General features: G+C 38.5%; 1 protein-coding gene across 11 annotated transcripts; it reads left to right on the top strand.

The window, feature by feature from the left end:
• The first annotated feature begins 24,077 nt into the window (after positions 1 to 24,077).
• On the top strand, positions 24,078 to 131,571 carry EMSY (EMSY transcriptional repressor, BRCA2 interacting). Of its 11 annotated transcripts, none has more exons than XM_049889763.1 (22): positions 24,078 to 24,185; positions 25,886 to 25,994; positions 32,415 to 32,514; positions 33,967 to 34,041; positions 35,575 to 35,616; positions 39,448 to 39,623; positions 41,268 to 41,417; positions 43,260 to 43,519; positions 64,986 to 65,262; positions 90,208 to 90,462; positions 95,117 to 95,266; positions 97,606 to 97,776; positions 103,804 to 103,940; positions 106,525 to 106,698; positions 108,379 to 108,577; positions 115,946 to 116,110; positions 117,932 to 118,087; positions 119,130 to 119,171; positions 121,387 to 121,538; positions 123,518 to 124,081; positions 125,051 to 125,551; positions 129,578 to 131,571. In XM_049889763.1, exons 2-22 carry the CDS (start codon positions 25,925 to 25,927, stop codon positions 129,770 to 129,772), a joined length of 4,011 nt encoding a protein of 1,336 aa, XP_049745720.1. In that variant the 5' UTR covers positions 24,078 to 24,185; positions 25,886 to 25,924; the 3' UTR covers positions 129,773 to 131,571. The 11 variants fall into 11 exon arrangements, with proteins under 11 accessions (XP_049745720.1, XP_049745719.1, XP_049745724.1 ...); XM_049889762.1 differs by having other exon boundaries at positions 41,265 to 41,417; XM_049889767.1 differs by lacking the exon at positions 35,575 to 35,616.
• The last annotated feature ends 12,035 nt before the right edge of the window (positions 131,572 to 143,606 follow it).

Here is a 143,606-nt window from a genome sequence, read left to right as displayed (position 1 = left end):
CTGCCCAGTCCCGAGCCATCCTTACAATCGTTGTTATGCTTGAGCTCATTGTTGCAGCCACTATGTCAATCCACCTCGTTGGCGGTCTTCCTCTTTTCCACTGACCGTGTACTCTGCCAAGCATGATGTCCTTCTCCAGGGACTGATCCCTCCTGACAACATGTCCAAAGTATGTAAAACGCAGTCTCTCCATCCTTGCCTCTAAGGAGCATTCTGGCTGTACTTCTTCCAAAACAGCTATGTTCTTTCTTTTGGCAGTCCATGGTATATTCAATATTCTTCGCCAACACCACAATTCAAAGGCGTCAATTCTTCTTCGGTCTTCCTTATTCGTTGTCCAGCTTTCACATGCATATGATGTGATTGGAAATACCATGGGTTGGGTCAGGCGCACCTTAGTCTTCAAGGTAGACATCTTTGCTCTTCAACACTATAAAGAGGTCCTTTGCAGCAGATTTACCCAATGCAATGTGTCTTTTGGTTTCTTGACTGCTGCTTCCATGGCTGTTGATTGTGGATCCAAATAAAATTAAACCCTTGACAACTTCAATCTTTTCTCCATTTATCATGATGTTGCTCATTCGTCCAGTTGTGAGGATTTTTGTTTTCTTTACGTTGAGGTGCAATCCATACCGAAGGCTGTGGTCTTTGATCTTCATTAGTAAGTGCTTCAAGTCCTCTTCACTTTCAGCAAGCAAGGTTGTGTCATCTGCATAACGCAGGTTGTTAATGAGTCTTCCTTAAATCCTGATGTCCTGTTCTTCTTCATATAGTCCAACTTCTCATATTATTTGCTCAATCATCAAATGTAGGATTGGACAAAATGATTGTTAAGATCCATTCCTCTGCTGAAGAGTCTAAGATTACTTGAGAGCTACCAGTAAGGGTTCACCCCCCACCCCAATCTACCCAAAAAATAGGGCAGGGAGGAAGAATGCAATCAATTCAAATAAATATTTCTGAGCATCTTTGATTCACCAGGCCCTGTCTGGGACATGGTGATACAGATGAACAATACATAACCACCACTGTCTAAGATCAGTCTAGCAAGAAGGTTTAAGTGTGTGGTTATATAATTAAAATAGCAAGTAGCCTATGCCCAGAATTTAGCAAGAAAAGGCAGAAACCTCAAACCAGGAGAGACCATATGTGTCTGAGGCCATCAGGGACATTGAGAAGTGGCACTGAGATGAGATTTATACAATGAGTAGGCTTTGGACAGGTGGGTTGGCTGTGGAGGAGGGAGAAGAAGACAAAGGCAAAAACTACATGTCTGTAGAGAATGACTAGGCTCATCCTGGTTGGAGCATTTGGTATTCACAGTGGGAGACAAGCCTAGAAAAATCATTTGGGGTCATCCTGGGGAAACATGCCAGAGCAGATAACTAGGTTTGAGTTTGATAGGAAATGGAAAGCCATCAAAGGCTTTTGATCAGAAATATGCCGTAGAACATGCATCATGTTCTAATGGGCATGCATTCAGCAGGTGCAAGCAGAATTGCTGTGGGAAAATATGGGGAGCAGAGACATCAGTTTAAAGACTTAGGGGATTCCCTTCTCCCTGGCCACTTAGTGTAGGCACTGCTTTTTTTTTTTAAGACTATTAAGTGGAGCCCAAGTGTCTGGCTTACCGAGGAAAGGCCGCTTCAATGACCTGGGAAGAAACTCCCACCATACTCTGAGGGGTCCTTCCCAGCTCAGGGCTCACACATGTCGTAGTGTACACAGCAGAGGTGCTGAAAGAACCAGAGGATGGGGATCAGTTACACAGCGAGAGGAGTTAAGACTGCCAGAGCTAAACTGCAGAGACTTGTCACTGAAGACAGGAGGCCCCAAAGGATCCCAAGGCAGCCTCATCTCAGCCAGCTGCAAGGAGCTCAGGAGCAGAAGTTTAAGGCTCTGGGAGGGTTGGAGGATTTAGATACTTGGAAGTGCAGTGTAGTTCCAGCATGTGAGGACCATGGGGGTTTTGTGCAGGATCCAGTAATCCTCTTACTGAGAAGCTGGGCCAGTTCTGCATGGTTCCTGAGAGCAGCTTGGTCTTTTGGCCCTAGATCTGGAAGTGGGGGTTGCGCTGTGTTTCTTCGGTGCTGTCGCTGGCTGCAGAGAACTCCTGCCGTTAGCTGCCTTTGGGGCACAGGTAGCTGAGACTTACAATGAGCCCTTTTCTCTACCCTCTCAACTTCTTTTACTTGATTAATCACCTATTTGAGGCTCTCCGAGAGTCAGTGTTGGTCTCTGTTTGACAAACTCTGGCCAAACATGTACATGTCTCTTACACCTTCTTTAAGACTAGCACTCTCAGCACATTTGTTCTTGATGGTCTGTGAGCATTGCAAGGCTTTATAAAAAGGCAACCCCAGAGGTAATCATTCTTTATATAGCAACCTGTGCAGGTGACATAAACTAGTGAAGGGGACTGGGTTTAAGAGAAAGTTGCAATCAATAATAACCAAAAAACTAGTGTATGGTCACACAGATAGGTGTACAGGCATATATGTGTATGGGTAAGTACAAGCAAGTACATATGTGTGCACAGATAGAAGTATTTATATGTATGGGTATATACAGCTATGTGTGTGCACACGTATATATATTCATAGAGGACACAGTTACAGATACTTCTCAGACATAAGCAAACACCTTATAAGGATGGTTTTCTAGGTTTGAAGGCTTAGGACCTTAGTCTCATGGGACAACTCAGTCATTTGGCACCACGAAGCTCATGTTCTGCATCCTAGTGAGGTAAGTAGATTCTGGGATCTTAAAAAGCTTACATGTAGCCATCTAAGATATAACTATTGGTCTCTACTTGGCCAGAGCAAAAGAGAAAGGAAACCAAAGCCTCAGAGAAGAAACTAGTCTACATGGCTTATAACTGACTCAAGCCATGGCTTCATCTATCTGAGACCAGAAGAACTAGATGGTGCCCAGTTACTACTGCTGATTGTACTGATCAGGGCCACAATAGATGGACAGTGATAGAACAGGAGAAAAACGTGGAACAGAACTCAGATTCTTAAAAAGTCCAAACTTACTGGACTGGTTGAGACTGGAGGACTCCCTGAAGCTTTTGCTCTGAGATAGTCTTTAAGCCTTGAACTGAAACTATCCCTTGAAGTCACCTTTTAGCGAAATAACACATTAGCACTTTTTTTATGGTGCTCCAGTTAAAAAGCCATCTATATGAAGCCAAATGATCAACAATCACTCTAAAGCAAAGATAAGAGGATAAGTGGGGGCAGGGAAACTAGAGTACTAGAATCGGAACAACGAGAACACAAAGAGAATGTTGACACATTGTGAAAAATGTAACTGAACAAATTGTGCAGAAATTGTCAAATGGGAAATTAATTTGCCTGTAAACTTTCACCAAAAACACAAAGTATTATTTTAAAGAGAGAAAGTTACAGTCCTCTAATAGATACTTTGTTTCCTCACCTCTGCAAAGAAGCACACTCTACCTGTTTTTTTTTTTTTTTTAATGCCTGGCTCTTGCGGTCCATCTTGCATTTCCTCACTTTTCACAGAGACATGGGGAGTAAAAAATACCTCTCCCCTTGAAGAAAAACAAGAGTGCAAGCATGATGCTAAAAGCGTCTGGTGGAGACTAGTGAGCTGGAAAACACATCTAAGAAGGACAAACAACACTCAGCTCGTGTGGGAATGAGAGCCCAGTGTGGCCAGATCTTCTAATTTGCCAACAGAAGCTAGAGATCCAGGCTTTTTTTTTTTTTTGTTATTTCTCCCGATTTTTAAATGTTGGCTTTCTTTTTTTAACTGTGCAGGGCAAACCAATCATATCTCTGGGCCAAATCAACCTGACAATTTACAACCTCTGTCGTATAGGATTGTGTCTGAGCCCCTTAGCTGGAAAAACAGGGTCTTTCATGTTCTGCACATTTCCTCCCACTTTCCAAGTGTGCTTCAATGCTCTTCCCACCACACCAACCCACCTGCAGCTCCCTAAACCCTACTCTATCTCTCCTGTCTTCACACTTCTGAATTACTGGTCTCTGTCTGCAATGCAAGTCCTCCCTTTCTGTCTTGGGAATCATCTTTGCAATTTCTCAAGACCCAGGTCAAGCTACACTTCCTCTGAAAGCTTTCTTCTCTTTGTATGTTTGGGTGCTCTTCATTCATTCTATGCTTCCACAGTACCCTGAACATACTTCCACCGTACTCTTACCACACTGCTCTGGAATTGCCGGTTTCCTTGTCTATTGTTCACCGTCTAGAGAACTCTGTGAGGGCAGCAACTTTCATAATCATTTCAGTGTCCTGATGTTGAGCAAAGAACTCATACAAAGTAGATACTCAGTAAATGCTGGTTGAATAAATGTTCAATTTAAATCTATGAAATTCAGGAATACTAATTAGGAAAAAAAAAATTAGGAAGCTGTTGTAATTGTCCAGACAAGAGATCCTGAATGACTGAATTAATACAGTAACAATGGGGGTGGTAGTGGTGGTGGTGAAAGGGAAAGGGAAAGGGAATTTTAAGGATACAACCCGTAGAACTTGGTAACTGATGAAGATGCAGACTAGGACAAAGATGACCCTAAAGCTTCTAGTCTGAAAGGTTTGAATGATGGTGGTGCCAAATCAGAAGGGAAAATGTGCTGTGTTCTGCAAATATAGAACTTGACGTATGTGTGCAATAACCAAATGGTGATGTCTAAATACATATAGATCTTGAGTTCAGGAGAGCTTCGATGCAGATAAAGAACCGGGGCTCGCAGTGCAGAAATAAGGTTGGGGCCCTGGGACAGAATGTAAAAGCTGTGCTTCGGGAAATACGCATCTACATGGAGTGCTATTATCCTGGGTTTTGCAGTGAAAAATGGTGATATATTGGTCAAGCAGGCAAGTACCAACTGGGCTTCAGGAGTTCTTAAGCCTTGATGGAGAAATTGTCAGTTAGTGTTAAAGTTACAGCTTCATGTAGTGAGAAATTCCACTGAATCAGCTCCTTAAGGGGTGAATAGCTCTTGGAGGATTTAATTCATAAATGTAAAATGATCTAATCAAACTAATGCTGTCTGAAGATGCTGGTGGCTAGTTGCAGCAACAGGAGTCCCTGGTGCAAACAGTTATGTGCTGGACTACTAGCCAAAACGTCAAAAGTTTGAACCCACCAGAGGCTCCTCAGAAGACAGGCTTGGGGTTTTACTTCTGAAAGTTCACATCCTTGAAAACCCTGTGGAGCAGTTTTACTCTGCACACATGGGATCTCCATGAGTTGGAATTGACATGATGGCAGCTAACAAAATTTGCAGCAACAATGGACACAGAGGTGTCAGCAGGTTTCAGCTTGCTCTCTCACTCTCCTCCACTCCAGCTCTTCTTGACAGCTGACCCCACTGACCAATAGTAGCTCTAGGTGCTTTGCCCAACCTTTGGCTGTGGACCTCCAGGCTTCTGTAGGCTTCCCTATCAGCACCCCTTCTGCAGCCCCATCTCAGCAGCTGGGTGTGCTTGGCCTCTTCTCAGAGAATGGATGGTGACTCCACTGACCCTACCCGCTCCACTCCGAAAGCTACACTTTCCAGCCCCTCCCACCATTGTGTAAGTTCTAATTAGAATAATGAATCTCTTATCCCATAACTTAAAGTGGTTCAGCTTCACTAACTGAACCCTGAGACAATTTGCTTTTCCCAAAGATGAAAATACGTCAATGAGTCAGAGTTGACTCGACGGCAACAAGTATACAACAACGAGCTATGATGAGAGCTCTAGCTTCACCAATATCTTTATAACTTCAGTGCCCTGCATGCAGTTCCGTAAATATTTCTTGAATCGGATTGAAATTTTAGGTTACTTTTTTTTTTTTTACCGGTTACATATTAGTACAGTTATCACTGCAGAGAAAAGCTTCTGGAGCATTTCTTCTAATTGTGGTAGTATATATTTAACAAAACATTAGACATGTCAACCATTGTTATGTGTACAATTCAATGATATCATGTCCACCATGTTATGCAATCGTCGACACTATCCATTTTCCTATTTTTTTCATCACCCTTAACAGAAACTCAGTGCTCCTTCGGAGCAGTTTTTGTTTGTTTCTATTAAATTATTTTCCTTGGATCGATTTAAGGGTATAGAGTCCCTTACGATTCTGATGTTTTGACCCAGGATGGTATCTGTTGTGTTGGCTTTATGTGTTCTTCATCTCCTGGGGTACGACAGATTTTCCTTTGGCTTCAATTTTGCTTTCTCTCCCTTGCAAAAACAGAGAAAAACACCACTCTTATGCATTTTCTCCGAAGAAAGTATTTCACACTCATCAGATCAGCAAAAGAGGATATATTGAGTTACCCTTATGGGAATGTTTCTCTGGCCTGGCTGGGCTGAAAATGGTAGAAACAAAGACATCTGGAAGTGGAGTCTCTGCTTACTTGGGCTGGACACCGACTGCAATCAACTCTGAGCCACTTAATTACAGGGGAATTTCCTCCTTGCTACTTACACCATTCAGCACTTATTGGGAGGGGACATGTTACATGCTCACTTTGCCTCCTAGAAAAAAAAATAGGTTAAATGCTGTTTCAATTAGGAAACCATTTATGGCAAGTCTCTCTGAAGCTAGTTCCTATGCTAGGTGCTGGAAACACTGCCCTTTGAGGTGTTCTCAGCCTGAGGGAGCCAAACACAATGAGTTATAGCACAAGTCAATCTGTAATAAGTGGCAAAAAAAAAAAAAAAAAAAAAAGGCATTGACAAAGCGCTATGGAACAGAGGAGGGAGCAATTATATCTGATCAGGGAGTGGTGGTGGTGGTGGGAGGGAGGAAGAAGTCTAAGAGAGGTGTTAACGTATAGGCAGAGGGTCCTAACCTTTATTAAGCAATGAGCTGCGTGAATCAGGGGAGAGAGCTAACAGTTATTTATTAATGATCTATCCTGTGCCAGTCACCGAGCTAGGCACTTTACACGTTGTTGTTGTTAGGTGCCGTTGAGTCCATTCCAACTCATAGTGACCCTGTGTACAACAGGATGAAACACTGCCCGGTCCTGCACCACCCTCACAATTGTTGTTATACTTGAGCCCATTGTGGCAGCCACTGTGTCAGTCCATCTCCTTGAGGGTCTTCCTCTTTTTCACTGACCCTCTACTCTACCAAGCATGATGTCCTTCTCCGGGGACTGATCCCTCCAGATAACATGTCCTAAGTATGTGAGACGAAATCTCGCCATCCTTGCTTGTAAGGAGCATTCTGTTTGTACTTCTTCCAAGACAGATTTGTTTGTTCCTTTGGCAGTCCACAGTATATTCGGTGTTCTTCGCCAATACCACAGTTCAAAGGTGTCAATTCTTCTTCGATCTTCCTTATTCATTGTCCAGCTTTCCATGCATATGAGGTGACTAAAACTACCATGGCTTGGGTCAGGTGCACCTTAGTCTTCAAGGTGACATCTTTGCCTTTTAACACTTTAAGGAGGTCTTTTGCAGCAGATTTGCCCAATGCAATGCATCGTTTGATTTCTTGACTGCCGCTTCCATAGGTGTTGACTGTGGATCCAAGTAAAATGAAATCCTTGACAACTTTAGTCTTTTCTCCGTTTATCACAATGTTGCTTATTGGTCCAGTTGTGAGAATTTTTTTTTTCTTTATGTTGAGGTATAATTTGTACTGAAGGCTGTGGTCTTTGATTTTCATCAGTAAGTGCTTCAAGTTCTCTTCACTTTCAGCAAGCAAGGTTGTGTCATCTCCATAACACAGCTTGTTAGTCTTCCTCCAATCTTGGTGCCCCATTCTTCCTAAAGTCTAGCTTCTCAGATTGTTTGCTCAGCACACAAATTTAATAAGTATGGTGAAAGTATATAACCCTGGTGAACACCCTTCATGACTTTAAACCATGCAGTAATCCCCTTGTTCCGTTTGAACAATTGCCTCTTGATCTAAGTACACATTCCTCATGAGCACAATTAAGCCATTCTTCGCAATGTTATCCATAATTTGTTATGATCCACACAGTTGAATGCCTTTGCATAGTCAATAAAATACAGGTAAATATCTTTCTAGTATTCTCTGCTTTCAGCAAGGATCAATCTGACATCAGCAATGATATCCCCGGTTCCATGTCCTTTTCTGAATCCGGCTTGAATTTTTGGCAGTTCCCTGTTGATGTACTGCTGCAGCCGCTTTTGAATGATCTTCAGCAAAATTTTACTTGTGTGTGAAGTTAATGATATTGTTCGATAATTTCCAAATTCTGTTGGATCACCTTTCTTTGAAATAGGCACAAATATGGGTCTCGTTCAGTCGGTTGGCCAGGTAGCTGTTTTTCAAATTTCTTGGCATAGATGAGTGAGCACTTCCAGCGCTGCATCTGTTTGTTAAAGCATCTCAACCAGTATGCTCTCAATCCCTGGAGCCTTGTTTTTTGCCAAAGCCTTCAGTGTAGCTTGAACGTCTTCCTTCAGTATCATTGGTTCCTGATCATATTCTACCCCCTGAAATGACTGAATGTTGATCAGTTTTTTTTGGTATATGACTCTGTGTATTCTTCCCATCTTTTTTTAATTAATTAATTTTTTTTTTTTGCTGCGTCATATGTCATTTTCCCCATAGAGTTCTTCAATTTTGCAACTCAAGGCTTGAATTTTCTTCTTAATTCTTTCAGCTTGAGAAATGCTGAGCATGTTTTTCCCTTTTGGTTTTCTAACTCCAGGTCTTTGTACATGTCATTATAATACTTTGTCTTCTCGAGCAGCCCTTTGAAATCTTCTGTTCAGCTCTTTTACTTCATCATTTCTTCCATTTGCTTTAGCTACTTGTTGTTCAAGAGCAAGGTTCAGAGTCTCTTCTGACATTCATTTTGGTCTTTTCTTTCTTGTTTTTTTAATGACCTCTTGCTTTCTTCATGTATGATGTCCTTGATGTCATTCCACAACTCGTCTGGTCTTTGGTCATTAGTGTTCAATGCATCAAATCTATTCTTGAGACGGTCTCTTAATTCAGGTGGGATATATTCAGGGTTGTCCTTTGGCTGTCTCGGACTTGTTCTAATTTTCTTCAGCTTCTACTTGAACTTGCACATGAGCAACTGATGATCTGTTCCACAGTGAGCCCCTGGCCTTGTTCTGACTGATATTGAGCTTTTCCATTGTCTCTTTCAACAAATGTAGTTGATTTGATTCCTGTGTATTCCATCTGGCGAGGTCCATGTATATAGTCACTGTTCATGTTGTTGAAAAAATGTATTTGCAATGAAGAAGCATTGGTCTTATGAAATTTCTATCATGTGATCTCTGGCATCGTTTCTATCACCAAGGCCATATTTTCCAACTACCTGTCCTTCTTTGTTCCCAACTTTCCCATTCCAATTTTACACATTAAATCTTCCCAAAACCCATCTGGAGGAAACTGAGGCACAAACAAGTGAAGTAATGTGTTCAAGAACTTGAAAGTGGTAGAACTGGAATTCAAGTCCAGATCTCTCTGACTTCTAAGAAAGAACATGAACTACTACCATTTGTGCTTGGAGAATTTTTTTTTTTAATTAATTTTTATTGAGTTCTAAGTGAAAGTCAATAAATCAAGTCAGTCTCTCATACAAAAATTTATATATACCTGGCTATACACTCCTAATTGCTCTCCCCATCATGAGACAGCATACTCCTTCCCTCCACTTTCTCTCCTCGTGTCCATTCGGGCAGCTTCCGGCTCCCTCTGCCCTCCCATCTCCCCTCCAGACAGGAGATGCCAACACAGCCTCATGTGTCCACTTGATCCGAGCAGCTCATTCCTCACCAGTATCATTCTCTATTGCATACTCCAGTCCAATCCCTGTCTGAAGAGTTGGCTCTGGGAATGGTTCTTGTCTTGGCCTAACAGAAGGCCTGGGGACCATGGCCTCCGGGGTCCTTCTAGTTCCATTCTGACCATTAAGTCTGGTCTTTTTATGAGAATTTGGGGTCTGCATCCCACTGTTCTCCTGCTCCCTCAGGAGTTCTCTGTTGTGTTTCCTGTCAGGGCAGTCATCAGTTATGGCTGGGCACCATCTAGTTCTTCCGGTCTCAGGCTGGTGTAGACTCCTTTCTGTCTCTTAGGCTCATAATTACCTTGTGTCTTTGGTGTTCCTCATCATTCCTTGCTCCAGGTGTGTTGAGACCAATTGATGCATCTTAGATGGCCACTTGCTAGCGTTTAAGACCCCAGACGCCACTCACTTGGAGAATTTTTACAAAAAACATTTTAGACCGAGTATAAAGAATGAGAAAGATTTTGACATGCTACAGAAGGCAAGGGGGTGGAAGGAAGGGATGGGTAAAGGCATTCTAAGAAGAGAAAGAATGGGAGTACAGTCACAGGGCAGAACATGAAGGTGTGAGGCCTATTTGGGGGAACTTAGGCAGCCAGTGTGGCTGTGGGAAGACATTGTCACTTGCCTATATCACTCTTTTTAAAGTTAGTACATCATTCATTAATTCACTTAACACAGTATTGGCTGCTGGGGTTGCAGAGTTCAAAAAGCTTCAGCTCTTGGTTTCAGTGAGTCTCCAGTCTAATCATAGTCTGGTGAGATAACTGCTACCAGTGCTGATTATTTTGTAAGCTTCAGCCCAGGGTGTGTGTGTGTTTATGTGTATATGGATGTTGTGCATACTCACACAGGATTATCTTGGCCATTTCCTTCTTACAGTTATTTCTCAAGGCGTACACTCCCGGGATTTTATAAGCGTGTGTTCCTTTATTACCTCTGCCTCTCAAAAGGCTGGGATTTGGATTTGAACTGCTGGCCTTGAAGTGATAAGTTTAAAGCCCATAGCATCTCACTGTTTCTCAACAGGTGCCCTTTCAACCCAAGAGAGACCGGCCCTGCTCTTCCATTAGCTCACTTAGAAAATAATGATCAACTCTGGGGTTGCAAGGAAAAGATCTTAATTGGAACTGACAAGAAAGTGGGCACCTTCTACCATTTCTCTGCAGACATCACAAGTGCTCAACATTTCTTGAAAAAGAATATGGCTCCAAGTGGAGGGCCTTTCGTTCAGCTGGCTGGAGCAGAGCTTTAAAAAAATGCATTTCATCTCTGGCAAATCACGGCCGAATGTCATAAACAGCTGGAAACTCTCTGAGGTGAAGACAAGTTGGATATTATGTTTGGATTTATAGCCCCCTCCCCCACGATAGCTGATTTCCATTTCCGACAGGGTTATTATTTCCATCTTTCTGAAACATCTTGGATCTCACCTTGGATAATTACTGATTATCATCAGCTCCTCACCTGAGGCGTCGTAGCACTTGTGTGAACCTAAAAAAAAACTTTTTCTTTTATCAAAAATGAACTGAGGAAAACTCAATTTTGTGACTATGTATTCCCATTTTCATTTGCAATTCCCTTTGGCTTTCTAATGATCAAGCCATTAATCAGTGTCAAATCACCATTCACAGCACAGACTGTATTTTTACCTCTTGGCTTCCAACATGGATTAAATGGCAATTACTTGTGTTGTTAGGTCTGGTGCTCTCCCAGGAGGTACTATGGTAATTACAGACTCAGAAACTTTTAGGGTGTAGACAAAATCTCAGTGGCCAGCTAAGGTTTTTAGCCAAGGGTGTGCATCAAGATCTTCTGAAATTTCATAAATTCCCTGGGTTATTCTGACAAGTACTTTTGACTGAAGACCACTAAGAGTCCAACATCCCTCCTTTTGCTTCTTGAAGTTGTCACTCTGTATGTCCTTTCATGCCTCCATGCCTTTGCTTCTCCTATTCCCTCTGCCTTGATATCCTCTCCTCACTCCTCTACCACTTGCCGCCTGGTAAAATCCTGCTTACCCAATGAGGCCCAGCCAAAATGGCTACCTCTGCTGGGAAGCCTTCTGTGATGGAAAGAATTATTTTCTCCCTGCTTCCGCAGCACTTCTTAAATACTTTTATCATCCTGTGTTATCCCCTTCTACTATGATATTCAGAGCTATCTGTATATATGTCTCTCTACCTCACTCAAGAGGAAAAAAGTTGTATTTTATTCATCTTTATATCTCAGGGTCTAGAGTGGGGCCTGGCACTTGAATAAATGAGGAAGCTGATACCCAAAGAGACTTCTAATTTACATTGGTCTGTTTGACTTAGCCTGATCTGGGTTTCTTCTGTATTTATTCAGTAAGGTGCTTATAAGGACTGATGTGCAAGGCCGTGAAAGGGAAAGACCTAAAGAGCCTGGTATTATTTTGTAATATTCTTCTTAAAACATCACTTTCTCAATAATAGCAATAATAGCTGGTTTAATCTGAATTAGTAATGTAAGACTGAATACAAACTTGAAGTTGAAAATGTGTTTTCAGGAAAGCAGACAATCTTACAAAAATCCAAACTGTACATTGCTTCCATTAGTGTAGGGAAGGTTAGCCTGAAAATCAGGAGACATACCCCTGGTTCCTGAGTGATTTCTTCTAACTCAGAGTCTATGACCTTAACCAGTATCATCAGTCAACTGATGTAGCAACGTTATTCTATACCTAGGAGAATGAAGATTCTTAATAAGGTCCTAAGGAATTTTACAAAATACATTATTAAATTATAATGATATAAATTCCTAAAAAGAAACTTGGAAAAAAGAATCATCCATAGTTCTACCACTCTAATTTATTATTCTGGTTTTAGCATGTCTTCTTCCATTATTCTTTTTTAAATAACATTTTATTGTGTTTTCAGTAAAGGTTTACATAGTAGTTTAGGTTCCCATTTAACAATTTCTACATAAGTTTTTCAGTGACATTGGTTACAATCTTCACAGTATGTGACCATTTTGATGGTTTCCATTCTGGTTCTTTCATTTCCATAAATCTAGCTTCCCCTCCCCCTTACATTCTCATCTTTGTTTTAAAGTAATTGTCTATCGTTTGGTCTTAGGTAGGTAATTTTTAAAAGCAGCACAGTATTTACCGGTGATATTATTTTTTGAGCCTGTTTGTTATTTAGCTACAAGGTGACCTCAGGGGTTAGTTTCAGTTCAAAGTTTGGAGTATCTCGTGTCTGGGAATCCTCCAGTCTCAACCAGTCCAGTAGGTATTTTTTAAAACAATTTTAGGTTCTGTTCCACATTTTTCTTCCATTCTATCAGGGTCTATCTATTGTGGCCCTGATGAGAACAGTTGGTAGTAGCAGCCGGGCACCATGTAGTCCTTTTGGTCTCAGGGTAAATGAGATCATGGTTCATGTAGACTATTTATCCTGTAGACTAGTTTCTTCTTTGAGTCTTTGGTTTCCTTCTTGCTCCTTTGCTCCAGACAAGTAGAGACCAATAGTCCATTATTTTTTGATAGTCACATGCATATGCTTTTTCCACTTATCACAAACATTTTTCCTTGATGTTAATTATTTGTAATTTTCAATTTAAACGACTACATACTGGGTAGATACGTGGGATGTATACTCTCCTACTGTAAGATAATTAGGTTGTCAAACTTTCTGATAACATTGTAATTAAAATCTCTGTAATTACAACTTTTCCCATATTTTGGTTATTCTCACAAATGGGAATCCTGTATCAAACGGTTACAAACATTTTTGACGCTTATTACACATTGCCATGGTTTAACTGCAGTGAACATCTGTGGTTCTCCATGTTGTATTCTTTCATCTTCCTCTATTAGTAACACCCTAGCTTTCCTGAGGGAAACCAAGCCCACTCCATGTGCTTTGGGAATAAATGACTCTACCCACATCCCTCCTCCTTTTCCCAGAGAGTAACATGTGGCTCATACCTGGCAAATCAGGGCATTACATTCCCCTGGCCACAGTTCAGGGATGGTCATGTGACCCAGATAGAGCCAAGAGCAACGGAACAAGGAGACTTTGGTAAGACTGTTGGGAAGGATGGCACTACTCTTTTCTGCTGACCAGGGACGATGATGTAAACTTGGAACTGCTGGGACCCACCACGTGGAACCTGAGAATGAAGCCAATACAGTAGAAGACAGAGCTGAGGGATGGAGAGATACTAGGACAGGCCCTGTTTGAATTGCTGGATTCAGTAATGTCTGATGCCAGAACTACCCCAGGACTTTTCAGTAACATGAACCAAAATTTGTCTTTGCTCCTTAAGCTATTTCATTCATTCATTTACTTTTCTATCATTTGTGACCAAACAAGTCTGAGCTGGTACAGGTAGGTCCTTTTTACTGAGGTGTAACTCGTATGAAGTACACAAATCTTGCATGTACAGCTTGATAAACTTTTACACACGTGTATCTATCAATACAGTCATCACTCAGATCAAGGTGTAAGCATTTACAGCACCCTATTTTGAGTAGGTTCTTGGAAACCCTGGTGGTGCGATGGTTAAAGAGCTACGTCTGCTAACCAAAAGGCTGGCAGTTTGAATCCACCAAGTGCTCCTTCAAAACTCTACGGGGCTGTTCTACTCTGTCCTACAGGGTCCCTATGAGTTGGAATCAACTCGACGGCAACAGGTTTGGTTTTTTTTTTTTGGAGTAGGTTCTTGGAGCCCTGGTGGTGCAGTGGTTAAAAGCTTGGCTGGCTAACCCAAAGGTCAGCTTTTGAATCCACCAGCTGCTCCTTGGAAACCCTGTGGGGCAGTTTTACTCTGTCCTATGGGGTCGCTATGAGTCAGAATCGACTTGACAGCAACAAGTTTGGTTTTGGTTTTAGTAGGTTACAAGCTCTATCCCAGTAGTTACTCCCCTAAACTCAACTATGGTTGAGAGTGATTTTTGTAAAATATAGATCTGATTGTGTATTGATAAACAAAAACCAAACAGAAAAAACTTTTTATACTGGGGGGATAAAGTCTGAGTATCTTAACATGCTTTACATGATCCTTCTCTGGTTAACCTTTGATGAACTTTCCAGTCTTTCTTCCTATGGCCTCCTTATGTACCACACATTCTGGCTGAACTGAAATGCATGCAGTACCCAAATCCCAGTGTTGTTCATGCCTGCGAGTTTGCCATTGGTGCTTCTTTCTCTGCCTTGAATATCCTTTCCTCCTTTGCCTGTTGAACTGTCAAGGCCCTACTCAAATACTGTCTTCTTGGTAACCTTTCCTTACTAGATCCAGGAAAAGGCTCCTTAACGCTTTCCTTATAACTTCACAATACCGTGACGCCGTATCTATGGTAATGTATGATAAAGGATGTGTCTGTCTCCCTCCGCCATTAAATTATGAGCTTCTGAAGGGCAGTGATCATATTTATTCATCCGTTTCTCCAGTGCCTGGTACAGTGTCTTACCCAGATTAAGTACTCAACAATGAATAAACAAACTTTATTATGTGTGAATTCTTTAATGTTTACCACAAATCATTTTCTGGAAGAGAAAAGATATGTCTAACCTTTAGAATTACTCCCAGGTTTACGTAACATTTTTGACAACAGTTACCCAAGCCCCTGCTTTTACCATAACACTGGTACAGCTAGTATGCTGTCCATGTAGTTCGTTTTCAGATTGACCTTCTTACCTTTTAATTCTTCTTTTGCACACAGATTCTTTTGGCTTTTAAATTTCATATTCACCCATCCAAGAAAGACAGTATGATACAGTGGAAAAGCATGGGCTTTAGAGTCAGACCTAAGTTTAAATCTTCACCTGGCTCTGTTGCAGTTTGTATTTTCTAGAAATGGCCAGGGTCCCTGCCAAATCCTGCCCAAATTGCAGACTCATGAACAAAAATAAACCTTGTTGTCTTCACCCAGATCGTTTTGTGGTGCTTTGTTATGTAGGAATAGATAACCAGATCAGATTTTGGTATGATAAATGGAATGCTATTTAATAAAAACTAAAACATGTGATTTGGGACTGACTGGACATTGAGGATAGTGTTAGTAAAAGTCCAAAGGGCCTTCAAGAGACTGTTAGCAGAAGCCTGATATCCCTGAAGGAGGCTGTCTGTGAGGGCTTAACATGAGGAAAATCTAATTGGAAGCTAAAGGAAAACAGACCTTTGTTATATAAAACCAAAAACCAAGCTCCCTGCCAGGGAGTCAGTTTCAACTCATGGTGACTCCATGTGTTACAGAGCAGAACTGCTCCATAGGGTTTTCTTGGCTGTAATCTTTACAGAAGCTGATTGCCAGGTCTTTCTTTCACAGAACTGCTGGGTGGGGTCAAACTGCCAACCTTCCAGTTGGTAGCCAAGTGCAAACTGCACAAGCCACAGACCTTAATAGTGGAAGAAAATTTAGCAACATTGTCACCTGTGGTAATGTGAAAATATGAAATATACTTAATGAACTAGATGATCTAGTTAAAGAGATTTCTAGGTAAAATATCAGAGGTGTCACCTGGCTTTTTCTGACTTCGTATAGTAAAATGAAGAAATAAAGAACAAACTGTTAAGAAGAAAGGAGCCAGCACTCACTAACTTTCAAAGTAAAATGTTCTTATTCCCAGATGCCAAGTAGTATTAAAATTAACAAATGGCTGTTGAGCAGATAAACCTAGTGTGCTATCAGGACAACATGGTCTAAAAATGAAGCCCAGGGCATGCATATAAAACCCTCTGTTGTGATTTCAGGAGGTGGTGTCTCTGACAGATAAAACTCCCTCTAGGGATTTCAAGGGTATACCTTGCAGATCTTCTTTGCTAAACAATATGATTTCTATGAATCTTAAGGGTATTGCCCCACAGTAGCCTTACAGGAGGAGCCTTGGAAGCAAAATGGTTAATTAAGTACTAGGCTGCTAACCAAAAGGTTGATGGTTGGAACCCACCAAGTGGCTACACCCACCCAGCGGATCCGAGGGAGAAAGACCTGGTGATCTGCTTCTGTGAAAGATTACAGCCTAGGAAACCCTATGGGGTAGTTCTAGTCTGTCACATGGGGCTGCTATGAGTCAGAATAGACTCAGTGGCAGCTAAGAACAGCCTCACAAGATCAAGACAGAGGAGGACTTACCTTTTTTTTTGCCTTGCACTTCTACAATTTTACTTTTTTTTTTTTAATAATACTTTATTGTTTTAGGTGAAAGTTTACACAGCAAATTAGATTCCTCTTTAACAATTTTTTATACAAATTGCTCCCTGCCATTGGTTACAAAGTTTACAATGTGTCAGCACTCATTATTTCCATTGTTTGTTCTGTTTCCACTGATCTAGCTTTCCTTCCCCTCCTTGCCTTTTCATCTTTGCTTTTGGGTAAATGTTGACCATTTGGTCTCGTGTAGTTAATTGTTTAAGGAAGCACATTACTCACAGGTGATATTGTTTATTTTATAAGCCAACCTATTATTTGGCTGAAAGGTAACCTGTAGAAATAGCTTTAATTCCAAGTTCAAAGGGTACCTTAGGGCAATAGTCTTGGGGGTTCCTCTAACCTCTATCAGCAGAGGGACTTGATGAGCTTTGTTGCTATAGCTTTTGTCAAAAGTAGTATATAAACACCAGTAAGATTCATTAAAAAGCCACGAAATTTTTAAGAGAATTGTACTAATGGAAATACTGCAACCTTAGAGTAAAAGGAACAGAAAGTCCAAAATGAAAAGAAGCCTTTTGGACTCCTGAATTTCTATGAGCAGGAAGCAAGCTGAGAAAACAACTCAGTGTCAAACACCAACCTCTTTTTTTTTTTTTTTCTTTAATGGAAAAGGAAGAATGATTCAGAGGGCAGAACCTAGAGTCCAGAGGGTACAGTCAAGAGCTGTGGAGAACCATTCCTAGGCAATAAGACCGAGCCCTAAACAAGGAACTTAATTATTAAAAAGATACAGCTTTCTCTGGGCTCTCCCTCTATACTGACTTGGCTTTGGAATCTAACCTGGCAACACGTTGTGAGGAAAGCAAGGCCACACAGAGAAGCCACGTATAGATGTTCTGGTCGACACCTCAGCAAAGGTTTTAGGCAAAGGCCAACATCAACATATGAATGAATAAACGTTCAGATGATTCTAGATCTCAGCCTTCAAGTCCCCACTAAACCCTACCCAAATTGGAGGTTCACGAGCAAAATAAAATATTTAAGCCACAACAATAGTAACCATAGACAACTAGAGCTCCTTAATACCCTTGTGTTCTTGGGAAGAGACTTCTAGTGCTATTTGACTTTGAACAAATTACTTTTAACTCTAAGTCTTGGTTTCCTTGGCTGTAAAATGGAACAATAATTACTATGTTGTGGTACAATGGGTTTCTTTTATGTGACCTTTCTGGTCCTGGGTTTGCAACTCTCCCAAAAGGATTGGTTGGTTTGCTATCTGCATAAACCGCTTGCGAGGACTGGCTGGTTTGCTACCCGCCTAAGTGGCTTACAAGGATTCGTAGGTTCGCTATCCTCCTAAGCAGTTTGCAAGGTTGGTCAGGTTGCTATTCGAGTAAGTGGCTTGAAATCCACCCAATAGGATTGGTTGGTTTACGAAAGTCATGCCTTGAAATTGGCAAAGAATTTTCATATATAAATAGCCCATCTCACAGAAGTTTTTTGGGGACCTCCTGATCAATAAGAGCCTGGAGAGGAGCACATCCTTCAATAAATGCTATCTAATATTAGTTCAACTTATTTCCATGAAGTTGTTCTAGTTCTACTACTCTGTACACATTCCCCTTCAGGCTATGTGTGTGTTATATACATCTATACACACACACACAGATATACATGCATGTATAAAACCTGGTATATATATTTCTCACCTCCACTGATTCTCATTTCTGGTATTCATGTCCCGGTACAGTCCTCTCCCACAATGAATAGGGTTGCAGAAATGATCTGTTGGAGGTTAGGTCAAAAAAGACATTGTTGCTTCTGTACTGCTCTCTTTCTTCGATCACTTGCTCTGGAGAAAGCCAGCTACCACGTTGTGAAGATGCTCAAGTGGCTTGTAAGGAGGTCCACATAGCTTAAGAAACTGAGAACTCTTGCCTCACTAACTTGACAACCATGCGAGTGTGCTACCTTTGAAGTGGGTTCTCCAGGCCTAGTCAGCTTTGAGATGACTGCAACCTCCTGGGAGACCCTGAGCCAGAACCACCCAACTAAGCTGCTCTTAACATTGGTTTTCCACAGAAACTCTGGAAACAGTATGAGATAAAAAATACTATTATTGCTTTAATCCATAAGGTTTGAGATAATTTCTTATGCAGCAATAATTAACAGATATATTAGTTAATTACTGCTGTAGGGGAAACACTAGCTCAAGTTGAGGACTGCTTTAGAGTCCATGTGGAAGGACAGGGGTGGCTGAACGGACTTGAAGATGCTGATGAGACTGAGTTTGAAATAAATGACCATGAGGTTCAAGGTAGAAAGTGAAGACAGAGGAGGCAAACAGACCTGGAGAACTGGGAGAGACTGTAAACCTGCAGACTTCACTGAAGTTGAAAAGCAGGTTTGGTGAGGGTAAAGGAGTAAGAAATCTGGAATAAAAGAAAGTTTTGTTTAGAATGTGCAATACTTTGGTTACTGATTTCAGCAGTGTTAACAGTTCTGCAGAACGAAGTGCAGGAAGTGGTCACAGAAGTGGATGGTCAAATGGCAGTGGTGGTGAAAGGCTTTTATATTGGTGAGTTCAAAGGCACAGAGGACAATGGATCGGCCTAAGCTGATGACAGGATACTGTTAAAATCTTCTCCCTAAAAGAGTGACAGGTCCCTAGGTGGTGCAAGTGGTTTGCACTCATCTGCTAACCTAAAGGTTGGCAGTTCAAACCTACCTACTGGTACCATGGAAGAAAGTCCTGGTGATCTGCTTCTGTTAAGATTTAAAAAAACCCAGGGAAACCCTGTGGAACAGTTCTACTCTGTAACACGTGGTCACCATGAGTCAAAAATGACTCCATGGCAATTAACAACAAAACAATGATGGAATGAGGGTGGAACAGTGTATGGCCTGATGACGAAGGCAGGGGAGCTGGCTTGGAATCTGTAGTGAGAAGTTAGAATACCAGCCGCTATTCCTGGTTCCAGTGGACACCCTGGTGGTGTGAAGGTTAAGAGTTTGGCTGCTAACCAAAAGGTTAGCAGTTCCAATTCACCAGGTACTCCTTGGAAACCCTATAGGGCAGTTCTACCCTGTCCTAAAGGGTTGCTACGAGTTGGAACTGACTTGATGGCAATGGGTTTGGTTTGGTTTTGGTTTATTCCTGGTTCCAGATATTGATAGTGGGCAAGAATGAAGATGTCCACTTGAAAGGTCTTCAAGGGAAGCAGTGCATTTAAGAAAAAAGAACTGAGATCAGATTTTAGACAAGATAAAGAGGCCGCAGCAGTATTCTAGGAAAAGATTAGATATGTAAGCAAGTTTCTTGGCACGATAGGATTGTTTGTAAAGAAACCAGAACTTTTAGTCTATTGGCAATTGGGAGTCATTGAAATGAAGCCCTGGTGGCATAATGGTTAAGAGCTCAGCTGCTAAGCAAAAGGTTGGCAGTTCGAATCTTAGAAGCCACTCCTTGGAAATCCTATGGGGTGGTTCTGTTCTGTCCTACAGGGCTGCTGAGTCGGATTCGACTTGACAGCATCAGGTTTATAAGGTTTTATGCAGGGAACTGACACAACAAGCTTAGAATTTTGGAAAGCTCCCCTAGATACCAGTAGCAGTGTAGTGGATATACTGGGCAAGGGCGGAGGTCTACAGAGGTTCCTCTGGAGGAAGGGGGTTGGTAAAAAGTCCATTCCACAGAGGTGATAAGCCCCATCATGCACACCACTGAAACAATGAGGTCAGCTACTTAGGAAGTGGAGACTACGTAATTTAATGGAAGATGAGGGAGAGAGAGGAGTGGAGGCAGTTGGCAAGGAAGAGAATTTAATGTGGGAAACATTTGGGAATTCATTAACATCAGAGGTGGCACAGGGAAGGCAGTTTCTGGCTACAAAAGAAATACGGTTAGAAGGAAGGGAGGGGATGTGTGGTAGATTAGAGGTAGCATATAGTGGCCAGCAGCATCAACATCATTTCGGAGATTATTAGATACACAGGGTCTCGAGCCCCATGCCAGACCTACTCATCAAATCTGCACTTTCTCAAGATCCTCAGATGGTTCATATTAGACGTTAACAGTTTGAGAACTACTGGTCTAGAGCACAGACTCTGGAGCCATACAGCTTAGGTTTAAATCCTCGCTTTACCATTTACATATTTAGAATGTGTGACTTCAGGCAAGCTATTTAACCTCCTCCCCATGCCTGCTTCCCCATTTATAATTAAGAATAGTAAGTTTCCACCTCATAAAGCTAAGATCCAAAGTTAATATGTGAAATGCCTAGATAATACTTGGTGCTTAGTAAGCATATCAAACCAAAAGCCCGTTGCTGTCGAGTCGATTCCGACTCATAGGGACCCTATAGGACTCAGTAGAATGCCCCATAGAGTTTCCAAGGACCATCTTGTGTATTCAAACTGCCGGCCTTTTCATTAGCAGCTGCAGCTCTTAACCACTATGCCACTAGGGTTTTCTTAGTAAGCCTAGCACTAGCTACTTTCCAGTCTCATTTTCTACTTAGTATGATCAGGGTTGGTCTTATAAGCTCCTTGTCTTTTCATTTCTACCCCCTTATGTCATTATGGGAAACCCTGGTGGCGTAGTGATTAAGTGCTACGGCTGCTAAACAAAGGATCGGCAGTTTGAATCCACCAGGCGCTCCTTGGAAACTCTATGGGGCAGTTCTACTCTGTCCTATGGGCTCACTATGAGTCGGAATCGACTCCACAGCACTGGGTTTGGTTTTTGGTTCTGGTATGCTGAGCAAATAATCTGAGAAGCCAGACTGTATGAAGAATGGGGCATCAGGATTGGAGGAAGACTCATTAACAACCTGTGTTATGCAGATGACACAAGCTTGCTTGCTGAAAGTGAAGAAGACTCGAAGCACTTACTGATGAAGATCAAAGACCAGAGCCTTCAGTATGGATTACACCTCAACATAAAGAAAACAAAAATCCTCACAACTGGACCAATAAGCAATATCATGATAAATGGAGAAAAGACTGAAGGTGTCAAGGATTTCATTTTACTTGGATCCACAATCAATGCCCATGGAAGCAGCAGTCAAGAAATCAAACAACATATCACATTGGGCAAATCTGCTGCAAAAGACCTCTTCAAAGTGTTAAAAAGTAAAGATGTCACTTTAAGGACTAAGGTGCGCCTGACCCAAGCCATATTTGTAATTGCTTCATATGCACGTGAAAGCTGGACAATGCATAATATGGAAGAATTGAAGCCTTTGAGTTATGGTACCGGTGAAGAATACTGAATATACCATGGATTGCCAAAAGAACCAACAAATCTGTTTTGGAAGAAGTATAGCGAGAATGCTTCTTGAAAACAAGACTCCGTATCACATACTTTGGACATGTTATCAGGAGGGACCAGTCCCTGAAGGACATCATGCTGGGTAAATTAGAAGGTCAGCAAAAAAAAGAAGACCCTCAACAAGATGGATTGACACAGTGACTGCATCGACGGGCTCAAGCATAACAAGACTGTGAAGATGGCACAGGACTAGGCAGTTTTGTTCTGTTGTTGCTGAGTCGGAATTGACTTGACAGCACCTAACAACAACGTGGCATTTTGAAATTTGTTGTAAAGTACTCTTGGAGGTCAAAAAACCTCGGGTACAAATGACTCTGGGTGAATTCCTGAGTATGTATATATTTTCTGATCCACAGTCTGAGGGACCTTAATTATACCTGCTCCATTGAGATGCTGTAAGGCTCAGATCAAACAATGGATGTTAAAATTGCAAAATCTTCTATTAAGGTTTCATGTATCATCTTTTCAAGGGTTCTTAAACATTTGGCCTGAAAGCAGGTGGTATCCCAACTTAGTGGGAAACACATGGAAGAGAATGCACTCCAAGGTCAGGGAACGAGTGGAGGGAGATCCTGAAGGTTAATTTGCCCCACTGTACGATTTTCTGAAGGGGCAGGCTTAGATTTCAACAATTATTTCCCTGGACCTTGGACAGTAGTTTTAGCTAATAGGTAAAAAGTAGTAGGAAAGTTAAATGCTGTTACTTATTTTCTCTTCCTAACCTACAGCTCCATTCAAGAACAGCCTGACACGTTTGTACGGTGGTTCACAACTTTTATCTACATTGTGTCTTACAACATCACCATAGGGTAGTATTAAGCACATTTTTCAGAGAAGGAAAGTATGTCTGGTAATAGCAGAATACATATAAAAAGACCCTCTGACTTGAGCATTTCTAGCCGGATCCCATGTTGCTACCCAAAATACAAAATTTAAAGAGGACTGAATCTTCAAGAATACCAGGTACTGGCTTCGATTTTACGGTCGCGAGTAAGTTTACAGTGGGATCCTTTTCTCACTTGTAAAATACCTTCTTCACAAAATTGTTGTAAGATTAAATAAGAAAGGCTGAAGGTGCACCTACCACGTCGTAGGGGCTCAAGTAAACCCCTTCTGCTTCTTGCCTTTGACAGATATAGCACGAGATAATCACCATTCTCGCTTCACATGTGGAGCAACCCAAAGTCGAGAAAGACTGACTATAACCCAAATCGCAGCCTGACCTGTTGGTTCCCCTTGTCTACATGCAACTCCGCAGCCCCCAGAGTGGGTAGAGGCACCTGCGATGTCCACTATGTCCGTACCCGTAACGTGGATTATCTCTGAGTTGTCGTTTGGGAGGCCGGCGGCCGCTGATAATTGCTCCCATGATTGTGAGAAATCCATTTCTAATCCTCAACGCCGCATCAGGGACAAAGCTACTTTCCCATCATCCCTAACTTCCCCTAGCGTAAAGGTCGCAGCAAATCCTCGGACCCAGCCACTGACGCCATTTCGACCGCTACGTGTGACGCCACACGTAGCAGAGAGCGCAGCCGATTGGCTGGGAGACAGCAACTCCCGAGGAGAGGCGCGCGAAGCCAGAGAGAAGAGGGTATGTAGGTGAAGCCAAAGAAACTACAATCCCAGCCTTCCTTGCGCGTGAGACAGCAAACCCGGAGCAAAAGAGGAGAGAGCCTGGGTTCGGACCACAACTCCCAGCACCCCTCGCGATGTCTCTTTTTTCCTTTCGTAACGCAGAGGAAAAGGGGGCCAAGAAGAATGGAGGCCTTTTGGTGTCTATTCTCCGAAAGGCGGGAAAGGCGAACTACACCTCCCGACTGGCAGCGCGTGGGTGCGCCTGCGCCTTGATACCTGTCGCCATCTTGCCCCCTCAGAGGTACCGCAAACAAACCCAATTCCTGGTGTCCCCTAGTCTTGGCGGAGGAGCCTTTTAGATGAGCGCCGAAAGGCCGGGCAGGTAGGTGACTCTCAGGCAGGGTCCTGGGAAGAGCTGGCAGCCTAGCCAGGCTAGAGGAGCTCCAGACCAAGCATTCGGAGCCCGGTTTGGGGCGCTTTGCCCCATCCCCCGTTGTCTCATAACGGGATCGCGGTGCTCCCCGATGTGGGCTAAGGGGGTCTCTGGCAGGCCTGGTGCTGGAGTCCTTGGGGTCCAGCTTTGGGAGCCTCCCGGTGAGTCTCGGCTCATCTGGCTGGCTGTCCGCGCGCCTAATCTCTCTCCGTTGTCCTTTCCGCTGAGGAGGGAGGGAGGCACGGACGCCGGCCGGGGCCCCTGACACTGGCTCCTGGCCCCGAGGGTCTTCGGTCGTGGGCTTGACATTGGGGCGGGCGCTGAGAAGCCCCGGTGCGGAGGGTGGGCGGGCTGCTCTTGTTGTGGTGCTGTGAAAGAGTGCGTGTTTAGGGAGGGGGCGGGGCGGGTTGCCTCCTTGACACTTGAGTGGGGTAAAGATTACACTAGATCTCCGTTCCCTGGGCGGGCTCCGGCATCTACTGCCCAGGTTTCCGAAGCGGTGTGGCCCGGTGGTGGGGTCCGCTGGCGGGGACGCCTCGGGATGCCGTGACGTGTGCCTGATTCGGGCGGTCGCCGGCCGCCTCCGAGATCCTGTCGGGAGGCGGGGACTGGCCTGTGGAGGGAGCGGATTCCTTTGGCTCTGCCCCTTCTTCCTCCTACCCACCCCTTTTCTTTATGTCATCTTGCCGAGTGGGGCGCGCAGTTCAGTTCTCCTTGCTCTGGGTTGGTTCTGAACTGAGAGGACTATGGGAAGAAGGGGGAGGGGGGCTCAAATCGGGGCGAAGAGTTGGAGTTAGCAGCCTCAGCGCCTGGAACGAGATGTATAGCAAGTTAGTTATTTCGGCTCGGTGTGTGATTCCTAGGCTAGACAGCGGGCTCGTTCATTCATTCGTTTTACACACTCACTGCCTCAACCATCCATTGATCTATTTAAGAAATATTTTCCGCGGTTTTACTATGAGCTAAGCAAGTATTGTCCAAGTGCCCAGAGTTTTTTATCCTCTAAACCAGGGAGTTTTCAGTACGAAATCAGTTCCTGGGATACCAGTAGTAAACTTGGTAAATGGTTGTTTAACGACTACAGGGTCCAAATTTATATTTTATTGTTAAGGCTTGAAGAGAGAGTTCTTTATTAAGTTACATTTACCCAGGAAATGATCTAAGAGCTATCTGTACTTTGTCTTACGTAACTCGTGAGGAAACAGACCTGGAGAAATCAAACAACTTGCTTAATGTTACACAGATAGTAGCACCTATTTATTAAAATAAAAAAAAAATTTTTTTCTTTTTAGCCCCTGCTCTTTAATCCTCCTAACAAACTAAGTGGTATTATCTCTGTTTAGCAAATGTGTAAGTTTCAAGATTCAGAGAGGCTAATTTACCCAGTATCACAACACCAGTAAGTCTAAAAGCTGGAACTGGAACCTAGATGTGTCCAACCCTAAATCCTGTGCTCTTTCCACTGTCATAGGCTGGCATATTAAGTTCTCAAATGGTTAATTCTTCATTTTTCAGAAGTTGAAAAGTGTGGTATTAAAAAAGGGTTGTGGGATATCTTCTTGGTTTTACTTCTTAGCCTGTCGAACACAAGGTGAGTGGCCTTTTGAACGTGCCTTAGTAATTTGATTTCTTTTTTTTCTTTTTGGCAGGGAAGACAAGCTCTCTGGGGCTACCAAAAGGAAGCAGCAATGCCTGTTGTGTGGCCAACCCTTTTGGATCTCAGCAGGGATGAATGCAAAAGGATTCTTCGAAAATTGGGTATGATTTTAATTTTTGATGTTTTACACCTTTCTGTGATACTTTTCCCTTTCTGCTTTGGGTCATGGCTATTTGCATAGATGTTGCACCTCATACTAGGTTAGAAATTCCTTGAAGGTATAGCCCCTGTCTCACTCATTGCTATTTCTCCTACCACAGTGCTTTGTACATAATTGGTGCATAAATCATAGTAGTAATAATAGTAGTAGCTAAGAGTTATTGAGGGGTATTGGGCTGATAGGAGCCCTTGACATTCAACAACTCATTTAATCCTCACTCAAACCTAAAAAATAGACTTTTTTGGTCACCATCTTACCTGTGAGGAAACTGAAGCTTTAGAGCCGGAGGTAAAGCTGCTAGTAAGTAGTGGAGTCAGAATTTGAACCCAAGAAGTATAATTCCAGCCTCGCTTTAGTCTACTCTTAACGATCATACTATATTTCCTTCATGGATGTATGCGTGAGTTATACACTATTTCTGAATTCTAAATGTAAACTATGCTGACTTCCCCAAATTATATCTTACTGTCAGTTATAAGGAGCTGTGGTGGCGTAGTGGTTAAGAGCTTGGCTGCAACCAAAAGTTCAAATCCATGAGCAGCTGCTTAGAAACCTTATGGGGCAGTTCTACTACTCTGTATCATAGGGTTGCTCTGAGTCGGGATTGACTCAGTGGCAACAGGTTATCAGTAATAAAACATACTTTATTCTTGTAATTACTTATTTAGTGTCTGGTGGTGTAGTGGTTAAGTGCTACAGCTGCTAACCAAGAGGTTGGCAGTTCAGATCCACCAGGCGCTCCTTGGAAACTCTATGGGGCAGTTCTACTCTGTCCTATAGGGTCGCTGTGAGTCGGAATCGACTCAATGGCAGTGGGTTCAGTGGGTTTTTCCCTGATGGAAACTCCGGTGGCATAGTGGTTAAAAGTTCGGCTGCTAACCAAAAGGTCAGCAGTTCGAATACACTAGGTGTTCCCTGGAAATCCTATGGGGCAGTTCTACTCTGTCTTACAGGGTTGCTATGATGAGTCAGAATTGACTCGATGGCAGCGGGGTTTTTTTTTTTTTTTTTCCCCGCCTGAGAGCAGCATTTTTCAACCAGAATTTAAGTCCTAATGCTAAGGTACCCATTGTATGTACTGAATTAACGTCTCCCCATGTATCTAAACCGAAAACCAAACCCATTGCCAGAGTGGAGTACGGCAGAGTAGAACTGTTCCATAGGGCTTCCAAGGCTATAATCTTTACAGAAGCAGACTGCCACATCTTTCTCCCATAGAGTGGCTCGCGGCTTCAAACTGCTGACCTTTGGGTAAGCAGCCAAATGCTTAACCACTGTGCCATCAGGGCTTCCCCCATGTATCTAGAATGGTGTTATAGTTATGCACAATCCTTGGGAAAATTGGGAAGAGAGCTACTCAAATCTGTGATTTAAATGAGGACCCTGGTTTGAGACTGTAAATTCCAAGAAAAGGACCTTGTTTGTCTTATTTACTGCTCTGTCCTAGGGCTAGCACATTGTAGGTGTCCAGTAAATGAATAATTTGAAAACAAACATTAAATATTTTAGCAGTGGATATGAATAGATATCCATGGTTTTGAAGGTATACCAGTGTAGGGAAATTGTGGGTCTTGAATTCAGACAGATCTGGGGTCTTAGTCCTGTTACTAATGACCTATGTGATCAAGGATGAGTTGTTTCATCTCCCTAAATCTGCTGACACTTTTGAAAAGAAGGATAGTAATATCTGCCTCATTAGTTTGTTGTGTGGATTAACTGTGTGTAAAGGGCCTATCACAGTGGCTGACATCAGAGTGTAATGTTTTAAATCAGATGCTTTCAGACATCTATTTATTTGCAGCTGAACCTTTTCTTCAAAAGAAGTTTTGTTGGGAATTCCTATGTATAAGTTAAAATCATAGTTGCTGTGGCCCTGCCTACTAATAACTTTTGCCCTTTTTATTTCCCTTCAGGTCACTGTAAGGATTTCTCTTAAACTACTTCTTAGCATTGTGTTTTAGTATTGTCTAGAAAGCCTTTTTTTGGCAATTATTCCTTTATATTGTTTTACCTCATGTCCAAAATTTTAATACTAATGCGAGGATGGTTTTCTACACAATTACATGCAATTGCTGTAACTCAGTTGCTGATTATAAAATTGGACTCATATTTATTTCATAGCTGAAATAATTGCAGAAGGATAGATCACAATATAGCAAATTGGACTGAGGTTTCTGGGCTTCCAGGGCCTTGAATCAAAAGATAATGTTTAAATATAAAAATGGTAGTCTTTAGGTCTAACCAAGAAACCAAACCAGTTGCCATCAAGTCAATTCTGACTCTTAGCGACTCTATAGGACAGAGTAGAACTACCCCATAGGATTTCCAAGGAGTGGCTGGTGGATTTGAACTGCTGACCTTTTGGTTAGCAGCCAAGTTCTTAGCTATAGTACCACCAGGGCTCCTTAAGTCTACGTATACCCATAATTTTAAATCAGTATACCCATAATTTTAAATCAGAGCCGTGTGAGTAATGCTGCTGGGGAGCTGTGTCTATTAAAATGAAACAAAACAAAACAAAGCTATCCTACAGGGAAATGTAATGTGCAGTGAGCCTTCACTTTAGGAGGTGAGTGAATTGTAGAAAGACTTCTTCTTCACCTGTTGGCTTATTATCATAACAATGAAACCTTTGAAATGCCTTCAACCAAAGCTTTGAACCGCTTCATTCTGGTTGGAACCCCTGCTGAGAATTTGCATTTCTACCCAAGATATGCTGAGTCAAAATCACTTAAATTTTACTTAATTAAAGATAAATTGAGGTAGAGAATTTGTTTCTGATGTGCTGAATATTCCAAAAACACAAAGAAAAGAATATACCAGGGATAGATAAATGCTTCCTTCCTTCTGATCTGCTTCTCTACTACCCTGTTTTAGGTGACCATTTCTGAGCTGTAACTCTAACATGGCGCTTTATGGACTACAGTATAAAATTTGTTTAAATGGAATGGGTTGAGGGCTTTGTAAAAATAGCTCAGCAACTCTTATTTTCTGAGGTGTTTGCATGTGTTTATTATTTCATTATAGTTTAGTGTCATTTCAAAAAAAAAAAAAACCCAAACCCTTTGCTGTTGAGTTGATTATGATGCACAGTGACTCTATAGGACAGAGTAGAACTGCCTTACGGGGTTTCCAAAGCTATAAATCTTTAGTGAAGCAGACTGCCACACAATTCTCCCTTGGAGTGGCTGGCAGGTTCAAACTGCTGACCTTTTGCTTAGCAGCCAGCACTTTACCCACAGTGCCACCAGGGCTCCTTTGTGTCATTACAGTTAACTCTAAAATTGGATACCGACCAAGATAGTACCAGCAATTCAACTAAGTTCGAGATGTATCAGGATCTGAGGATACCCGTCAAAATGGGCATCAATAAATATGTAGGGTGGGAAGCTAGTAAGGCTTCTTTACAAAGAGTGCATTTCTGGAGAAGGGGAGGAAATGCCTTGGGTTGTGTAGCTTTGTGTGAGGTTGCCACATCTTACTTTTGTATATGCTCTTTTTAGTTAGACTTGAAATGCAAGAAATGTTTATCACATTTCTTTAGTTAATTACGTTTTCTTTGAAATAGTGTCTCCATCACCATAAATTCCACAGGCCAAATGGACTTTTTCTTTAAACTACTTTCCTCTCCCTGACCTCTCCATTTCTTTTTGTGTCATTGCCATTCTCCTGAATACCTTGCAAACTGTAAAACCTGACTCCTTCCCTTCTCTCACTCCTATAGTCAATCAATTACTGAGCCCTATCAAATAGAAACTTTTTAGGCTGGAATTAAAGGCTTTTCTCAGTCTGGCCCCAAACTGCTTTTTTATTTTTATCCTTTTCTATTCTCTTACATGTGCGAACCAATCTTTATAATAGTTATATATTTCTTAGGTCCCTTATTGAGTTTTAATCACCTTGAGGATAGGAACTTTGTTGATAAAATATCCTCCATGGTACCTTGTGCTAGTAATGTTCAGTTAGGCGTTTGACTTGAATCAGTGATTATCCAAGTATGGACTCCCCTAGTGCAAACCGGTCATAGTCACTGACTCTTACTGGGAGTTGTCTATATGAAGCATTTCCTTCACTCCCTCTATTCCTTTTGAACATTTGCATTTTTTCCCCCGCCTGCCTGGAGCATAGTTCTTTTTCTGATTAAAGCTTATGCCTCCAGACTAGATGCATTTCTCCTTTGTGCATTTCCACTGTATTGTAAACTGAATCGTAATTGTCTGATTACTTGTTTCACTGTAGTTTCATCCTAGAGTTAACTCCTTGATGGCAGGACTTAGCGCACTGTCTGGCTTATATAACAGGGACTTAGTACTGATTTGTTGAATAAAATATTCCATAAACAGAGCATAAACCTTTAGAGTATAGTGATTTCTTAGTTGGTTATCCGTGGTGCCTTTCTGAACTCTCCCACGTGCCCTGATAAAAGCTGAAATATGTGCTCCCTGGAACTGTTTCTTCCACTACTCCAGAGCAGCAGAGCCTTGCACTTAAGTAGAGAACTCAGGAAATGTCTATGTAGTACCTAGCACAGATTGAACATGCAGATGGTTACACATGGGGCAATTCACTTGGACCAGGCATTTGTATTTAACATAGTGAGCTCACTCTTGTATATAAAGCTTTCTTTTGCCAGTTAGAAATGTGAATAATATGAACTGGATGATGCTGCTAGTTGATTGTGTATGTAGTACCTAGCATGCATGCGGTGCGGTGCTTAAGCACTCAGCTTCTGAATGAAAGGTTGGGAGTTCAAACCCACCAGCTGCTCTGTGGGAAAAAAATGTGGCAGTCTCCTTCTCTAGAGATTTACATCCTTGGACAGTCGGAGTGGACTCGGTGGCAATGGGTTTTTAACCATGCATGCGTGCATTCATTATTTGGGTAATATTTATTATCGTTTGTGTTGTCAGACATGGACAAATAGCGAATACTCTATAGGAACTTGAACTGAGTTTGGAGGTAACTGTAGTCCGGACATTATTTCCCATCATTTTATTTTGCGTAGATGTATGTGTCTCATAGTGGTAATGGTTTCAGACAACAACCATTTTATTTTTTTTTCACGCTTCTGTGGGTTGCTTGTCTTGCCCGAGCTCTCTCATATGGCTGTATTCAGCTGATAGCATAGATGAGGACTGGGTTTAGCTGAAATGACTGGGCCTCTCTCCACATGGTGTTTCATCCTGGGTGTCTTCACAGCTTGGTAGTAGTGCAAATGCTTGGTAAGCTTCTGCTTACATTGTGTTTGCTGATGCTCCGCTGGCCAAAGCAAGTCACATGCCAAGCCCAGAGTCAATGTGGGAGGGGACTACACAAAGGTAGTACACAGGAGGACTACATTGGGAGACATGCGTAATTCATTAGGACCATTAGGGACTTTATGGTTATATATTTTAACCAGTACTAGGGACTGACCTTTTTATTTCATAATGGTTGTATTTGTGGAAAGATAGTGAAATGAGACGGTCCAGCATTAAGATTTAGCATATTATGTCCTGGTTGCTGTAAGAGCATTTCATGGCCTCTGTGAGTCAGAATCAACTTGATGGCAGTGGTTTTGGTTTTTTGTTTGAATCACCAAGAGCTGCCTCAGAAGAAAGGCCTGGCAATCTAGTTCCAAAAAAAATCAGCCATTGAAAACCGTGTGGAGCACAGGCCTACTCTGACAGATGGGGTTGCCCTGAGTTAGAATTGACTCAATGGCAACTGATTATTTTTTTATAGAGCAGAGGATCTTAGATCTGGAAGGTACCTTAGAAGTTCCTTCTGGATAAGGAAACAGATTCAGAGATGAGAAAGGATTTGCCCAAGGTCACACAACTAGTAAGTGGCAATGCTGGAGCCAGAGTCTGGTTACTTGACTCTCATTCCAGTATTTTTTCAGTTGCACTGTATTCTTTTTGACAACTACCCCAAGAGAGAGTTAGAATATAGTTTGAGTTCTTAGGCAGAGCTAAGGAATTATTTGAAGGATTGACCAGTGAAGGTACCTTTCAGTAATGCTAAAAGCTTATCTTAAGCAGCCTTTTTGCATCACTTGGAGCCTGTTCCCAGTTGTTGGTAGCACTGGAGTTATGTGTTCTCAAGTAATAACATATGAGACCAAATGTTCACTATTAGATTTTTCTACCTAAACATTTTACATACATGACTTCCATGTGTCAGTAAAAAACAAAATGATATAAAATTATAAAATTGTAAAACCCACATTTTGATCTCTTTTTAGATAAACTGTCTGAAAGGAATTAAAAAATATTTACAGTTGATTTTTCAGTGTCTTGCCCTGCAGTTTTGCTCTATGATGCCATAGTAGTAAAATACTGAAGGCCTATCTTGATGAAATAAAATTTTCTTCTTCCAGAATTGGAGGCATATGCTGGAGTTATCAGTGCCCTTCGGGCACAGGGGGATCTCACCAAGGAAAAGAAAGATCTTCTTGGAGAACTCTCAAAAGTTCTTAGGTAAATTTTCATAAAAGTTTGTGAGATGTGATTCTAGAAATTTCATTTTGAGGGGTTTCATTACTACTCATTTTAGTAACTGAAATTAAGTTGAAGAACAGAAGTGTTCAAATTGTGGGTGCTTTGAGATCCCTTCCCAGTTATGTGATCTGTTACAGAAAATTTAGAAAATTGTATAACTTTAACATTTATTCTGAAGTCCAATCAGAAAAGGTTTAAGGCAACTTGTTTTTAGATTTGGGCCACCTAGAAAAGGGAAGCACTTTTTTGACAGGGGTGAAGGAAAGGAGAGCTGGCAGCAACTGGATATGAAGATCTAAAGTGGTATCTGTTGAGGGGAAGCACAGAGTGCAAGGAAGGTGCCGTCTCAGTTTTATGTAAGTGGGTGGTGATTAGACGGTCATATCCATAAGCATAGTCTCTTCCTTCAGCTTCCCACTAGAGTGACACTTGAACCCATTAAAAAATTCTAGTGAAGGGGTTCCTCAACACTTTATCTTGATCCAGTCTAAAATCTTGAGCTTCATCAGAAAATGTTCTGTTTTAACTGAATTTCTACATTTAGAATTATTTTGTCTTATTCTTTTTATAAGTAAAATATGGAAGAGGTTCTTCCTATGTTTGTTTAATTAACATTAATATCTTGTCTTCACATTTAACAGTTTATAGTTTTTGTTTGTTGTTTATGTTTCCTTCTAAACTGCTTTCCAGCTCCAAAATGTTTTGGTCCATGGTACAGATTTAGCTTAAGCAATAAAGATTATAATTTGAAGAGTAGTTTTCATTTCATTGAATATTTATGAATGGAATAGACATAGCCTTTTCTTACTAGTTCAGTATTAACTTTCCATTTGTTAGATGAGGATCAGTGTAAGCACATTTTTACCCTATTGGTAACGTATAATGTGGAAGACGCATACCTGAAGTGTTGTGTAATAAGGGATATTAATAGAATATAACCACAGTAAACAGACTGTTTTGCCGCTCTTATTTCTTTATTATGTTTACTGAACTTAAAATTATAGAATCTTAAGCTTTAGAAAGGACCTTAGAAAACTCTTCTGAGAGCCCGGATCCTCAGAAACCATGATTAGGAGGTCACCTAGCTTTGGTTTGCATATTTATGTAGGTAACAAAAGACTTTGCTAATCTTGTCTGTGGTGTGACAGTTCTGAGTTTTGGAATTCCTGCCTTGATATCAAGTTGAATTTGTCTTCCTGTGATTTCTAATTTGCAACTAACTCTCTCTGCAGTTACACAGAATCAGTATGAATCCTTTTCTATGACTTTAAGCATTTGAAGATATATATGAGGCCCCTGTGTATATCTTTTCACAAATCAGTCTTGTCCCCTATGCTCCCCCAAAGCAAACTGTTGATGTAGACATTAATAAAAGTATAGAAAAGAGCTGCCTGCTTGGCAGAGTTCTATAATGGCTATTTTTTTTCATAGCATCTCAACAGAACGCCACCGTGCTGAAGTTCGGAGAGCAGTAAACGATGAACGGTTAACAACAATTGCACATAAGTAAGCCATTAGTCATACCACCCCTGATTTTTTTATGACATAGTATAACATAGTTTTGAAAGTCTTCCTATTGTGTAGCAGATTCCTGAGTCTGTTATCTTACTAGTCATATTTCTAAACTCAGGGATCCTGACCATAGTGTGTTAACTGATTATTCAGTTGGTTATGTTTTTGCATTTGGTTAGGCACGCTTTAAATATTCAGGTCAAATCCTGTTACAGGGAAACCTTTGTATAACTAAAGACCACCACAGTTTAGCAGATGATTCACTTATTTGAAGCAAAGTTCAATAACAAAGTAGTGTGCCCCCCCAAATTTGACAGCCACTTAGAGGTTGTTTGTAATGGTATTTGATATGTATATTGCTTTATAAATAGGCATTATAAATTTTTTGATATCTGACTAATCACTTCATGTATTTTGAGATTCAGAAAAGAACTGTGAATGTAATGTATTTTAACTTTAAAAACCCAACAAAATAAAATGATAAAGAAGTCTTATCAAATTATTTTCAGATCATTTTAACTGTTTGACAGGTGGGGTGGAGGATGGTGGAGGACTGAGTGTAGGGATCAAGCATTAATAGAGTATGCCTGAAGACAGTGCCTCCTAAAGAATAGAACCAAGCCCAAACCAAACCCATTGCTGTCAAGTCATTTCTGACTCATAGTGAGCCTATAAGACAAAGTAGAGTGCCCCGTAGGGTTTCTAAGGCTGTAAATCTTTAGGGAAGCAAACTGCCACATCTTTCTCCCATGCAGCGGCTGGTGGGTTTGAACCCCCAACCTTTTAGTTAGCAGCCGAGCCCTTTAACCAGCATACCACCAGGGCTCCTTAAAACTAGAAAGGAACAGAAATTATCCTTTAAATACTAATGCAAGATGATGGAAATGATTCATAAAATTTGTTGTAGTGTAATTCAGTTACTTTTTATTTGTTTTAATGTGAAATGAAACTAAAGGGAAAAATTCGGTATGTTTCCGTAATGTAATAAACAGTACATTTAAACCAATTGGCGGTATTTGAATTGACTTCCAAAGATCCATTAGCTGAATGTTGTGCTTCACTGTCCCTCATTTTACCTAACTTACAAAATGGGGTGCTACCTTTTTAACTGCCTAGTTTGAAGGTTTAGCTATTTATCCTGCAATTTTGTGGTTTTTCAGTGTTAGGTATGCACCATAGAAATTTGGAAAATTTCCATGAGAGACATTTAGTATTTAGTTGTCAGGTTAACATGGTTGAAAGATTAAAATATTAATGTGTTCCTTCTTTAATGTGTTCTAAACTTTAGATTTGGGGTGCCCTAAAAGTAATAACTGAGCTTAGATTTTAATTTGAGAACTGGTAACAGGAAACTTATATGCTAGATAATCAAGTAATTAACAATAGTTTGCTCTCAGAGGCACTTAGAAACAAACTTAGTACCTTAGAAGCATTGGAACAGTATTGTGGGTTGTAAGTTGATGCATCAGTTTCATACTTAAAGGATAACATTTATTTAGTCTCCTTTTCCTTTTTTCCCCTTCCAAGAATGAATTTATCCTTATATTTGGGTGAAAGACCAAGTTACAGGTATGCAAATAGGTTATTATTATTTCAGGCTTTTTCTTGTATTTATTTCAAAATTGAAGCTCTCAATTATTCAGGGGCACATTATTCCATTTATGAATTAACCGTGCTCCTTGCTTTTCCTTCTCTCCTCCTCCTAATGCTGCCCACCCTTTAGCCATTTTGCTGCTTGGGAGTACTTCTAGTCAGAGGGTGGGAAGGGAGAGGAGGTGACAAATTTTAATTAGTTATCTTACTACATGTTAGCTGTCTTGGAAAAGGTTTGATGGAAGAATTTACAAGTATTTGCCAAAATATTTTTGGATAATATGTGGGTTTCTTTAATCTATTTGACCTCTCCCTTTCCCTCCTCTCTCCATTAGCATGGATAATTGAGAGTTGGCTTTTATCTGCCTGTTTCTTTTTTTCTCTCCTTTTTGATTTAAGACATGAATTTCATTTTTTCTGAAGAGTTTTTACTTCAGTGTGTAATTTTAAGCTTCTTAGGTCTTTCAGTACTCCTGTTTTAATATTTTGTATTGTGATTTTAGTTTGACCAGCTCTTGTATTTATTTGTTGAGCCCAAGGGCCAGCGAATTGGGAATTTGCGAGATGGGTGTAGATCTCTCATTCTGTCCATCTCCTCAGCCCTCTTCCACCAGAAAGTACACTAGAGCTGAATTCCGAAGATTATATATAAAACCCATTGCTGCTGAGTCGATTCCAACTTATAATGGCCCCATAGGGCAGAGTAGAACTGCCCCCTAGTGTTTACAAGGCTGTAGCCTTTACGAAAGACAGTCACATTTTTCGCCCATGGAGCGGCTGAGCACTTAACCACTGTGCCACACTGGGGCTTCCTGGGTTATCTCTGACCCATTGGACCCATTGCCATTGAGTAGATTCTGACTCATATATAGGACAGAATAGAGCTGCCCCATATGTTTTTCCAAGGACCGCCTGGTGGATTTGAACTGTTGACCTTTTGGTTAGCAGCGGTAGCTCTAAACCACTACACTACCAGGGTTTCCAGATAGGAGGACCTTATATTATGAGCCTGAAAAAACAACTGGAGCTGAGGAGGAATGTGTCTGAACTGACTGCATTTCCTTTCTCCTCTCTCTTCCCTCCCCCACTCAGAACAGCAGCTTAGGCCAGAAGGCATGTGGTCAAAAGGTGATGAGAAAGCCCAGATGATTGAGCACAAAGGAGTGGGGAAACAAAAGGAGTAGGGTGTCTGGGATCAAAGAAGAACCTTGCTTGCGGCCTGAGGCATAACACGTGGTTATTGTTTGGAACTGGGCCATTTATTAAATTTGATATTCGAATTCAATTTTGGATTGTGTCAGAATATTGCATTATAAAGCCCTGAATGTCAAGGGGCTTCAGATTTTTTTTAACTGGGCCACTTTGGCCAGAATTGTCTCTAGGGTTAGAAGAAAATAGCTATCTGGAATTTATACTCTCTTAACCCTTTCCCTATCAGCCAAACATTCAAAGTGATTTCTTGCTGGTGCCCAGTATGCCAGTGGATATGAGGGCCAAGGTAGTTTTATTAGTATCATGTTAAATTTCTCACAGAAAGTAAGGGAGCAAGGATCTCCACCCTCCCTTGCTACACTTTGTATAAACAGAGAGGCATTCTTACATTGAGATTAAGGCATCCCAGTGAATCAGTGCAGTAAGATGTTTATAAAAGCCTGTAAAATTCACTTTAGATGACTTGTGCAACTAATACATATTTGCACCCTCGTTACTAAGCAAATAGCATTTTAGAAATCTAATATGATATTCTTTATTCACTTCAAGTTGAGCATGTTTGCATGAGTGGAAATTTGGAAGATTTATAAATCTTTACAAGTTGCAGTTGTATCTTTTGCACTGCAAGTTCTGTCTTTTCAGTAGCATAAGTTCATGTGCTTCAAATTATTAATCTTCCATAATTTCTGCCACCATTTAAAAATGCACCAGATAATAGCAAGAGAAAAATATCTAACTTTTAAAGGTAAGTGTAGATATTTTTTATGTGGTAAACTCACCAAGCAAGTTTATTAGTGATAGTCTAATAAAATGATAGTAAAATAGGGGTAAGACAAGGTAACAATGCTGAATAGCTTTCAGTATTTTTTTTTTCTTTCTTTTGACGATTAGCAATAGCTCTGTTCTGTTTCTCTTACCAATTGCACCGTTCTCCTTTTCAGAACTAACATCAATGTGGAGATTATGCAATGACGAATTTGTTAGGGTTTTTGGGATCTTAGGAACTCTTCTTTGCCTTGTGTTTAAGTAGGACTGTGTTAAACCATGAGGGCATTTACGGACTTCCCACAATAATCCAGTTGAATTATTCAACTCCTAGAAATTCTTTTCTGAACCGAACTTAAATTAAATCCTGTCAAATTGTGAATAATTTGTTTCATTCAGTGAAAGTTGATAGTAATTAGACAGCAATACCCAGTTAGTATAAATCAAAGGCAAAGTTACATATAAAACTCATTTGAAAAGTTTTATACTTTCTACTTTTGCCGTGGTAAATAATTTCAACAGCATGATATGTGCTTGTTTTAGGAAACATTTAGTAACTGTGTGACTTTAGGCATCTTATTTAACCTCTCTGTGACGCAGTTTCTCCATCTATAAAATGGAGAGAATGATAGTACCTACTTCATAGGATTGTTAAGAGATTTATATGAATTAATACTATAGGTCAAATGTTTAGAACAGTGCCTGGCGTATAACAAGTGCCTAATTGATGTTAACTGCTGTCATTACCATCATCATTATCATTAATGCTACTATCCAACTACCCACTAACAAGGGTTTTTGTGAATTCTATCTAAAACTGAAGAATTAGTTGACATACAGTCTTAAATTCTAGGCTAGGTTGTAGAATTCCTGGTTTTGAAAAAGGTGCAAAAGTATTTCTGATTCACTGAAGAGTAAATTGATGGATTAATTCATTCTGGGTGAGGTTTAAACCTTGATGCCAGTCGTAAGTCAGGGTCATTCATCAGCTAAGTCAAGAGAAGTAACGCAATCAAGAGAAGTAACACAACTACCTTTTGATACTTCAATCTCTGGTTGGATTTCTGATAAATTTGCTCAAGAAGTTTAGGGTAGAAAAACCGAGAGTGGGATCTGCATAGGGGTAGAGTTGAATTGCCTCAAATCCTTCTTAGAGTGAAGGATGGTACAAATGAATACAAAAAACTAAGTGGCAGGTTTCTTCCAGAGTTCTCAGATCTAATCTATTTTTAACAGGAAGGATAATGATACAATACATTGTTAGTGACATATACTGTGACATACACAACCCTCTTCCATCCCTCACTACCTAGTCCCCCTCGTTTACTGCCTCAGTTTCCCTTGTTTGAAAGCCTTAGAACTTCTGGCCATGCAGGCAGTTAGTTAAAAAGTTTTTATTTTGCAAAGGTTCCAGTGAATTCCATTTTTAATTATTAAGGAAAATCCTATTTTTAATATTATGAGTACTTTTTGCTTTAACTACAAAATTAGGTATTAAAAGTTAGTAGAAATACTGGTTTTTATTAGTGATACCAGATTTAAACTAGTGCAACCAAAATCAATATTAATGTGGAAAAAAAAAAAAGCATGGGGAAATTTTCATTGTTTCAACTTTGTTCATTATAATAATTCAGATTATAGAATAAAATGTGTAAGAGCCTAAATGTGTATGGAATTCCTTGAATTCTAATTCGTAATTTTGATCTCGCTTGCTTAAAGTGAAGCCTTTCTTATTCAGTAAGGGCGCTTTGTATAATTTAAAAAGGTATATTTGTTTGATCATTTTTAGTGATTGAGAACCCTTGTAGCAGCATTTTCTTTTTTGTTTAGTATGTCTGGACCTAATAGCTCTTCAGAATGGTCCATTGAAGGTCGTCGGTTGGTACCACTTATGCCCCGGCTGGTTCCCCAGACTGCCTTCACTGTAACAGCTAACGCTGTTGCCAATGCAGCCATCCAGCACAACGCATCTCTTCCAGTGCCTGCAGAGACGGGAAGCAAGGAAGGTGAGCTGGAAAATATTTCTTATGTGTAGAGATTATTTGTCTGAGATCCTTTTTAGTTCAAAAAAAGTTGTCTCATTTTTCCTTTATTTTTATTCCAGTGTTTAAAGATTGCAGAACATAGTGAGCAACTCTGATTCCGAAACTAGAAACTGCCAAATTTTTAGTCTCAGCCAAAATTAAATCTCTGTTTTGTGGAAAGTGTGAATTAATTAGTCACAAAATTGCAAAAGCCTTCATGGAATGAATTTTTGACATCAGTATGTCCGTCAGAAGTGGATAGAAGCCCTTAGTGAGTGCCATAGAAAATAAGGAAGATGACAGAAGTCGTTTAGCAGCTGGAGAAAGATGCTCAACTGATAGCTTAAAAAAATAAAGCTCTGTTTTTTGTCTTCTGGAATCAACGGTGTATGCTGTTCTCTGTTCTAGTTAACGTGCTGAAGCCCCAGGGATCCCATTGAGGACAGAAAGGCTTTCTTACTGCTATTTAATCTAGTATATTGACATGTGCTTTAAAAATCCTGGAATTCTCTTGAGGCCACAGGACTAATATGAAGTTTGAGAGAGCATATTTGGGTTGACTCCAGTAGCTTAGTTTGGTGTTGCATGAAAATGACCCTGAAAACAATGCAGTTGCCGGGTTGCTTTGGGGTGTCGTCTTTGCTTGCGTAGCAAGGGACTGTGGGGCAGAGTGAGACGTTGTTTATGTGTGCTAGGGTCTGCTTTAGGCTGACAGAAGCTGTATTTTAGAGAGATACAGTGTGTAAACTTGGCCTCCATTGAATTCCTGTTTTATTTGTTGTAGGAGAAATATCTTTCCTCTCTTCCCACTTTTACCCTTTCCATCCACCAATTCTCTGATAGAGTGGAAAGAATATAGGATTTCCGATAGTCAGATCTGTTTGAATCCTAGTTTGCCATTTCCTAACTGTGTGATGTCTAGCAAGTCATTTAGCTTCTGTGAACCTCAGCTTCTTCATCTTTAAAATAAGGATGTAGTGTTGTGAGAATTAGTGGTAATATACAGAAAGGATTTAGCACAGTACATGGTACTCAGTACTGGTAAATGGTAGTAGCTATGAGCTATTCTTTCTGTTTTTGAGCTGTATCCCTTCATTGAATGATGAAGAGGTTGACATATGATGTCATTATTTTAGTTGAATTATTGTTGACAGCTTGGATGACAAAAGACTAGTGAGCTAGTTCATAATGAAAGAACCATGTCTTGGTTTCCACTTAGTAGCCTTGTTGGTAATTGTTACAGTTAGGGAAAAATTAGTCGTCACTCCATCATGGGTGCTGCTATTAGTATTAAAAGGGAATACAAGTACATGCCTGTTTGCCCAAGTCCTGCAGTGAATGAAAAATAATTTTCATTTTCCTCAATATAATTTTAAACTTGATTTATTTGTAATTGCTTTCTTCTGCATTGGCAATGTCATCTGTAGACAGCTGTTAACTACTTGGGGAAAACCCCTTTAAGCGATGATTTTTAGGAAGCCTCTAACTGGTGGACCTCACACTGGCCTCTAACTTCTGATCACATGAAAATGTTAAGATTGGCCTGCAATAAAAAATAATTTTGCTGTATGCCTGGACAGTTTTGGTGAAAGTTAACAGCAAACTTTTTTATCGTTCCTTTAGTAGTGGTTTGCTATTCCTACACAAGTACCACGTCAACCCCAACCTCTACCCCTGTTCCAAGTGGCAGCATAGCAACGGTTAAGTCTCCAAGACCTGCCAGTCCTGCCTCCAATGTAGTTGTCTTGCCAAGTGGAAGTACTGTTTATGTCAAAAGTAAGTGACACTCTCAGTGCTATCAGGGCCGCCTTGGCTAAATGGTGAAGCGTAGGCTCTGACTAGATCTCCTTTCCTGGATTAAATCATCAGGCCACTGTCTGGATATTAGCAGTGGTTTTTTTTGACAGTTCTAAAGAATTCCTTTCTTTACATGTGACTTGGTATATTTTGCTTTTTAATCAGTTCTGGGGGTTGAGAAATGCCTTCTTTTTTGCTCTCTTTGGGGAATCTGCCTTTGAACAGTGCTATCCTTCAAGTATTCACTTGTTTTGATTGCCATGGAATAGAAATGTAAATAGATAACTGAAGGAATGTGCTTATTCAGTGTTAAGTCCTATATTGTAATCTCAGTAATATTTCCTTAAATTATTTTATGTAACACATCATCTGATTGTGAGATTCAGTGAAGCATTCTAGAGAGTCCATCTTCTGTATTTCCAGTTGGCTGTAATTTTTTGAAGTTTTTTTTTTATTTGCTGTCTTTAGCTCCTTGCTTTTACCTTATAAACCAATTTGATTTCAAATTCACTTTTTTATTTTAAAATTTCTGTTATGTCAGCATTGCTTTGCTTTTGATATCAACTGGAAATCATTAGTATTTGATCTTCATTTTTCTCAGTATAGTTACAAACTTGATTTCTTTTTAACTTTTAGAAGTGGCGTTTGCTGTTTTAGACAAGAATGATTCTAGGTCATTGTCAGCCTTGTTTAAATTACAGTCTATAAATTGAAGGTATAAGGAGTTATGTTTTATTATCAATTCTGTGAATCATGCTATATAATTTTTTATGTCTGCTCTGTAGAGATTTCCTTTGTAGGTTGCTGGGTTTTGTGGTTCTCACTTGATGTTTTAAAAGCCATTATAAAAAGCAATGGAGGCTTTATTCCATAAAGAAGAAACTAAAAATCTGGAACTATTAATTAAGTTTACATTAGCCAAGGTAGTCTTTTAAAATAACTGTACAGACCTATTTTTGGTCATTTTTTAAACACTGACAGTTAATTCCAAATATCAAGAAACCATATCACATAATATGTAGTTATATAACTACATGATGAATGATATAATTATTCATTCACCTAACTTCATATGTGTAAGGCGCTATACCAGGGAAACAGACAATAAGGCATAGCTGTTTTCCTCTTGGAACCCTTTAATGATGGGAGATGTGCAGATAAACAATCACATTGCCATCTGGTAAGTGATACAGAAGAGAGTATACAGAGGTGATGTGGAGTAGTTCTGTTTCACTGAGGGGGTGGTTGGATCCTGCAGGATGATTAAGAGGTCATTGGTAGTAGTTGGTATTCCCCCAAAAGCACTAGTATATAGAGACCTGGAGATAGATAGAATTTTGTAAGAGGGCTTTGGGTAATGTTGAGCAGTTCAGCATGCCGAGATTATAAGGGTGCACAGGATTAGGTGGAACTGGGTACTGTGTTCTTAGAAAGATATAAGTAAGATATGGTGATGGTTTTGTATGTCATAGGAAGATAAAAACTACTAAAGGGTTTGAGGTGGGGCATTGGCATGATTAAATTAGATTTTGGAACTGGTAGTAGCATGGGAGATAGAATGGACATCTTTTAGGAGGTTGTTGCTAAAATACAGGCAAGATATGAGGAATTTCAACATGGAACATTGGCCATAGGGGTAAAGAAATGAGGGAAGGCAGAGACAACTTCTCTGAGGAAGAGTTGTTAAGACTTATTGGCTGACTGGGCTTAAGGCAAAGGGAGAAATCAAGGATGACTTGATGCACACAGAGGTTTTTTAAAAAAGTATAAAATGCAACATTTGTTCAGTATAAATATAGCAATATTATTGTCACCTTTCAGGTGTTAGCTGTTCAGATGAAGATGAAAAACCCAGAAAACGAAGGCGAACAAACTCTTCTAGTTCCTCCCCTGTTGTCCTAAAGGAAGTTCCAAAGGCTGTTGTTCCAGTCTCAAAGACGATCACTGTACCTGTGAGTGGCAGTCCCAAGATGAGCAACATCATGCAGAGCATTGCCAACTCCTTGCCGCCTCATATGTCTCCTGTCAAAATAACCTTCACCAAACCCTCAACACAGACGACAAACACAACAACACAGAAGGTATGTGGTGGAGGGAGCCTCTGCCTGCCAATGGCCGTTTCCATCTCTTTCAGACAGTATGGTTCAGATGTAACAAATATGCACTGAGTGCTTACTATGTGCCCGGCATTATGCTTGGAATGTTGACATGTCTTACTTTATTTAATTCTGCACATAAAGCTTTGGAATAGGTATTACACCCACTCCTCACTTACTGATGTGATTAGGTTACAAAGGCCAGGTCATCATGTGAAATGGAGGATGACCACATCAGATCACAAAATGGAGAATGACTATATCATTACATAACTGCCAAATTACATTACTACATAACTGCCAATTTAGATCATTATGTAACTGCCAAACCACTGAGAATCATGGCTCAGCCAAATTGGTATATAACCTTAACCATCATAACCAGTGTTACTCTCATCTCACACCTCGGCATTCATTACTGCCAGATGTATGTCACATGTATGTCGTTAATGTGTGAAGTAGCCTGATAGTAGATGTTTTACTATTGTCATAAATGCAAAATGTCAGATAACGAGATGTTGATAGGTGAGGAGTAGATGTATTTCACTTTTTGCACATGAGGCTCAGAGATGCTAAATGACTTGCATAAGGTGACATAGCTAGTTAGTCTTTTACTTCTGAGACTTTGACTTTATTTTATAATTATGATACTGTTTGGAAAAAAAATAAATACACAAGTTTCTCTAACCTGTATTAAGATGACTTTACCTTTAGGAACTCAGTTTTCAACTTTGCCAGAGTAGCAAAGTTGTTAGGTATTCAGCAGAGGAAAGGAAGAATATATAATTAAGTGAATAATTGTTGTCTTTTTTTATTCTTTGTATGCCACCATTAATTCATTCCTAAAATCTCCTCTAAGTATGTCCAAATCATCAGTATTCTGTCAATTTCATGTTATTAGAACCCTTTGCCTTCCCACATCAATCTGGACCCCAGTTGCTCTCTAGGCTTGCTGTATACCTGTTTTCTGGAATTTCCCTGTCTTCCTCTTAGTTTATTTACTCATTTCGCTGGAGCACAGACACATCTTCCAGAGCTTCCTGGTGTATAAGCTTATGGAAAGTTAGTTTTTTGAAACCTTACATGGTGAACTAAAAATTTTTTTTATCCAACCCTCTCACTTTATTGAAGGTTTACCTAGGTGAATTATTCTGGGTTGGAAGTCATTTTCCCTGAGAATTTTGAAAATAATTGCTCCGTTGGCTTTTAGCTTTCACTTTGGCTTTGGAGAAATCCAATGTTGTACTAATTTCAGGTTCTGTTTTTCTCTTTGAAAACTCTTAGGAACTTCTCTTTGACCTTACGGTTCTGAAATTTCAAGGTTACCTTCCTTGGTATGGGTCTCTATCCATTGGGTACAACACTCAGTGGGCCCTTTCAATCTGAACACTCATGTCCTTCAATTCTGGGAAATTTCTTTGATTTTTCTCTGTTCTCTCTCTCCTTTTATTTCTTTATTGTGTTTTAGATGAAGGTTTACAGAGCAAATTAGTTTCTCATTAACCAATACACACATTGTTTTGTTACATTGGTTGCCAACCCCACAATGTGTCAACACTCTCCTTCTCAACCTTGGATTTCCCATTACCAGCTTTCCTGTCTCCTCCTACCTTCTTGTCCTTGCCCGTGGACTGGTTGCCCATTAAGTCTTATTCTGTTTTATGGACTTGCCTAATCTTTGGCTGAAGGGTGAACCTCAGGAGTGACTTCCCATACCCATTGCCGTCAAGCTGATTCCGACTCGTAGCGACTCTATATCACATAGTAGAACCGCCCCACAGGGTTTCCAAGGAGCTGCTGGTGGATTCGAACTGCCGACCTTTTGATTGGCAGCTGAGCTCTTAACTACTCTGCTGCAGGGCTAAGGAATAACTTCAGTACTGAGTTAAAAGGGAGTCTGAGGGTCATACTCTTGAGTTTTATCCAGTCTCTGTCAGACCAGTAAGTCTGGTCTTTTGTTGTAAGTTAGAATTTTGTTCTATGTTTTTTCCAGCTATGTCCGGGACCCTCTATTGTGATCCCTGTCAGAGCAGTCGGTGGTGGTCTCATACAGTATTTGTCCTTTTGTGGTTGACTTATTTCACTTAGTGTAATGCCCCCCAGATTCATCCATGTTGTGAGATGTGTTGCAGATTCATCATCATTCTTTATTGTTGTGTAGTATTCCATTTTGTGTATGTACCATATTTTGTTTATTCATTCATGTGTTAACGAGTACTTCGGCTGTTTCCATCTTTTTGCAGTTGTGAATAATGCTGCTATGAACATGGGTGTGCATATATCTATTTGTGTGCCGGCTCTTATTTCTCTAGGATATGTTCCTAAGAGTGGGATAGCTATCATTTTCCAAAATGGTTGTACCATTTGCATTCCCACCAGCAGTGCATAAGAGTTCCAGTCTCCTTGCATCCTCTCCATCATTTGTTATTTTCTGTTTTTTTTCATTTGTGCCAGTAGTGTCAGGGTGAGATGGTATCTCACTGTAGTTTTGATTTGCATTTCTCTAATGGGTAGCGATTGTGAGCATTTCCCCATGTGTCTGTTAGCTGCCCAAATGTCGTCTTTGATGTAGTATCTGTTCATATCCTTTGCCCATTTTTTGATTGGATTAATTGTGTTTTTGTCGTAGAGGTGTTGGATTTTCCTACAGATTTTAGAGATTAGACCTTTCTCAGATTTGTCATAGCCAAAATTTTTTTTCTAGTCTGTAGGTTCTTTTTAATTTTTTGCTGAAGTCTTTTGATGAGCATAAGTGTTTAATTTTTTGAAGATCCCAGTTATCACGCTTATCTTCTGGAGTTCGTGTAGTTATGGTTTATATCCTATTTATGCTGTGTATTAGGGCCTGTAGTATTGACCCTATTTTTTTCTTCAGTGATGTTATAGTTTTTGGCTTTATATTTAGGACTTTGATCCATTTTGAGTTAGTTTTTGTGTATGGTGTAAGGTATGGGTCCTGTTTATTTTTTACAGATGGACATCCAATTTTGCCAGCACAATTTATTAAAAAGACTGTCTTTTCCCCATTTAATGGACTTTGGGCCTTTATTGAAGCTCAGGTGACTGTAGGTAAATGTATTTACATCTGGGTTCTTGATTCTGTTCCTTTGTTCAATGTGTTTGATGTTGTTCCAGTACCAGGCTGTTGTGATTATCGTATCTGTGTAGTAGGTTCTGAGGTAAGGTAGTGTGAGTCCTCATACTTTATTCTTCTTCTTCAGTAGTGCTTTACTTATCCTGGGCCTCTTTCCTTTCCGTATAAAGTTAATGGTTAGTTTTTCCATCTCTTTAAAGAATGCTCTTGGTGTTTGGGGAAACCCTGGTGGTGTAGTGGTTAAATGCTACAGCTGTTAACCAAGAGGTCGGCAGTTCAAATCCACCAGGTGCTCCTTGGAAACTCTGCGGGGCAGTTCTTCTCTGTCCTATAGGGTCGCTGTGAGTTGGAATCGACTCGACGGCAGTGGGTTTGTGTTGTATTTGTAGATTGCTTTTGGTAGAATTGATGTATTCGCAATGTTGAGTCTCCCCTCTCCATGAGCGTGGTGTGTTTTTCTGTTTGTGTAGATCTCTTTTGGTTTCTTGCAGTAGTGCTTTGTAGTTTTCTTTGTATAGGTCTTTTACATTCCTGGTTAGATTTATTTCTAAGTACTTTATTTTTTAGGGGCTATTATAATTTTTTTTTATTATAAATAGTATTGCTTTTCCGATACCCTTTTTGTAGTTCTCTTTATTGGTTTATAGGAATCGCACTGATTTTCATGTGTTTATCTTGTATCCTGCTATTCTGCTGAATCTATCAGTTCCAGTCGTTTTCTTATGGAGTCTTCTGGGTTCCCTATGTATAATATATCATCTGCCAATAGGGACAGTTTTACTTCTTCCTTGCCAATTTGGATGCCCTTTATTTCTTTCTCTTGCCGTATTGCTCTAGCTAGGACCTCCAACACAATGTTAAATAGGAGTGCTGATAAAGGGCATCCTTGTCTTTTGTTCCTGTTCTCAGGGGGAATGATTTCAGCCTCTCTTGATTAAGAATTATGTTGGTTGTTGGTTTTGTGTAGATGCCGTGTGTTATGTTGAGGAATTTCCCCTCTATACCTATTTTATTGAGAGTTTTTTTCAGAAGTGAGTGTTGGACCTTATCGATTTTTTTCTGCATTAATTGAGATGATCACATGATTCTTTTATTTATGTGGTGGATCATATTGATTGATTTTCTAATATTGAAGCATTCTTGCATACCTGCTATGAATCCCACTTGGTTGTGGTGAATTATTTTTTGATATGATGCTGAATTCTCTTGGCTAGAATTTTGTTTAAGTTTTTTGCATCTATTTTCATGGTCTGTAATTTTTTTTTTTGTGGGATCTTTGCCTGGTTTTAGTATCAGGGTCATGCTGGCTTTCAGAATGAACTTGGAAGTATCTGTCCTTTTCTATGTTCTGAAATAATTTGAGGAGTACTGGTGCAAGCTCTTCCCTGAATGTTGGGTATAATTCTCCAGTGAAGCCATCTGGGCCAGGGCTTTATTTTGTTGGGAGTTTTTTTTTTGTTGTTGTTTTGTATCTTTTCTCTTGTTATGGGTCTCTACAGATATTTGACCTCAGTTTGTGTTAGTTTAGGGAGGTAGTGTGTTTCTAGAAATTTGTCCATTTCCCCTAGGTTTTCAAATTTGTTGGAGTATAGTTTTTCATAGTACTCTGTTATGATCCTTTTTATTTCAGTTCGGTCTGTTGTAATGGCCCCCATTTCATTTCTTATTTGAGTTATTTGCATCCTCTCCTGTTTTTCTTTTGGGCCAATAGTTTGTTGATCCTTTCAAAAAAACTAATATTTGGTTTTGTTGATTCTTTGGATTGTTCTTCTATTCTCTATTTCATTTATTTCTGATCTGATCTTTATTATTTCCTTTCTTCTGGTAGCTGTGAGCTTCTTTTGCTGTCCTCTTTCTGTTTGTTCAAATTGTGTAGCTAATGTTTTAAAAGATTTTGTTCCTTCTTTTTGGATGTGTGCATCTATTGCTATTAATTGACCTCAGTGCTGCTTTTGCTGTGTCCCAAAGGTTTTGGTATGATGTGTTTTCATTCTCGTTTGATTCTATGAATTTTTGGATTGTGTCTTTGATTTCTTCAACTACACAGTGGTTTTAAAGCAAGGCGTTACTCAGTTTCCATGTATTTGATCTTTTTTTCTTGCTCTTCCTTTTATTAATTTCTACTTTTATGGTGGTGTGATCAGAGAAGACACTTTGTATTATCTTAGTGTTTTGGATTTTGTTGAGGGTTACCTTGTGGCCTAAGATGTGGTCTATTCTGGAGAATGTTCTATGTGAATTGGAAAAGAATGCGTACTTTGCCGCTGTTGGCTGGAGTGTTCTATATATGTCTAGTTGGTTGATCGTGTCCTTTTAGATCTTCTGTATCTTTGTTGAGTTTCTTTTTAGATGTTTTGTCATTTACTGAGAGTGGTGAGTTGAAGCCTCCTACTGTTATTGTGGAACTGTCAATTTCTCTTTTCAGTGCAGTTAGAGTTTGTTTTATATATTTTGCAGCCCTGTCATTGGGTGCGTAGATATTTGTCATGATTATATCCTGATGGTGGTTTGTACCATAAATCATTATATAATGTCCTTCCTTGTTTTTTATGGTAGATTTTGTTTTAAAGTCTGTTTTATCTGAGATTAATGTTGCCACTCCTCTTTTTTTGGTACTGGTTGCTGGGTATATTTTTTTCCTTCCTTTGATTTTTAATATTTTTACATGTTTGTTTTTAAGGTGTGTCTCTTATAGACAGCATATTGGTGGGTCCTGTTTTTTTTAATCCATCCTGTCACTCTGTCACTTTATGAGTGCATTGAAGCCATTTATGTTCAGCGTGATTATTGATGGGTGTGAATTTATTACTATTGTTTTGTAGTGCTTTTAAAAAAAATTGTGTTTTAGATGAAGGTTTACAGAGCAAATTAGTTTCTCATTAAACAGTTAATACACACATTGTTTTGTGACACTGGTTGCCAGCCCCGTGACATGTCAGCACTCTTCCTTCTCGACCGTGGGTTCCCCATTACCAGCTTTCCTGTCCCCTCCTGCTTCCTCATCCTTGCCCGTGGGTTGCTGTGCACATTTAGTTTCTTTTTGTTTTATGAGCCTGTCTGATCTTTGGGTGAAGGGTGAACCTCGAGTGTGACTCCAGTATTGAGTTAAAAAAGTGTTTGGGGCCCATACTCTAAGAGTTTCTCCAGTCTTCGTCAGACCAGTAAGTCTGATCTTTTTCTGTGAGTTAGAATTTTGTTCTAGATTTTTTTCCGGCTTTGTCTGGGACCCTCTATTGTGATCCCTGTCAGAGCAGTTGGTGATGGTATCCTGGCGCCATCTAGTTGTGCTGGACTCAGTCTAATAGAGGCTGTGGTAGTTGTCCATTAGTCCTTTGGACCAATTTTCTGTCGTGTCTTTGGTTTTCTTCATTCTTCCTTGCTCAGACTAGGTGAGACCAGTGGAGTATCTTAGATGGCCATTCACAGGAGTTTAAGACCCCAGACACTACTCACTAAAGTAGGATATAGAACATTTTCTTTATAAACTATGTTACATCGATTGAGCTGGATGTTTCCTGAGACCATGGTCCCTAGCCCTCAGCCCAGTAATTCTGTCCCTTAGGGAGTTTGGATGTGTCTATGAAGCTTCTATGACCTTGCCGTAGTCAAGTTGAGTTCCTTTTATAGTGTATTTTTTTGTTGTTGTGCTGATGTCTTCTTTGTTCCTCTTACTCTCCTGTGCTGAATTCCTTTCGTTTCTGGATTTTTTGTTCGTTTGTTTTTGCAGATTTTGTGTTTACTGAGACTTTATGTTTTGTTTTGATGAGTAGGTTTGTTAACTTTTCTTGTGGCCACCTTGAAATTTACGCTTCTCCCTAAGTTTAAACTAGTTTTTTATTACTTGATACCACCTTGACTTCCTCTCCATCTGAAAGTTCTATACTTACACTGTTCAGTCCCTCTTTCATTGTTCTGACATTGTTGTAATTTACAGATTGATCTCTCTGGTTCCCTGTTGTAAATCTTTTAGTTTAGTTTTATCCGGGAGAGTTCATTACCTAAGTTGATATATGGCTGATGCTGTCTTGCATCCCAGACTAGGGTGTTGTCTGATGTTGTTGATTGTCTAACTGTAAAACCAAACAAAACCCATTGCTGTCAAGTCGATTCTGACTCATAAAAAAAAAAAAAAATAGACTCCCTTTAATAGCTATTGTCAGTTTGGTTTGATTTTTACATATGCTCTTAATTTCTTTTTACCTACAAATGTCATGATTTCATCATCATATTTGAGCGACAGTTTTGCAGGACATACTATTCTTGGTTCACATTTTTTTTTCTTTCCGAATTTTATATATGTCATCCCATTGCCTTCTTGCCTTCATGGTTTCTGCTGGGTAATCAGAGCTTAGTCTTATTGTTTTCCCTTTGTATGTGACTTTACATTTTTCTTGAGCTGCTCTCAGGATTCTTTATCTTTTGTTTTAGAGAGTTTGATTATGATATGTCTTGGTTATTTTCTTTTGGAGTCTATCCTGTGTGTGGTTTGTTGCACTACTTGGACGTTCAGCTTTTCATCTTTCATGGTATTAAGGAAGTTTTCTGTCAGCAAATCTTCAGTGATCCTCTCTGTGTTGTCTGTTTTCTCCCCCTGTTCTGGAAGTCTGATCACATGCAAATTTTTACTTTCGATTGTATCCCACATTGTTCTCAGAGTTGCTTCATTTTTCTTCATTCTTTTCTCTAATTATCTTCAAAAAAAAAAAAAAAAAATGGTGTCCAAAGATTTGTCTTCAATTTCATCGATCCTGTTTTCCACTGTTTCAAATTTGCTCCTAAAACCTATTGCACTGTCCATTTCTGAAAATTTGTTGTTTATCTTTTGAATTTTTAATTGCTGTTTTTGTATGATTTCTAGTTGTTTGTTTATTTTGACATTTTCTTCCTGTATTATTTTCTTGAATTCTTCCATTGCTTTGTCTGTGTTTTCCCGAGTTTGTCTGTATTTTTCATGTTTTTGTCTATTTTTTCCTTATTTTTGTCTGCATTTTCCTTTATTTCTAGGAGAGCCCTGAATATTAGAGTTTTCAATTCCCTATCAGGTAGTTCTAGTGCCTTTTCTTCTACTGGAAGGTCATCCGGTATTTTATTTTCATTGCTTTCTGGAGCCATTCTGTCCTGTATTTTTTATATACATTGATGTAGTCTGTTGTCTTCGGGCCATTCAGGAATTCTTTGTTTATCGATTGTAGATTCATTTGTTTTGTCCTGCTTTTTTCGTTTTCTTTTTGGTTATGTCTGGGCAGGTGGGCTGGGCATCCTTTGTTGCTTGCTCTTCTGTGAGTATGATACTTCTCACCAACTTGTCCAGGTGGGCAGGGCTAGTTGGTCAGCTGTAGTGCGGCAGGGCAGGTCCAGCGAGGGGTGGGGAAGGAGTAGGGATGGGTCATTTGCTGCACATACTGGGGCCCATTGGGTGGGGTCAGGGGGCAGTGTAGGGTGGGGCCATGTGGTCCAAGCTGGTGCCACTTGGGGGTGCAGCATTCAGGCGTGTGGTACAAATAGGCAGGAGGGAAGGGAGAGGCTATGATGTGTGGAGCTAAGTAAGTGAGAGAAAGAAGACAAAGAGAGAGAAACAGAAGCGAAAAAAGTAAATAAAATGGCAGTGCAGTAGGATTCGGTAGGTGAGGGAAGGGCAGACCTGGCGAGACCATGTACCAGTGGCTCTCTAACTGAGTGGTACAGCTCAGACTGCTGAGAATGGGCAGGGTGGCACATGAGTGGAGATGGGCAGGAAACAGGAAAGGAAAGAAGAGAAAGAGGAAACAAACCAAAAATCCTCACAGAACCACAGCAACAACAACAAATGTAGTATGCAGGAGCCGGCCGTTGAAGTCAGGGTAGAATTGAGGTGGCAGCGAGCTGATGTCTCTGTCACCAGGGGTCGTGGCACAGCCCATCAGGAAGGGGTGGAGGTAGCACAGGGCTGGGTTTTCTGTCTCCTGTTGAGAGCTACATGAAGTTGCCTTCTTGTACTCCCCATCCGCTGTTCTTGGTGGCTGAGGTCCACGATGGCAAATCCGTGTCATGTTAGCTGGTACGGGAACTTCACTCTGCAGCTCACCCTGTTCCGCATTCTCTGTCAACTTCCTATTGCATTCAGTGCTTGGTCCAGTTCTTTATCCCTTCATTTGATGCCTAGGGTCCTAGGACTGATGTTTGTATTTGCCCCCACTCAGTTCTTTGGGTCTGCGCTGCAGAGGGACTGCATATGCCTCTGTCTATACTGCCTTGTTGGCTCTGCTTCTGTTCTCTCTTTTTGGATCACCTGTTACTCAGGATGTTGAACCACCTGGATCGATCCACTAATTTTCTTATCTTTTCTCTTCCATTTTCCATTTGTTTATTGTTTCTTCTTTCGTTGCCACTTTTATTAGCTGTGTGACTGGGGAAACTAAACTCTATACATAAGCTTTGTCATCTGAAAAGTCGGGAAAACAATCGCCCATTTCATAGGGTTTTTGTATGTAAATAAATGAGATAACATGTAAAACTGTTAGAATAGAGCCTAATCAAAAAAAAAAAAAAAAAACCAAACCCACTGCCGTCAAGTGGATTCCAACTCATAGCGACCCTATAGGACAGAGCAGAACTGCCCGATAGAGTTGCCAAGGAGCACCTGGCGGATTCGAACTGTCGACCTCTTGGTTAGCAGCTGTAGCACTTAACCACTGTGCCACCAGGGTTTCCATAGAACATAGTAAATGTTATGTAAGTATTATTTTTTCAACTTGTATTCGTCACTGTTGTTGTTGTTAGCTGCTAAGTCGGTTCTGACTCATAGTGACCCCACACACAACAGAACGAAACACTGCCCAGTCCTGTGCCATCCTCACAAGCATTGTTATGCTTGAGACCATTGTTGCAGCTACTGTGTCAATCTATCTTGTTGAGGGTCTTCCTCTTTTTCACTGGCTCTCTGCTTTATCAATCAGGATGTCCCTCTCCAGAGACCGATCCCTCCTGATAACATGTCCAAAGTATGTGAGGCGTAGTCTCTCCATCCTTGCTTCTAAGAAGCATTCTGGTTGTACTTCTTCCAAGACAGATTTATTCATCCTTTGGCAGCCAATGGTATCTTCAATATTCTTTGCCAAAACCACAATTCAAAGGCGTCAGTTCTTCTTCGGTCTTCCTTATTCATCGTCCAGCTTTCACATGCATATGAGGTGATTGAAAATACCATGGCTTGGGTCGGGCACACCTTAGTCTTTAAGGCGATGTCTTGTCTTTGCAATTGCTTTTGAAGAGGTCTTTTCCAGCAGATTTGCCTAATGCAATGTCTCTTTCAGCTTCTTGACTGCTACTCTTCCGTGGATGTTGATTGTGGATCCAAATAAAATGAAATCATTGACAATTTCAGTCTTTTCTCTGTTTACCATGATATTGCTTATTGGTCCAGTTGAGAGCATTTTTATTTTCTTTATGTTGAGATGTAATCCATACTGAAGGCTGTAGTCTTTGATCTTCATCAGTAAGCACTTCAAGTCATCTTCACTTTCAGCAAGCAAGGGTTTGTCATCTGCATAACTCAGGTTATTAATGAGTCTTTCTTATATCCTGAAGCCATGTTCTTCTTCATATAGCCCAACTTCTCGAATTATTTGTTCATACAGATTGAATAAGTATGGGGAAAGGATACAACCCTGATACACAGCTTTCCTGATTTTAAACCAAGCAGTGTCCCCTTGTTCTGTTTGAATGACAGCCTCTTGATCTATATACAGGTTCCTTACGGGCACAATTAAGTGTCCTGGAATTCCCATTCTTCGAAATGTTATCCATAATTTGTTAGGATCCATACAGTTGAATCCTTTGCATAGTCAATAAACACAGGTAAGCCTTTTTCTGATATTCTCTGCTTTCAGCCAGGACCCATCTGATATCAGCAATGATATCCCTCCTTCCATATCTTCTTCCGAATATGGCTTGAATTTCTGACATAAATATGGAACTCTCCAGTCGGTTGGACCTATTCCCAAGAAAGGTAATCCAAGTGTATGTGGAAATTATCGAACAATATCATTAATATCACACGCAAGTAAAATTTTGCTGAAGGCCATTCAAAAGCTGTTGCAGCAGTATATTGACAGGGAACTGCCAGAAATTCAGCCATTTGTTGCAACATCTCAATTGGTATTCCATCAATTCCTGGAGCCTTGGTTTTTGCCAGTGCCTTCAGTGCAGCTTGGACTTCTTCCTTCAGTATCATCAGTTCCTGATCATATTCCGCCTCCTGAAATGGCTGAACATTGATCAATTCTTTTTGGTATAGTGACTCTGTGTTTTCCTTTCATCTTCTTTTAATGCTTCCTGCAATGCTTAATATTTCCTGTAGAATTCTTTAGTATTGCAACTTGAAGCTTGAATTTTTTTCTTCAGTTCTTTAAGCTTAAGAAATGCAGAGTCTGTTCTTCCCTTTTGGTTTTCTACCTCCAGGTCTTTGCACACACGTGTTGTTATAATACTTTAGTTTGTCTACTCAAGCCTCTTTTTGAAATCTTCTGTTCAGGTCTTTTACTTCATTATTTCTTCTTTAGCTTTAGCTACTTCACGTTCATTAGTTAGTTTCAGAGTCTCTTCTGACAGCCATTTTGGTCTTTTCTTTCTTTCCTATCTTTTTAGTGATCTTTTGGTTTCTTCATGTATAATGTCCGTGGTGTCACTCCACAACTCGTTTGGTCTTTGGTCATTAGTGTTCAATGCGTCAAATCTATTCTTGAGATGGTTTCTAAATTAGGTGGGATATATTCAAGGTCGTACTTTGGCTCTCGTGGACTTATTCTAATTTTCTTCAGCTTCTGCTCTGTTCCAAAGCCCTGCTGCTATTTCATAGAATTACTATATTATTTTATCTCTGATGATATTCATTTCATGAAAATCTTTTTGATGTTTTCTTTTTCCGTGTTCTCTCTCTTACTTGTAAGTTCCTTTTATCTATTTGTTTTAATTTCTATCTTTTATTTTAGAGTTTCTTTAAATGTCTGTTGGCTTATATATGAGTGGACACTAAAAAGTGAGTAGAAAACTCTATGTGCATGGGTAGCACATTTGACTGGTGAAATTCATCATAGCATTATTGATCTAGCTTGGCTCTTTTGTTGGGAACGCCCACTGCCACTTCGCCCCCACCAGTTGTCAGTGGCTTTAAGGCTTTTTCTTTGGATGGTCAAATATCCACTTAGAGCCCTACAAGCCTGGCTGCCAGTGTTTAGGAGTAAATGGAGGAAGGGGCTGAGTGGTCTCACCATTCCATATTAGACTTTATTTAACCTCTCAGTTTTCAGTATAGCACCTGTCCTTCTGCCCCTTAGCTGTGCCTGAAGTTATCAGATTCCCTTGCGTTCAGTCTCTCCCTCAACAGAGTAAATTCCTAATTTTCCTTTAAGCTGGGGGAGGAGAACTGGGTATCCAATTGCTTCTTAAGCAGATTTTCAACTAATATGGCTGTGAGAATCAACTCTATGGCACACAGCAACAATAATAACACCACTTTTACCTCCATTTCTGGAGTATTTGGTGCCCTCAAATTTTGAGTCTTTTTCTGGTTCTCTGATGCAAAGTTGCCTTTTTTTTGTTGTTGTTGTTCTTTCATTTGCCGCTTTAGGTTTCTACTTTCTTGGGTTTGTTAGATCAGTCAGTTATTACTTCTGTGTTCATTTTCCATCTTCTAAAACTTTATAGCTGTTACCTCCTTTCTGTTTTAACCTTACAGGTTTTTGTTCCTCTCTCCCCTTTAAAAATTCCCTTAATACTGTTTAAGAGGGATTTTAAGGGAGGAATGAAGGTAAATTCTTCTGTTTATTGCATGGTCTTTCCCACCTTTGAGTCTTCAGTCTCACCATAACCTTCATTTAAAAGAACTTCCTATAGTTTCCTGGAAAGATACCACTGTATATAAAAGATTATTATTTTCTTTTTAATAACTAGAAATGATAGTGAGCTGTTTTGTGGAAAGTAATTTTGAGTCTTAGAATGAGGCAATATGATACAGTGTTAAAATCAAGTAAGAATTTTCATAGTGAAAAAGATGTGGATTTGGACTGTACCTCTTCCATATGACCTGAGATAAATTACTCTTTCTAAATCTGTTTACTCGTCTGTGAGATATGAATAATGGCCATCTTATAAAGTTATTGTAAGGATTAAATGAGTCGGTGCATTTAAAGTGCAGCAAAAAAATGTCAGCTCCCTTTCCTTGCAGGTATTTGATGAAAAGCAGTATTTTTTTAAATTTATATTGTTGAGAACGAGCTGTTCCAAATAAGTGAATTTATTGGTTGACTGAAGCTTACCCTTTAATATATAGAAATTAACTTTTTTGATGACTTCTTAAATGAACTTTTTTTTTCTTTTTTTATTGTCCTTTAAGTGAAAGTTTATAATTCAAGTTGATTTCGCATACAAAAACTTATACACACATTGTTACATGACCCTAGTTGCTTATTCCTACAATGTGACAGCACACTCTTACTGTCTACTTTGTATTTCCCGTGTCCATTCAACCAGCTCCTGTCCCCCTCTGCCTTCTCATCTCACCTCTGAACAGGAGCTGCTCACATGGTCTTGTGTGTCTACTTGAGCTAAGAAGCACACTCCTCACCAGTATCATTTTATGTCTTATAGTCCAGTCTAATCTTTGTCTGAAGAGTTGGCTTTGGGAATGGTTTTAATTTTGGGCTAGCAGAGTGTATGGAGTCATTTCTTCCAGGGTCCCTCCAGTTTCAGTCAGACCTTTAAGTCTGATCTTTTTATTAGGATTTGAGTTCTGCATCCCACTTTTCTCCTGTTCCATCAGGGATTGTCTGTTGTGTTCCCTGTCAGGGCAGTCATCAGTGGTAACTGGGCACCATCTAGTTCTTTGGTCTCAGGCTGATGGAGTCGCTGCTTCATGTGGGCCTTTCTGTCTCTCGGGCTCGTATTTTCCTTGTGTGTTTTGTGTTCTTCATTCTCATTTGTTCCAGGTGGGTTGAGGCCAATTCATGCATCTTATATGGCTGCTTGCTAGCTTTTAAGACCCCAGATGCCCCTCACCAAAGTGGGAAACAGAACGTTTTCTTAATACACTTTGTTATACCAATTGACTTAGATGAAAACGAACATAATTTTTATAATTTTACTTGATAACTCCAAGGCAATCTGTCTGAATATCATTTTTTGTATAATAATATAGCTATCGCGTTCTGGGCCAGCCCCATATTAGATGGCATTAGCCTGGTATACGCTGTGAATTTTTATGTCTACTTATAATTTTTTTTACTGCCTTCCTTGCTGGATTTTATTTTGTTAGCAATTTTTCTTCCCCTGCCCTTCTCACCTACTCTTCTAATTGGGTGTTTGAGAAATAGTTTAGCAAACTCTCATCTCCCATCCATTCCTGTCTCTATTCCTTTACTCTATTTTATTTTTATTTGTTATATTTACAGTAATTGATGTGTTATTACGTATTGGTTTATTTTCTATTTCTTCCATATTTCTGTTCCTGTTTCTGTAAGCTGCTGAGGGTAGGGACTTTGTCTTATTCATCGCTGTGTTCCTTGTTGTTTAGAACATGCCTGCCATCATGTAGTAGGTGGTGATCAATATTTGTTGAATGAATGAATGTATAAATAGATCTGGTTCTAATCCTGGCACTGCCACCTTCCTTGAGCCTTGGCTTCCCTATAAAACAAACAGGTAGTAACGGTACCTACTTCCTAGAGTTATTGAGAGAATTAAATGAGATGATTCATGGAAAATACTTAGTGCATAGAGTGAATGCTCAGGAAGTGTCACCAAACATAGTTAACTTTCTGACCTTCTTTGGTAGTCTTTTGTAAAAAAAACTTGTAACAGATTAGGGGTTTACCTGTTAGTGAAGTATGTGAACTTTTTTTTTTTTGACTTACTGACTTTACAGTATCTTTATTTCATTTTTTCTTCTGAATTCTCAATTGAGAATGGGTAGTTTAGGTTGTCAGTCTTGTGATGCATATAAGAGAGCATATTTATCTCCAAAGTCATATGAGCCATACCATGAGATTTCAGGCTCAGAACCTTAAATATGTCCTACTGTGTTTAAAAAAATAAATATTTACAACAAATTAAAAATAGGACTTAATCCACAAATATTTATTGAGCATCTACTGTGTTCCAGATGCAAATATCTACTGTTTCACTCCGTATGTACTCAGTGTCATCAGTTTTGTTACTACATGGACAAGCCGAGTAGAACTTATAAATATTCTTTGGTTTTTGTTCTTTTGCTGGGTGATTGGATTTTTTGAAATCTGTCCAGGGCTGTTGCCATTAATGCGTTCACCTTGGATTTCTCACAAATCCCTTGTAAGTCAGTTTAGGAATTATTTTAGGTAAAGTGACTTTTATGTTAAGTATAATTATTTATGAATTTGTGGACCTTTTCACATTCAAATAGGTCATATATTTTTGGTGTAGACAAATTTCCACCTATGTTAATGTGGTGTCTTAATTTTAAATATAACATTGGTATAGCACTTATATAAATTTTTTCTGTAACAAAGCAACAGAACATAGCTTTGTGCTTTATATGCTTGATTGATATTTTTTATTTTGTCCTTAGGGTGCAAGTCTCAGCACTCTTAAGGAGTTTTTGTGAGTGCTAGAAGGTCAGTAATTTAAATTATGGCCTGAATAAACACTGTTTGGTTCACTTGGTTTCAAAATCCCTTAATTTTCTGTGTTGTAATAAGTAACTTTGAAGTGCAAGTAGGTTTTTCCAAGGTGGTTCTCTAATTTTGGACAATCCCTTTTTAGATCAAAAATCATGTTGCAGACTAAAATCTCAAATTATGTTTTATCATTTGTATCTATAACCTAAAACATGCTCTTAAGAGAACTCTGGATTTATTTTGCCGAAATTTGTTATCTTCATGTCAGAAGACTACGTGCATACTCTAGTTCTGAAATTCCAAATATTTGACGCGGTGTGAACACCTTCCATTCCCTTGCTCGTGACAGCCATTGCTAATTAACTGTGGCATACATTCCTACCAGGCCTAGGTAAATCCTTGTCCATGCTCTAGATTCCTTACAAACATTGTGCTCCAGGAAGCTACTACTATTAGTTCAGAGTTGGCAAAAGTGAAAACCTAATTGCTATTACTATTCTAATTTTTTTTGGCTGTGGCAGTAGCTGTGCCTTCTTTAGATTCTTAGGGTTATCGGAATTTGGAAAAAAGATATGTAAAATGTTTTTACTGAAACAAAAATAGAGGAAATTGAAATGCATTTCCAGATTTTGTCTATAACTCCCTTACCGATATCTAATTATTAAGTAATAAACTACTAATAGTACCATCTGTTGACCTTAAGTATTGACCACCTGCTATGTGCCTAGAACTATGTTAGATGCTTCACATCATTATCGCATTTAATCCTTGTAATGACTTTGCAAGGTAGGACTTATTATCCCCATTTTATAGATGAAATGGAAGTCTAGAGATTTTAACATGTCCAGGGGCTGCTATTTGTAAGTGGCACAGGCAGGATCTAAGCTCAGATTCATTTCACTCTTAAGCTTGTGGTCTTTTTATCATCTTGGTTTACCTCTTGTCAGTTTTGTGATGATTGATTGCTACTTTTCTAATAATACTATTAGATGTGCGCTGATCAAGTCTGTATAGGAAGTATGGTGGTCACCAGTGTATAGGTATTTGCTGGTGAAGCCTTAGTATCTTTCTTGACTCCCCAGTTAACAAACTCCTTAAAGTAATGGACATGTACTTGTACCTTGTAATTCCCTGTAACACTCAAAATGTATAACAGCAGTAATATAGTCAAAGCTTCTGTGAGATGTCGGTACTAAATACAGACATATTCAGTAAATGTTTACTGACTTAACTTCAGGCCTTCTTTGGTACGGATGTAAAAATAAAAAAGAATTTCTCCTAAATTCTTCTAATTTTTCAAAACATTTTTTTTCTGTCTTAGGTAAGTACAAAAAAAAAACACTCTTCTCTGTTTTGAGTATTACTATGTTACCGTTATAGAGTCACCAGGAGTCAAAATCGACTTGATAGCACACAACACCATCGGTACCATTATACTCACCCCAAAATAAAACTCTGAGGCTACAGATTAATAAATGATTTTTGTGTTCTCAGCTGTAAAATGTAAATGATAATAGTATCTGCGTAATGAAATTTTGGACAGATTTAAATAAGCCAGTGCATTTTAGCTCTAGGAGGTATTCTTGATTCTGTTCTTTTCTTTAGCCCTGCTATTTCCATCCATCGACAAGTTTAAATCTCAAAATATTCTGAATCTTTACTTGTCTTTATTTCTACTACTGACACACTAGTCCAGACAGCCTCTATCATTTCTTGCCTGCTCCACTACAATAGCTTCTTAACTGGTTTTACTACTTCTACTGTTGCGTGTCAGTTCATTCAACACATTGCAGCTAGACTGATCTTTCAAAATATAAATCATAAATTGCTGTTCCCTTGCTTAAAATCCTCCCATGACTTCCCATTATATAAAATCAGAATTCTTTACCTTCATTTACAGATTTGATCTGTCACTTGCCTGCTTTTTCTTGTGCTATATGCCTCTGTCACACTGCCTTTCTGTTTTTAAATAAATCTAGCTATGACAACCCTGGATCCTTTGCTTTGTGCTCTTCCCTCTGTCTAGAATGCCCTTGTCTAAATCACATACAGGTAGTCACCAACTTAAAACTTACTCGAGTTATGACAAACCGCAGTTCAGACTGTCAGTGTATGTGGAACATTGCATCTTCCTGGGAGAATGGTACGGGAAAATACATGCAGGGGATATGGGAAAAATTGCTGAGCTGTGTGAACTTTCCCTAAGCATTTAGCCAGGATAATATGATGGAAAACATCAGTGGAAAAATCATCTACACAGCAAGAATGCTGAATTTAGAACTTGATATCACCGATGTGAAACAGCTCATAGATCATGAAGAAGAATTGACAGATCAGGACTTAATGATTTTTGAAGAGGGAAGAAATGCTAAAGAAGAAAGAAATAATGAGAAAGAGGAAGGAGAGAAATAGTCAATAAATTTTACAGTGAAAGGATTAGCTATAGCTTTTCTAAACTAAATCAGGGGCTTCAGTTTCTTGAAAACATGGACCCAAATGCTGATTGCTTTGTTAAAGTTAATAGGCAGTTAGTTACAGGCAGCAGTGAGATCTTACTGTGAAAAAAGGAGAAAGGGCCATACAGATGACTGTCACTAGTTTTTTGACTAAAAATGCCATCCCTATTCCCAGAGATAATCCAGATTATCCAGAACCTTCCACAAGTGGAATTATTACTGCAACTGACAAAATGCCAACATTTTCCAATTCTTCTTCATTGTTGGAGTAAATTTTTATGATTCGTATATTTTTATTTGGTTATGTATTAAAATATGTCTGTAAGTTTATATGTAATGTTTCCAGTCCCCAAAGACAAATAAAGATCGGATTTATAAAGATACTGATAATAAAAGGCAATAATAATGAAAACTAAAAAAAAAAAAAAAAGAAAATGAGGTATTTGACTTATGTCAGAACTGACTTATGATGGAGTCATTGGAATGAAACCCCATCGTAAGCTGGGGACTACCTGTAGTTTTCCAGCCATACTGGCTGAATCTTGAAGTCATTTTTCTGTCTCCCTTTTCGCTGTTATCCATATCAACCTATGGATAAATCTTGTTGGTTTTACCTTTAAAATATACTGAGACTCTGTTCACTTTTTAGTACTTCCACCACAAATGCTTTGTCACCATCATCTCTTCCTGGTTTATCATAGGAGCCTCATAATTTGTCTTCCTGTTTCTGCCTTTACTGCCCTACTCTACTTTTACCTAGCAGTTTTACAAAAATAGACTTTATGTTTTAGAATAATTTTAGATTTACAGAAAAATTGAGAAGATAGTACAGAGAGTTCCCGTATATCCCGCACCCAGTTTCCCTTATTCTTAACATCATTCATTAGTATGGTACATTTGTTAAAATTAATCAATATAGATGCATTATTATTAACTAAAGTCCATGGTTTATTTGGATTCCCTAGTTTTTACCTATTGACTTTCTGTTCCAGGATCCCATCCAGGATACCACATTACATTTACTTGTCATGTCTCCTTAGGCTACTCTCGTCTGTGACAGTGTTTTAGACTTCCCTTGCTTTTGATGATCTTGATAGTTTTGAGGAACACTGGTCAAGTATTTTGTAGGATGCCCCTCTGTTGGAATTTTTCTGATGTTTTTCTGGTGATTAGACTGGGGTTATAGATTTGGGTGAGGAAAATCACAGAGGAAAGGTGACATTTTCATCACGTTGTATCAAGGGTATTGTCTTAGTTATCTAGTGTTGCTATAACAGAAATACCACAAGTGGGTGGCTTTAACAGAAATTTTCTCACAGTTTAGGAGGCTAGAAGTCCAAGTTCAGGGTGCTGGCTCTAGGGGAAGGCTTTCAGTCTCTGTGGGGAGAAATCCTTGTGTCTTGAGCTTGTTTCTTGTTCCTTGGAGATCTCCTTGTGGCTTGGCATCAATCTTCCCCCATCTCTGCTTGCCTAATCCGCTCCTTTTATCTCTTTAAGACATCGACTCAAGATACACCCTACGCTAATCCTGCCGTATTAACAACAGAAAACTCATTCCCAAAAGGGATTATAACCACAGGCATAGAGGTTAAGATTTACAACACATATTTTGGGGGGACACAATTCAATGCATATACTAGCAACGTGATCTTACATGATTTAGTCCTCCATTATTTCTCTGAATTTGTCTCCTCCTACTCTCCACCTGGAAACCCTGGTGTCGTAGTGGTTAAGTTATAGCTGCTAACCAGAAGGTTGGCAGTAGTTTGAATCTACCAGGTGCTCCTTTGAAACCCCGTGGGGCAGTTCTCCTCTGTCCTGTAGGGTCGCTATGAGTCAGAATTGACTCAATGGCAGAGGGTTTGGTTTTTGGTTTGAGACTTCACCTTGGAGTGGTGCAGTGATGAAGAGCTTGGTTGCCAATCAAAAGGTCAGCCACTTCTTGGAAACCGTATGGGGCAGTTCTACTCTGTCCTGTAGGGTCACTGTGAGTTGGAATCAACTTGATAGCAATGGTTTTTTTTTTTTGGTTTTTGGTACCTTAGGAGGAGCGCTGGTGGCACAGTGGTTATAGAACTCAGCTGCTAACCAAAAAGTCAGCAGTTTGAATCCACCAGCTACTCCTTGGAAACCCTTGGGAACAGTTCTCCTCTGTTCCGTAGGGTCACTATGAGTCAGAATCATCTTGACAGCAATGGATTGATTTGGTTTCGGTTTGTGCCTTAGGTAAGGAGCTCTGGTGCGCAGTGGTTAAAGCACTCAGCTGCTAACTGAAAGGTTGGCGGTTTGAATCCACCAGCCGCTCTGTGGGAGAAAGATGTGGCAGTCTGCTTCTGTAAAGATTTACAGCCTTTGAAACCTTATGGGTCAGTTTTACTCTGTCTTATTGGGTTGTTACGAGTTGGAATCGATTTGACGGCAGTGGGTTTTGCTTTACTCTTCCCCTAGGTAGCAACATAGTTCACACGCCAACTTTTGGTCTCTGCTCAGATGTCACCTTATCAGAGATGTCTTCATCGAATATTCTGTAAAAATTGTGCACCACTTCCACCATCATCTGTTCCCTTACTCTGCTTTATTTTCTCTTCCGTTTATCATTACATGTCATATATATACTTTGTTTATTGACCCCCCCCCACTAGAATGTAAATTCTATGAAAGTGTGAGCTTTGTCTGCTTTGTTCATTACTCTATTCCCAGCAGCTAGAACTGTGCCTGGCACATAGTAGATGCTCAATAAATATTTATAAATGAATGAATGTCCAGATTGCTTTCTAGAAAGATTGTGCCTATTTATAAATCCCTAAGCAGTATATTGAAATGCTTACTTTGTTGTATCTTGCACAGCATTGTATGTTGTCTTTTAAGATATTTGATAAAATTGTTACTTTTAAATACATTTTGAGGATTACTAATAAAGGCAAGGAAACCCTGGTGGTGTAGTGGTTAAGAGCTACAGCTGCTAATCAGAAGGTTGACAGTTGGAATCTACCAGGTGCCCCTTGGAAGCCCTATGAGGCAGTTCTACTCTGTCCCGTAGAGTCGCTATGAGTTGGAATCGACTCGATGGCAATGGGTTTGGTTTTTTTTAACGGGTTTAGTAAAGGAAAACTCATGTATTTTTAGTTGTATATTCCTCTCTGTTGAATTGTTTCTTCATGTTTCATAAGCTATTTTTGAATTCTGTATGACTGTGTATCTAGATACATTACAGTATAGTAAAAAAAACAGTATAGTAGGTACATGAAAATAACTTATTTTCCCTCCCTTAGGTTATTATAGTGACCACATCTCCAAGTTCAACCTTCGTGCCGAACATTCTCTCCAAATCCCATAACTATGCAGCAGTCACTAAGCTTGTACCAACATCAGTCATTGCTTCTACAACCCAGAAGCCACCCGTGGTTATAACTGCTTCACAGTCATCTCTGGTCAGTAGCAGCAGCAGTGGTAGCAGCAGCTCTACGCCATCACCTATTCCTAACACGGTTGCGGTAACAGCTGTAGTATCTTCCACACCATCTGTGGTCATGTCAACAGTAGCACAAGGTGAGTGGTGATTTCCGATTTAATTCTGTTTGTTGCTGTGAGGGAATTTTGAAGAAAACTGTGTTTTTTGTGCTTTGGGTATAAAGGTGCCTATTGTTATATCAGGGATTACCAGCCCCCGTCCCCCAGTTTGAGCATACTAAGATAGTGGTTGCTCAGTTTTCTTACATTAATATGCTTATTACTGTAAGATTTTTTAAAAAATGCATAGTATATAACCACATAGGAAATTAACATTCACAAAATGTAGGTTAAATCCTGTCACAGCAAATTCAAAGGAGCCTAACATACTGAAAATTTTTTATGAGGAAGTTGAAATTACATTGCTATGGTTTCTTCAGAAAAAGCAGCAAGTATACAATCTCTACAGATTAAGTTACCCAATAATAAGAAGTTGAAGAAAGAGGATAGTTTCAAGGACATGCCGCTTGCCTTTTCTTTAGGCTCCTGAATTAGAAGTCTGTATGGGTGGATGATGGAGGTGTTACCTGAGAGAGGAACTGAATGCGGAGCTGGAGGACAATTGCTGGTTGATATCAGAGAAGGGAAATGTGGAAACCTAAGTTTCATTTTAACTTAAATCAGTTTAGCTCTCCTCCATATCTCTGTGTTCCTCTTCTATGAAAGGCAGGTAAGATACTGTCAGAAATTTTCTTTTTAGAGTGTTGGTAAGTCTTAGGGATCAGAGGAAAGCATTTATTAACAGATTTCATAGCCATATTTGTAGTCTATTGAAGAGAGCATAGAAGCAATATAGTACAGTACCTGGTATTAGTTTTCATTGTGTTTTACTTGAATAAAATATAGCTTAGACTAGGACTATATCATAGACCAGAACTTCAGAATATCTTAGTTTATGAATTAGTAGTGAAAGCAAACATTCACAGAAAAGCAGTGTTTTTCTGAATGTAGTTACTCAAGGAAACTGTATGATAATTATTTTGAGTTTCTTTTCTAGAGATGTTTAATTTAGATGAGTTCTAAAAAAAAAAAAAATTTTTTTTTTTTTACTAAGAAAATGAGGCATTTTATTTTAAAAAAAAAAAAAAGGTAAACATTGGAGGTGACAATATACAGACTGCAGTTGTAATTCTGACTTCAGAGCTTATGCAGCAGCTCCTATGTACCTTACAGACAAGATGCTGTTCAGTATTTTCTTCTGCTGGAGCCTAGGGACAGGCTGTTTTAAGGCTATCTCTGGAGGGTCACAGAGCGAGTTACTACTACTAAGACCCCTCCCCCTCTAACATTAGCTACTCATAGGAGTGGCTAATGTTAGAGGGGGAGGGGTCTTAGTAGTAGTAACTCGCTCTGTGACCCTGTGTTTATAAGTGTTGAAGTGCTTCCAAAGGTAGAAAGTAGAGGGATATGGATGGTTGGCTAATGCTGTAGGAAGGGAAAAAAACTCCTTAATGTTTGGAAAATGGGAATTCTATAATCGTATCAATTAAAATGGCTATCCTGACTGGCTGGTCATCTAGAGGAAAGGATAATTAAAAATTTTTTTCGTATTATACAAAATTTCAAACATGCAAAAGTAGAGAAAATAGTAAAATGAAGCTCTTGTGCCCATTATCCAGCTTTACCAGTTATCAACACAGCTAACCTTCCTTCATCTGTACAGGAGTTCCCCACACACACTTCTGCTATTTCCCTGCACACACTCCTGCTCTGGAGTGTTTTGAAGCTAATCTGTGTTATCATATAATTTCACCTATAATACTTAAGTATGTATCTCTAAAAGAAAGATCATGACAATACCATTATCACACCTAATTTTAAAAAATAATTTCTTGATATAATAAAATATCCAGTTAGTGTCCAAATTGCCTTAATTGTTTCATAATTTTTTTTTCAGTTAAATTTTTTGAATTAGGATCCAGTGTGGTCCACACATTGCAGTGATTGATATGTGTGTATCTCTTTTAACTCTTGCAATTTATTTGTTGAAGAAACCTCTCATTTTTCCTGGAAGTTTTCCAGTTTGGGTTTTGCTGGTTTCATCCCTGTAGTGGTGTTTAACAAATTCTTCTGTTCATGCATTTTCATAAAACCGGTAGTTAAATCTAGACGCTTAATCAGATTCACATCTGATTGTTTTTGGAGGTAGGGGAATGAACGTTTTATAAGGGATATTGTGTATTTTCAAAGTCCCTGCAAACTGTTAATACAGCTGCTAACCAGAAAAGATTGGAGGTTCAAGTCATGCAGGCCTGGAGATGTACATCCGAAAAATAAGCCACTGAAAACCCCAATGGAGCAGAGTTCCACTGTGATACCCATGGAGTCTCCATGAGTCGGAATCAACTCGAGGGCCACTGGTTTATCGTGTGTATCCTGTTGCAGCACATTAGGAAGCACATAATGTCTGCTTGTCTCTTGTATGATATGAACGTTGTTCAGTGGATACAGGTGTTGCCGAAGAGTTCCAAAGTTATTGATATCCTCTACCGAGATCCATTACTTTATTGGCGGTTGCAAAATGAGTGTTTATTTTCTTCCATTTATTAGCTGGAATTCTTAAAGAAGAACTTTCTGTTATTATCATCGGCTACCCTGAGGTACAATCCACATAGGAAAAGCAGGCTACAAGTGCCCTAGTGTTTCCATGTTTTCAGATAATGTGTTGGTTCAGTGACCAATGAGATTTTTATTCTGTGTATCAAGATGTTTGATTTATATCACTGCATTGCAGATATTCTTTTTGCTGTTCAAATTGTTCCATCCATTCTGGTGTGAGCCTCTTCAAGTTGGCTCCGAAATTCTTTTGACACAACCGTGTTACTCTTTAATATTTGTGATAACAACGTGTTCTGTGCTCATCTTGTATATTTTCTACTCCAGACTTGCAATTAGACATTTCTTCAAGAAACCTTAGTTTATTAGTTAGAAATGGTGTTTAGACATCACAGTCTGGGTACTGTGCGGGTGGTCATTGCTACTGGATTGGTCATTGTTTCTAGATCTTTTCAGTGAACAGAATTAGAGTCTCTTACCCCCTTTTTAAGGAAGAACTGTAATCTTAGGTCATAATGATATTGCCAATTCCAATTGAGAATTAAGGGTTTTTAAACCTTTATCTTACTATTTTTGTGTCCCCCCCCCCCATACTGAGAATCCTGGTTCTTATGACTAATAAAATTACGTATTTGATCTTACCTGAAATATGTGATAGTTTCAGAATAACAAAATCAATATGATGACTAACGATATGAGTACTAAACACAATTTAAAATTTTATTGTGGTTCTTAGAGTATTCTCACTAAGGACATGTAGTGAAATTACTGTATTTGAAATTAAAGCAATTTAAAATAATTATTTTCTCTGTGCTCAAGCACTAATTTGATATATAATAAGGTTAATTTGTTTTATCTTTTTAGAGATTGCCATTTCAATTTTTTTATTTAAAATTTTAATCATGCTTTAAGTGAAAGTTTACAAATTGAGTCAGTCTCTCATACAAAAATTTATATACACCTGGCTATATACTCCTAATTGCTCTCCCCCTAATGAGACAGCACACTCCTTCCGTGTCCATTCAGCCAGCTTCTGATCTCCTGTGCCCTCTTAGCTCCCCTCCAGACAGGAGATGCCAACATAGTCTCATGTGCCTACTTGATCCAAGAAGCTCAGTCCTCATCAGTATCATTTTCTATTCCATAATCCAGTCCAATCCCTGTCTGAAGAGTTGGCTTTGGGAATGGTTCCTACCTTGGGCTAACAGAAGGTCTGGGGACCATGACCTCTGGGGTCCTTCTAGCCTCAGTCAGACCATTAAGTCTGGTCTTTTTACAAGAATTTGAGGTCTGCATGCCACTGCTCTCCTGCTCCCTCAGGGGTTCTCTGTTGTGTTCCCTGTCAGGGCAGTCATCAGTTGTAGCCAGGCACCATCTAGTTCTTCTGGTCTCAGGCTGGTATAATCTCTGGTTTATGTGGCCCTTTCTGTCTCTTGGGCTCATAATTACCCTGTGTCTTTGGTGTTCTTCATTCTCCTTTACCCCAGGTGGCTTGAGACCAATTGATGCATCTTAGATGGCTGCTTGCTAGCCAATTGACTTAGATGTCCCCTGAAACCATGGTCCTGAAACCCCTGCCCCTGCTACGCTGGCCTTCGAAGCATTGAGTTTATTCCAGAAACTTCTTTGCTTTTGGTTTAGTCCAGTTGTGCTGACCTTTCCTGTATTGTGTGTTGTCTTTCCCATCACCTAAAGAAGTTCCTATCTACTATCTAATTAGTGAATACCCTTTTCCAACTCCCCCTACCTCCCCCTTCTCGTAACCATCAAAGAATATTTTCTTCTCTGTTTAAACTATTTCTTGAGTTCTTAAAATAGTGGTCTTATACAATATTTGTACTTTTGCAACTGACTAATTTCACCCAGCATAATGCCTTCCAGATTCCTCCACGTTATGAAATGTTTCACAGATTCATCACTGTTCTTTATTGATATGTAGTATTCCATTGTGAATATACCATAATTTATTCATCCATTCATCTGTTGATGGACACCTTGGTTGCTTCCATCTTTTTGCTATTGTAAACAGTGCTGCGATGAACGTGGGTGTGCATGTATCTGTTTATGTAAAGGCTCTTATTTCTCTAGGATATATTCCAAGGAGTGGGATTGCTGGATTGTATGGTAGTTCTATTTCTAGTTTTTTAAGGAAGCGCCAAATTGATTTCCAATGTGGTTGTACCATTTTACATTCCCACCAGCAGCATATAAGTGTTCCAATCTCTCCACAGCATCTCCGACATTTATTGTTTTGTGTTTTTTGGATTAATGCCAACCTTGAAATCTCATTGTAGTTTTGATGTGCATTTCTCTAATGGCTAATGATAGTGAGCATTTCCTCATGTATCTGTTAGCTACCTGAAAGTCTTCTTTAGTGAAGTGTCTATTCATATCTTTTGCCCATTTTTTAATTGGGTTATTTGTCTTTTCATAGTTGAGTTTTTGCAGTATCATGTAGATTTTAGAGATCAGGCGCTGATCAGAAATGTCATAGCTAAAAACTTTTTCCCAGTCTGTAGGTAATCTTTTTACTCTTTTGGTGAAGTCTTTAGATGACCATAGGTGTTTGATTTTTAGGAGCTCCCAGTTATCTAGTTTTTCTTCTGCATTGTTAGTAATGTTTTGTATACTGTTTATGCCATGTATTAGGTCTCCTAACGTTGTCCCTATTTTTTCTTCCATGATCTTTATCGTTTTAGATTTTCTATTTAGGTCTTTGATGCATTTTGAGCTCGTTTATGTGCTTGGAGTGAGGTATGGGTCTTGTTTCATTTTTTAGTGGATGGATATCCAATTATGCCAGCACGATTTATTAAAAAGACTGTCTTTCCCGCCATTTAACTGTTTTGGGGCCTTTGTCAAATATCAACTGCTCATATGTGGATGGATTTATGTCTGGATTCTCAGTTCTGTTCCATTGGTCTGTGTGTCTGTTGTACCAGTACCAGACTGTTTGACTACTGTGGCAGTATAATAGGTTCTAAAATCAGGTAGAGTGAGCTCTGCCACTTTATTCTTCTTTTTCAGTAATGCCTTATTTATCCGGGGTCTCTTTCCCTTCCATATGAAGTTGGTGATTTGTTTCTCCATCTCAGTAAAAAATGCCGATGGAATTTGAATCGGAATTGCATTGTATCTGTAGATCGCTTTTGGTAGAATAGACATTTTTACAATGTTAAGTTCTTCCTATCCATGAGTAAGGTATGTTTTTCCACTTATGTAGGTCTCTTTTGATTTCTTGCAATAGTGTCTTGTAGTTTTCTTTGTATAGGTCTTTTACATGTCTGGTAAGATTTATTCCTAAGTATTTATCTTCTTGGGGGCTACTGTAAATGGTATTGATTTTGTGATTCCTCCTTGATGTTCTTTTTGTTGGTGTAGAGGAAGCCAACTGATTTTTGTTTATCTTGTATCTTGATACTCTGCTGAACTCTTTTATTAGTTTTAGTAGTTTTCTTGAGGATTCTTTAGGGATTTTGTTTTTTTTTTTTTAAGATCATGTCACCTGCAAATAGAGATAATTTTACTTCTTCCTTGCCAATCCGAATGCCCTTTACTGCTTTATCTAGCCTAATTGCTCTGGCCGGGCTACCTCCAACATAGTGTTGAATAAGAGTGGTGATAAAGGGCATCCTTGTCTGGTTCCCGATCTCAAAGGGAATGCTTTCAGCCTCTCTCCATTGAGGATGATGTTGGCTTTTGGCCTTATATGAATGCCTTTTATGATGCTAAAGAACTTTCCTTCTATTCCTATTTTGCTAAGAGTTTTTTATCATGAATGGGTGTTGAACTTTGACAAATGCCTTTTCTGCATTAATTGATAAAATCATGTCATTTTTGTCTTTTGTTTCATTTATATAGTGGATTACTTTAATTGTTTTTCTAATGTTGAACCATCCCTGCATACCTGGTATGAATCCCACTTGGTCATGGTGAATTATTTTTTTGATATGTTGTTGAATTCTATTGGCTAGAATTTTGTTGAGGATTTTTGCATCTCAGTTCATGAGGGATATAAGTCTGTAATTTTCTTTTTTGTGGTGTCTTTACCTGGTTTTGGTATCAGGGATATGGTGGCTTCATAAAATGAGTTTGGGAGTATTCCGTCCTTTTCTATCTTCTGAAATACCTTTAGTAGTAGTGGTATTAACTCTTCTCTGAAAGTTTGTTAGAACTCTACAGTGAAGCTGTCCGGGCCAGGGCTTTTTTTTGTTGGGAGTTTTTTGATTTCCTTTCCAGTCTCTTTTGTTATGGGTCTATTTAGTTGTTCTACTTCTGTTTGTATTAATTTAGGTAGGTAGTGTGTTTCTAGGAATTCATCCACTTTTTCTAGGTTTTCAAATTAGTTAGAGTACAATTTTTTGTAGTAATCTGATGTGATTCTTTTAATTTCAGTTGGGTAGGTTTGTAATGTCGCCCATCTCATTTCTTGTTCAGGTTATTTGCTTCCTCTCATGTTTTTCTTTTGTCAGTTTGGCCAATGGTTTATCAATTTTATTGATTTTTTTCAAAGAACCAGCTTTTGGTCTTGCTAATTCTTTCAATTGTTTTTCTGTTTTCTATTTCATTTCGTTCTGCTCTAATTTTTATTATTTGCTTTCTTCTGGTGCCGGAGGGTTTCTTTTGTCACTCTCTATTTGTTCAAGCTGTAGGGATAATTCTTTGATTTTGGCCCTTCTTTTTGTGTGCATGCTTTTATTGATATAAATCGACCTTTGAGCACTGCTTTCGCTGTGTCCCAAAGGTTCTGATAGGAAGTGTTTTCGTTCTCATTGGAATCTATGAATTTCTTTATTCCATCCTTAATGTCTTCTATAATCCAGTCTTTTTTGAGCAGGGTGGTGTTCAGTTTCCAAGTGTTTGATTTCTTTTCCCTGGTTTTTCTGTTATCGATTTCTATTTTTATGGTCTTCTTGTCAGAGAAGATGCTTTGTAATAGTCCAATGTTTTGGATTCTGCTAAGGCTTGCTTTATGACCTAATATGTGGTCTATTCTAGAGGATGTTCCACGTGCATTAGAAAAGAAAGTATACTTGGCTACCATTGGGTGGAGTGTTCTGTATATGTCTATGAGGTCAAGTTGGTTGATTGTGGCATTTAGATCTTCTGTGTCTTTATTGAACTTCTTTCTGGATGTCCTGTCTTTCACCAAAAGTGGTGCGTTGAAGTCTCCTACTATCATTGTGGAGCTGCCTGTCTCACTTTTCAATGCTGATTGAGTTTGTTTTATGTATCTTGCAGCCCTGTCATTGGGTACATAAATATTTAGTATAGTTATATCCTCGTGGTATATTGTCCCTTTAATCATTATATAGTGTCCTTCCTTATCCTTTATGATAAATTTAACTTTAAAGTCTTTTTTATCAGAAATTAATATTGCCACTCCTGCTCTTTTTTGATTGTTGTTTGCTTGCTGTATTTTTTTCCATCCTTTGAGTTTTAGGTTGTTTGTGTCTCTAAGTCTAAGGTGTGTCTCCTGTTGGCAGCATATAGATGCATACTGTTTTTTAATCCATTCAGCCACTCTCTGTCTCTTTATTGGTGAGTTTAGTCCATTTACATTCAGTGTGATTATGGATAGGTATGAATTTAGTGCTATCATTTTGATGTCTTTTTCTGTGTGTTGTTGACAGTTTCTTTTTCCCACTTAATTTTTTATCCTGAGTAGATTATCGTTATATATTGTCTTTTCCTTGAATTCGTTGCCATTGATTTTTTTTCTATGGAGTCTCTATTTTTTCTTGTATTTTATTTTGATGTGTAGGATAGTTTGTCTCCTTTGTAGTTACCTTATTATTTATGCCTATTTTTCTGAATGTAAACCTGAGTTTTATTTCTTTGTACTGCCTTGTCTTCTCCATATGAAAGATCTGTGACTGCATTTCTTAATCCCTCTTTATTGTTTTAATGTTGTCTTCTTTTACATAATAACATCACTATTTCCCTGTTTTGAGTGTTTTTTTTTTTTTAATCTTGATTTATGTTTGTGATTTTCATGTCTGGGTTGACATCTGATTGCTCTGCCCAGTGTTCTCGTCTTGGGTTGATACCTGATATTATACCCAAAGAGCTCCCTTTAGTGTTTCTTGTAGTTTTGGTTTGGTTTTCACGAATTCCCTAATCTTCTGTTTATCTGGAAATGTCCTAACATCACCTTCATATCTGAGAGACCGTTTTGCTGGATATATGATTCTTGGCTGGCAATTTTTTTCCTTTCAGTTTTTTAAATAAGTCAGTCCATTGCCTTCTTGCCTTTGTAGTTTCTACTGAGTAGTCTGAGATTATTCTTACTGGCTCTCCTGTGTAGGTGACTTTTTGTTTATCCCTAGCTGCTCTTAAAATTCTCTCTTTATCTTTCGTTTTGGCAAGTTTGATTATAATATGTCTTGGTGACTTTCTTTTAAAATCCTTATGTGGAATTCGATGAGCATCTTGGATAGATATCTTCTCATCTTTCACTATATCAGGTAAGTTTTCTACCAACAAATCTTCAACAATTTTCTCTGCATTTTCTGTTATCCTTCCCTGTTCTGGTACTCCAATCACATGTAGATTATTTCTCTTGGTAGAGTCCCATATGATTCTTAAGGTTTCTTCATTTTTTAAAAAATTATTTTATCTGATTTTTCTTCAAATATATTGGTTCCATGTGCTTTATCTTCAAGTTCAGAAATTCTGCCTTCTAGTTTCTCAATTCTGCTCCTCTGACTTTCTACTGAGTTGTGTAATTCTGTAATTTTATTGTTAACCTTCTGAATTTCTGATTGCTGTCCGCCTGTGGCTTTTTCCGGCTTATTAAATTTTTTATCATGTTCCAGAATAGCGTTTTTAATTTCTTCAAATGCTTTATCTCTGTGTTCCTTGGGAAACCCTGGTGGCGTAGTGGTTAAGTGCTACGGTTGCTAACCAAAGGATCGGCAGTTTGAATCTGCCAGGTGCTCCTTGGAAGCTCTATGGGGCAGTTCTACTCTGTCTTATAGGGTTGCTATGAGTCGGAATCGACTCAACAGCAGTGGGTTTGGTTTTTTTGGGTTTGGTGTGTTGCTTGGCTTGTTCTGCATATTGCCTGATCTCCTTCCCAGTTCCATTCCTGATGTCTTGATGAGTTCTGTATATTAATGTTTTAAATTCTGCATCTGGTAATTCCAAGACAGCACCTTCATCCAGAAGATCCGTTGATTCTTTGTTTTGAGAGCTCGTTGAGGTGATCATGGTCTGTTTCTGTATGTGACTTCTTATTGACTGTTTTCTCCAAGCCATCCATGAGTTATTGTATTAGTTTATTTTATGTTTGCTTACTATATTCTAGCTTCTTGCTTTGTTTCGTTTTGGTATGTCCAAATGGGTTACTTGAGTGAGCTAGCCTGATTATTTTCGCCTCTGAAGCTCTGACGTTCTGTCACCAGATGGCTAGAGCTGTTACCAGGTACATCAGTCTGGGAGTCCGTTCACTTTTCTTGTGTGAATTCAGCTGAGGTGTGCAGGTAGCTGGTCATCTAGTGTGTGGTACAGGCTCTGTCCTACAGTCTTAGAGGGGCATGGGTGATTGGTGTAGGTACCAGTATCTGGTTGCAGCAGGGGGTCATGCTCTGAATGAGGCAGGGGGCTGAGAACCGTTCCTTGAATGTCTGTGAGGAAAGTGCATCCCTGTGCTGTAGAGCGTACAGGTGGGTGGGTCATGGGCACCCAGTGCTTTTGTTAGTGAGGACTGGGAGGTACCAGTTATCCTTGGTTCCCTGTCACCAGTGGCTGGGTGACCTGAGTGGAGCCACCAGTCCTTATGTCCCTGATGTGGGTAGGTGAGGAGCCTATTTAATAGGCAAAATGGTGTCAAATATCAAACACCCACCATTTCACAGCACAGCTGAAACGGTTGCAGTCTGCCAACAAGGGCCTGTTCTCCTAAAATAAGCCCACATAGGTCCACGCAGGGGAGAAAGGTATTCAAAGTGCAGGGACCATTTATTCCTGGACAGCAGCCACTTGTGTCCTGGGCTCCCCGTTAGTGGAGCTGGCAAATTATCTTATCCCCCAATTGTGAATTTATTCCTACTCCAAGGCTGGGACAATGGCTCCAGGCGCTCAACACGGCCTATTTCAGGCCCAGGGAAATCAACAGCCACCGAAGCCGGCTTGGGGGCTGGGGGCCCGGTAAAATATGCACAAGTAATTATCTTTTGCTGAGATCGCTGTTCTTCTCTGGTTCCGGAGGTGTGAGTAGGCTGTGTGGCTGGCTGCTTCTTCCTGAGGCAGCTGTGGCTGAACGCTACCACCGGCCCGCCGCAGCCGCTCCCAGGAATGGTACCAGAGGGATCCCAGTGATTTAGGTCCGGTAACTCCTCTCCGTTTCTGAACCGTCTCTCCCTCTGCCTGCCGCTCAGTCCATTTTCTAACTTTTCCTTTGATGTTCAGGGCTCTTAGCTTGTCATAAATATAATAGTTTCAGTAGTGTTCTCGGGTCTTTGTTGTAAGAGGGATCGCAGGAAGCGTCTGGCTATTCTGCTGTCTTGGCCCTGTCTCCCTAAATTTTTTTGCTTTGCTTATAATTGTGTAAAATATTTATAGTTCCAAAGTCAAATCTTCAAAACAACGTGTTCTGCAAAATCTGCATTTATCCATAAATCCTTCACTGTATTGTGTCCTTCTCTTATAAAAAAAACAAAACCAATCTCATCGCCTTTGAGTCAGTTCTGACACATAGTGACCCTATAGGACAGAGCAGAACTGTCCCATAGGATTTTCAAGGAGTGGCTGGTGGATTTGAACTGTCGAGCCTGAGCTCTTAACCACTGCACCACCAGGGCTCCTCCCCCTTTTCTTTTCTTTAATAAGGCTTTTATTTATTATTACTTTTTTTAAACACATAAATAAATATGTAGGTTATATTTTTCCTCTTTCTTAGATGAAAGGTAGCATATTACGCACACTGTTAATGTTTCGAGAAGATCATTTTTAATTGAGTGGTTTTAAGTTTGATGCTGCTAATACCAAAAAAGATGTTAGTTAAAATGTGGTTTGTGTCTGTATAAAGTTATTCCCTTATTATTGGACATTCAGAGTATATCCAGTTTTGAATGTTATAGATTTAACTGTAGTAAACATCTTTGTGAATTTAATTGACCCTTGTTTTTAATTAGAACCAGCTCTCAGGAGCAGGATTACCAAATCACAGGGTTGAAATTTTTTGGTGGATTTTGCTAATGACATATTTTATCTCCCTGAAGTGTACCATCTTTGAGTGTTTCACTAGTGTCTTGCCACTGTAAAGTTTTTCTGTTTACAAAAAAAAAAAGTGCTAATTCCTAGGATTCAAAACAAAACGCAGCTGAATGGCTTACTGTTTAATCAATCAAGTGTTTCAAATCTGTTTTTTAAAATTCTTTAGCGTCTGTGGGTATAAGACAAAATGCAGTGTAATGTTATTACATTTATGTATCTTTTATTCCCCTCCACTTAAACACACGGCGTTTTTCTTTCTTCGTCTTTATTGAGGAATAATTCACATATAATTTGCCAATTTTAAGTAGACATTATGATGCTATTTTTTTCCGTCACCTACTGCTCCCCCTAACCTGAGGTAACCACTAGTCTTCTTTTGTATTGATGGATTTATCCATTCCAGATATTTCCTATAAGTGAGATTATATAATATTTGTCCTTTTGTGTCTGTCTTATTACACTTAGCATAATGTTTTTCAAGGTTCATCCATACATGGCGGCATGTATCAGAACTTCACTTTTCTTTATAGCTGAATAATACTACATTGTGTGTATATACCACAGTTTTTTTTTTTTTTTTTATAAACATGAGTTGTTTTCCACATTTTAGCTGTTGTAAAAAATGTTGTAATGTACGTTGGTGTACATATGTCTTCTTGAGTAGCTGCTTTGGATTCTTTTGGTTATATACCTAGGAATGGAATTGCTGGGTCATGTGGTATTTCTATGTTTAACTTTTTTAGAAAGCACCAAACTGTTTTCCATAGCAAATGCACCAGTTTACATTCCCCCCGGCAGCGTATGAGTGTTCTGCTTTCTCCACAACCTCACAAATACTTGTTTTTGATAGTGGCCATCCTAGTGAGTATGAAGTGGTATCTCATTGTGGTTTTGGTCTGCATTTCACTAATGACTAATGATGTTGAGTATCCTTTCATGTACTTTTTAGCCATTTATATATCTTCTTTGGAGAAATGTCTATTTATGTCTTTTGCCCATTTTTTAAATTGGGTTGTTAGTCTTTTTATTATTGGGCTTTAAGGGTTCTTTATACATTTTGGGGCCCTGGTGGTACAGTGGTTAAGTGTTAGCAGTTTGAATCCCCCAGCTGCTCCTTGGAAATCCTATGGGGTAGTTTTCCTCTGTCCCGTAGGGTCGCCATGAGTTGAAATCAAGTCGACGGCTACAGGGAATTTTTAAGTTCATACATTTTAGATATTAAACCCTTATCTGATATATGGTTAGCAAATATTCCCTCTCATTCTGTCGATTGTCTCTTCACTTTCTTAATAGTGTCCCTTGATGCAATGGAAAGTTTTTAATTTTGGTGCGGTCCAATTCATCATTTTTTTGTTGTTGTTTGTGTTTTATCGTTTATAAAGATTCATTGCCTAAAGAAAGGTCTTCAAGCTTTACCCCTATGTTTTCTTCTAAGTTTTATCATTTTGGCTCTTATATTTAAGTCATGCATTCATTTTGAATTAATTTTCGTATGTTGTGTGAGGTATGGGCCTAGCTTCATTCTTTTGCGTATTGAAACCCAATTGTCCCAGCACCATTTGTTGAAGAGGCTATTCTTTCCCCACTGAATGTATCTGGTACCCTTAACAAAAGTCAATTGGCCATAGATGTATGGGTTTATTTCTAGATTCTCAATTCTATTCCATTGTTCTGTATGTTTATCATTATACCAGTACCATATTGTTTTAATTACTGTAGCTTTTTTTTTTTTTTTATAGTATATTTTTTTATAGTATATTTTGGGTACTATAATTCCTCTTACTTTGTTCTTCTTTTTCAAGATTGCTTGGGCTGTTATCAGGCCCGTTGCAATTCCGTATAAACTTGAGGATTGGTTTTCCATTTCTACAAAAAGCTGTTGGAATTTTGACGGGATTGCATTGAATCAATAGATTGCTTCAGGTGGTATTGACATCTTAACAGTATTAAGTCTTTCAGTCCATCAGCATGGAATGTCCTTCCATTTATTTAGATCTTCTTTAATTTCGTTCGTCAATATTTTATAGTTTTCATTGTACAAATCTTTCACTTTCCTGGTTAAATTTATTCCTAGGTATTTTATTCTTTCAGATGCTATTTTAAAAGGAATGGTTTTCTTAATTTCCTTATCAAATTGTTCATTGCTGAGGTATAGAAACACAAATGATTTTTTTGTGTTGATCTTGAACCCTGCAACTTTGCTGAATTAGTTAGTTTTTTTTTTAGTAGCTTTCTTGTGGATTCTTGAGGATTTTCTAAATGTAGCATCATGTCATTTGCAAATAAAGGTAGTTTTACTTTTCTGATTTAGATCCCTTTTACTTATTTTCCTTTCCCAATTGCCCTGGCTAGGATTTCTGGTACAATGCTGAATAGCAGTGGCGAAAGCAGCATCTTCATCTTGTTCCTGATCTTAGGGGGAAAGCTTTCAGTCTTTCACCATTGAGTGTAATATTCTCTGTGTTTTTTTCATAAATACCTTTTATCATGGTGAGGAGTTTCCCTTCTGTGATGGTTAAGATTGTGTGTCAACTTGGCTTGGCTGTGATTCTCAGTGTTTATATGTGATCACACTTGTGATGGAATCTGCTGTGAGTAGCCAATCAGTTGAAGGGGAGTGTGGCCTGCATCTGAATATAAGCAGATGTTCTGGCTTTTTGCTTGCTCTGGATCCTGCGGCTGCCTCCTGTTCGTCTGACCTCTGATTCTTGGGACATGAGCTGTCAGCTTATCTGCCGATCTTAGGATTCGTCGATATTCACACCCTGTGTGTGGGAACCCTGTCCTCCAACCTGCTGATCTTGGATTCGCCAGCCCCTGCAGGTACATGAATAAGTAGAAGCCTTGCGGTCTTGCCTGCCAAACTTGGGATTCGTTGATCTTCACAGTCTGTGAGCAAGAGCCCTGCTCTCTGACCGGCCAGTGTTGGGTTCACCAGCCTACGTGAATCGAGAGAAGCCTCTATCCTGATCCACAGACTTGGGATGTTCCAGCCTCTACAATCTTATGAGCCGTATACACTTTACTGGTTTTGCTTGTCTAGAGAACCCAGCCTAAGACACCTTCTATTCCTAGTTTGCTGAGTTTTTAATCATGAAAGGGTGTTCAGATTTGTCAGATCCCTTTTTCTGTGTCAATTGAAATGATCATGTGTTTTTTTTCCCCTTCATTCTATTAATGTGATCTATTGCATTGATTGATTTTCTTACATTGAACCAACCTTGCGTTCCTGGAATAAATTTCATTTGGTTGTTTTATATAACTCTTTTAATATGTTATTGGATTCAGTTTGCTGGAATTTTATTGAGGATTTTTCCATCTATGTCATAAGGGGTATTGATCTAGAGTTTTCGTACAGTGTCTTTATCTGGGCTTAGTATCAGAGTAATGCAGGTCTCATAAAATGAGTTAGTCAATTTTCCATCTTCTATTTTTTGGGAAGAGTTTGAGTAGAATTGGTGCTAATTTTTTAAATATTCAGTAGAATTCACTAGTGAAGCCGTCTTATTCTGACTTTCCTTGTTGGAAGGTTTTTTTTTTTTTTTCCATTATTGTACTTGAGATGAAGGTTTACAGAACAAACTAGCTTCTCATTAAACAGTTAGTATACATATTGTTTTGTGACATTGTTTACCAATCTCATGACATGTCAACACTCTCCCTTCTCAACTTTGGTTCCCTATTACCAGCTTTCCTGTCCCCTTCTGCCTTCTCATCCTTGCCCTTGGGCTGTTGTGCCCCTTTAGTCTTGTTTTGTTTTATGGGCCTGTCTAATCTTTGGATGAAGGGTGAACCTCAGGAATGACTTTATTACTGAGTTAAAAGGGTGTCTCGAGGTCCATACGCTTGGGGTTTTTCCAGTCTCTGTTAGGCTAGTAAGTCTGGTCTTTTTTTGTGAGTTAGAATTTTGTTCTGTTTTTCTCCAACGCTGTCCAGGACCCTCTATTGTGATCCCTGTCAGAGCAGTCGGTGGTGGTACCCGGGTACTATCTAGTTGTATGGGACTCAGTCTAGTGGAGGCTGTGGTAGTTGTGGTCCATTAGTCCTTTGGACTAATCTTTCCCTCGTGTCTTTGGTTTTCTTCATTCTCCCTTGCTTCCAAAGGGGTGAGACCAGAGGAGTGTCTTAGATGGCCACTCACAGGCTTTTAAGACCCCAGGCACTACTCACCAAAGTAGAATATAGAACGTTTTCTTTATAGACTTATGTTATGCGAGTTGAGCTAGATGTTCCCCGAGGTCATGGTCCCCACAGCCCTCGGCCCAGCAATTTGGTCCCTCAGGGAGTTTGGATGTGTCTGTGGAGCTTCTTTGACCCTGCCCTGGATAAGTTGTGCTGGCTTCCCCAGTATTGTGTACTGTCTTACCCTTCACCAAAGTTATCAGTTATCTATTGTCTATTTAGTGTTTTTCCGTCCCCACCCATCCCCTCTCTTGTAACCATCAAAGATTATTCCTTTTTGTATGTAAAGCTTTTCATTAATTTTTATAGTATTGGTCTCATACAGTATTTGTCCTTTTGTGATTGTAATGCCTTCCAGATTCATCCATGTCCTGAGATGCTTCACAGATTGGTCATTGTTCTTTTTTATTGCATAGTACTCCATTGTGTATATGTACCATTGTTTGTTTATCCATTCCTCTGTTGACAGACATCTAGGTTGTTTCCATCTTTTTGCGATTGTAAACAATGCTGCAGTGAACATGGGTGTGCATATGTCTATTCACGTGATGACTCTTATTTCTCTAGGATATAGTTCTGGGAGTGGGATTGCTGGATCATATGGTATTTCTGTTTCTAGCTAAGGAAGTGTTGTATCATTGTCCAAAATGGTTGTATCATTTTGCATTCCCACCAGCAGCACATAAGATTTCCAGTCTCCCCACAGCCTTTCCAACATGTATTATTTTCTGGTGTTTTTGATTCGTGCCAGTAATGCCGGGGTGAGATGGCATCTCGTTGTGGTTTTGATTTGCATTTCTCTAATGGCTCATGATTCGGAGCATTTCCTCATGTGTCTTTTAGCCACTTGAATGTGTTCTTTGGTGAAGTGTCTGCTCATTTCCTTTGCCCACCTTTTTAATTGGATTATTTGTCTTTTTGTTGTAGAGGCGTTGGATTTTCCTGTAGGTTTTAGGGATTAAATGTTTGTCAGATTTGTCATAGCCAAAAATTTTTTCCCAGTCTGTAGGTTCTCTTTTTACTCTTTTTGGTGAAGTCTTTTGATGAGCTTAAGTGTTTAGTTTTTAGAAGATCCCAGTTATCTAGCTTATCTTCTGAAGTTTGTGTGTTGTTCGTTAGTAGTAGTTTGTGTCCTGTTACAGCCGTGTATTAAGGCCTCTAGCACTGACCCTGTTTTTTGTTCTATGATCTTTATAGTTTTTGATTTTATATTTAAGCCTTTGATCATTTTGATTTAGTTTGTGTGTATGGTGTGAGGTATGGGCCCTGTTTCATTTTTTTGCAGATGGACATCCAGATTTGTCAGCACCATTTGTTAAGAAGACTGTCTTTTCCCCATTTGATGGACTTTGGGCCCTTGTCAAAGATCAGGTGACCATAGGTGGATGGATTTACATCTGGGTTCTCAGTTCGGTCCCATTGGTCAGTGTATCTCTTGTTGTACCAGTATTAGGCTGTTTTGACTACCATAGCCATATAGTAGGTTCTGAGGTCAAGTAGAGTGAGTGCTCCTACTTTATTCTTCTTTTTCAACAGTGTTTTACTTATCCAGGGCTCCTTCCTTTTCCATATAAAGTTAATGATTAGTTTTTCCATCTCTTTAAAGAATGTTGTTTGGATTGGGATTGCATAGTATTTGTAAATTGCTTTGAGTAGAATTGTCATTTTCACAATGTGGAGCCTACCTATCCATGAGTGTGGTATGTTTTTCCACTTAAGTAATCATTTTTGTTTCCTTGCAGTAGTGTTTTGTAGTTTTCTTTGAATAGGTCTTTTACATCCCTGGTGAGATTTATTCCTAAGTATTTAGTTTTTTTTTAGGGGCTATTAATTTTTTTTTTTTTATAAATGGTATTGTTTTCTTGATTTCCTTTTCATAGTTCTCTTTATTGGTGTATAGGAATTCAACTGATTTTTGTATGTTTATCTTGTATCCTGTTACTCTGCTGAATCTTTCTATTAGTTCCAGTAGTTTTCTTGTGGAGTCCTGCGTTTTCTATGTATAATGTCATTTGCAAATAGGGACAGTTTAACATCTTCATTACCAACTTGGATTCCATTTGTTTCTTTTTCTTGCCACATTGCTCTAGCTAAGACTTCCAGCACAATGTTAAATAAGAATGGTGATAAAGGGCATCCTTGTCTTGTTCCTGTTCTCAAGGGGAATGTTTTCAGCGTCTCTTCATTAAGAATGATGTTGGCTATTGGTTTTGTGTAGATGCCCTTTGTTATGTTGGGGAATTTCCCTTCTATACTTATTGAGAGTTTTTATCAGGAATGTGTGCTGGAGTTTGAGTGCCTTTTCTGCATCAGTCTAGATGATCATGTGATTCTTTTATTTATGTGGTAGATTACATTGATTTTCTAATGTTGAACCATCCTTGCATACCTGGTATGAGTCCTACTTGGTTATAGTGTATTATTTTTTTGATGATGCTGAATTCTATTGGCTAGAATTTTGTTGAGAATTTTTGCATCTATATTCATGAGGGATATAGGTCTGTAATTTTCTTTTTTTGAGGTGTCTTTGCCTGGTTTTGATATCAGGATTATGCTAGCTTCATAGAATGAATTTGGAAGTATTGCTTCCTTTTCTGTGCCCTGAAATAGTTTGAGTAGTAGTAGTGTAAGCTTTTCTCTGAATGTTTGGTAGAATTCTCCAGTGAAGCCATCTGGGCCAGGGCTTTTTGGGGGGGAAGTTTTTTTTTTATTACCTTTTCATTCTTTTCTCTTGTTATGGATCTGTTCAAATTTTCAACATTATTTTGTGTTAGCTTGGGTAGGTAGTGTGTTTCTAGAAATTTATCCATTTCCGCTAGGTTTTCAAATTTGTTGGAGTATAGTTTTTCATAGTACTGTTATCCTTTTTATTTTAGTTGGGTCTGTTGTAATATCCTCCATTTCATCTCTTATTTGGGTTATTTGCGTCCTCTTCTGTTTTCCTTTTGTCAATTTGACCAGTGGTTTGTCGATTTTTTTGATTGTTTCAAAGAACCAACTTTAGGTTTTGTAGATTCTTCCTCTATTTCATTTATTTCTGCTCTGATCTTTATTATTTCCTTTCTTCTAGTGGCTGTGAGCTTCTTTTGCCGCTCTCTATTTGTTCGAGTTGTATAGCTAACATTTTGATTGTGTCCCTTTCTTTTTTGATGTGTGCATCTATTGCTATAAATTGACCTCTGAGCGCTGCCTTTGCTGCTTCCCAGTGGTTTTGGTATGATATGTTTTCATTCTCATTTGATTCTAGGAATTTTTTTATTCCATCTCTGGTTTCTTCTATTACCCAGTGGTTTTTAAGCAGGGTGTTATTCATTTTCCATGTAATCGATCTTTTTCTTTTTTCCGTAGTCTTTCTGTTGTTAATTTGTACTTTGATGGCATTGTGGTCAAAGAAGATACTTTGTATTATCTCAGTGTTTTGGCTTTTGCTGAAGGTTGCTTTGTGGCCTAAGATGTGGTCTGTCCTGGAGAACGTTCCATGTGCATTGGAAAAGAATGTGTACTTTGCAGCTGTTGGGCAGAGTGTTCTATATATGCCTGTGAAGTTAAGTTGGCAGATTGTGTCCTTTAGATCTTATGTATCTTTGTTGAGTTTCTTTCTAGATGTTCTGCCCTTTACTGAGAGTGGTGTGTTGGAGTCTCCTACTGTTTATTGTGGAAATGTCAATTTCTCTTTTCAGTGCTGTTAGGGTTTTTTTTTTTTTTTTAAATGTATTTTGGAGCCCTGTCATTGGGTGCGTAGATATTTATTATGGTTATGTCTTCATGATGGATCATCCGTTTAATCATTATATAGTGCCCTCCTTTGTCTTTTATGGTAGATTTTGTTGTAAGTCTATTTCATCTGAGATTAGTTTTTCCACTCCTGCTTTTTTTTGGTAGCTGTTTGCTTGATATATTTTTTTCCATCTTTTGGTTTTTAATACATTTATGTCTTGGTTTCTAAGGTGTGTCTCTTCTAGAGAGCATATTGATGGATCCTATTTTTTTAATCCATTCTGTTCCTCTCCATGTCTTTAGGGCTGCATTTAGGCCATTTGTGTTCGGTGTAATTATTGATAGGTACGAGTTTATTGCTATCATTTTGTAGTGCTTTATTTGTGGTGCTGACCTTTTCTTTGTTCCTCTTACTCTCCTGTGTGAATTCTTTTTGTTTTTGATTTTTTTTTCATTTCTTTTGTTTTCATAGATTTTTTGCTTACTGAGACTTTGTTTTTCTTCTTCATTTTGACGAGTAGGTTTGTTAACTTTCTTTGTGGTTACCTTGAAATTTACCCTTCTCTTCCTAGATTTGAACCAGTCTATTATTACTTGGTATCACCTTGCTTTCCTCTCCATTAGAAAGTTGTATACTTATACCATTTATTGCCTCTTTTATTGATCTGATGTTGTTGTCATTTATAGATTAACTTGTCTGGTTCACTGTTGTAAACCTTTTGGTTTTGAGTAGTCCTTGAGAGTTCATTTCCTAGGCTGGTATCTGTCTGGTATGATCTTGCCTCCAAGATTCAGGCTGTGGTCTGATGTTGTTTGTTCTGAACCGAAGGACTCCTTTTAATAATTCTTTTAAGTTTGGTTTGGTTTTTACATATACCCTCAATTTCTGTTAATCCAGAAATGTCCTAATTTCACCATCATATTTGAATGAGAGTTTTGCAGGATATATTACTCTTGGTTGACAATTTTTTTCTTTCAAGGTTTTATATATTGCTCTCTTGCCTGCATAGTTTCTGCCAGATACTCAGAGCTTAGACTTATTGTTTCCCTTCTGTATGTGACTTTTTGTTTTTCTCGAGCTGCTCTCAAGATTCTTTGTCTTTGGTTTTAGCAAGTATGACTGATATGGATTTGTCGTAGTCAAAATTTTTTTCCCAGTCTGTAGGTTCTCTTTTTACTCTTTTGGTCAACTCTTTTGATGAGCATAAGCGTTTAATTTTTAGAATATCCCAGTTATCTAGCTTGTCTTCTAAAATTCATGTGTTACTTATGGTTTGTATCCTATTTATGCTGTGTTTTATAGCATCTAACGTTGACCCTATTTTTCCTTCTATGATCTTTATAGTTCTTGGTTTTATATTTAGATTTTTGATCCATTTTGAATTAGTTTTTGTGTGTGGTGTCTGGTATGGTTCCTGTTTCATTTTTTTGCAGATGGACATCCAGTGTTGCCAGTACCATTTGTTAAAAAGACTGACATTTCCCCATTTGATATATTTCGAGCCCTTGTTGAAGATCACATGACCATAGGTGGATGGATTTACATCTGGGTTCTCAATTCTGTTCCATTGGTCAATGTACCTTTCGTTATACCAGTAGCAAGCTGTTTTGACTACCATAGCTGTACGGTAGGTTCTGAGGTCAGATAGTGTGAGTCCTCTTTATTCTTCTTTTTCAATAGTGTTTTACTTATCCAGGGTTTCTTCTCTTTCCATATAGTTATTGATTTCCATCTCTTTAATGAATGTTGTTGGTATTTGGATTGAGATTGCATTATATATGTAAATTGCTTTGGGTAGAATTGTCATTTTCACAATGTTGAGTCTACCAATCCATGAGCATGGTATGTTTTTTCCATTTATGTAGATCATTTTTGGTTTCTTGCAGTAGTGTTCTGTAGTTTTCTTTGTATAGGTCTTTTACATCCCTGGTTAGATTTATTCCTAAGTATTTTGTTTTTTTAGGGGCTGTTATAAATGGTATTGTTTTCCTGATTTCCTTTTCAAAGTTCTCTTTATTGATGTATAGGAATCCCATTGATATTTGTGTGTGTACCTTGTATCCTGCCACTCTGCTGAATCTTTGTTAGTTCCAGTAGTTTTCTTGTGGAGTCTTTTGGGAACAAAAAAAAGCCTGTTTATTACCAGAACTTCTGTAGCCTGACTGCTCAATCTTTTGGCCATGAATTGCATAAACCACCTGCCCTATAGCTTACATTTCTGAGAAATAGTTACTGTTTTCTTCTTGGAATCTTTTGGGTTTTCTATGTATAGTATCGTATCACCTGCAAATAGGAATGTTGAAAGAAGTTTGATTATTGTTTCTATCTTCCCTTGTTACAGATCTGTTAAGGCTCTCTATTTCTTCTTGAGTCAATTTAGGTAGTTTGTATGTCTCTCAGAATTTATCTGTTTTATATAGCTTATTGGAAACGCTATGAGTCGGAATCGACTCGACGGCAGTGGGCTTGGTTTGGTTTTTGGTTTATTGGAAACCCTGGTGGTGTAGTGGTTAAGTGCTATGGCTGCTGACCAAAGGGTCAGCGGGTCAAATCTGCCAGGCGCTCCTTGGAAACTCTATGGGGCAGATCCACCCTGTACTATAGGGTTGCTATGAAGTCGGAATCAACTTGACGGCACTGGGTTTGTTTTTTTTGGTATCTTGTTTATTGTCATACAATTGTTTATAGCATTCTCTTATAATCTTTTAAATTTCTGCAGAGTCAGCAGTAATATTGCTGCTTTTATTCCTGATTTTAGTTACTAGTATCTTTTTTTCTTTATCAGTGGAGCTAGAAGTTTGTCAGTTTTCTTGATCTTTTCAAAAATCCAGCTTCTGTTTTTTTTTTTTTTTTAATTCTCTTTTGTTTCTTATTTCATTTATCTCTGTTGTAATCTTAATTGTCTTCTAGTTTCTTTGGGCTTCCTTTGTTTCTTCCCTCTCTAATTTCTAAAGGTGTAAAGTTAGGTTATTGATTTGGGTTCTTTGTTCTCCTTCAGTGTAGGTGTTTATAGTTATAAATCTCCTTCTCAGTACTGCCTTTGCTGCATCTCATAGGTTTTGGTGTGTTGTGCTTTCATTTTTATTTGTATTTTCTGATTTGCATTATGATTTCTTCTTTTACCCCATTGGTTGTTTAATAGTGTTTTGTTTAATTTCCACGTTTTTGTGGAATTTCCAGTTTTCCTCTTATTATTGATTTCTAGTTTTATTCCACTATGGTCAGAGAAAATACTTCATATGAGTATAATTTTTTTTAGAATTTGAGGCTTATTTTGTGACCTAACATATGGTCTGTCTTGGAGAATGATCCATTTACTTTGGGGAAGAATATATATCCTACTGTAGTAGGGTAGTAGGGTAGGGTAAAGTATTCTATAAATATCTATTAGGTCTAGTAGGTTTATAGTGTTGTTAAGATCCTTTATTATCTTGCTTATCTTTTGTCTGGATGGTTCTATCCATTATTGAAAGCTTTGCGTTGAAGCCACCAATTATCATCATAGAACTGTCTATTTCTCCCTTCAGTTCTGTCCGTGTTGGCGTCACATATTTTGAGCTATTTTGAGCTCTGCTATTAAGTGCATGAATATTTTTAATTGCTATCTCTTCTTGATGAATTGATCCTTTTCTCATTGTATAATATTCTTTATCTCTCATAACAGTTTTTCACTTATTTTATCTGATTCATATAGCAACCCTGACTCTTTTGGTTTCTGTTTATGTAGAATATTTTTTCCAACTTTTCACTTAAACCCTGTCTGTATCTTTTGATTTAAAATGGGTCTCTTGTAGACAACATATAGGTGGGTTGTGTTTTCTTACCCATTCTGCTAATCAGTGCCTTTTGATTGGCGAGTTCAATCCAGTTGTAATTAATTTCTGATGAAGAAGGACTTACTTCTGCCATTTTCCTATTTGTTTTCTGCATGTCTTACACCTTTTTTGTCCCTTATTTAATCAAATTCTTCCTTGTTTTGTTTAGTTGATTTTTTTTATGCTGAATCATTTTGATTCCCTTCTCATTTGCTATTCTGTACATTTTTTAAAGAAGTTTTCTTAGTGTGTACCATGGAGATTACCTTTACCGTCCTAAATTTATAAAAATCTGCAGGCAATTCCTATTGTGCCTTTTGTCTCCTCTCTAAATGTCCCTCAGTCTTTGATCTTACCTCATCCACACAGTAATCTTTAGAGATTTGTAGGAAAAATTCAACAAATGAGGAAGCTGAAGCCCAGAGAGCCAGAGTGACTTCTCAAGGTTTTTTCCATCTTCATCATTCTCCAAAGACATTTTGCTTGAGGATATGATATTAGTATTATTAAAAAAAAATTTTGTAATGCAAGATAATTGTCATGGGGTGTGGTGGAGGAAGATGTGAAATAATATGCTGTAGGTATTTGTTAATTATGTTATTTATCAGTTTCCTTTCATTGTTTCAACAGTGCTCAAAAAATTCATATAGTGAATTATATTCCAGGTTCTTTCTGTTAGATATATTAATTTATTGACAGATAATAGACCTGTTGGATAGTTGATGAACTGTAAAAAGATTACAGATGAAAAATCTGTGAGAGAGGGAAGAATTTCTCTGAAGCTCATGCATCTTTAGTGAAAGTTACTAGTACTCCTTACTTATGCATGCTTGTGTATTAATGTTGCACAGAAAAAAAGTCTTGAAACCTTATATTGAGATTTTTTTTTGCTATGGATATATTGTTATGTCCATTAACATACATTTCACATAATTATTTAACAACTCAGTTTGAGTTCACATGAAATGACTTTAACCTGTGGATTATTGGCAGTGAGATAGAGAAAAGCTACCTTGTCATGCTAAAGATTTCAAAAGGTGAGTTGTTTTATCTGGTGCCATGTTTAAATTGGCTGATTAGAACCTGAAAAGTGGTATTTAAAAAAATATATTACAAATAAGATTTAGAACTCAATTAGCCTGTTTGGTTTATATTATTGACATTGAGAACCTGCATTTTCTAACAGAAAGTCTATTGGGAAACAAATTTGTGAATATCCTGCCTGATAGTTTGTTTCTTTTAGTTTAGGTCTTTATCAAGGGAAAATCAGTTAATTTTTTTGAGTCTGGGAGCAATAAGGCCTCCTTTGCAGAGTTTGAGGACTAGATATCAAATATATAAAGAACCACTCATTATGTCTGGCACTTGCTAGGTGCTCAAAAGTCGTAGTTTTTATTGATTTATTTAGCTTTTAAGCAATTATCTACTACAGTAACCAGAAGTAACTTTAATTGTACATTACTCCTAAGTTCTCTTTCCCTTACTCTTCTACAGGTGTGTCTACATCAGCAATCAAAATGGCCTCAACCAGACTTCCTTCCCCCAAAAGCTTAGTGAGTGCACCAACTCAGATTCTTGCTCAGTTCCCTAAACAGCATCAACAGTCTCCTAAGCAGCAGTTACATCAAGTGCCACAACAGACACAGCAGCAGGTGGCCCAACCTTCTCCAGTATCTCATCAGCAACAGCCTCAGCAGTCTCCTTTGCCACCTGGTATCAAGCCCACCATCCAAATCAAACAGGAGTCAGGTAACTGGAAAGTGTTTACAAGACATAGTCATCCTTCCCCAATTGCCAGTTCCCTGAAGACTGCTAATCTGTATGGATTTACTTCCATATATATTTCCTCAAGCACCAAAGTTTTAGTTCCAAAATATAATTTGAGACTCTCTTGTTGGAAATACTTGTATGTAGGGAGAACTAGGGCTTGGGAATAGAAAAGGAAGAAAAGCAGCTTGCAGAACAGGAAGAGTTTTTTCCAGTGAAGTCTCAGGAGGGATAAAGGAAGTCCATAAAATAAACCCAAATTTTAGAACCATCCTCCAAGACATAATTGGGGTTATGGAAAGTGTGCGGTGGAAAAATTGGTCTGGAGAGCCTTTTGTTAGAGGGCTAATATTATGAGCTTGGTATAAAGTTGTCAATTTAGCAGTTTATTTAGCATCTCCAGCACAGTGGGGACTCAGAGGTGGGAGTTGTTTCTGTAAGTCCTAAAATCCTAAGGGTATTGAGTAGAAAGGCAGGTAGAATAGAAGTTCAGACACAGGAAAATTAGGAAGTCTCATAACATGCTCAGCATCTTTAAGAAAATACAGCAAATTTTTAATCATCTCATTGCAACAGCAGGAGTGGGAGATCCTGAAAAGTTTCTAGTAAGGAGAGTATAATAAATTACATTAATTCCACAAAATTTATTATGGCTAATATAAGCCATGTGACATAACCTGTTGTATTATTTGGATTCTATGTTTCAGAGTACTGGGTTTTCAGAAATCTCACCATCATAGTTAGGGAAGGAATATGTGTAACAAAATGACAGTAATAGGGCTGGATTTTATTCACTAATGTAGATTTTGATAAAGTTCAATTTATCAATTTTTCCTGTTATGAAAAATGCTTTTGGTGTCAAGTATAAGCCTAGCCCTGGGTATTGAAATTTTTTCCTACATTCTTTTCTCTAAGTTTTATAGTTTTACGTTTAAGTCTGTGTCCTATTTTGAGTTAATTTTATATAAGGTATGAGGTTTAGAGGCTCATTTTCTTATGTATTGATGTCAGATGGCTTCATCACCGTTTATTGAAAAGGCCATCCTTCCTCTGTTGAATTGCTTTTGCATCTTTGTCAAAAATCAGTTGGGAATATTTGTGTGGGTCTGTTTCTGGGTTCTATAGTCTATTCCATTGTTCTATTTGTCTATCCCTCTGTTAATACCACAATGTCTTGATTACTGTAGCTATACAGGTAGTCCCCATTTACGATGTATTCGAGTAACAACGAACCATACTTCCAACCACCTGGTTTTTTTTTTTTGGACATCTTTTCATTAGTAATATGTACTACATAGTGTTGTAGCATGTGATTTGCAGATGTTATCATTCTCAGATGTTCACTTGCAAATGTTCAATTTTATCATTTATTTTTCAAAACACTGTCATATAGCAGACTATGTCCTGGTCTACAGTGAAGGTGGTGTTGGGAGTCATAATGGATAGAAAGTTGCACAGTGTTCAACTCTAATGACAGTTGATCTGCTCACGTGCCTGATAGTTGTAATGACTCCAGCTTCATTGTTACAAGGATTTATAAAGATACTGATAATAAAAGGTAATAATAAGTGAAAACTAAAAAAAAAAAAAAAAAAAGATATTTGATTTACTTCAGAACCGACTTACAATGAAGTCGTTGGAATGGAACCCCACCATAAGTCAGGGACTACCTGTATACCCATTAAAAACCATTGCCATCGAGTCAATTCATAGTAAGCCTTAATATTGGGTAGAGTTAATTCTTTTTCAAAATTATTTTAGCTATTCTAGTTCTGTTGCCGTTCCATATAAATTTAAGAATAAGCTTGTATATGTCTACTAAAACCTTGATAGGATTTTCCTAGAAATTACATTAAACCTATAGATCAATTTGAGAATTGACATTTTTATTGTTAGAGTCTTCTAATACATTTATTTAAGTCTGTTTTGATTTCTTTTATCAGTGTCTTATAATTTTCAGCATACAAGTCTTAACACATGTTTTGTTAGGTTTATACCTAAGTATTTCATTTTCCTGGAGTGATTGTAAGTGGTATTGTGATTTTAATATCAGTTTCCACATGTTCCCTGTTAGTATACAGAAATAGTGTTAATCATATATTCTTTGACCTTGCCGAACTTACTTTATTAGTTCTATAAGTATTTTCATAGATTCGTTAGGATTTTCTGCATTGACAATACATCATCTCTAAATAGGGACAGTTTTACCTCTTCCTTTCCAATCTGCATCCCTTCTGTTTTCCCAATCCCCCCCTTTTTTCCCCCTTTTGACCCAGGATATGTTTTACATTGGTGAATGTTCTGTGACACTTGAAAAATGTCTATCTTGCTGTTGTTGGGTGGAATATTCTATATATATCAATTAGATCCTATTGGTTGATTGTGTTGTTCATTTTTTTCTATATCCTTGCTGCCTAGTAGTTCTCTGAGTTGATAAGATTGGGATGTTGAAGTCCCCAACTCTAATTGTTGGATTTCAACACCCTAAAAACAGCTCTCAGTTTTTGTTTCATGTATTTTGAGACATCTATCATTTGGTGCCTACATATTTAGAAATGTTATGTCTTCCTGGTAGAGTGGTCCTTTTATCATTATGTTCTGAACTCAGGAGGGCTCCTTCCAGTTTGCCTTATTTCCTTGCTACAAAGTCTAGACTGTTCCTCATTAAATCCGCAAATCTTCTCCCATTGCCTTCCAGCGCTCTTCTGTTCTTGAGAATGCCCTTAGTGTTCTGTTGTAAATGAAGTCAATTTCTTTGGGAGCTGTGGGTGGAGAAAATGGCAAGCTTCTCTCTGAATGAAACCTTCACTCTGGGATTTGAGCATTTTTCTGGATTGGGGCCAGTAGCCTGAGGTCCTCTTGGTTTGCCTCTTCTTCCATGGAGCCATTGCCCTTTGAGCTGGGGCAAAGTTGTCAAGACTTCAGTATTCTCGTTGGTGGCATACCCAAGTTACAGCCTCCATTCCATGAATGGGGGCTGAATGGAAGAGGGAAACCCCTACCTCTCAGATATACCCCCCTAGGACTTAGCCTCAGCAACAGGTAGCATGAAGCAGGATGAGAAATGCTGAAGTCCTGTTGCTCCTGGGGAAAAACCCCTCGGATTGGGACCCTGCCAAGTGTTTGGTAAAGTACTACCAAAAATTTCCTTCCTCAGTTACCAATTACTAGTAGTTAGCATCAGAAGTTTTCTTTTAAATTAACATTTTACATTTGGGAAGTCAATGTAACAAATATAACATTGTAAATAAAATGTTTGAAAATGCTTAGAAAAAAATCTATAACATCAGCACTCTTAACACTTGCTTTTGCACACTGGGATCCTGTATTCTTGACTCTGGAGCATAATCTTCACCTCCGTGACCTGGGAGAGGAGAGTGAAAGGTCTTGGTTTCAAGCACTACAGTCTTTGACTTACTGAATTTTCATAGATTTTCTTGAATAGATAATTCATTTGCTGTTTGCCCTTGAGTCACAGAGATTAAGTAACTTGCCTAATTATGTCATAATTTTAATTTTTTTTATTGGCTATTAGAAGTTTAACGTTGTATAAGACTATTAAGTAAATGGAAACCCTGGTGACATAGTAGTTAAGTGTTTGGCTGCTGACCAAAAAGGTCAGCAGTTGGAATCCATGACACACCCCTTGGAAACCCGATGAGGCAGTTATACTCTGTCCTATAGGGCCACTATGAGTCGGAATCGACTCGATGATAATGGGTATGGGTTTTTTTTTTTAATTAAGTAAATAGATTTGTCTTCTTCCTAATGTCTCAATCTAAGTCACTGTCCAAAAATGTCATATAATTCTCAGTTTTCCATAGCAACGTATTCTATCCCATGAATTATTTCAGTGAAATTAGCGGAAGGAAAAGTGTTACCGAAAATTTTCTTCCTTAATTACCAATTATTAATACGTAAATTCGTAGTTAGCATAAAATATTTACACTTAGTATTTGGAAAGTCAATGTAACAAATATACCATTTTAGATAAAAATTTTGAAAATGTGAAAAAAAAAAAGCACCCTAACACTTTTATTGTTGCACATTGCTGTGAAGTTCTTGTCCACTTGCATATTTTATGTAGGTATAGTTACAATGTATCCTCTATTTTGTATTCCGTATTTGACAAAGTGAGCTTTCAAAAGTATTTTTAAAAGGAAGCAACTTAAAGATTCAAAAAGAAAATGTTTTTGCTCTTTATAATTTTCAACAGCTTTTATAATTTAAGAGACTATGGAAAATACATTAACTTTTGTTTTTAACTTCTTATCCTTGTCCTTTCATCCCAAGTACTTGCATGGGGCAGATAATTGATTTGCCTATAAAAGTTCAGGTCTAATGGCTACCTTTAGGTTTTATTTGACTTGAAATCTCTTGTATGACCCAATTATAGACAAAGGAAAAAAAAAAGGTTTCCCTTTAAGAACTTTGTTAATAGGTTGTGTAATATTGAGAGCAATTAGGAAATACAGGGATTTGAGGAAAAAAAGGTTAAAGAGTTTTATGTGTATGAAAAAAGCCTCTGTTTAGGTAAGACTGAGTAAATGTATAAGACTACTGCCCTCTTGGGTTGGTATAAGAGACAAGTTTTTAAAAATAATTTGTACTGAGATTTATCTTTCTTCTTTCAAAGGTGTTAAAATCATCACACAACAGGTTCAACCAAGTAAAATCTTACCCAAACCAGTGACAGCAACTCTGCCCACCAGTAGTAATTCCCCTATAATGGTGGTTAGCAGTAATGGTGCAATTATGACAACTAAACTGGTAACCACTCCTACTGGTAAGTTTTCCTGAGCATCACCCCATTTATTCATCATCCATTCATTGAGCACTTTCTCTATACCAGTAACATGCTTGACACTGGGGATATAAAAATTAATGAGGTAATTCCTCAAAGAGGTCTTTCTTGACCTTTCTCTCCCCAGTTGAAATTAGCTCTGTCTTGTTATCTTTTCTCATGATCCTCTGTTCTTTTCCTTTATAGCATTACTACGGTTTCTAATTACTAAGCTAATTGTTTGGTGATTTGTTTAATATCCTCCTTATTAGACCATAAACCCCATGAGGATGAGACAAATGCCTGTTTTATTCACCACATACATACAGAGCTGGCCTGTAAGTAGGTGCTCAGTCAGGATTTGTTTAGTGAATGAAAACATGGTCTTAGCCTACAAGGTACTAACTGATGAGATTGAGAGTTTGCATTACATTACAGGGCAATAAATGTTACTGAGACTGAGGGAAGTACAGGATGCCTTTGTGTGTCCAGATGGGAGAGCAACCAGCCTATGCTCAAGAAAGTGACAGTGCAGAACATTTTAAATTGGACCACCCATTGTGACTTTGAGCAGATTACTTAATCTCTCTCAGTCTTTTCCCTCATCTCTTTAAGTGAAATAATAAAACCTATACCATAAGGATATTAAATGAAATCAGATATGTAAAGTCCCCAGCACAATGCTCAGTAGCTATTACTGTTAATTACTAATAGAATTAGCCATTACTATTTTTTTTTATTATTTTAAATGTAACTCTTACCATACTTTTTGAGGAGGACCATTATTTAGATGACACAATCTAAACAGTGTAAAATGATACCTGTCTCAAGTTATAAGCTATCATTTATTGACCAATATGTAAAGGACTGTATAGACATTGCATTTTAACTCTTCATGCTTTATTATCTACATTTTCATCAGCAAAACAGACTTTAGTAACCTGCCCAAGGTTACACAGTCAGTAAGAAGCAGACATAGGGTTTGAACCCAGAGCTGCCTGACTCCAAAGCCTATGCTTTTAAACATTTCTTCTGGTATTGAATCTCTCTGTCATACTTCTCCTAAACTTTTCTCTGATTGGCACAAAGGTAACAGTGTTGTGTATATATGATTACTCATGGTAGGGAAGTTAGTGAAAAATAATAATGTATCTATGTCTATGTTAGAATAAGTGTTTTTCCTTTTAAAACAAAAGCTTAATTTGAAATTTTTTTTTCCATTGTAATTCAACTGACTCAAACTGTGTATCTCTGTAGCATATTTACTTTGCACTACACTTTTTTTTTTCTGATTCAAGATACACACTTGTAAATAATTTAAACTAATTTTCTTAATGTTCTTCCCCCCTCTCTCCCATTTTGGGTAGTGATCGTATTTTTTAAACACAGGATAACTTGCTGAAAGCATTGTTTTTTTCTTGGGTTTATTGAAAATGGCTATCATAGTAGCCTCTGAATCTAATAATCAGTATCATGAAAGAAAATTTTTCAGTTGAAGAAGGTGCTATCTTTGTTATTTTCCTCATTCTTTCCAAGACTAATAATTTTCAGCTTAGGAATATTTATGACTTACTGGCTTTATGAAAAACTATAACAGGCTCATCTGGTTAGTTTTTAAATCTTGTTTGGGAAAACGAACAAGTCCTAGAAATACTAGGGTAAAATCTCTTCAGAGACATGAAGAAAAATATTCTAACAGGTTAGTTAGAGTTGAGGAAATGTGTAAGTAGAGAACTTTTTAGACTAGAGAGAAATATTCCTGTCAGTTCTTGGCAACTTCAACTTTAATCTCTAGTAAAATGATGGAATAACCCTTTAGAAGATGGAAATATATTTTGAAGGTAGCAGAGTATAAAGCAGTACGAATTTATAAAATTTTAGGCAAACAATACTGCCTTATTTCCTGAGTGCTGACACTGAGTTTGGCACTGAGACAGCATGAAACAGATGCAGAGACTTTAAAATCTGCAACAGACAAATATCGGAAATGCTCTGGCAGGAAAGATGATTAAATTTAAGTTTATTTTGGCATTAAACCAGTGGAAGAAGGGTAGTGGAAGAAGTGAACAGAGTTAGCTATACTTTTTCTTGGGTTAGTAATTTGATGCAACACATCACAAAATTTTATGTGTAAAATTAATTGAAATTGACTTGGCTATATATAGTTCTTGCTGTGTGCATTGAAAACTGACTATAAAATTATAAATTAATGACTTGACTCCTTGAAATTCCATTTTCAAGTTAAAGCAATGTAGGTTATGCTGAATTATAGTTAAACTGCACAAATTATCATCCTTCTATAAACAATGACAAATTCTCTTTTGGCTTTTCCCTTTTTATAGGCACACAGGCAACCTATACTCGGCCAACAGTGAGCCCATCCATAGGTCGAATGGCTGCAACCCCTGGAGCTGCAACCTATGTGAAAACTACCAGTGGTAGCATCATTACAGTAGTGCCCAAATCATTAGCTACCTTGGGGGGCAAGATAATTAGCAGTAATATAGTTTCTGGTAGGTATATCTGAATTATGTTAAAGGTTCAGGTGACCTTCAGTAAGAGGAAAAAACATTTCACTGTTGAAGGATTCTGTTTGATCTCAGTTTTCTGCTTAGAAATCTAATTTAGTGCTTATGTTTAGTGATTAAGTATAGGGTCTGAATTTAAGTTTTTTAATTCTAGCATTGAATATTCACATGTTCAACTTTTGATAGTTCCAGATAGAAAGAACATTTAATTGTTTTTAATCAGAGTGGAAAGAGGATGGTTTACACTTGCAAAGATATTTTTTATTGACAAAGTATTCTCTCATATGTTAGCATATTTAGACTTTTTTTTTATAGCTCTGAGGTAGTTGTTATCATCCCCATTTTACAGATGAACATACATTTGGGTTTAGAGAGGTTACATTGACTTGTCCAATGCCACGCAAACTAGGTAGTGGAAGAATTAGCATTTGTTTAGCTAGTTATGTTTGAGGGAACATATCTCATAATTTCAATTACTAATGTCACTTTAGCTTATTAAAAATATCTTTATTTGCTTTTCACCATTTATGTTGGCTGTTCACTTGAAATTTTTTTTTTACTCCAAGAAGGCTGACTATCTGCCTATTTATTGCTATTATTAGAACTTTACCTGGTTTTTACTGGCTTATTAATTCCTGCAGTATTTGGGTTGTGAGTGTGAAGTGGAATGTTAACATGGCATCCATTTTCATTGATTATTGTTTTTTAATTAAAATGTTGTAAATCCGATCAAGCAAGCCTTATGGACTTTTGAAGTGTCTACCATTTTTGTAGACTAGCCATATTTTGTATACCCAGGTGAGTTGTTCTAACATTTTAAAGTCAAAGGATTGAAATTTCTGGCAGTAATTTGACATTGCTGATAACTCAGGGAGTGAAAAAAAATAGCAAAGCAGGGTATGGTATTTGCATAAAGGGCTGTATTTAAAGCTGTTAATTTTGGCTCTACTTTTAAGTATAAGTGAGAAAACTCAGCGTTTGCCAAACTGAGGAAGGTGAAACCATAGGGAAAGAATCATCATATCCCAGCTTTTAAGAGGGTATTTTAAATAACACAGTTAAAACCTAAATCATAATTTATTACTTGACAATGTCTTTAAATAGTATAGAACACTTACTCAATTAAAAAAATTTTTTTAATTGATCATTTTTTCATTGGTTGGTAGCTTTTTATGACCTTGAGGTTTTGTTTTTTGTTTCTTTTTACTTATATATGGATTCATAGTACCATATGGCTTAAAGGAATGTCTAGATATCATGAGGCCTCTGTTTCATATCTTATTCATTACTTAGCTGCCTTGTACCAGATTAGATCAATACAAGTAAAGCCTATTTTCCTAGAAGTAGAGAGGCGGTCTCAGATATATACCCTATATATGTGTACTCATTATCTGTTTTTGTATTTGAATATATATTGTTTTTATAAAAATAATACTCTTTCCCTCATTGTGGAGAATTTGGAAAATACAGAAAGATACAAAGAAAATTAAAAACTTGTAATTTTTACTATCCAGGGAAATGTCTTAAAATTTAGATGTATTTTTCATTATTTATTTGTATACATGTGTTTGTGTACTTACGTAGATTAAGAAATTAAATTGAGATCTAACATAATCAGTTTTTCTCCTTTTTTGCATATAACATTGATAATTTTCCCATGACATTCAATGTATTTTCAACTCTTCCTCCCCTTAATAGCTGTATAATGTTCTTACGAATGATGTGCCATAATTTAACTATTCTGTTATTGTTGAATGTTTCAGGTTGTTTACAATTTTTTTGTCAATATAAATAATCCTGTGATGGACATCGTTATATGTAAATTATTATCTGAAATTCTTGATTCCTTTGTATAATGTACTAGAAGGCAGTTAAATGCATCCAGAGTGTTTTCTAGAAAGGTCAAGTTTTTCTTTTAAATAGAATAAGCCATTTAATGACAAGCATGACTCTCATCTTTGCACTTATTTAACTCATATAGTCAAATATTTACTTATATATATGTAGAGAGAGTTATCAGATTTTGGGGGGGAAAGTGGGAGCTTTGTTGAGAGTTGAGGAATCACACTTATTTAATGTAGAAGATTGGATCCTTCAGAAATGAACTCATTGTCTTAACCTGAAGGACATTATGAGAACCTGTGACGATGGCAAGACTTAATTTTGATTCTTTTGATTCTTTTGATCTTTAGTACAGTGTCTAGGCAAATAACTAGTGTTCATACACTTTTTTGTTGTTCATGCGGAACCTGTACATAGACCAAGAGGCAGTTGTTCCAACAGAACAAGGTGATACTGCGTTTGGTTTAAAATCAGGAAAGGTGTGCATCAGGGTTGTATCCTTTCACCATACTTATTCAATCTGTATGCTGAGCAAAATAATCCAAGAAGCTGGACTATATGAAGAAGAACAAGGCATTAGGGTTGGAGGAAGACTCATTAAAAACCTGTGATATACAGATGACACAACCTTGCAGAAAACGAAGAGGACTTGAAGCATTTACTGATGAAAATCAAAGACTATTCAGTATGGATTACACCTCAACAATAAGAAAAAAAAATCCTCACAACTGGCCAATAAGCAACGTCACAATAAATGAAGAAAAGATTGAAGTTGTCAGGGACTTCATTTTACTTGGATTCACAGTCAACGCCCATGAAAGCAGCAGCTAAGACATCAGATGACGTATTGCATTGCACAGATCTGCTGCAAAAGACCTCTTTAAAGTGTTCAAACGCGAAGATGTCACCTGAGGACTTAGGTGCGCCTGACCCAAACCACGGTATGTTCAATTACGTCATATGTATTTCAAAGCTGGACAATGAATAAGGAAGACCGAAGAAGAATTGATGCCTTTGAATTACAGTGTTGGTGAAGAATATTGAGTATAGGATGGACTGCCGGAAGAACAAACAAGTCTGTCTTGGAAGAAATACAGTCAGAATGCTCTGTGGAAGTGAGGATGGTGAGACTTCATCTCATGTACTTTGGACATGTTACCAGGAGGGACCAGTCCCTGGAGAAGGACATCATACTTGCTAAAGTAGAGGGTCAGTGAAAATGAGGAAGACCCACAACAAGATAGATTGACACAGTGGCTTCACCAATGGGCTTAAACATGGGAACAATTGTGAGGATGGCACAAGACTGGGAAGTGTTTCATTCTGTTGTATGTAGGGGTCTCTGTGAGTTCGAACTGACTGTATGGCACCTAACAACAACATATATTTTTCATTCATTCATTCGCTCATTCTTTAAGCAAACCAGCCTAAAACATTGTCCTCTGTTCCATTTATTCTTCAAGATAACAAGATTGTCAGGGTGATTTAACAATCTGTGACTAATAAAATATGAGCTAGTACATCTGTAATCTTCTTTAAGCCTACTTTGACAGGCATCTTCTTTTTAAATAGGAATCCCTGGAATACGTAAGTTTATCATAGCCCATTGTGATTCAAATGTGATTCACGATTATTTGCACCCATTGTGCCTTGACTCTTTTTAAGTAAAGACTGTATAGATGAGTTCTTGGATATGCTATGAGCCAGATACTGTGCTAGGTGCTGTGATACATAGGTATGTACCTGAGGCACATTCGCTGTCCTAAAGAGTGCTAAACAAATGAATTTGTATACATTTTGTTGTAACGGAACTATACACCAAGTGCTATGAAAACATAGAGGAGGACCTTTTTTATGAGTAATGCTTCTTTCTTCAGTACGATGTAGGTACCCCCTGAGATTTAGAAACATGCTCACTGGAATTTCAGGCTTTTATAATTGATAATTCTAGTGGTAAATTATATTCTGATATAACACTGTACTTGTTTTTCTTTATGCCTTGCCTTTTTCTATTTTCTAACATTTTTTCCTCATTTTGTTAAATTGGTGAACTTGGTTTGCAACTGTCTTATAAATTGACAGACCTCTATAATGGAAGGGATTAGACATTTTAGTAGATAGAAGTACAATCCACTTGTTAAGCAAGTTTCATCAAAAAAGTGGTCCTTGTGCCTTGGCATAAAGTTGACTTACATTTCCTTGGTAATTTTTAATGCTTACTTTCTAAAAATATTTTTTTATTAATGGAATATTTTGTGAGACTACAGTGTCAAAAGAGGTATTTACAGCCAGTCACATATGAGGGATTGGAGTTAACTTAAAATTAAAGTTTGTATAAATGAATAATGGGCAGCTTGGGTTTTGTGGCTTTTAAGAGACTACAAATAAAGAGAAACAGTTTTGAAGTTGGCCCATAGATGAAAATGCATTTTAATGTAACCTCTGAGTGTGTTAACATGGACTGACAAGACATTGGGTAATACCAAGTATATTGTGAAGGCTTTTTTGTAACAGAGATTCCCAGAATTAGCACATAGCTAGAATATTCTTAGAGCGGTCTCACTTCTGATCTCTCATAAGGAGTGCTAAGGTTTTCTAGTGAAAAAGGATAAAATTTTGTTTAATTTTTCTTCTGGAGAATATATTAATCAATGATAGTTTATTGAGTATGTACTATGGACTCAGCCATCTGATAGATGATATATAGGCCTATAGAAAAAGAACGTGACATGCCTGCTTTCATGGAAAGAAGAAATTATAAGAACAAAGGTAGCACTGGGACTGGCATGCTCCATGACCAGTATAGAAACCAGCCCACTGAAGGAGAGGTGTATGTTGGATAATCATGAGAATTAAAGTCTGACAGTTCCTGGAAAACTAGCCAGAGGATCTATAGTGAAGAAGTTACTTGTTAGGGTAGAGTTTTTGATATCTGTTGTGCTTTAGGAACAAATAAAATCAAATTGGTAGATTAAGGGGCAGATCATGTAGGATTTTGAAACTCAAGAGAGGAAGCTGGAATTAGATACAATAGGAATTAGGGAGGTTTTTGACCAATTTGACAGGTTTTGGATTCTTGACACGATGAAATTACTTCTTTAAGGATGCTTGATATGACAGGGAACACCAGAGCTATTTACATGGTAGAGAAACTTGAAATAGGGAGACAGCCTGGGAAGCCAAGGGAGATGAGAGCCTGCTATTAGGCTAGCATTGATACCTTTAAAAAGAAAGCGTATGTTCATGACAAACTTGGCAAATTGGGTTCTTTCACATAATCACTGAACCGCTATTCCTGAGTGGATACCAAACACTGAGGAACCAATGACATAAACAGTGTGTAGCTCAGTTGGCTTACATTTTGTTGGGGGATACAGGGAGTAAAGGAAAGAATAAATCAAGTATCTACACTAGGATTTTCAATTTGGACAATTAGAAGAAAATGGGACATAAATTTGGTAGGCAGGCTAGGAGCAAATTGTGGAAGGAAATGGGGGAGAGGGCAAGATAATGTTTGGAGCAGTAGATCAAAGTAGAGGTCATAATTGTTAAAAATGTCAGATTGGAGTATAAATTCAGAGTTTCATATTTAGACTTCAAACTGCTGTGGATTATAAATGCACACATTTAATCTGTGACGTGGTCTGAATGTCTGCTTAACTGTTTTTTAGTCACATAAAAATACATGGCTATTTCTTTTTATAAATTTTCTCCAGAGTCTAGCATTGTATGGATTTTGATAAGTATTTAACGATTTCTTTATTTTTTTCTTTCTTGAAGAGTTTTCCACATTATGCTAGTAACAAAGATAAAATACTGGATTTGGGAAAAAATATTTGTCATGAAATAGCTGTTCTGATTTATTTTAATTATTCAGGAAAAGAATATTGTTGGGGAAATGGATAGTGGTGTTTTTAGATTCTGGCTTTAACGTATAGGTCCTCAGATTCCCAAAAGATGACTGCTTTAAAAGTTAGTTCTTAATACTCTCTCATTCTGGGAAGACTTAGAACTTACTATTCTAAATCTTCATTTTCATCCTTAAGACAGTCTTCATGTCATCTAGGGATGACATTGACTGCATGTATTAATTGTATACAGCATAAACAGAAATAACCAAATATCACTTAGTCCTTAACTCAGGCCTCCTTTTCTTCCCCCTTTTCTAAGGAACAACTACCAAAATCACTACAATCCCAATGACTTCCAAGCCCAATGTGATTGTTGTGCAAAAGACTACAGGAAAAGGAACGACCATTCAAGGCCTCCCGGGCAAAAACGTTGTCACAACATTGCTAAATGCTGGAGTAAGTAAGAGCTTGAACTACAGACTCAGCAACCCACTGAGGATTTTAAAGACCAGCTATGCAAATATTTGCCTAAAGACTTCAGAACCCCACAGTGGCCAGAATGGCTTGATTTACCACTGCTGTGATGTAATAACTTGATACGCCACCTACCGATGCCATTTCGACAGTAATTTCTAAAACATGTTGCTTATAGCTAGGATGTTTGTGACCATAATTTAGATGCTTAGCTTGGTTCCAGATGGAGGAGTTCACTCAGCTTAACTATAGGGAGATCGCTGTTAGAAGATAATTTTATTCCTGTTGTGGCCAATAGATATTGACCTAGTATTTAATTTAGGCTGGGAAAAGAGAAATACTTAGAATTAAAACGAAATTAATTCATGGGGATTTGTTAGTTTCATTTTTTCTTCTTTGAGCTAGTTTGAAAATACGATATATCAAGTAAATAATTGATTTATAATTTTGCAGGCATTTGAGCATAGTAGTTAAACTGTTTGGTGTTAGACAAACCTGGGTGTTTTCTCTCAGTATTGTAGTAGTTTGACCTTAGGTAATTTATTCGACCTTTCTAACCCTTAATTTCCTCATTAGCACAGTGGAGATGATAATATCTACCTGTGAGGTTGTTCAGTAACTGGTAGCTGTTTTGAAAGTGCTTAGAAAGGTGCCTGGCACATAGGAAGTTCTCAATACATGGTTTTCTTCTTCTTATTGCTACTCTCGGCACTTCCTGTTTAGGCTTGGTAGTGTCCCTGCCTTGCCTGACTTTGTTAGAAAATAGAAGGCTATATTTCATTTAAGTAGATCTCATAAAAGTTTCTTAGGCATCACATTCTTAACAATGTTGGTACGAGCCTAGCATTAGGTTTTTTCAGTCCATGGGAAAACTTAGATTATTCCTAGCCTGAGTTCACTTAGTAAGCCAAAAATAAAGCCAGGGTTGGAATTCAGGTTTTGAGAGCCCTTTTTAGTGTGGTTTGCACTTCCATAGAACATGATATACAAGAGGGGGTGCCATGTTCCCTAGGTCTTATGGCCACATAGATCAAAGAGTCGTGTGTAATCATATAGGTAGATATATATGATGCATATTCACCTGTACCCACTACCTGCTCACCTATGCATGCCCTCATACGTATCAGAACAGCTTAAAAAAAAAAAAACTGTTAATTGTTTTTGATTGGCTTTATAGGGGTCATAATATTTGGACAACGCCTGGCAAGCTATTTGATAGACATGCCTACTTACAGGCTAGCGGTTGTTGTCAAATGAACTAGAGCTCTGGTTTCCAGAGATGTTGCTGTGAAGGGAGTGTGTGTGAAAATAAGTAATCGCATGATTAACAGACACCTCTTATTTCCTTTAGATAAATATAGCAGATAGTTGAATTTGGGAGGTTTGTGATCATATTTAGTTCATTTTCATGGAGTGATTGCTTTTTGCCAGCTTACCTGGATGCACATTTAGGTGATAATGGCTAAAAATTAGGAAAAACTGATAAGATGAGAAATTTATGATCCTTTAATTCTCTTTTTTAATTTTATAGATTTAAATTTTATAATTTATTAAAATCACCGTATATGAACTTATTTTGGTTAAGCTCAAGTGAAAAGACTTGAGTCCATGAATGACCATATAATGATACCTTAAGAATAAAGCAGAGGAAAATGCAGAAAATGGTGAAAAGTTAATGGACTTCAGCATCTAGTTAATAGACTAAAGTGATATTAGTAGCATCCTAATAGTAAAATGTGGGGAAGCTCCTTAAGTTTGTCCTTCATATTTTTCCGTATAACCTTAGAATGTTACTATCTCTGCTGATTTCACCTCTTTCCCAGACTTTTTCACAGAGATATTCCACTATATATCCTTATAATTTCATATTTGGGGAACTTAGGGAGTTTATTGTGTGTATGTACATTTAGCTACTGGTATATTACACAGTAATTTTTTTTATTAATAGATGGTCATTTCAGATAAATTAGAAAATAAAAATTAATATGTATGTGTGTAGGGGGAGACCTATAATCCCAATTCTTAGAGACAATCATTGTTAACATTTTAATATATAGTCTTCCAGAATTTTCTGATTCTATTTTAATATATGTATTGTATGAATGGGACAGTATAATAAGTATTTTTACATGAGGTAATTTTTTTTTTTTTTTTAATTTACTCATCAGGAAATAATTCTTCATTTGGACAGAAAATTGGTGAGATGACTTCTAAGGTCATTTCAACCAAGTCTAGGATTTTTGATCACCTAGAAACATTGTGGAAACCCTAGTGGCATAGTGATTAAGAACTACGGCTTCTAATCAAAAGGTCGGCAGTTTGAATCCACCAGGCGCTCCTTGGAAGCTCTATGGGGCAGTTCTATTCTGTCCTATAGGGTTGCTATGAGTCTGAACTGACTTGATGGCAATGGGTTTTTTTAGAGACATTGTACTTTGTTGTATAATCTACAGTCCTTTTCCCATCATTCTGGTAAAACCATTCTGTGATTTTTAAGTAATTTAAAATGTGATTTATCGTTTATTATGCATATAAATTTCTTATGTAATCATTGACTTCAATTTAGGGAGAAAAGACTATTCAGACAGTGCCAGCAGGAGCAAAGCCCGCTATCATCACTGCTACAAGACCCATCACCAAAATGATTGTAACTCAGCCAAAAGGAATCGGTTCCACAGTTCAACCAGCAGCTAAAATCATCCCAACAAAAATTGTTTATGGACAGCAAGGGAAAACACAGGTAAGCTATAAGATTTGGTGATTTTTCTTGACTTTTGTATATTTTATAAACTTCTAAAATTCCTGGGAAGAAATATGAAAGAAAAAATCAGTAATCTTAAGAAAAATATCAGATCGTAAAACTTAGAATTGAATGGGTATTCATCTAATTTCAAAACCTGTGTTTCTCTCTTTAGCACTTTTCTAGATGTCTAAATATTTGTGTCATGCCATCAACAAAGACTGGAGAAAGTCTCCCTGGAATAAAATTTGCTGAAGGTGCATATTGTTACTTGAGGAGTAAATGGTGAAGGGAGGATGACGGTTACTCAGAATCTCGCAAAGAAAAGTATTTACTTTTTATAAGCTAACATGGCCTTTACAGGCATGTAGTTTACTTGAAAATCTGCTTCACTTGAACCCTAAATTATGGAAAAACTAGAGATCTGTTCATTTTTCAATCAGCAGAAGAAGATAAAGGAACTTTTCCCGAATTTTGCTTAGGAATTTGAGGCTCAGGATTTCATCTTATTTTGCTAGGCTGCTGTTTATTTTGCACGTTTAACTGCTTTTCTGAGAACATCAAAGGGAGCAATATCCATGAGTGTTTAGAAGTTTGGTTGAGAAATGCTATCCTAGAATTTTTGTAAAAAGTATTAATTTACCTGTAAACTAATAATTTGCCTTTAGGATCTGTTCCCTTAGAATTGTAGTAAAATAGTTTATATATCTAAAAACATAAATTTGTGGTTAGAAATAAGACACCTGTCCAAATTGCCTATTGATTTTCATCAGTAACAATTTCATTTTCTCCCATCATATGTGTAAGTCATAGAAAGGCTTGTTTTCATTCTTGAATTCTTGGAATTGAGTGACTTAATAGAGTCCAAAAAGGTTTAGAGTCTTATATATGGTTGAAATAAAAGTAATTGTGGTGAGTTAACATTTTTTCTTCCATGAACCCAATTGAAGTCAACTTGAAGAGTCCAAATTTTGAAATGGAATTCTCCAGTTTGAAAATTTACTCCCATTTCACTTGTTTCATTGCCCGTTGTTTTAACCGTTGCCAGGAAGTTGATCCATCACATTCCATGTTGCTTCTAATAGTTGTCTAAATCAGTGTTCGTCTCGGGTTTTCTTCAAAGATGACTTAGGTCTCAAGCAAGTTTACTTTGTGCAGGTGTGTCAGTTAGGAATTTCATTTGATTGCTAATAAAAAGAAATGGGAAGAATAGTGCCTTAAGCAAATTAGGGTTTTATTTTTATTATGCTAATAAAAGTTCAGAGGGAAACAGTCCTGGGCTGATATTGTGGCTCAGAAATTCCAGTGGGAATCTAGGCTCCTTGTGTCTTTCTGTTCTGCCATCCTTAGCTTGTGGCTATCATCCTACTATACTTCCTACAGGTTGTAAAATGACTCTTAAAGTCATTATAGGCAACAGAAAATAGGGACAAAGGCTGTTGTCAGGATCATGGTTGTTGCAATCTGGCATGTACCACTTAAAAAGTTGTATATGGCTTAGCTGTAATTTGTCCGTAGGTTGAATTAGTCTTTCATGAACAGTGCTGTGCCCAAAGCATGATAAGTGGGCAGAATGCTGGTTTCCATGTATTGAAAATATTAGTTCATGACCTAGAAGTTCAGCATTTTAAATAAGTGCTCTAAAATTTCATTTGGATATTATTTACACTTTTCTTCTAGGTTCTTATTAAACCCAAACCAGTGACATTTCAAGCTACAGTTGTTAGTGAACAAACAAGGCAGCTGGTAACAGAAACATTACAGCAAGCATCCAGGGTAGCAGAGGCTGGTAATTCATCTATTCAGGAGGGAAAGGAAGAACCACAGAGTTACACAGATAGTAGTTCCTCTTCTACAGAGTCCTCCCAAAGTTCCCAAGGTAAGATCCATTTTACTTCTGATTCACATAATTACTACTGACATAGTGCCCTAGTACTACAATAGAATTGCATCTAGGGATTTCAAAACAAATTTTCATGTTTTAATTTGTTGATTCTTTTGATTTCTTTTGTTTGATATTATATCAATGGCTGAAGTTTTATTTTTGGTAAGGCTTACCATTCTTTCCTGCATGGCTTGTATTCATTAAATAATGGGTAAACTTTAGCTGGTGATTTTGTCAAGGCAGGTGCTATTAAACTAGATAGAACCATGATTCCCAGATGGTAATTCTCATATTCCTGTTGTTTGGTTTGGGTAAGTAGGGGAAGAAGTATGTGAGAAAGTGAATACAGCCTTTTGAAGTTGCTGAACCTTGGGAAAGAATCAAGGTGGCCAGAGGAGGGCCATAAATGGACTGTGAGTAGGGTGACCGTACATTCCAATTTGCATGGAACAATCCTAGTTTATACCTGTGTGCTAGCATAATTATTAATGGCACCCCCTTTCACTCAGCAGTATCCCAATTTAGATGATAATTGTAGGATCATCCAGCTTATATAGAGGGAGCTATGAAGCTTGACTCTCCAGACAGGAAGCTCTTTGTCCTCAGTGCTGTTTTAATTATGTTGTTATTCTTCTGGGAAATCTCTTGAAATAAACTCACGATCATAGGCTGTGAGATCTTGTACAAACGTAGTACTCATGTCTGTCACTTATCTTAATGGCCCTTATTGTCAGGTGGTATATTTATAGCTATGCTTATGCATTCTGATACATCTAGGCATGGCTGTTTTTCTTGCCTTGCTCGTTCCTCACTCGCTCCTTCCCTCTCTCTGCCTCCTCATCATCTTTTCTGGAGTGCTTTCTTAGCTTTTGTGTTTCTAGTGTAGTTTCTTCATATTGTGCAAACATTATTATTATTTAACTTCTCAATCTGAAATCTTTCCAGATTGTTCTTACATGGGTCAAATTGCTGATTATTCCATTAACTCAATTTGACAACTACTTATTAGTTTATACTGTGTACATTGTGCTTGACCCTACAGAGGTCGAATAAAATATAGCCCTTGGCCTCTAGGAACTTAATATCTAGAATAGGAGATAAAAATATACACATAACAATCTAGTGTCAGGTAGAATTTTATTAGTAACAGCCCAAAAAACTCAAAGGCTGAAAGTTTACACTCTAGTGAGGAGATGATGAGAAAGCACTTCATGAAGGAGGTAGCTTTTGAAATGGTCCTCGAAAACTCATGAATTCAAAATAAATAAAAATGTTGATTTTTAACAAGCAATATGGCACTCATTTCAGAAAATGGATAGTTTTCTTCAACCATATTATCAAGATAGTAATATTTTCTAAATCAGTTTGCAAAATTCACCATGTCATTTTATATTGATTATGAATCATTTGATGTGCTAGTTACAATGGAGTGATGCTTATTCTCTAATCTTTTCTTTTAAACTTACTGACTTGATATTTACAGATTCCATTCTTAGTGTCGGAGTCCTGGTGGTACAGTGGTTAAGTGATACAGCTGCTAACCAAACTGTCAGCAGTTCAAATCCACCAGCCACTTCTTGGAAACCATATGGGGCAGTTCTACTTTGTCTTCTAGGGTCACTATGGGTTGGAATCGACTGGATGGCAATTGGTTATTCTTAGCTTAACAGATCAATCAGCTGCTTTATCTTTTATTTTTGAGTCTGTAGCTCCTTGAATAATTCTACCTTTTTTTTCCCCATTGAGAATTTTTTTTTTTTTCATAGAAATCAGGTAGAATGTTTAGCATATGGATTGGTGCTCAAGGGGTCACAAACAGTAGAAATCTCTAGATCTATTTGTCTATCTATCTATACTTAATCTCAGGTTATCCTTTGAAATTGCTAGTCTTTTCCTAAGGGATCTGTAAAGCAAACAGTACTTCCCAGATACGTCATTATCATTAGCGAGCCTTCAGTTTTCATTCTAAGGGGCAAAAGCTTGGCTGTTTTTAGCAAAGTGATTATGTATAATGTTTTCTGCTCTTCTGTCATTTGTATATGATTTCCTCTATTTGTACTTAATCTCTATTTTTCCTTGTATATTGTTTCTTTTAAAAATACTCTGTAATACTGAGAATTTCACAATTCAGAATAGGTATCTCTAATATAGTTGACTGTAAAGCCAGTTTTTATAATCTGAGTTTGTCCCTCCCCTCATATCCTTGTATAGCTCCTTAGTATGTTCTCACAAAGCCAGGGGGCTGGGATTATATATATGTGCTGTGATTTAAAGAGAAAGGGATTAAGATTTTGGTCAGCCGAAAATTAGGATTTTGGTCAGTGTAAAATTATGCTGGTTTTTAAATTATACAAGGGCCATAATTACTGGGAATATAGATGCTGCATAACTGTCCATTTTTCCTACTTTGATTTGTAGTTTTTAGTCTTCTTTTTTCCCTAAAGTAACTTTTACTTCTGGTGTAATTTCAAACTTTGTAAATGGCAGGAATAGTAAAAAGACTAGTAACATACTCTTTACATAGATTCATGATTTGTATACGTTGTGCCCTATTTGCTTTGTCATTGATTCTTTGTCTTGCTCTTTCTCTATGTGTATATAATTTTAAAATTTCTTAACTATTTGAGAATAAGTTGCAAACAATGTTCCTCTACCCCTAAATACTTAAATTTGTAGATCTGTATTTCCTAAGGATTATTCTCTTCATGAAAAGTCCCTGGGTGGCACAAGCAGTTTGCAAATGGCTATTAATCTAAAGGTTGGCAGTTCAAACTCACCCAGCAGTGCCATGGAAGAAGAGCTTGGTGGTCTGCTTCCGTAAAGATTACAGTCGAGAAAACCCTATGGAGTAGTTCTACTCTGTAGCACATGGGGTTGCCATGAGTCAGAATCAACTTGATGGCAATGAGTTTTTTGTTTTTCTTTATTCTTTTCATAACCAAGGTACAATTGTCAAATTTAGAAATTTAACATTGTTACAATACTATTATTATCTAATCTGTAATCCATATTCAACTATTAGTTGTCCAATAATATTCTTTATAGCTTCTTTCCCCATTGTTCATGATCATGCATTTCATTTAGCTATATTTAACTGTCGTGGCTCTTTATTCTCCTTTATTGTGGACTAGGCCCTCAGCCTTTCTTTGTGTCTCTTGACCTTGACATTTTTTAAGGATGTAGGCTACTTACTATGCAGACTGTCCCTTCAAATTGGTTTTGTCTGATGTTTCTTCATGATTAGACTTAGCATGAATTCCACTGATGTGATGATGTGTCCTTCTCAGTTTTAACATATCAGGAGGCCCATGTCAGTTTGTCCAAATATTGATGATGTTAACTTTTATCATTTGGTTAAGGTGATACCTCTGAGTTTTCTCCACTTTGAAGTTACCATATTTCTCTTTGAGATCAATAGTAATTTGTGAGGAGATACTTTGAGACTATGTAAGTATCATGCTCCTCATCAAACATTTATCCACTAGTTTTAGTCTCCATTAATGATTTCCTAAAGTCTGTCATTTTTTCTACATATAGTAGTTAGCATTCTTCTGTAAGGAAGAATCAACCTTTTCTTGACTTTACATCCTTTTTCTGATGACTTTTTTTTGGGGTGTTGGGTTCCCTACACACAAGTCCTAGAATATAAAAATATCTTTTATACCAAGGGAATCCCTCAATTCCACTTGATTCCCTTAAAATTACATCTAAACTTTCTCCTTTTGTCCTCCACCCCCATGAATGAGCAGTTTAGGCCTGATACCTTATTCCTGAACTGTCTCCTCACAGACTAGAAGCCTTCATCATCACCCTGTTGTAAGGCTTTTCTTGATCGCCTTGAGAGGGCTAATCACTCCTTATACACTATGCTCCCAATATTACTTTGTATTACCAGCTATTTTAATACTGATCATTTAGCAAAGAGGATAGCTAGCACTGACTTGGCAGCCATAATAACTATGGCATAGAGTATATAATCGTCAGCCTTATAGACTCTTATTTGTTGCTTGAATCTAAAATGTTGTTTCCTTTCTGGAGTTCCCCATAATCTTGTGGGTGGGTCTTTTAAGTGACATAGACTGGACTATTGCTTAGATATTGATAGATAGCTAGGTGACCAAGCCTAACATATCAAGGCCATACTTGCCTAGATCACATACTGAAAATTTGGTCATATACCTTCCATAGCTTCTATGCTAGTGTCATTGGGTTCTAGATCCTCTGGTGTGAGACCACCTTGCTCTCTGTACCTCAGTGTTCTGGCGATTAGATATATATATATATATATATATATACATATATATATAATATATTATATATATAATATATATATAATATATTATATGTATATATAATATATATATATTCTGCTTCATTGAATACAAGTTTACGTTAAATAAAAAAAAGAGAACAAGGAGAAAAAACCAAGGGTAGGGATTTAAAATGGAACAAGGCACAAGGCAAATACAAAAATGCATACTGTAAAGACATTGTTTTGGGTAGGTCACAACTCAGTTTCTAAAATAAAGTTTCTTGAAGTTGCACTGGCTCGATAGGTCAGGGTAAGGGTGGAGAATAAACCTGAGTTAAAGAAAACATACTTTTGTAGGACTTTTCAGAGCCATTTTGCACTAATATATATTGTGATAGATGAAGAGTGGAGTATATAATGTAGGGTGTTCTCCAGCCTTTTTGACAATGAAACCCTTCTTTTGCAGAATATCTTTGAGTAACTAAAGTTCTTGGAACATTTTGTGTGATGCTGTCTAGGCAGTTAAGTACTGGGAAGGCCTTGGGATTTAGGACAGTACTTTGAGGGCAGGTACATATTATATCACAGAAGGGATATAGACATCTTAGGTTGAGTTCAGAAGAGATGGTGTAGGTGGGTAAGCCATCTGAGAATCATTTTGTATGAGGAATGGTTGGGGGAAATAGGATATTTGTCCTGGAGAAGAGAAAGTACAGGTAGGGCTGGGCTGGGAGGTATGTGAGCACACTCATCAGTTATCTTGAGGACTGTTGCATGGAAGAGGGAAAAGATCTTTGTGAATACATAGATGGAAATTACAACCATTGAAGAGAAGTCACAGGAAGACCTTTCTAATTGTCAGAGCTATGCAGAGATAGAAGAAAACCGTCTTAGAAAGTAGTGAATTCTTTGGTACTCCCAGACTGGTGGGGATATTGTTGTGAAGGTTTTGGTATAGAATTGACTTGGCACTAAACAAACTTTAAGGCTTCTTTTAGCGGAGAGGTCTTATGAGTCTATGAAAGTGTGATATAGACCCTTCATAGTAGAAACATACGACACATCTTCCATATAGAGGGATGCCTTTCGATGTAATAACTGAAGTTTGTGTATCTAGTATCTAACATGTAGTAGGTGTCCGATAAATATTTGTTGAATGACTTGTGGGAAAAGACATCTGAGGGTCAACAGGTCACCATCCTCAAGAGAGGTCAGAAAGTCTAGATGGATGTACACTGCATAAGCAGATGGTTCTGGTGAGACCAGGCACCTGGTGTCCCAGTCATTGTACTCTTTGACTCCAGTATCAGACTCAAGAGGCAGTAGATTTATCTAGGTATAACTACAAGCCAAAGATAGGGTGGAGAATCACTTAAGGAATGGTTTTCACATCTGGGCTTATGCTCACATTCTGTGACTGTTGAGTTGTTACAGTGATACTTTATAATGATCAGCCGTTCTATTGAGTATGGACAGAAAGAGAGTGAGCAATTGCTCCATCCCCTACAGGATGATGTTTTGGGGCGATGGTCTCTGATCGGTGCACCCTTGTGGAAATTTGTCTTCTTTTTCAATCCTTTTCGACCTTACCTCACTACAAATGCAATCTGTGCGTTCTCCTGGATCTTCAGTGTGTCACAAAGAGTTGGATTGCAAAGTCATTCTTTGCCTATAGGTCCTATCACCTAACCAAGAGGTATTTATATCATCATGAAGTTATCTTAAGTTTGCAAATCTAGGTTCTATAAAAGGAGTTATTCCCTAATCGGTTCTCTTATGTTTAAATTCTGTATATCTACTTAGGATGAGTAAAGAAAAACTATGTTTCACATGGCATTCGATATTGCAAGATAGTATGCTTCAGTCTTCTGCATTTTTTTGGAAGTTTTTTTTTTTTTAATGGATACTATACGTCCTTGGGCTGGCATATATTCTACTCAGTGTTTCTGGAAAATACAGTTTATTAATGGTAATTAAAAATTTCAGATCTGTCGTACATTGATTTTGTTTTCTTCAAACAAAAAGGCTGTTTTATTTGAGTATGTTTTTCCTGTTACAATCTAAACTTGATATAGGGATCTTGCCTTTATATCTTTCACAATTTTCTGTATGGTATCTTGGACAGAGGAGTTGAGGAACTTAGTGATAGTCTAGCCCAACCTGCTTATTTTATAGATGGAAAACTCAAATAATTTCTTGCTTGATTTGGTACACATTTAGTATTTATGTACATGCTTGTATAGCATGTATATGGTAAACTTTGGATTAGGACTGTAATTTTTTTTGAAACTAACAAAGAGCCTTAGAATTGAGAGAGAACTTTCAGGCCATAATAACAACAATAATAATATTTTTATTGTCCTCCATAGTTTATAAAGCTCTTTTACATGTATCATTTCATTTTATCCTCTGAAACCTTTTGAGTTAGAGAGGTAATTTTACTGTTTGCATTTTAGAAATGATGAAATTAAGACCCAAAGAATCAGTTACTAGTAGTGATAGAGCTGGGGCTGTGACCCACGACTTTGAAATCCAGATGTTATACTTGTCCTGTTATATCATGCTCCTTCTAGGCCGCCTGTCCTTTCTTGCTGTTGGTGAACAGAATTTCCTTTCAGTAATTTAGCCATCCAGTAAGTGTTGACTGGGTGCTCATGCTGTAATACAGAACCATTTTCAGGTGCATTGGGGTAAATAAGACTCCTTCAGCATTTTGTTCTTATTAGAAACAAACATGCATCTACCTACACAAATGCACACCTATTTATTATAGCAGTTATCACATTGAATTGTAATTTGTCTTTTTACATGTCTGTCTCCCCAACCAGATTGTGTGCTTCTTGAGTATCCTCTGATAATTCCATGAGCTCCTTATGTCCTTAATGCCAAATACAGATTCTGGCAAATTGGTACCTAGTTGAATCAAGGAATGAATAAATGAATACAGAAGTGAAAGACCTTTATGCCCTCTGGGGCTTACAGTCTTGTTGGGGAGATAAAGCATAAAGTTTACAATAAATACAAAGATAAAAACAAAAACAAATTGTTTTTTTTTTTCCAAGAGAAACTTTGTTTATAGGGTTTGTTTTTTTTTAACTAATATAAAACAGATTCCCAGCCTGTAGTTCATGTAATTGCTTCCCGGCGTCAGGATTGGTCAGAACATGAGATTGCAATGGAGACTAGCCCCACCATAATTTATCAGGATGTATCCAGTGAATCACAATCAGCTACTTCAACAATCAAAGCTCTGTTAGAACTCCAACAGACAACAGGTATGAATTCACATGCTCACCTGAATGAAGCATGTTTTCTCTAGAGATGGGTTGTGCTAAAATACTACCACTGTTATATTTTCCTTGTTATTATTTGAGCACATTTCCCCCCTCTGGACTTGTCTGCAATCATTGGTGCAGTCTGTTTACTTGTCATTTCATTAAGATGTGCACAGGAATACTGAAGGACTGATAGACTGCAGTCAGTAGAAAGAAGAAAAAAATGCAGAGCCCCTTCCTCTCTGTCTCTTGCTTAAAATGGGCAATCCTGTTGCCTCTTTCCACCAGAAAGGAGTAGGTCCATCACTTCTAAGCATAAGGATTAATGCAATGCAGTTGCCAGTTCTAATCAAGACTAGCAGGAAGCAGAGTAGAGGGCTCCTGCCATCTATCTGGATATTGGTAGAGGAGTTTTGTGGCCATAAAACATTATTAATGGCCTCTTGGTAATGTTCTAATTTGTTTTAATTTTATCTTTAGATTTATTCCTTAGTGTGAGTGAGCTTCTATGCAAGCCTATCCTCATATAGGACAAACCTGTAACTAGAAATAAAGGATTCTTTCAGTATTTCTAGTTACAGGTTTGTCTTAGAATCTATGAAAGATATTTAGTGTTAGTTATACTGACTTTTCTGTTGTAATAGGTCAAAGATTGTCAGAGTATTTAAGGACCTCAGCAATTATCTTGTTCAGTCCTTTCATTTTATAGATAATAAGTAAATTGAGATCTGGAGAGGGTACCCATTTGTTTAAGTAGCAGAGTGAGAGACTCTGTGTTTTTTAATTCCTAGCTCAATGCCTTCTCTGCTTGTGGGGGGTGACTTTTATATTCTTTTGGTTTTGTTTTGCTTTCTTTGTTTAAATGATTGTTTTGACTTAGTCACATTGTATACTTGCTGGGAACAATTTGAGTGATCATTCAGTGGACTTGATTACTGGTTACTGTTTATTGTAACATCTATACTTCTCAAAGAATGCTAGCATTTAAGTCTTTGGTTAATACTTATATTGGTGTTATTTTTGGCCTTAGACATTCCTCAGCTTCTTGTCTTTGACACACACAGCCATATTCATTAATGCCTTATAGACAGTGTCCCTTGTAGCACAACTTTGAAAGTTAGAGGGTGGGAACTAAATGAGTAGATTTCGTTTAAATAATAATAATAATAATAAAAAGTAGAAATAAGATAGAAAGTAAGTCTATCCACTGAAACCATTCTTGATTTCACACCACCCCATTTTCAGACACTTCTGCAAGAACAGAGAGGCCATTTTTTCATAACTCTGAAAATTTTTACTCTTTGAGAGTCATTGAAGACATTGTGACATTTCTTTGGTGATTAACTTTGGTCACTGTGTTTTCCTATTCTGGGTAGATGTGCCCTAGAGCAAATCAAACTGTGTACTGCTTATTCACCCTTCGTTTTTACGTTCAAGAAGTCAAGAACACCAGGGACTACCCTGAAGAAGGGTAAAGGAAATATCCTAAGGAGAGTCTATACCAGGGATATAACAAACCCGGTTGTTTGGACTAGTGATAGTAAGAGGGATTTAGCTTGATTGTATCTGAGTCTGAGATTTTTTTAAATTTTGTTTTGTTTAGAGCACCTTCTTGTTAGGCTGCTGGGTATGGTTGTGCAAATTGTGTACTATAGAGCCAGAATAGCACTTCTGCTGCTTTCTTTTCAACTCACTGCCTCCCTAATCACTGCACTGCCAGTGTGGCACCCCAGAGGACTGGTTCATTATTCCCATGGACAACTCTGGTTTTGGTACCTGTTTATGATAAAAGTTAACTTTTCCCCTGACTTTTTTATGCAGTAAAGGAAAAATTGGAATCTAAACCAAGACAACCCACTATTGACTTGAGTCAAATGGCAGTGCCTATTCAGATGACCCAGGAAAAGAGACATTCTCCTGAGAGTCCATCAATTGCTGTGGTAGAGTCAGAACTAGTTGCTGAATACATCACTACTGGTAGGTGTCCTATTAAAAAGTAGTATTAAGGTAGGAGAGCTACCTTTCTGAATTTCATGGGATGGTTATTTGGGGGAGAATAAGGAAAAGTATATATATATATTTTTTTTTCTTTATATTTCTAGTTTGCTCTCAGAGCAAATTCATATTGTCGTTAGGATTTACCCTGTCTTTAATGACTAGAAAAAAATCAGTAAGATGTTATGAAGTTTGCAAGTAATGTAAAACTACAAGTTGGCCATAAATAATGTCTGTGAATAGAGGGCAGCAATTGTAGAGGGAGGATAAATATCTTTTATGTAAGAATAAGTATTTTCTTCCATCTGAATTTTTTAGTTTTGGAATAGGTGGGTCAAAGGACAAAGAAGGTATAAAATTCAGCCTTTTTTGTGTGTGTAAAAAAAAGGTAGAAAACCTTAAATCCCTGTAATACTTAGGAGTTCTGGTGGAAAGCAAATTAGATACTTGTTTAAAATGTGGTGCGGCAGCAGAAAATGCTAATGAGATTTTTAGATGGCACACATGGAGAAATAGAACAGGAAGGATGATAGATTCTTTCGTTCTGGTGAGACCACACCCTGGAATACTACTTTCTGTTTTAGACACTTCATTACCTTAAGATTGGAGATATTTCAGAGAATAGTAATATGAATAATTAAGGAGTAGGAAGAGATGATTTATGAGGCAATATGTAAAGAACTCCAGTCATAAGTTTTCTTAAGGGGTGATTAAATAAGAATACAAAGTTAAAAATATTTGAAGTATGTAAATACCAAAGAGGAAAGGGAATTCTTTGGCATTATTTCAGGACACATTATTAAGATTAATGGGTTAAAATTACCCAAAGGGAAAATCCAGTTTGAAAAAGAAGAGATTTTGGAAAATATCTTGGGTCTTTCTTTAAAGATACTTAGCAGAAAGCCAGTTAAAGCAGAGACCAGTATGTTGGGGAAACCAGTATTAACCTCTGGGGGTAGAGTAGATTATCAAATGGTAAACAGATGAAAAGACCTGTGATTTCTTCCTTACTTATCCTTTTCAGAATGCACTGATGAGGGGACAGAGGTTGCTTTTCCCCTTCTAGGTAAGTGGTGTGCATCCATTCGTAGCATAATTGAAGAAAAAAGACCGTTGTTTTGGGGGGAGAAACATTTAAATGGATGCGCTCTACTCTGATCTGGTAGAGGAAAGGTAAGCTCCACTTAGTGAAAGGGGTGGAGATTTTCCTTTTATAGACAATAGTGGGATTCTTTCTTAGAAATGAGCAATTTGACACTAGGAAAAATAGGAGTTGTTTAAAGAAATAAGTGACTGTTTTATGGTGTGTGTATGGTCCACTTAAGGTCACTTCAGCTGTCTTGCAAATGTTCACTCTGTGACCTCCTTGTACAACCTCCTCCCATCATACCTCAGTGACACTGAGCTTTCTCTTTGACTTCAAAGCCAGCTGCCAGATTGTGGCCCCTTGTACCGTCCTGCAGTGGGTGTTAGTTTTCTCTAACCTTCCTGAACTCTGGGGAATTACTATGAAGAGCCTTATAGTATCCTGAATGAGGATTCATTTTAAATGGTTATAGTTGATCTATTTAATCTATTTCATGTCTTTAAAAAAAAAAATTAATGTAGTAATTACGTAAATCAGTATGGGCAGCAGAAATGTTCCATTTAATCTGATAATTTAATCAGAAACTTATTTTTCAAATGTTATGTATGTCTGATGATGCTTCCAAAAAAAAAAAAAACTTCCGTTAATTTGCTTGCTTATTTTTAATATTAGTATGATTATTTTTTCTCCTACTCAATCATATTGTGAATGATTTCAGTAGTTGTTTTAATGTAAGCATTGACTTCCTTTTGGTCGAGCACATATGGCCCTAAAATTTTTATTAACTCATGTAATTAAAAATGTACATATAAAAAGTACTGTGACATGCAGTAATGTACTACAGTAAATTCAGAAAAGAATACTGATGATGCTGCCTATAAGCTCTTATATCACTTGTTGGCATATGTACAACAGTAGAAAAATTGCATTGGTGAATATAGATAGAATCAATCATAAAAATAAATAAAACTTGTTTATATTTCACTGGATGGTTTTAAAGTTCTGTGCTTACAATGCATAGATGACATTTTTCCATTGATTTCTGTAGTGGTCATTTTACTCTTGGACGTCCCACTCTGCCCTTTTCTAAGCATGCAACCAGGACTACTTGAAATTGTAGATGAAGGTATATGAACATTAGGATCGTGGGCTATTGAGAGGGTTTTGATATTCTCAAAATCCTTAGCAAATTTACAGATTTGCTTTGTTCTATTTGTTCCTGTTTGGGAGAATTGGTTTCTCAGTAACCATAGGTATTTTTAAACTCTGTAGATTAGGAAGTTGAAATTGAGGCTGGTAAAGTAGATTGGCATCGAAATAGATGTACAGTTTTAATTACTTCATGGAACCTTGGGTCTGATGAGCTAAATTTGGGAAGATTTAAAGAACACTGATTTTTTCCTATTCCTTTGTTAACCTTATGTTCGTTTAGTACTTTGCAATTTAGAGCGTTCTTAACTCATTGCTTCATTTGATCCTCTTCTAGGTAGAAATGGCAATTTTTTATTATTCCATTAAAAAACAAACAAAACCTCTAAGTTTTAAAGGTTAATAGAGGTTAAGTAACCCCTTCAAATTCACTTGGCTGGTTGGTGGCAGAGCCATATAGAATCAGATCTGACTCGTGATCCAGTTCTCTTTGTAACATCACCCTGAGTTGTTACACCTTTAGGGCCTATAAGGCTGCGAGACAGTATCACTTCATACGAAGGAGCGAGTGCTTCTAATTTTTGTATTATATTTGGAAGTGGAACTGAGAGATTAAAGAACATGTATTATCTCAATGTCCTTAAACGTATTAGTCTGGGATTTGATTATAGAAACCAATTATTGCTTTGTTACCTTAAAAAAAAAAACTTAGTGGGATAAAAATCAATTGGAGAAAGTGAGTACAACTCACAGGAGGATGTAACCTTAAGGAATTTGTTCCTCCTCTGTGGTAATAGTTTTCACAGCACTTCTACGTACGTTTCTCATCTCATCCTTACTATAGCTTACAGATGAGGAAACAGAGTCTCAGGGAAGGTAAGTGACTTTCTTAGCGTTACACAACTCATAGACAGTCAGACTCTGGTCTTCTGCTTCCTAGTTGACAATACTACACTCTTTGACACAAGCTCACAGTTTAAAATGACTGTTGGTTAAAGTGCTGTAGTGATTTCTGGAGAAATATCATTACCTTCTCTACTTCCAGTCAGCCATCGTTCCCAGCCCCAGCAGCCCTCTCAACCCCAGAGGACCCTGCTCCAGCATGTGGCTCAGTCACAGACTGCAACACAGACTTCAGTGGTGGTGAAATCCATCCCGGCATCTTCAACCGGTGCAATCACCCACATTATGCAGCAGGTTGTATCTCTTCTCTTTCTTCCTGCCTTCTGTAACTGCCTCATTCCTGAGATAAGATTCAGTTTCTTTTCCTATTTTAAGAAGGTAAATAACTGAATCGTAGGTATGCAGTTCTTTGATCTCTGAGTAGTGAGTACAGGCAATGAATTAAAGGCCTTAACACCTAAAAACAATGAAAAAACAGTATTCCTGGATCTTCTGTGAAGTCTAAGCATTTTAAAAGGGTGGGGCAGTCTAGATGAATCTAATAACATCAGAATTAGTCACTGTTTCTATGTATTTGATTATTATGGAAGAAGTTATCTGAGTTGAATACGATTTTCAAATGAAATAGCATTTGGCTTGTTTAGCTATTTGTTGCTGGGCTTTTTTGTTTGCTTGTTTTTTATTTCTATAACGAATCCTCATGGGAACATTATGAATAAGTAGGTAAATAAATATATGATTTCTTTAACTATATGTGACCAATTAAGGAAGAAGGGGCTCAACAGAAAGGAGAGAATAAACTAATATAAACAGAAATATAAAAAACTAATATAAAACAGAAACACCTGGTAACAAGGGTAATGGGGAAGAGGAAAAATAATCTTTATTATAAGTTGATTTTGTATCAGATGCTGTGCTTTGAGCTTCATAAATGTTAACTTGCTTAATTCTTACTATGATCCTACAAGGTAGCTGTATTATTCCTTTTTTTTTTTTACAAATGAGGAAGCTCATACTCATAGAAGTTAAGTAACTTGCCTTAGGCAGTAGAGCCAGGGTTTAAACCCAGATCTGTCTAATCCCAAACTATACTGCCTTTGTTATATGAATCCTAATTATATCATGGATACCAGATTTATGTATCACTGATCATTAAAAAATACATATTTATTTATTTAGCAGTCACATAAATCACATAACTCACTTGGTAGCAGTTGACCCTAATTGTAGGCAAACTACCTGAAAGGCAGTGAAGAAATGTTGAATTAAAAACCTATATGTGTAAAGTCATTACGATATAGAGGAGGGTTTCAAGAGTGGAGTCTTTTCAAGAGTGGAGTTTAACATATGACAAGGCAGTGGGAAGGATGAGGGTTGCTGTGTCACTGAGGGAAGCCAGCTGGCCAAGGTTTCACTGGGTGGCAGGCCTCAGCCTGGAGTCTGGCCCTCATCTGGCAGGTCCTGAAAGTAACCTTTCTCAAGACACCTAGAGAGGTCAGCCAGGCCAGCCTTAACCATGTCACTCAAGATCGATTCCTCTTCCTAACACTGTTATAACTGACACCAGACAAAGTCTCTTTCCACTGATGGGAATGCTCTTGTTCCCCGCTCTCCAGTCTCTCACTCTCCTGGGATCCAGGTCTTTGGGAGGCTGTTCCGGGTGGGCCTGGAATCTAGTGAAGGGGCAAAGAAGGTGTGTCCAGAGTGTTGTTCACTCAGACCTTGGTGAAGGAAGCCTGATGAACCATCTCGACCCCCAGCAGGGAGGGCCTCTGTGGGGACTGGAGTGGGCATGTCCCTCAGACAACATCTCTTATCTCCAGACAGTGTTGGACATGCACACAGCCAAAGTGGCTTCTGTGAACCTTGGCTTTTCTCTGGATGCCTCCCTCCTTAGTTGTTGTATCCTTCCTTGAAATGGGCTGACATCTCTGATGAATAGTCTCGAGAGAGCATTGCCTGAGCCAGGGAGCCTTTCTCTTCTTTTTCTGTTGTCTGTGCTTGCAGCACAAACTTACTCCTCTAATCTACAAGTCCTGGGTCCTCTAGCACTTTCCCTATAGAAGTGAATAGACTAGTTTTTACAGTACTTAATGTTTGAGAGTTGAAATTAGAAGAGTCTCAATCTAAAGTTCCTTTTAGGTTTCTTGGTCTTTCAGCCTCTTTGAAATTTTTGAATGAATCTCATACTCAAGTCTTTTCCAGTTTGAGGAAAATGTAGCAATGTAGGTGTTTTTCTTATTTCATTCTTACTTTGTGCCTTTTTTACTTAGGCATTAAGCAGTCACACTGCTTTTACCAAACACAGCGAGGAACTTGGAACTGAGGAGGGCGAGGTTGAAGAGATGGACACTTTAGACCCTCAGACAGGTCTGTTTTACCGATCTGCCCTGACTCAGTCACAGTCAGCTAAACAGCAGAAACTTAGCCAGCCCCCGCTGGAACAGACTCAGCTGCAAGTGAAAACTCTGCAGTGCTTCCAGACTAAACAGAAGCAGACCATCCACCTGCAGGCAGAGCAGCTCCAGCACAAACTCCCGCAGATGCCCCAGCTTTCCATCAGGCATCAGAAACTCGCCCCTCTCCAGCAAGAACAAGCACAGCCCAAGCCAGATGTACAGCACACACAGCATCCCATGGTGGCCAAAGACAGGCAGCTTCCTACCCTAATGGCACAGCCCCCACAAACTGTAGTACAGGTGCTTGCAGTGAAAACCACGCAGCAGCTCCCTAAACTGCAGCAGGCTCCGAATCAACCAAAAATCTACGTGCAACCCCAAACCCCCCAGAGCCAAATGCCGCTCCCAGCCTCGTCAGAGAAACAGCCGACAAGCCAGGTAACGGAATATTGATAGCATGCAAAGTTAAACTTCTCTGTTCACGGAAAAAATGAGAACATCACGACCCTATCGTGATAGCAGTGCTTTCTCCTGGCAAGAGGAAACCCAAAAGCCTCATTACGCTGCTGTTACTTTATCCCATCAGAAGGCTGACATTAGGGAAGAAATGCACGCATTAATATAGGAAGAAAAAAAAAGGCATAGCACTCAGAACTTGATTTTCCAGCCAGTTTTTAATGAATCACTTCAGCATTGACCAACAGTTCATAAAATTGATATCCCTAAATTATTATTTTTTTTTAAGGTATAAAATATTTCTTTCCATGCCTGTGAACTCTTTATTTCTGTGGCAGTAATGCTAAGTAGATGGCAGTCTTTTAAGGAGCTTCACTGAATGTCTTCCTTTGTAGTTTACATCATCACCATCTAGTTAATAAATTTATCTTCTAGATTACAGAGGAATTATCTGTAGATAATCGAAAGTAAAATTACGTTAGGGAAAATCAATGACGGAGTGATATATATGTGTGTATGGTTATTATAAATACATATATATAATATGTTTCTAAAAATGTATTTTGAACCAAACGATTGAGAAAAAAAATCCCTACTTCTTTTTATTTGAAAAAGCCAAAGATTGTACGAAATAATTTGAAATGGTTTGAAGGTGTGCTATGTGGAGATGTAAATCCCAAAGGAAAACAAGGCTGCTGTGACTTTTTTTTCCTTCACCACTATGAACCTTGGCTGGCTGAACAAAGATTTTTTTCAACCCCTTCTCTTTTCCTAGGTTCCTTGAAAGTAGCCAGATGCTTCCCATCCAGCCCTCTTATTAAAACACCGCTCTTTACAATGTCTTCCTAGTATACCGCACGAATGTTTCTTTTGCCGTATTGTCTGAGGTGTTTGATTAGGTTTTCTCAAAGAGATGTAGCTGTAACACACACAACCCCAATTTATTTTCAGGTGGAGCAGCCAATTATAACCCAAGGATCCTCTGTTACAAAGATAACTTTTGAGGGGCGCCAGCCTCCCACAGTTACAAAGATAACTGGTGGCAGTTCTGTGCCTAAGCTGACATCACCAGTTACAAGCATATCTCCCATGCAGGCCTCTGAGAAGACAGCAGTGTCAGACATTTTGAAAATGTCTTTGATGGAAGCTCAGATTGATACAAATGTAGAGCATATGGTAGTGGACCCCCCAAAGAAGGTTCTTGCCACTAGTATGCTCACTGGTGAAGCAGGACCGTTACCCTCCACCCACGTGGTGGTGGCAGGGATGGCGAATTCTACTTCCCAGCAACAGAAATGTAGAGAGTCCTGTTCAAGTCCATCTGCTGTTGGCCCTCCCCTAACGACAAGGAAAATCGATGCACCAGGAGTGCCTATAACAGGCCAGTTCATGCGTATTCAGAATATAGGCCAAAAGAAAGCTGAAGAGAGCCCAGCAGAAATTATCATTCAGGTAAGAATTGAAAGGAAAATGAGAAATCTTGGGGGCTGTGGGTTTGGGTGTGTTTGGGGATGTCACAGGAAGACTCAGGCATTCCAATCCAAGATGGTATAACGACATGAGATCATTTTTGAAATAGTGTTTGACAAATTTGGTTTAAAAACTACAAATAGAGAAATTTATACCTATTTAGTTTCTGGAAGAGAATCCTAGAAAAGTGATGAATATTGTCACATAGCACACCTTAGAGACAGTCAAAGGTTCTGAGCTTGATTTTCTAGGTGTAAGCCACGCTTGCCAGTGTCAGCTCAGCAAGTCAATCAGGAGATCAGCGGTTTCCTGGGTCTGAACTTTGAACCCCTTAATTTTTGCTCAAAAACTCCTGGAATATAACTGGATTGTACTCCTATGTTTATTTCAGGGACCATTTCTTTAGAAAAGCATAGTTCTAATTCTTGATCCAAATTTATGATTCTCGGTATGGTAGAACCTCAATTAACTACACTATCTAGAGAAACATGATGTAAGGAAAAGTGCCTCAGTAACTCAATATCTAACTGAGAATTAACCATAAAAATTGGCTTTTTATTCCAATCATTGTTAGTAAAAATCTGGTTATGGTTACTGTCCTGCCTTGGTAAGTACAGGCTAGTGAATGTAATAGAATTATTTATTGACGGTAGATCTTTCTGTGCATCACATTTCCTTCATTCTAAAAGTCATCTGTCATCATGTATCAGAGATCAAGGCCGGAGAATTACTGAGTCCAGACCAGTCCCTGGAAGTTGTGTTTTATTTCCCTTTCTTTGTGCAGGGTATTGGGTTGTTTTCCTGGTATCTTTCATTTTCTGCTAACCTGATACATGATTTGGAAGTATCAGAGCAGTTCGTTATAGTTCTTTGAGAATTTGGATTTACTGGCGTGTGGATAGTGTAGGATTTACCGTAGATTTGTTACGTGTGATTTAGAAGTTTCTGTAATAAGCCTTCTCTTTGCCATGATTCTGACCTATGAGAAAATGCAAATTAGGCAGTATTAAACCAAATAAAACGTAATCCAGCATGAAGGAAATGCTTGAAGGTAGGTAGAAATGACTGCTGAATTATTCAAATAATTCATTCCTCTCTATAAATACAAATGTTAGTGAATTCAATAATCCTTGACAAAAGGATACCTATATATATATTACCCCTAAAGAGATAGGGTACAGTAGAAGAGGAGTGGTTTCCTGGCACTGCCATTCACTGTGTAACTTTGGGCAAGGTTGCTCAGTGTTGCTCAAAACTGCCTTAGTTTTCTCATCAGTAAGATGGGAATAAGTAATACCTACTTTACGGGATTGATGTGAGGGTTGCCTAAAATTGAGATGAAGTGCCAAGCACAAGAGTCCCTGGGGCTCTTAGTGATTGTTCCATAGATGGTAGCTATTACCATTTTTACTAAAATTTACTGGTGATTTAGTTTGGTTTCCTCACTAAACTGAAAATAATTTTTGACAGTTTATTTGGAAATTGTTTTCCTGTACTTTTTAAACAGGGGTAAAAATGTGATTTGCTTTAAGTATCAAGGATTGTAGCTACTGAGTAGGTCCTCTGCGGAATACCCAGTTAACTTCTAGCATGTACCATGTGCCAGGTGTGCTGTGTCAGAGGGAAGGACAGCAGTGATTAAGAACCGAGCTTTTGGACTCAGAAGTACCTAGATTTAAGTTTTATCTCTACTCCTTACTAGCATTGTGACTTTGAGCAACTGAATTAAAATAACCTCTCTACCTCAGTTTCCTCACACATGAAATGGAAACAACAGCACTTACCTTGCAGGGTTGTTTTGAGGATTAAGTGAGAAAATACATATATAAAGCACCTGGTGAGGTGTCTGGCAGAGACTGTCTCCATAAAAATGCTCCTGTTATTATAGCCAGGCATCATTAATATATTGCTAAAATAGTTCAGATCATACTAATTATGCCTAGCTTTGATCTGAATTATTGATTTCCTTGATTCAGTAAAATACCTATGAAGATTAGTGAAGGAAGTGTATAAAAGTGCTTTAATTCCTTGAAGAATGCTATATGAAAATTCAGCATGTTTGATATTAAATGCTTTGAAATGAAAAGTGTTTTTGTAGGTGGACAATATATCTTTCATTCATTCGTTTGTTCATTCATTCATTCATTCCATGTGTCTTATTTATCTACTGTGTTCCAGGCACTGTGCTAGGTGCTGGGGATAGGGGAGTAAACAAGATGGCTGTATTTTCTCTCCTGAAGGAATCTCTATATATGGAATCCATAGAATTTTAGAACTGCAAGGATCTTTACGGCATTTCCAACTGTATTTTTACACAGAATTAAACTAAGGCTCAAAGAAGGGAAATGAGTTTCTCAGTGACCCACAGCAGGTCAGATCCAGAGCTGAACTGAAATCCTGGTCTCCTGATCCCGTCCGTGTAGTACTTTTTCCACAATGCTGTATTTTCCCAATGATCAGCTGTATAGAACAGAGGAGGGGAAAAAAAAAAAACTCCAACCTAGAGTCAGTGCCTAAGCATCTTACATTATTTTCTTGATAGTGTTAAAACTAAATTAACATCTCTCCCCAGTAAAGGTTATTTTGGCAAGGTATATTTACAAAGTACTGATATTTAACTTTGCTTTGGGGTTTTTAGTGTTAAAAATGTATCACTCATTAAGTAAATGTTTATTGAGCATCTAATGTGTGTCAGACCCTGTTTAAAGCTCTGGGCACCTAACAATGACAAAATAGTCAAGTTCTGCACTCTGGTCCATGCTCTCGTGGAGCTTAAATTCTAAGGATGAGAAGCAGTTTAACGAACAGATGGTAAATGCAACGAAGGAAATGTATATGGATATAATGGGGCCAGAGGCTAGCCCAATATTTTTGGTTTCCTGATCATGGAAGGCTTCTCTAAGCTTTTGAGCGAAGATACAGATAACAGGATGGAGCCAGCCATGCAGAGATCTGGGGGAAGAGTATTCCAGGAATAGGGGAGGAGTTAGTGCAAAGGCCCTAAGGTACAAGTGTGTTTGGCAGAGGCTGACGTCCTGGTACGGAGTTTGATTTGTATAGCAAGTGCACAACCAACCAGAGAACCAAACCCGTTGCCATCGAGTCGATCCTGACTCATAGTGACCCTAGACAGAGTAGAACTGCCCCACAGGGTTTCCAAGGAGCGCCTGGTAGATTCAACCTGCTGACCTTTTGGCTAATAGCCGTAGAACATAACCACTACATCACCAGGGTTTCCCCTAGCAAGTACAGTAGTAAATAATTGTAGAGTTTTAAGCAGGGGCATGACATGAACTGATTTGCCTTTTAAAAGGATCTGCCTAATAAGAAAAGGAATCTGACAAAGTAATATGCCCATAATATGTGTGCATCTACTGATATTTTTGTTTTTTGGAAGGCGGTTTTGTCCTCCCTTGTACTTTAATACTTTTACTACTCTCATTTTCAATAAAAATTGTTACTCTGTGACCCAAATAACTTCCCCTTTGAGCCACCAAAGGCTTACCAAAGGATTCAAAATATATTGTGGTATCTGCAAATTAATCATTCAGCTTGCAGATATTAAAGAGTAAAATTTTATTACATTTCCATTTAAATTTGCTTAATGATCAAATTAAAATGTCCTTGAAAGCCTGTCTCTTGAATTAAGACACCAGACTTCAGCCTCCTTTGTTAGAAGAGGCTCCATAAAGGAGTGGAAGGAAAGAGCACTTCGAGTTTTACAAGACTTGGATTTGAATCCTGGCATTACCCCTGACTAAGTGTGTGACCTTGATTCAGTCCCATAGCCTGTCAGTTTCCTCATTTGTAAAACAGGAGTAATATTTTCCTTACAGTGTTATGGGGATTTAGTAGAATTTCATATGTGAAAGCACCTAGCACAGGGCCTGGCATGTGATAGTTGTCAATAAGTGGCGGTTTCCTTTTATACTTCTGTAGCTTTGTTGGGGAAATCCTTCTGTTACCTTTTCTTACCATAAAGCTTCTCTCCTGTGTCTTCTCTTCCAGGCCATTCCCCAGTATGCTATTCCTTGTCACTCCAGCTCCAACGTGGTAGTAGAGCCCAGCGGGCTCCTTGAGCTCAACAACTTCACCAGTCAGCAGCTGGATGATGATGAGACAGCAATGGAGCAGGACATAGACAGTAGCACGGAGGATGGAACTGAGCCCAGCCCCTCTCAGAGTTCCGCGGAACGGTCCTAGTGTTTTGGACACAGGAGTGCACTTTAAAACCTGCTTGGTTACCAGGTGTCCAGGGAAGCCCTTGTATTTTGATGTCTAAAGAGAGCACTTTGCCCGTAATTAGGCTGTGGACCCTGAAACGGCAGTGTTTCAACAAGATAACTGCTTCAGGAGCAGCATTTTAAAACAAGATAAAACTCATGGGGGAATGTACTTTTTTAAAAAAACAAAAAACAACAACAAAAAAAATGCACATCTACAGTGACTTCAGACCTGATACTCTTTCTGTCTTGGACAATGGCTAGTGGAAAAGTCTTGTCTTGCGGTGGAAAGAGACTTTTCCTGTGAATGTTCCTCAATTGGTTTCTACTGAGCAAAACATCAAAAAAGAAGAGTGTGAATAGTTTGTATTTTGAAATGGTGTGTCAGGAACAGTTTTTAAAAAAAACCTTGTATGTTTTTGCAAATCCCTGGAAGTGTTGAATTGGTTAACATTTTACAATTTGCTCAGTTCATAATGAGTTTATAAAATATCTAGAAAAATACTGGCATTAAAGAGTCCTTGTTGGGTGGTGAAAATCAGATCACTAACCAGTGGAAAGTGCTTTTTTGGTGGCTTGTACATTTTCGCCAGTTGTCTGCTAATTTATTGTGTTGTTTCTTTGTGCTGTAGGCAGCACACTTTGCCTTTTATTTATTTAAGTGTAAAAATTTCACAGCAGTCCGTATACCTTCTGACACAGTTCCTGTAAACCAGGATTGTCTACTCTCTCCTCTTCCTCCCTTTAAAAAAAAAAAAAATTATGAAAAAATGTTTCATTGTGAAGCAGAGGAAAAGAAACATTTTCTGGCTCAAAGGAAATGTTCAGTTATGTTAAGGAAAACAAATTATTCATTCATATGATGCTTTCTTATATTGAAATTGCACATTTATGTTGGACTGAGACTTTGAAAATAACTTTTATATACTTTTGTTTAACCTTCTTTGAAATGTATGAAACATTCACTCACAGTCCTAAATGTAATGTTTTTAAGCATTCTACCTTGTTAGGACGCAGTTTGTTCAAGCAATATGTTTGGGTCTTGTGAGCGCTGTCTGTCACAAGTAGAATGGGGTAAGAGGGTGGGAGGGTCAGAGTCAGTTTTGACAAGTTGTGGCAAAGGAAACTATACTTTTCATTTTTAAAAATGTAAATACAAAAGTTTTTAACGGTTTTATATAGATTCACTATAAATAAGCATTTTAAGACTGACAAATATTGAACTGTACATACATATATCAGCATAACTGCCCAATTTTTTGGTGCTGAAGTACTGTAAGTAGAAGTCATCAACAGTCTCCTAATTTTTGCATCTATGTCTGAAAAAAAAAAGCTGTGATATTATAGTTAATAAATTTCAACTAGACTGACACTGAAGATTTGAATACAAGCATTCATAAGATGCACTGATCTCTCTGGTGGTTGTCAATATTTCTACTTGGTGATAATGACTTACCCATAGATGGAGCTGTTGGATATTATTTTATTGTACAAATTTTTCATGTTTAAAAGACTTTGTGACTCTGTTTCTAGTTAAATAATTTTTTAACCTCTCTTGGGTCATAGACTTCTTTGAAAATCTGATTAAACTATGAACTGTCTCACTCATCAAAAAGATACACATGCCAATATACATGTTAGGTTTTTGCATACAATTTTAGGGGTTCATGGGTCCTCAAGCCTATCCACGTATTCCAGGTTAAGCCCTCTGTTAAGGTCAATTCATTACTTACAGATGTAAGTTTTTATAAAATAAAATCTCTTTTAAATATTCATGGATTAGGTTATAAGAACAAACTCGAATAAAGGTATTATGTTCTACATTCTCTGGCAGCATAACATACCTGTGTTCCTTGCAGAATTTTAGTATGTTTCAGTAACTGGAATGGCAAATGAAACTGCCATCGTCTACGTTTTATTATTACTATTACGGATATTAACATTGTCAAGTGAAGTCTTTAAAAACATTTTTTTAAGATGCTAATAACAGGGCATGAATTTTTTTCTTTATTCGAAGAAGTATTTACTTAGCATCTTCTGTGTGCCAGGTACTACTCTAAGCACTGGGGATATCGCAGTGAACAAACCGTCCTACCTTCGTGGTGTTTACAAACAGGGCTTCTTTCCTGCTGATGAAATGGGTGTGAGAGAGGAAGGAAGGAGGAAGCAATAATGACTCTTAGATTTCTTGTTTGAGTAACTGGATGGATGGTCATGCCATATATGGATCTCCAGCCATCGTTTTCCTGAAAGTTTTAGTATTAGTAGTTTTAAGTACTCCGTAAGAAATGTAATTTTAAGCCATCCCTGTGAAGGATATTTAGAGGTTGCAAATGCTACAAAATTATTATAGGCAGTGATAAGAAAAGTCCATTCGCCTTAAAGTAAATTTTACCAAGTACCTAGTATTGCAGAACTGGAGCCCTGGTGGTGGCTAACCAAAAAGTCAGCAGTTCGAATCCACCAGCCGCTCCTTGGAAACCCTAGGGGGCTGTTCTACTCTGTCCTGTGGGGTTGCTGTGAGTCAGAATCCACTTGACGGCAACGGGTTTGGGCTTTTAGTATTGCAGATGCAGTTTATAGTGAACTTAGAGAACTTTTTATATAATAACAGTTTATTGAGCTCTAATTCACATACCATTCAGTATGCCCATTTAAAGTGTAGAACTCGTTGTTTTTTAGTGTATTCACAGAGTTGTGCAGCCATTGCTGCAATTTTAGAGCGTTTCCATCACTCCAAAAAAGAAACCCTGTATGGCTTAGCTATCACTCTCCGATCCTCCTGCATCCTCCCACCCCTTCAGCCTCTGGCCCTAGGCAACCACTAATCTGCTTTCTTTCTCTAAAGATTTGTCTATTCTGGACATTGTATAAAATTGGGTCATACAACGCGGTCTTTTGTGGCTGGTTCCTTTCACTTAGCATACTGTTTTCAGGGTTCACCCGTATAGTAGCATTTATCAGCACTTCATTCATTTTTATGGCTGAATAATATCCTATTGCGTGGGTATATACCACATTTTGTTCATGTTTGTCAGTTGATGAACATGTAGGTTTTCAATTTTTAGCTATTATGCATAATGCTGCTGTGAACATTTGTGTACAAGTTTTCCATGTTTTCAGTTCTCTCGGCTGTATGCCTAGGAGTGGGATTGTTGGATGTTACGGTAACACGGTTTAACCTTTTGAGGAACTGCCAGACTGTTTTCCACAGCTACTGCATCATTTTGCGTGTCCACCAACAGCGTATAAGAGCTCGAACTTCTGCACAACATCGCCAGCGTGTGCTACCTCTCTATGGTTACAGCCCATCCTGGTGGGTATGAAAACCTATCTCATTGTGGTTTTGATTTGAATTTTCCTAATGGCCATTTGTTTATCTTCTTTGGATAAATGTCTATTCAGGTCCTTTGCCCATTTTTTAATTGGGCCATTTTCTTTTTTATTATTTAAATGGAGAATTTTTGAAGTATAGAAAATATTACTATTGAGAGAAAAATTATCTCTGCTGATCAATTCATCCCCTTAAAATCTTAGATTAGGTTCTGGTTCTTCCTCTCTGTGGTGTAACAAGTTGTTTAACATTCTTAACATTGTATAGAGCTTTATAGTCAAAAAATTGCTTTTAAATACATTTCTTTTGTGAAGTTCTCACAATAGCCTGCTGGAGTGGGGACATAATACAAAGGAAATAGTGGTCAGGTGATCTGGATTTGAGCCCTGGACTCTGTTTATCAATCATGCAGACGTGAGCAAGTCACATTCCCTCTCCGAGTTAGCCTCCCAGTAATACAAGGTGAATATCCTGTGCCCATGGGATTATTGTGAAGACTAGATGAAATAGTGTGTATAAGAATGCCAGGCACAGAGAGTTAGGTGCTCAGCATTTTTTGAGTCTAATAGTTACGTAACTTCCACGTTATAAATAAAAAAAACTGAGGGCTCAAAGAAGTTAAGTGATGTACCAGAACTCACGTGATTAAATGCTGATAGGCGGGCGTCATTCTGAACCAAGAGTTGCTACTTTCTGTAAAAGGTGTTTTTGCCACCAAATGCACCGCTTGCCATTGGAAGGAGAGAGGAACATGCTGTTGGTCTGTAACATGATCTTTTCGCCAGCCTCAGGTGCCTTCACACAGAAGTGCTCAATACAGGGTTTTTTTTAGTTCAATTATGTGTCACTAATCCCATATAAGAGGAAGTGAATGAAAAAAGCACCATATAAGCAAGGCCTTTCCCAGAAAGGACAGTGAAACACGTCTGCTGCCTTTGCTTGCAGGTTTATAGACCTTTAAGCGAGACACGATGACCTATATAATAAAACAAGAACTGAAACGGAGGGATCAGGTTTGTACTTGTGAGAAGGCTTATGCCGCCTTCTTTCTCCCATGCTCACACTCTTACACACTAGCCGGAAACACATGTTCTTTAAAAAAATGTTTTCAAACCAGTCCTGGGTTTGAATCTTGATAAGTTGTATAACTTTGGACAAACTCTAGATAAATAAAAGAGGCTAGAGTGAGGTCTGGTGCTTCATTATCTGATTTCCTAGATGGATAGACAAGCAATCCTTCCCCTCCCTGCCCCCACACACAATGGTTTTATCTGATGTCCAGACTGTCCTTACAACAGATAACTGTTGGGCACTTTCTACGTGCAGACATTGGAGGGTACAGATATCAGCCTGGGGGACAAAAGCCCCTACCCTCATGGAGCTTCCAGCTTAGTAAGGGAAACATGTTAATCAAAGAATCAATCGCAAGTGGATATGCTGAGCAATAAGTGCTGTGATGGAGAAAAACATGATGCCATGATGGCATGGGGCAGTGGGGGAGAGTTTCCCTCAGGGAGTAACGCTTCAGCTATGATCTGAAGAAGAGGAAGAATTAGAGTTCAACTGGGCAAAGAGTAGGGGGAAAGCTGTCCAGGAAGATGGGCCAGCAAGTGCAAAAGCCCTGTGGTGTGAGAGGCTTGGTGCATTCAGGGAGCGTGGAGCAGGTGTGGGTGGGGCCGGGAGTGGGCTGCAGCGCTTAGAGCAAGGGCAGTGTGGTGTGAGAGGAAAGTAGAGACCAGGCTATCAGGATCTTGCAGGTTATGATAAAGGCTTGGGTCTGTATTCTAAGAGCAATGGGAAGTCGTTGAAAAGCCATCAGCATAGGGAGCTGGCAAAATGAATCAAGATAGTTACAAAATATTTGGAGCCGTATTGGTTCATTAGGACAGAAAAATACATATGACATTTCTTTTTTGATGCCAGCCTCGCCTCCTTATGTCCTTTCTCAAACACCTTCCATGGTTCCCCAGTACAGTAGTGTGAATCTGGCCTACGGTAGTAGTATTGCTCTTAGCCACAGCCTCAACCTACGTTTCTAGTTTCAAAGCCCATTTCACTACCCAGGCCTGCTGCTTACCTCCACTACCGCATACACACTTTATGCTCTGCATTTGAGTCTCACATTTCTCCCAGTCCAGCTTGAATTCCACCTTCTTCACCAAGACTGCCCAGATCTCTTTTAAGAGAATTCACTCCAGCCTACTTTTTCCCCTAGCATTTTGGCTGCTAACCAAGAAAGAGGTCAGCAGTTCAAATCCACCAACTGCTCCTTGGAAACCCTATGGGGCAGTTGTACTCTCTCCTATAGGGTCACTATGAGTCGGAATCAACAACTTATGGTTTAGTTTGGTTTTAGCATTTTGGAAGAAATACGTGTTTACTTGCCACTCTCCATTGACTACCTACTGTGGGTTATTGCAGTGCCTAAGGATCCTGTATTTTGCTGAAGATCATTCAAAAGCGGTTGCAGCAGTACATCGACAGGGAACTGCTAGAAATGGAAGTCAGATTCAGAAGAGGATGTGGAATGAGGGACATCATTGCTGTACATAGATCAAGAGGCAGTCATTGGCACAGAACCAGGAGATACTACGGTAAGGTGTGCATCAGTTGTATCCTTTCACCATACTTAATCTGTACGTTGATCAAATAATCCGAGAAGCTGGACTATATGAAGAAGAACGGGGCATCAGGATTGGAGGAAGACTCATTAACAACCTGCAATATGCAGATGACACAACCTTGCTTGCTGAAAGTGAAGAGGACTTGAAGCACTTACTGATGAGGATCAAAGACTACAGCCTTCAGTATGGATTATACCTCAACATAAAACAAGGGTCCTCACAACTGGACCAATAAGCAACATCATGATAAATAGAGAAAAGATTGAAGTTGTCAAGGATTTCATTTTACTTGGTTTCACAGTCAAGACCCATGGAAGCAGCAGACAAAAATTCAAATGACACATTGCATTGGGCAAATCTGCTGCAAAAGACCTCTTTAAGGTATTAAAAAGCAAAGATGTCACTTTAAGGACTAAGATACACCTGACCCAAGCCATGGTGTTTTCAATCGCCTCATATGCATGCAAAAGCTGGGCAATGAGTAAGGAAGATGGAAGAACAATTGACGACTTTGAATTATGTCGTTAGCAAAGAATATTGAATATACAATTGCCTGCCAAAAGAACAAATCTGTCTTGGAAGAAATACAGCCAGAATGCTCCTTAGAAGCCAGGATGGCAAGACTTCCTCTCACATACTTTGGATATGTCATCAGGAGGGATCAATCCTAGAGAAGGACATCATGCTTGGTAAAGTAGAGGGTCAGCGAAAAAGAGGTAGACCCTCAACAAGATGAAGTGACAGTGTCTGAAACAGTGGGCCCAAGCATAACAATGATCAGGATTGACACAGTGGCTGCAACAATGGGCTCAAGCATAACAGTGATCATGAGCATGGCGCAGGACCCGGCAGTGCTTCATTCTGTTGTACCTAGGGTTGCCAAGAGTCAGAAGCGACTTGACGGCTCCTAACCAACAACAAAGATCCTGTATATGGGTAGGGCTCCTCTGTATGAGATTCATATGTTATTTTTTAAAGTTACCAAATTCCTCATATAATACCTGATAAGAATTCCAGGTATGCACCATCCCACAACATGAGGGTTCCTTTGAAATCCCCCATAGCATGTCCCTCGATGAATCCTTAAAGTGGAATATTGGAATATTCTAGGAAGTTGTTCTAAAAAATTCTTTCAGCTAAAGTGAAAAGTGCTGAGCTTTCTCAGTTCTTTTTCTCTTATGCATTGAATTGAATCTCAAGACAATATTCAGAAGAGTTTAGTGAGATTATTAATAACCTTGTTAAGATTCACTCTCACATTCAACTCAGTAGCATTCCTGTTTGGTCCTCTGTGGGATCAACTGCTCTGCCCTTGCAAGGTGTTGTTTGTTGGGGTCTTTCCTCAACCCACATCCCTTCTTTCTCTGCACAGCTTTCCTAGGCATTCATCTATGCTCTGGCTTCAACCTCCACCCATATACTGATGCCTTTCCTCCTTCATTTATACATATTTACTGAGTGCTTATTATGTCCCCGGAGACCTGTTGCACTGCGGTTAAGAGCTCAGCTGCTAACCAAAAGGTCGGCAGTTCAAATCCACCAGCGGCTCCTTGGAAGCCTTATGGAACAGTTCCACTTTGTTCTATAGGGTTGCTATGAGTTGGAATTGACTCAATGGCAGTGGGTTTGTTTTTTTTCTTTTTGGAATGGAACTTACATTCTGATCATTGAGATAGGCAATACATATAAATAAAACATATAGTATCTTAGTGATAAATAATAACGAGGAAAAAATAATGCAGAAAAGGGGAATATGAAATGCCAGTGGATGTGGGTATGAAATTTTAGATAAGGTGGACAGGGACGACCTCACTGAGAAGATGACTTAAAAAACCTGAAGGAAGTGAGGAGCGAGGGAGTCAGTGGGAAGTGTTGCCGGTGGAGGGAACCACAAGTGCAAAGACCCTGAGATATGTATCTGGGATGTTCAAAGAACAGTAAAGAGAATAATGGGACAGGATCAGAGTGGATCAGGAGAAAGGGATTAGTAAGATATAAGGTCAGAGAGAACTGGAAGCTAAGATATATAGGGCTTTATACCAGTAAAAATATATCCCACTGCCTTGGAACATCCCCATCTAGATTTTCTACAAGTACCTCAGCTTCAAGTTGTTCCAAACCAAGATCAATTCCTTTCTCTCTAGCTCACTCTTCCACCTGTCTATGACATTCCCATCCATGCTGAGGAGAGGAGGAGTCAGTGTTTTGGGTGGGGCCTCAAGATAGTAGCCCCAGAGTTGAGCCTGGAAGGTGAGTAGACATTTGCTACACGGGCAAGGGAGTGGAAGAATGAGGCAGGCAGAGCACCCAAAGGGTGGTGGAAAACTGGGCTGGAGTGCAGTGAGCTCAGAGCAGTCGCTTGCAGGCTGTTACACACCCAGATGCTAAGAAAGCATCCTGTCAGGGCTCCTCCAGTTACCCATAGTTCCTTACAGGAGCCAAAAGGCCACTTGTCTGGAGTTTTTGTTCCACAGCATTGGATTGTTGTCCCCCTCTGGGCTTTTCACAGGCTTAACTTCTTTGTCAACCAAACCCCTCCTCACCGTTTATCTCCAAGGTCACCTGGGACACTTTTCCTGACTTTCCCTCTTAGCTTCAACCATATCTCCTTTATGGCTTTTCTCACCAGGTATTCCAGTTTTTGCTCCACAAGGGTTTTGCTCTGAGAGATTCATCCCATATCCTTAGAACAGGGACTGGCATGGAGGAGGCATTCACAGGTTTGTTGATCGACTGTACAGATACCACCACCCCCCTACCCCCCCAGACCATCCTGGTCCCAGGGCTCTGCCTACAGGTGCACAAATGCTTATTTACTAAAATGCACAAGCAAGTACCAGAAATAGCATCCTTATTTCAGGTTGTTTTTAGATGAGGATGTTATTGTTGTGAGATGTTTGTGTATCAGTCACTCTGTATTCAGGGAACAGTGCCCATCTCTTCTGTCATTTGTTCTGGCACTTCAAAGTGCAGGAAAACCATGGGTGGTGATTTTAGAATCTGGTGCAGAACCCTCAGGGAATGAATCACTTCGTACTGACGAATTTTCCAGATCACCACAGGTCAAAGAAATTAAGCAACAGGATAGTATTTTTGTTAATTCTAACTGTTTTTGTTGATAAATTTCAGAAATGCATTGTCATGCTTTTCTGAACATGATTCTACCAACTCCTTATTTCCTTGGGATCATTATTATGAGCATATTTACAATAATATCCAAGCTTAGCAGCGAGAATGCACAGCCTTGGTAGAGGAGTAAGAGGAGAGTGTACATATGCTAGTGCTATTACCCGGGACGCAAGCTTGGTCTCTCGCTGGAGAGGTCCAGAGTAGAGCCCCAAATCTGAGTGGAGGCAGCTGAACTGGCACCAAGCACAGCATCAGTGAATCTCAGGCTTAATGTGCCTTTGAATCACCTGGGCATCTTGTTAAAATGCAGGTTCTCATTCAGAAGCTGTGGGCTGGGATCTGAGCTCTGTGCATCCAACAAGATGGGCCAGTCCATGCCGAGGCCGGTCCATAGACCACACTTTGAATATCGAGTCTTTAGTTGACCTCCCAGAGGTTTTTCTTGTCATCTTGCGTGGATTTTATTGGGAAGCTTATCTTTAGAGACTCTTTCTCTGGAGCATCTTAGTAAGTACCAGGTGGCCTCTGATATAATTCCTCCATGTGTACAGTGCTCTGAGGTCTTTAAAGTGAACTCATAGTCCCTGTTTCTCTTCATATGCATAATAATCCTGGGAGGTAAGTTAGCACCCTTTTACCAGATGGGAAACCAATTGCTGATATCACACAGCTCATTGAGGGGCAGAACCAGGGCTGTGGCTCCATGTTTAGTGTTCTTTTCACTTCTCTTTGCTTCCTCCCACTCTGTCTGTGCCATAATACAGCCCCGTGGACTCTTAACATTGCGGGAACGCTGCAGGGAAATGGTTGCTATGCACACATACATGTGTGCCCGGTTCAAATGAAAGACTGATCACCAACGGCTGTAGCACATGGGGCCCATACTATCTTACTTGGGACACCCTAAGGGAGGATGACATTTCCTCTCTCCTCAAACCTGCACCCTCAGATGATGACCTTACCTCATACTTTATAAATACAGTAATCACAATTAGCAATGACCACCTGTAACATATGCTAAGATGCTGTTGGTGCCCTACCCATAGCCCCTGCAAGCTCTTCCATTTCATGGTCTGCCTTGACCTGCCAACATCTGCCTGGGGGCTTTTTCTGACCACTAGCACCTGCTCTGCCCTGGGTAAGGTACAGAAGAGTTGTGGAATTCATGCCCCTCAGTCAGCCAATGACTGATGGGAGCTGATGTAAAAATAACCCAGCTCCCTCATCTCTTGAGTGGGCTTTTTCCCCCACAGGCGTAAACTCCAGCTGCCCACAGTGGTAACTGGCTTGATAATGTTTCCTTTATTTTCTGTCTTTCCCTCCCTATCTCACGTCCCCACTCCCATACTGGTGTTTCCTAGGATCTGATCCTAGATGAATGGCCTGCACTCAACTCCTTGACTCAGGGTCTGCTGACACTTCTCCTAACCACCACTTCTACTGACCTACTTACATCTGAGCCCACATGCCTAACTTTCCTCTAGTCGCAAAGGAAAAAGTATTCCAATCCCTTAGTAAGGCCATACCCTCCACCAGTGGCCTGAATTACATCCCTCAAGCTTTCTTAGGGATATTCCTCCTACAATTATCCCTTTTTCAGCAGCAAAGCATCTCTCTTCCTCTCTTTTTCTTTCTCTCTCTACATCCTCTCTTTCTCCTAGAACATTCCAACCTGCAAATAAACCTCAGTATGACCTTTCTCAGGTCATGGTCTTCTGATTCTGGCTTATATGGAGTAACAGGAACTGGATTTCCCTTCTGACTGAAACAAACAAAACAACAACAAAAACAGCCTAGACAAAATATATGAAAAAATGGTTTTCAAGACACTGGACATCAAGCAACAAAGGACAGTGATTCTTGAAATATGGGAAACACAAAAGGTGAGCCCTATGATAGCCCAAGCATAGGAGAGAGTTTCCAGGCCATAGTACAGGAAGGGAGAACCCAAGCAGAGCCTCATGGACTGCCTGAGTTGAAGACTGGAGACCAAGGTAGCTAGACAGGAGAGAGCTTTGCTGAGAGAAACTTCTGGAGATCTGCAGAGGGACCCTTCCAGTGTTCAGCAGAGTACGTGTGTGTATGAAGAAACTACCCAAGATTAGGGAAAGTACCACCTAAAAGGATTATAGGAAACAATAGCTGGCTTTCACAAGGGCCCAAGAATAGTGCCTATTCCCACCAGTCAGTTTGGGAAACCTCATACTTCACAAAGCATCAGGTAGAGTATTCAGAAAGATTTTGCCTCAGTACTGGGGAATGAAAAGCCCTAAGCTAAATACAGATGCAGTCCTGCCTAACCTCTCTCGCTGTCTGCGATGTTACAGCTCTCTCTTTCTCTGTCTCCTGGGCCTAGTAGGTTCTCAGTACAGGGACCCTGAATCCAAAGGATATGCTCCACTCCCAGCTCTTCTTTCTTGGTTGTAATGAGCCCCCCCACCCCCGCCGCCTATGGGATGGTTCATTTTAAGCCTAGTGGAATGACAAAAGTGACCAATCCCCTTGTTAGGGTTCCATACACTTTATTTGCATGGTCCCACCTCCACAAGGGTGCCATGCACCTTATTTGCACCTTATTTGCATTATTAGCAAGCCATCCAATCCCCTTGATGGACCACAATCACCTCATTTGCATAGTCCCACCCATTCATTTGGTGGGAGTTACAAGAGCATGGCTAGAAAGGCCATATAAAAATGATCCTCACACCACACTCATGTATCTAAGAAGCTCAGCAAACTCTAAGTACAAGAAACATGAAGAAAACTACACCAAGATACTTAGTAGTCAAATTGCTAAAAACCAACGATAAGGAGTAAATCTTAAAAGCACAGAGGAAAAAAAAAAGATACATTATATACAAAGGAACAAATATAAAGTAACATTTCTTTTCAGAAAAAAGATTCACAGAGAAGATAGTGGAACATCTTTAAAGCACTGAAAGAAAATAAGTGTCAACCTAGAATTCTTTGCCCACTGAAAATAATTTTCAAAAACGAAGGTAATGATTTTTACGATATTTTATGATTATGTAGGACATTGTCAGTGAGAGAAGGTGGGTGAAGGGTATGTAGGGACAAAGAAGAGACAGAACAAATAGCAATATGATAGACTTAAACCTACCCATATAACTAATTACATTAAATGTAAATGCTCTTAAACACTCTCAGCCAAAAGGCATTGATTATTAGATTAGGTATAAAAGCAAGACCTAGTAACTACATGCTGCTTACAAGAAACACACTTCAAATATAAAGACACAATAGGTTAAAAGTAAAAAGATTAAAAAAGATAAAGCATGTTATCACTAATTAAGAGAATGCTGGAGTGTCTGTATCAATGTCACAAAGTATTCCCTGCCTCAGAGTAAAGAATATTACCAGGGAAAAACAACATCATTTCATAATGATAAAGGGGCCAATTCATCAAGAGGACAGCAATCCTAAAAGTAAACAAACAAAAAAACCCTCTTGCTGTTGAGTCAATTTCAACTCATAGCGACCCTATAGGACAGAGTAGAACTGCTCCTTAGGGTTTCCAAGGAGTGGCTGGTGGATTTGAACTGCCAATCTTTGGGTTAACAGCTGAGTTCTTAATCACTCTGTCACCAAGGGCTCCAGTATCCTAAAAGTATATACGTCTAACAACAGAGTTTCAAAATATATGAGGGAATAATGAATAGAACTGCAAAGAGATATAGACAGATCCACAATTATATTTTGGTAATTCAATGCTTCTCTCTCAATAACTGATAGAATAAGTAAACATAAAATCAGTAAATATGTAGAAGACTTGAACAACTCTATCAACCAACTTGACATAACTAATGTTTGTAGAACACCCCACCCCAAAACAGCTGGATACACATTGTTTTCAAGTGCACATGGACCGTTTACCAAGATACAGGTACTCTGGACTGTAAAGCAGTTTTCAATAAATGTAAAAGGATTCAAGTCATATGAAATTTGTTTTCTGACAACAATGAAATTAAATTAGAAATCAACAACAGAAAGATCTCCGGAAAACCTCCAGCTATCTGGAAGCAAAATAGCGCACTTCTAAATAATCTGAGGATCAAAGAAGAGTCAAAAGAGAAATTAGAAAGTATTTTGAACAGAATGAAAAAAAAAAAAATGCAACATGCCAAATTTGTGGGATGCAATTGAAGCAGCAATTCAGGGAAATTTATGGCACTAAATACCTATATTAGAAAAGGAAAAAGGTCTCAAATCAATGGCCTCAGCTTCTACTTTAAGAAACTAGAAAAAGAAGAGCTATGGCCTTTTGGAAGCAGGTCACCAGGTCTTACTTCCGAGGTGCCTTTGGGTGGGTTCATACTGCCAACCTTCCAGTTAGTAGCAGAGCACGGAACCATATGTGCCACTCAGGACACAAATGCAATAAAGGAAATAATAAAGATCAGAGCAGAAATCAATGAAATACAAAACAAATAATGTTGCTGTCAGGTGCCATCGAGTTAGTTCTGATTCGTAGCGATCCTGTGCACGACAGAACGAAACACTGCCTGGTCCTGCACCATTCTCACATTCATTGCTATGTTTGAGCCCCTTGTTGGAGTCACTGTGTCAGCCCATCTTGTTGAGGGTCTTCCTCTTTTTCGCTGGCATTCTACCTTACCAAACTTGATGTCCTTCTCCAGGGACTGGTCCCTCCTGATAACATGTCCAAAGTACCTGAGACAAAGTTTTGCCATCCTTGCTTTTAAGGG

This window comes from Elephas maximus, chromosome 7, assembly GCF_024166365.1.
Source record: "Elephas maximus indicus isolate mEleMax1 chromosome 7, mEleMax1 primary haplotype, whole genome shotgun sequence".
Classification (NCBI taxonomy): Eukaryota; Metazoa; Chordata; class Mammalia; order Proboscidea; family Elephantidae; genus Elephas; species Elephas maximus.
The sequence above is the reverse complement of the archived record's forward strand: the minus strand, read 5'-3'. Positions and strand labels throughout refer to the sequence as shown.

What these genes read in the sequence shown, in the direction of transcription:
- EMSY (XM_049889762.1), top strand. Translation starts at nt 25,925, where the DNA reads ATGCCTGTTGTGTGGCCAACCCTTTTGGATCTCAGCAGGGATGAATGC. An exon ending in GGTGAAAGACCAAGTTACAG is followed by an intron (nt 35,617 to 39,447) that starts GTATGCAAATAG and finishes TTTTTTGTTTAG; the next exon opens with TATGTCTGGACCTAATAGCT. An exon ending in AGAGACGGGAAGCAAGGAAG is followed by an intron (nt 39,624 to 41,264) that starts GTGAGCTGGAAA and finishes TCGTTCCTTTAG; the next exon opens with TAGTGGTTTGCTATTCCTAC.